This window comes from Pelophylax lessonae (assembly GCF_965119305.1).
Source record: "Pelophylax lessonae genome assembly, chromosome: 1".
NCBI classification, from domain to species: domain Eukaryota; kingdom Metazoa; phylum Chordata; class Amphibia; order Anura; family Ranidae; genus Pelophylax; species Pelophylax lessonae.
Genome location: NC_138768.1, coordinates 526,478,313 through 526,582,606, shown reverse-complemented (window position 1 = coordinate 526,582,606; position 104,294 = coordinate 526,478,313). Strand labels below are relative to the sequence as shown.

General features: G+C 45.7%; 2 protein-coding genes across 3 annotated transcripts; one reads left to right on the top strand and one right to left on the bottom strand.

Moving 5' to 3' along the window:
- Positions 1-51,092: 51,092 nt before the first annotated feature.
- On the bottom strand, positions 51,093-84,222 carry SARAF (store-operated calcium entry associated regulatory factor). The gene is made up of 6 exons (XM_082243354.1): positions 84,034-84,222; positions 78,981-79,159; positions 72,319-72,739; positions 69,834-69,963; positions 68,149-68,261; positions 51,093-51,195 (listed from the first exon to the last, which is right to left on the bottom strand). The coding sequence occupies exons 1-6, from the start codon at positions 84,119-84,121 to the stop codon at positions 51,170-51,172; spliced, it is 957 nt and encodes a 318-aa protein (XP_082099480.1). The 5' UTR covers positions 84,122-84,222; the 3' UTR covers positions 51,093-51,169.
- A 126-nt stretch (positions 84,223-84,348) lies between these two features.
- LEPROTL1 (leptin receptor overlapping transcript like 1) lies at positions 84,349-102,071 on the top strand. 2 transcript variants are annotated; one of them, XM_082258968.1, is made up of 4 exons: positions 84,349-84,542; positions 96,360-96,435; positions 99,074-99,260; positions 101,464-102,070. In XM_082258968.1, exons 1-4 carry the CDS (start codon positions 84,527-84,529, stop codon positions 101,578-101,580), a joined length of 396 nt encoding a protein of 131 aa, XP_082115094.1. In that variant the 5' UTR covers positions 84,349-84,526; the 3' UTR covers positions 101,581-102,070. The 2 variants fall into 2 exon arrangements, with proteins under 2 accessions (XP_082115094.1, XP_082115093.1); XM_082258967.1 differs by lacking the exon at positions 84,349-84,542 and adding an exon at positions 93,284-93,419 and having other exon boundaries at positions 101,464-102,071.
- Positions 102,072-104,294: the final 2,223 nt, after the last annotated feature.

Sequence of the window (104,294 nt, the reverse complement as noted above, 5' to 3'; positions counted from 1 at the left end):
CCAGTAGCTCCCCCATCTCCCTGTGTACACAGACATGTCAGGGATGTGATATTGGGGGGGGGGGGGGAGTCCATGTCCAGTAGCTCCCCCATCTCCCTGTGTACACAGACATGTCAGGGATGTGATATTGGGGGGGGAGTCCATGTCCAGCAGCTCCCCCATCTCCCTGTGTACACAGACATGTCAGGGATGTGATATTGGGGGGGGGGGGGAGTCCATGTCCAGTAGCTCCCCCATCCCCCTGTGTACACAGACATGTCAGGGATGTGATATTGGGGGGGGAGTCCATGTCCAGCAGCTCCCCCATCTCCCTGTGTACACAGACATGTCAGGGATGTGATATTGGGGGGGGGGGGGAGTCCATGTCCAGCAGCTCCCCCATCCCCCTGTGTACACAGACATGTCAGGGATGTGATATTGGGGGGGGGGGGGGGAGTCCATGTCCAGTAGCTCCCCCATCTCCCTGTGTACACAGACATGTCAGGGATGTGATATTGGGGGGGGAGTCCATGTCCAGCAGCTCCCCCATCTCCCTGTGTACACAGACATGTCAGGGATGTGATATTGGGGGGGGGGGGGGAGTCCATGTCCAGCAGCTCCCCCATCCCCCTGTGTACACAGACATGTCAGGGATGTAATATCAGGGGGGGGTCCTTGTCCAGCAGCTCCCCCATCTCCCTGTGTACACAGACATGTCAGGGATGTAATATTGGGGGGGGGGGGTCCATGTCCAGCAGCTCCCCCATCCCCCTGTGTACACAGACATGTCAGGGATGTGATATTGGGGGGGGGGGGGGAGTCCATGTCCAGCAGCTCCCCCATCTCCCTGTGTACACAGACATGTCAGGGATGTAATATCAGGGGGGGTCCATGTCCAGCAGCTCCCCCATCTCCCTGTGTACACAGACATGTCAGGGATGTGATATTGGGGGGGAGTCCATGTCCAGCAGCTCCCCCATCTCCCTGTGTACACAGACATGTCAGGGATGTGATATTGGGGGGGGGGGGTCCATGTCCAGCAGCTCCCCCATCCCCCTGTGTACACAGACATGTCAGGGATGTGATATTGGGGGGGGGGGGGGTCCATGTCCAGCAGCTCCCCCATCCCCCTGTGTACACAGACATGTCAGGGATGTGATATTGGGGGGGGGGGGGAGTCCATGTCCAGCAGCTCCCCCATCTCCCTATGTACACAGACATGTCAGGGATGTAATATCAGGGGGGGTCCATGTCCAGCAGCTCCCCCATCTCCCTGTGTACACAGACATGTCAGGGATGTGATATTGGGGGGGAGTCCATGTCCAGCAGCTCCCCCATCCCCCTGTGTACACAGACATGTCAGGGATGTGATATTGGGGGGGGGGGGGGTCCATGTCCAGCAGCTCCCCCATCCCCCTGTGTACACAGACATGTCAGGGATGTGATATTGGGGGGGGGGGGGGGGGGGGAGTCCATGTCCAGCAGCTCCCCCATCTCCCTGTGTACACAGACATGTCAGGGATGTAATATCAGGGGGGGGTCCATGTCCAGCAGCTCCCCCATCCCCCTGTGTACACAGACATGTCAGGGATGTGATATTGGGGGGGGGGGGGGGAGTCCATGTCCAGCAGCTCCCCCATCTCCCTGTGTACACAGACATGTCAGGGATGTAATATCAGGGGGGGGGGTCCATGTCCAGCAGCTCCCCCATCTCCCTGTGTACACAGACATGTCAGGGATGTGATATTGGGGGGGAGTCCATGTCCAGCAGCTCCCCCATCCCCCTGTGTACACAGACATGTCAGGGATGTGATATTGGGGGGGGGGGGTCCATGTCCAGCAGCTCCCCCATCCCCCTGTGTACACAGACATGTCAGGGATGTGATATTGGGGGGGGGGAGTCCATGTCCAGCAGCTCCCCCATCTCCCTGTGTACACAGACATGTCAGGGATGTGATATTGGGGGGGGGGGAGTCCATGTCCAGTAGCTCCCCCATCCCCCTGTGTACACAGACATGTCAGGGATGTGATATTGGGGGGGGGGGGGGGAGTCCATGTCCAGCAGCTCCCCCATCCCCCTGTATACACAGACATGTCAGGGATGTGATATTGGGGGGGAGTCCATGTCCAGCAGCTTCCCCATCTCCCTGTGTACACAGACATGTCAGGGATGTGATATTGGGGGGGGGGGTCCATGTCCAGCAGCTCCCCCATCTCCCTGTGTACACAGACATGTCAGGGATGTGATATTGGGGGGGAGTCCATGTCCAGCAGCTCCCCCATCCCCCTGTGTACACAGACATGTCAGGGATGTGATATTGGGGGGGGGGAGTCCATGTCCAGCAGCTCTCCCATCCCCCTGTGTACACAGACATGTCAGGGATGTGATATTGGGGGGGGGGGGGGGGGAGTCCATGTCCAGTAGCTCCCCCATCTCCCTGTGTACACAGACATGTCAGGGATGTGATATTGGGGGGGGGGGGGGAGTCCATGTCCAGCAGCTCCCCCATCCCCCTGGGTACACAGACATGTCAGAGATGTAATATCAGGGGGGGGGGTCCATGTCCAGTAGTCCCCCCATCCCCCTATGTACACAGGCATGTCAGGGATGTAATATCAGGGGGGGGGGGGGTCATTTTCCAGTAGTTTCCCAATCTCTCTGTGTACACAGACATGTCAGGGATGTGATATTGGGGGGGGGGGGGGTGTCCATGTCCATTAGTTCCTCCATCTCCTATGTGGGGGGGGGGTGCATATCCAATAGTTCCCCTAACTCCCTGTGTATACAGACATATCAGGGATGTAATATTGGGGGGGGGGGGGGCAGCATGTCCAGTAGTTTCCCCAATCTCCCTGTGTACACAGCCATGTCAGGGATGTGATATTGGGGGGGTCCTTGTCCAGCAGCTCCCCCATCCCCCTGTGTACACAGACATGTCAGGGATGTGATATTGGGGGGGGGGGAGTCCATGTCCAGCAGCTCCCCCATCCCCCTGTGTACACAGACATGTCAGGGATGTGATATTGGGGGGGGGGGGGAGTCCATGTCCAGTAGCTCCCCCATCTCCCTGTGTACACAGACATGTCAGGGATGTGATATTGGGGGGGAGTCCATGTCCAGCAGCTCCCCCATCTCCCTGTGTACACAGACATGTCAGGGATGTGATATTGGGGGGGGGGGGTCCATGTCCAGCAGCTCCCCCATCCCCCTGTGTACACAGACATGTCAGGGATGTGATATTGGGGGGGGGGGGAGTCCATGTCCAGCAGCTCCCCCATCTCCCTGTGTACACAGACATGTCAGGGATGTGATATTGGGGGGAAGTCCATGTCCAGCAGCTCCCCCATCTCCCTGTGTACACAGACATGTCAGGGATGTGATATTGGGGGGGGGGTCCATGTCCAGCAGCTCCCCCATCCCCCTGTGTACACAGACATGTCAGGGATGTGATATTGGGGGGGGGGGGGAGTCCATGTCCAGTAGCTCCCCCATCTCCCTGTGTACACAGACATGTCAGGGATGTGATATTGGGGGGGGGGAGTCCATGTCCAGCAGCTCCCCCATCTCCCTGTGTACACAGACATGTCAGGGATGTGATATTGGGGGGGGGGGGGAGTCCATGTCCAGCAGCTCCCCCATCCCCCTGTGTACACAGACATGTCAGGGATGTAATATCAGGGGGGGGTCCTTGTCCAGCAGCTCCCCCATCTCCCTGTGTACACAGACATGTCAGGGATGTAATATTGGGGGGGGGTCCATGTCCAGCAGCTCCCCCATCCCCCTGTGTACACAGACATGTCAGGGATGTGATATTGGGGGGGGGGGGGTCCATGTCCAGCAGCTCCCCCATCCCCCTGTGTACACAGACATGTCAGGGATGTGATATTGGGGGGGGGGGGAGTCCATGTCCAGCAGCTCCCCCATCTCCCTGTGTACACAGACATGTCAGGGATGTAATATCAGGGGGGGTCCATGTCCAGCAGCTCCCCCATCTCCCTGTGTACACAGACATGTCAGGGATGTGATATTGGGGGGGAGTCCATGTCCAGCAGCTCCCCCATCTCCCTGTGTACACAGACATGTCAGGGATGTGATATTGGGGGGGGGGGTCCATGTCCAGCAGCTCCCCCATCCCCCTGTGTACACAGACATGTCAGGGATGTGATATTGGGGGGGGGGGGGTCCATGTCCAGCAGCTCCCCCATCCCCCTGTGTACACAGACATGTCAGGGATGTGATATTGGGGGGGGGGGGGGGAGTCCATGTCCAGCAGCTCCCCCATCTCCCTATGTACACAGACATGTCAGGGATGTAATATCAGGGGGGGTCCATGTCCAGCAGCTCCCCCATCTCCCTGTGTACACAGACATGTCAGGGATGTGATATTGGGGGGGAGTCCATGTCCAGCAGCTCCCCCATCCCCCTGTGTACACAGACATGTCAGGGATGTGATATTGGGGGGGGGGGGTCCATGTCCAGCAGCTCCCCCATCCCCCTGTGTACACAGACATGTCAGGGATGTGATATTGGGGGGGGGGGGGAGTCCATGTCCAGCAGCTCCCCCATCTCCCTGTGTACACAGACATGTCAGGGATGTAATATCAGGGGGGGGTCCATGTCCAGCAGCTCCCCCATCCCCCTGTGTACACAGACATGTCAGGAATGTGATATTGGGGGGGGGGGGGAGTCCATGTCCAGCAGCTCCCCCATCTCCCTGTGTACACAGACATGTCAGGGATGTAATATCAGGGGGGGGGGGGTCCATGTCCAGCAGCTCCCCCATCTCCCTGTGTACACAGACATGTCAGGGATGTGATATTGGGGGGGAGTCCATGTCCAGCAGCTCCCCCATCCCCCTGTGTACACAGACATGTCAGGGATGTGATATTGGGGGGGGGGGGGGTCCATGTCCAGCAGCTCCCCCATCCCCCTGTGTACACAGACATGTCAGGGATGTGATATTGGGGGGGGGGAGTCCATGTCCAGCAGCTCCCCCATCTCCCTGTGTACACAGACATGTCAGGGATGTGATATTGGGGGGGGGGGAGTCCATGTCCAGTAGCTCCCCCATCCCCCTGTGTACACAGACATGTCAGGGATGTGATATTGGGGGGGGGGGGAGTCCATGTCCAGCAGCTCCCCCATCCCCCTGTATACACAGACATGTCAGGGATGTGATATTGGGGGGGAGTCCATGTCCAGCAGCTTCCCCATCTCCCTGTGTACACAGACATGTCAGGGATGTGATATTGGGGGGGGGGGTCCATGTCCAGCAGCTCCCCCATCTCCCTGTGTACACAGACATGTCAGGGATGTGATATTGGGGGGGAGTCCATGTCCAGCAGCTCCCCCATCCCCCTGTGTACACAGACATGTCAGGGATGTGATATTGGGGGGGGGGAGTCCATGTCCAGCAGCTCCCCCATCCCCCTGTGTACACAGACATGTCAGGGATGTGATATTGGGGGGGGGGGAGTCCATGTCCAGCAGCTCTCCCATCCCCCTGTGTACACAGACATGTCAGGGATGTGATATTGGGGGGGGGGGGGGGGAGTCCATGTCCAGTAGCTCCCCCATCTCCCTGTGTACACAGACATGTCAGGGATGTGATATTGGGGGGGGGGGGGAGTCCATGTCCAGCAGCTCCCCCATCCCCCTGGGTACACAGACATGTCAGAGATGTAATATCAGGGGGGGGGGTCCATGTCCAGTAGTCCCCCCATCCCCCTATGTACACAGGCATGTCAGGGATGTAATATCAGGGGGGGGGGGTCATTTTCCAGTAGTTTCCCAATCTCTCTGTGTACACAGACATGTCAGGGATGTGATATTGGGGGGGGGGGGGGGTGTCCATGTCCATTAGTTCCTCCATCTCCTATGTGGGGGGGGGGTGCATATCCAATAGTTCCCCTAACTCCCTGTGTATACAGACATATCAGGGATGTAATATTGGGGGGGGGGGCAGCATGTCCAGTAGTTTCCCCAATCTCCCTGTGTACACAGCCATGTCAGGGATGTGATATTGGGGGGGTCCTTGTCCAGCAGCTCCCCCATCCCCCTGTGTACACAGACATGTCAGGGATGTGATATTGGGGGGGGGGGGAGTCCATGTCCAGCAGCTCCCCCATCCCCCTGTGTACACAGACATGTCAGGGATGTGATATTGGGGGGGGGGGGGAGTCCATGTCCAGTAGCTCCCCCATCTCCCTGTGTACACAGACATGTCAGGGATGTGATATTGGGGGGGAGTCCATGTCCAGCAGCTCCCCCATCTCCCTGTGTACACAGACATGTCAGGGATGTGATATTGGGGGGGGGGGGGGGGGGTCCATGTCCAGCAGCTCCCCCATCCCCCTGTGTACACAGACATGTCAGGGATGTGATATTGGGGGGGGGGGGGAGTCCATGTCCAGCAGCTCCCCCATCTCCCTGTGTACACAGACATGTCAGGGATGTGATATTGGGGGGAAGTCCATGTCCAGCAGCTCCCCCATCTCCCTGTGTACACAGACATGTCAGGGATGTGATATTGGGGGGGGGGGTCCATGTCCAGCAGCTCCCCCATCCCCCTGTGTACACAGACATGTCAGGGATGTGATATTGGGGGGGGGGGGGGAGTCCATGTCCAGCAGCTCCCCCATCTCCCTATGTACACAGACATGTCAGGGATGTAATATCAGGGGGGGGTCCATGTCCAGCAGCTCCCCCATCTCCCTGTGTACACAGACATGTCAGGGATGTGATATTGGGGGGGAGTCCATGTCCAGCAGCTCCCCCATCCCCCTGTGTACACAGACATGTCAGGGATGTGATATTGGGGGGGGGGGGGTCCATGTCCAGCAGCTCCCCCATCCCCCTGTGTACACAGACATGTCAGGGATGTGATATTGGGGGGGGGGAGTCCATGTCCAGCAGCTCCCCCATCTCCCTGTGTACACAGACATGTCAGGGATGTAATATCAGGGGGGGGTCCATGTCCAGCAGCTCCCCCATCCCCCTGTGTACACAGACATGTCAGGGATGTGATATTGGGGGGGGGGGGGTCTATGTCCAGCAGCTCCCCCATCCCCCTGTGTACACAGACATGTCAGGGATGTGATATTGGGGGGGGGGAGTCCATGTCCAGCAGCTCCCCCATCTCCCTGTGTACACAGACATGTCAGGGATGTAATATCAGGGGGGGGTCCATGTCCAGCAGCTCCCCCATCTCCCTGTGTACACAGACATGTCAGGGATGTGATATTGGGGGGGAGTCCATGTCCAGCAGCTCCCCCATCCCCCTGTGTACACAGACATGTCAGGGATGTGATATTGGGGGGGGGGGTCCATGTCCAGCAGCTCCCCCATCCCCCTGTGTACACAGACATGTCAGGGATGTGATATTGGGGGGGGGGGAGTCCATGTCCAGCAGCTCCCCCATCTCCCTGTGTACACAGACATGTCAGGGATGTGATATTGGGGGGGGGGGGGGGAGTCCATGTCCAGTAGCTCCCCCATCTCCCTGTGTACACAGACATGTCAGGGATGTGATATTGGGGGGGAGTGCATGTCCAGCAGCTCCCCCATCTCCCTGTGTACACAGACATGTCAGGGATGTGATATTGGGGGGGGGGGGGTCCATGTCCAGCAGCTCCCCCATCCCCCTGTGTACACAGACATGTCAGGGATGTGATATTGGGGGGGGGTCCATGTCCAGCAGCTCCCCCATCCCCCTGTATACACAGACATGTCAGGGATGTGATATTGGGGGGGAGTCCATGTCCAGCAGCTCCCCCATCTCCCTGTGTACACAGACATGTCAGGGATGTAATATCAGGGGGGGGTCCATGTCCAGCAGCTCCCCCATCTCCCTGTGTACACAGACATGTCAGGGATGTGATATTGGGGGGGAGTCCATGTCCAGCAGCTCCCCCATCCCCCTGTGTACACAGACATGTCAGGGATGTGATATTGGGGGGGGGGGGGGAGTCCATGTCCAGCAGCTCCCCCATCCCCCTGTGTACACAGACATGTCAGGGATGTGATATTGGGGGGGGGGGGGGGGAGTCCATGTCCAGCAGCTCTCCCATCCCCCTGTGTACACAGACATGTCAGGGATGTGATATTGGGGGGGGGGGGGGGGGGAGTCCATGTCCAGTAGCTCCCCCATCTCCCTGTGTACACAGACATGTCAGGGATGTGATATTGGGGGGGGGGGGGAGTCCATGTCCAGCAGCTCCCCCATCCCCCTGGGTACACAGACATGTCAGAGATGTAATATCAGGGGGGGGGGGGTCCATGTCCAGTAGTCCCCCCATCCCCCTATGTACACAGGCATGTCAGGGATGTAATATCAGGGGGGGGGGTCATTTTCCAGTAGTTTCCCAATCTCTCTGTGTACACAGACATGTCAGGGATGTGATATTGGGGGGGGGGGGGGGTGTCCATGTCCATTAGTTCCTCCATCTCCTATGTGGGGGGGGGGGGGGTGCATATCCAATAGTTCCCCTAACTCCCTGTGTATACAGACATATCAGGGATGTAATATTGGGGGGGGGGGGGGGGCAGCATGTCCAGTAGTTTCCCCAATCTCCCTGTGTTCACAGCCATGTCAGGGATGTGATATTGGGGGGGTCCTTGTCCAGCAGCTCCCCCATCCCCCTGTGTACACAGACATGTCAGGGATGTGATATTGGGGGGGGGGGAGTCCATGTCCAGCAGCTCCCCCATCCCCCTGTGTACACAGACATGTCAGGGATGTGATATTGGGGGGGGGGGAGTCCATGTCCAGTAGCTCCCCCATCTCCCTGTGTACACAGACATGTCAGGGATGTGATATTGGGGGGGAGTCCATGTCCAGCAGCTCCCCCATCTCCCTGTGTACACAGACATGTCAGGGATGTGATATTGGGGGGGGGGGGGGGTCCATGTCCAGCAGCTCCCCCATCCCCCTGTGTACACAGACATGTCAGGGATGTGATATTGGGGGGGGGGGGGGGGTCCATGTCCAGCAGCTCCCCCATCCCCCTGTGTACACAGACATGTCAGGGATGTGATATTGGGGGGGGGGGGAGTCCATGTCCAGCAGCTCCCCCATCTCCCTGTGTACACAGACATGTCAGGGATGTAATATCAGGGGGGGGTCCATGTCCAGCAGCTCCCCCATCTCCCTGTGTACACAGACATGTCAGGGATGTGATATTGGGGGGGAGTCCATGTCCAGCAGCTCCCCCATCTCCCTGTGTACACAGACATGTCAGGGATGTGATATTGGGGGGGGGGGGTCCATGTCCAGCAGCTCCCCCATTCCCCTGTGTACACAGACATGTCAGGGATGTGATATTGGGGGGGGGGGGGTCCATGTCCAGCAGCTCCCCCATCCCCCTGTGTACACAGACATGTCAGGGATGTGATATTGGGGGGGGGGGGGGAGTCCATGTCCAGTAGCTCCCCCATCCCCCTGTGTACACAGACATGTCAGGGATGTGATATTGGGGGGGGGGAGTCCATGTCCAGTAGCTCCCCCATCTCCCTGTGTACACAGACATGTCAGGGATGTGATATTGGGGGGGAGTGCATGTCCAGCAGCTCCCCCATCTCCCTGTGTACACAGACATGTCAGGGATGTGATATTGGGGGGGGGGGGGGGGTCCATGTCCAGCAGCTCCCCCATCCCCCTGTGTACACAGACATGTCAGGGATGTGATATTGGGGGGGGGGGGGTCCATGTCCAGCAGCTCCCCCATCCCCCTGTATACACAGACATGTCAGGGATGTGATATTGGGGGGGAGTCCATGTCCAGCAGCTCCCCCATCTCCCTGTGTACACAGACATGTCAGGGATGTAATATCAGGGGGGGTCCATGTCCAGCAGCTCCCCCATCTCCCTGTGTACACAGACATGTCAGGGATGTGATATTGGGGGGGGAGTCCATGTCCAGCAGCTCCCCCATCCCCCTGTGTACACAGACATGTCAGGGATGTGATATTGGGGGGGGGGGAGTCCATGTCCAGCAGCTCCCCCATCCCCCTGTGTACACAGACATGTCAGGGATGTGATATTGGGGGGGGGGGGGGGAGTCCATGTCCAGCAGCTCTCCCATCCCCCTGTGTACACAGACATGTCAGGGATGTGATATTGGGGGGGGGAGTCCATGTCCAGTAGCTCCCCCATCTCCCTGTGTACACAGACATGTCAGGGATGTGATATTGGGGGGGGGGGGGGGGAGTCCATGTCCAGCAGCTCCCCCATCCCCCTGGGTACACAGACATGTCAGAGATGTAATATCAGGGGGGGTCCATGTCCAGCAGCTCCCCCATCCCCCTGGGTACACAGACATGTCAGAGATGTAATATCAGGGGGGGGTCCATGTCCAGTAGTCCCCCCATCCCCCTATGTACACAGGCATGTCAGGGATGTAATATCAGGGGGGGGGGGGGTCATTTTCCAGTAGTTTCCCAATCTCTCTGTGTACACAGACATGTCAGGGATGTGATATTGGGGGGGTGTCCATGTCCATTAGTTCCTCCATCTCCTATGTGGGGGGGGGGGGGGTGCATATCCAATAGTTCCCCTAACTCCCTGTGTATACAGACATATCAGGGATGTAATATTGGGGGGGGGGGGGCAGCATGTCCAGTAGTTTCCCCAATCTCCCTGTGTACACAGCCATGTCAGGGATGTGATATTGGGGGAGTCCATGTCCAGTAGCTCCCCCATCTCCCTGTGTACACAGACATGTCAGGGATGTGATATTGGGGGGGGAGTCCATGTCCAGCAGCTCCCCCATCTCCCTGTGTACACAGACATGTCAGGGATGTGATATTGGGGGGGGGGGAGTCCATGTCCAGCAGCTCCCCCATCCCCCTGTGTACACAGACATGTCAGGGATGTAATATCAGGGGGGGGGGTCCTTGTCCAGCAGCTCCCCCATCTCCCTGTGTACACAGACATGTCAGGGATGTAATATTGGGGGGGGGGGGGTCCATGTCCAGCAGCTCCCCCATCCCCCTGTGTACACAGACATGTCAGGGATGTGATATTGGGGGGGGGGGTCCATGTCCAGCAGCTCCCCCATCCCCCTGTGTACACAGACATGTCAGGGATGTGATATTGGGGGGGGGGGGGAGTCCATGTCCAGCAGCTCCCCCATCTCCCTGTGTACACAGACATGTCAGGGATGTAATATCAGGGGGGGTCCATGTCCAGCAGCTCCCCCATCTCCCTGTGTACACAGACATGTCAGGGATGTGATATTGGGGGGGAGTCCATGTCCAGCAGCTCCCCCATCTCCCTGTGTACACAGACATGTCAGGGATGTGATATTGGGGGGGGGGGGGTCCATGTCCAGCAGCTCCCCCATCCCCCTGTGTACACAGACATGTCAGGGATGTGATATTGGGGGGGGGGGGTCCATGTCCAGCAGCTCCCCCATCCCCCTGTGTACACAGACATGTCAGGGATGTGATATTGGGGGGGGGGGGGGAGTCCATGTCCAGCAGCTCCCCCATCTCCCTGTGTACACAGACATGTCAGGGATGTAATATCAGGGGGGGGTCCATGTCCAGCAGCTCCCCCATCCCCCTGTGTACACAGACATGTCAGGGATGTGATATTGGGGGGGGGGGGTCCATGTCCAGCAGCTCCCCCATCCCCCTGTGTACACAGACATGTCAGGGATGTGATATTGGGGGGGGGGGAGTCCATGTCCAGCAGCTCCCCCATCTCCCTGTGTACACAGACATGTCAGGGATGTAATATCAGGGGGGGGGGGGTCCATGTCCAGCAGCTCCCCCATCTCCCTGTGTACACAGACATGTCAGGGATGTGATATTGGGGGGGAGTCCATGTCCAGCAGCTCCCCCATCCCCCTGTGTACACAGACATGTCAGGGATGTGATATTGGGGGGGGGGGGGGTCCATGTCCAGCAGCTCCCCCATCCCCCTGTGTACACAGACATGTCAGGGATGTGATATTGGGGGGGGGGGGGGGAGTCCATGTCCAGCAGCTCCCCCATCTCCCTGTGTACACAGACATGTCAGGGATGTGATATTGGGGGGGGGGGAGTCCATGTCCAGTAGCTCCCCCATCCCCCTGTGTACACAGACATGTCAGGGATGTGATATTGGGGGGGGGGGGGGAGTCCATGTCCAGCAGCTCCCCCATCCCCCTGTATACACAGACATGTCAGGGATGTGATATTGGGGGGGAGTCCATGTCCAGCAGCTTCCCCATCTCCCTGTGTACACAGACATGTCAGGGATGTGATATTGGGGGGGGGGGGGGTCCATGTCCAGCAGCTCCCCCATCTCCCTGTGTACACAGACATGTCAGGGATGTGATATTGGGGGGGAGTCCATGTCCAGCAGCTCCCCCATCCCCCTGTGTACACAGACATGTCAGGGATGTGATATTGGGGGGGGGGAGTCCATGTCCAGCAGCTCCCCCATCCCCCTGTGTACACAGACATGTCAGGGATGTGATATTGGGGGGGGGGGGAGTCCATGTCCAGCAGCTCTCCCATCCCCCTGTGTACACAGACATGTCAGGGATGTGATATTGGGGGGGGGGGGGAGTCCATGTCCAGTAGCTCCCCCATCTCCCTGTGTACACAGACATGTCAGGGATGTGATATTGGGGGGGGGGGGGGGGAGTCCATGTCCAGCAGCTCCCCCATCCCCCTGGGTACACAGACATGTCAGAGATGTAATATCAGGGGGGGGGGTCCATGTCCAGTAGTCCCCCCATCCCCCTATGTACACAGGCATGTCAGGGATGTAATATCAGGGGGGGGGGGTCATTTTCCAGTAGTTTCCCAATCTCTCTGTGTACACAGACATGTCAGGGATGTGATATTGGGGGGGGGGGGGGTGTCCATGTCCATTAGTTCCTCCATCTCCTATGTGGGGGGGGGGTGCATATCCAATAGTTCCCCTAACTCCCTGTGTATACAGACATATCAGGGATGTAATATTGGGGGGGGGGGGCAGCATGTCCAGTAGTTTCCCCAATCTCCCTGTGTACACAGCCATGTCAGGGATGTGATATTGGGGGGGTCCTTGTCCAGCAGCTCCCCCATCCCCCTGTGTACACAGACATGTCAGGGATGTGATATTGGGGGGGGGGGGGGAGTCCATGTCCAGCAGCTCCCCCATCCCCCTGTGTACACAGACATGTCAGGGATGTGATATTGGGGGGGGGGGGGAGTCCATGTCCAGTAGCTCCCCCATCTCCCTGTGTACACAGACATGTCAGGGATGTGATATTGGGGGGGAGTCCATGTCCAGCAGCTCCCCCATCTCCCTGTGTACACAGACATGTCAGGGATGTGATATTGGGGGGGGGGGGGGGTCCATGTCCAGCAGCTCCCCCATCCCCCTGTGTACACAGACATGTCAGGGATGTGATATTGGGGGGGGGGGGAGTCCATGTCCAGCAGCTCCCCCATCTCCCTGTGTACACAGACATGTCAGGGATGTGATATTGGGGGGAAGTCCATGTCCAGCAGCTCCCCCATCTCCCTGTGTACACAGACATGTCAGGGATGTGATATTGGGGGGGGGGGGGGGTCCATGTCCAGCAGCTCCCCCATCCCCCTGTGTACACAGACATGTCAGGGATGTGATATTGGGGGGGGGGGGGGGGGAGTCCATGTCCAGCAGCTCCCCCATCTCCCTATGTACACAGACATGTCAGGGATGTAATATCAGGGGGGGGTCCATGTCCAGCAGCTCCCCCATCTCCCTGTGTACACAGACATGTCAGGGATGTGATATTGGGGGGGAGTCCATGTCCAGCAGCTCCCCCATCCCCCTGTGTACACAGACATGTCAGGGATGTGATATTGGGGGGGGGGGGGTCCATGTCCAGCAGCTCCCCCATCCCCCTGTGTACACAGACATGTCAGGGATGTGATATTGGGGGGGGGGGGGAGTCCATGTCCAGCAGCTCCCCCATCTCCCTGTGTACACAGACATGTCAGGGATGTAATATCAGGGGGGGGTCCATGTCCAGCAGCTCCCCCATCCCCCTGTGTACACAGACATGTCAGGGATGTGATATTGGGGGGGGGGGGTCCATGTCCAGCAGCTCCCCCATCCCCCTGTGTACACAGACATGTCAGGGATGTGATATTGGGGGGGGGGGAGTCCATGTCCAGCAGCTCCCCCATCTCCCTGTGTACACAGACATGTCAGGGATGTAATATCAGGGGGGGGTCCATGTCCAGCAGCTCCCCCATCTCCCTGTGTACACAGACATGTCAGGGATGTGATATTGGGGGGGAGTCCATGTCCAGCAGCTCCCCCATCCCCCTGTGTACACAGACATGTCAGGGATGTGATATTGGGGGGGGGGGGTCCATGTCCAGCAGCTCCCCCATCCCCCTGTGTACACAGACATGTCAGGGATGTGATATTGGGGGGGGGGGGGGAGTCCATGTCCAGCAGCTCCCCCATCTCCCTGTGTACACAGACATGTCAGGGATGTGATATTGGGGGGGGGGGGGAGTCCATGTCCAGTAGCTCCCCCATCTCCCTGTGTACACAGACATGTCAGGGATGTGATATTGGGGGGGAGTGCATGTCCAGCAGCTCCCCCATCTCCCTGTGTACACAGACATGTCAGGGATGTGATATTGGGGGGGGGGGGGTCCATGTCCAGCAGCTCCCCCATCCCCCTGTGTACACAGACATGTCAGGGATGTGATATTGGGGGGGGGTCCATGTCCAGCAGCTCCCCCATCCCCCTGTATACACAGACATGTCAGGGATGTGATATTGGGGGGGAGTCCATGTCCAGCAGCTCCCCCATCTCCCTGTGTACACAGACATGTCAGGGATGTAATATCAGGGGGGGGTCCATGTCCAGCAGCTCCCCCATCTCCCTGTGTACACAGACATGTCAGGGATGTGATATTGGGGGGGAGTCCATGTCCAGCAGCTCCCCCATCCCCCTGTGTACACAGACATGTCAGGGATGTGATATTGGGGGGGGGGGGGGGGAGTCCATGTCCAGCAGCTCCCCCATCCCCCTGTGTACACAGACATGTCAGGGATGTGATATTGGGGGGGGGGGGGGGAGTCCATGTCCAGCAGCTCTCCCATCCCCCTGTGTACACAGACATGTCAGGGATGTGATATTGGGGGGGGGGGGGAGTCCATGTCCAGTAGCTCCCCCATCTCCCTGTGTACACAGACATGTCAGGGATGTGATATTGGGGGGGGGGGGGAGTCCATGTCCAGCAGCTCCCCCATCCCCCTGGGTACACAGACATGTCAGAGATGTAATATCAGGGGGGGGGGTCCATGTCCAGTAGTCCCCCCATCCCCCTATGTACACAGGCATGTCAGGGATGTAATATCAGGGGGGGGGGGGTCATTTTCCAGTAGTTTCCCAATCTCTCTGTGTACACAGACATGTCAGGGATGTGATATTGGGGGGGGGGGGTGTCCATGTCCATTAGTTCCTCCATCTCCTATGTGGGGGGGGGGGGTGCATATCCAATAGTTCCCCTAACTCCCTGTGTATACAGACATATCAGGGATGTAATATTGGGGGGGGGGGGGCAGCATGTCCAGTAGTTTCCCCAATCTCCCTGTGTTCACAGCCATGTCAGGGATGTGATATTGGGGGGGTCCTTGTCCAGCAGCTCCCCCATCCCCCTGTGTACACAGACATGTCAGGGATGTGATATTGGGGGGGGGGGGAGTCCATGTCCAGCAGCTCCCCCATCCCCCTGTGTACACAGACATGTCAGGGATGTGATATTGGGGGGGGGGGGAGTCCATGTCCAGTAGCTCCCCCATCTCCCTGTGTACACAGACATGTCAGGGATGTGATATTGGGGGGGAGTCCATGTCCAGCAGCCCCCCCATCTCCCTGTGTACACAGACATGTCAGGGATGTGATATTGGGGGGGGGGGGGAGTCCATGTCCAGCAGCTCCCCCATCTCCCTGTGTACACAGACATGTCAGGGATGTAATATCAGGGGGGGGTCCATGTCCAGCAGCTCCCCCATCTCCCTGTGTACACAGACATGTCAGGGATGTGATATTGGGGGGGAGTCCATGTCCAGCAGCTCCCCCATCTCCCTGTGTACACAGACATGTCAGGGATGTGATATTGGGGGGGGGGGGTCCATGTCCAGCAGCTCCCCCATTCCCCTGTGTACACAGACATGTCAGGGATGTGATATTGGGGGGGGGGGTCCATGTCCAGCAGCTCCCCCATCCCCCTGTGTACACAGACATGTCAGGGATGTGATATTGGGGGGGGGGGGGAGTCCATGTCCAGTAGCTCCCCCATCCCCCTGTGTACACAGACATGTCAGGGATGTGATATTGGGGGGGGGGAGTCCATGTCCAGTAGCTCCCCCATCTCCCTGTGTACACAGACATGTCAGGGATGTGATATTGGGGGGGAGTGCATGTCCAGCAGCTCCCCCATCTCCCTGTGTACACAGACATGTCAGGGATGTGATATTGGGGGGGGGGGGTCCATGTCCAGCAGCTCCCCCATCCCCCTGTGTACACAGACATGTCAGGGATGTGATATTGGGGGGGGGGGGTCCATGTCCAGCAGCTCCCCCATCCCCCTGTATACACAGACATGTCAGGGATGTGATATTGGGGGGGGAGTCCATGTCCAGCAGCTCCCCCATCTCCCTGTGTACACAGACATGTCAGGGATGTAATATCAGGGGGGGTCCATGTCCAGCAGCTCCCCCATCTCCCTGTGTACACAGACATGTCAGGGATGTGATATTGGGGGGGAGTCCATGTCCAGCAGCTCCCCCATCCCCCTGTGTACACAGACATGTCAGGGATGTGATATTGGGGGGGGGGGGGAGTCCATGTCCAGCAGCTCCCCCATCCCCCTGTGTACACAGACATGTCAGGGATGTGATATTGGGGGGGGGGGGGGGAGTCCATGTCCAGCAGCTCTCCCATCCCCCTGTGTACACAGACATGTCAGGGATGTGATATTGGGGGGGGGAGTCCATGTCCAGTAGCTCCCCCATCTCCCTGTGTACACAGACATGTCAGGGATGTGATATTGGGGGGGGGGGGGAGTCCATGTCCAGCAGCTCCCCCATCCCCCTGGGTACACAGACATGTCAGAGATGTAATATCAGGGGGGGTCCATGTCCAGCAGCTCCCCCATCCCCCTGGGTACACAGACATGTCAGAGATGTAATATCAGGGGGGGGTCCATGTCCAGTAGTCCCCCCATCCCCCTATGTACACAGGCATGTCAGGGATGTAATATCAGGGGGGGGGGGTCATTTTCCAGTAGTTTCCTAATCTCTCTGTGTACACAGACATGTCAGGGATGTGATATTGGGGGGGGGGGGGTGTCCATGTCCATTAGTTCCTCCATCTCCTATGTGGGGGGGGGGGGGGTGCATATCCAATAGTTCCCCTAACTCCCTGTGTATACAGACATATCAGGGATGTAATATCGGGGGGGGGGGCAGCATGTCCAGTAGTTTCCCCAATCTCCCTGTGTACACAGCCATGTCAGGGATGTGATATTGGGGGGGTCCATGTCCAGCAGCTCCCCCATCCCCCTGTGTACACAGACATGTCAGGGATGTGATATTGGGGGGGGGGGGGGGGGGAGTCCATGTCCAGTAGCTCCCCCATCTCCCTGTGTACACAGACATGTCAGGGATGTGATATTGGGGGGGAGTCCATGTCCAGCAGCTCCCCCATCTCCCTGTGTACACAGACATGTCAGGGATGTGATATTGGGGGGGGGGGTCCATGTCCAGCAGCTCCCCCATCCCCCTGTGTACACAGACATGTCAGGGATGTGATATTGGGGGGGGGGGGGGAGTCCATGTCCAGCAGCTCCCCCATCTCCCTGTGTACACAGACATGTCAGGGATGTAATATCAGGGGGGGGGGGTCCATGTCCAGCAGCTCCCCCATCTCCCTGTGTACACAGACATGTCAGGGATGTGATATTGGGGGGGAGTCCATGTCCAGCAGCTCCCCCATCCCCCTGTGTACACAGACATGTCAGGGATGTGATATTGGGGGGGGGGGTCCATGTCCAGCAGCTCCCCATCCCCCTGTGTACACAGACATGTCAGGGATGTGATATTGGGGGGGGGGGGGAGTCCATGTCCAGCAGCTCCCCCATCTCCCTGTGTACACAGACATGTCAGGGATGTATTATCAGGGGGGGGTCCATGTCCAGCAGCTCCCCCATCCCCCTGTGTACACAGACATGTCAAGGGATGTGATATTGGGGGGGGGGGGGGGAGTCCATGTCCAGCAGCTCCCCCATCTCCCTGTGTACACAGACATGTCAGGGATGTAATATCAGGGGGGGTCCATGTCCAGCAGCTCCCCCATCTCCCTGTGTACACAGACATGTCAGGGATGTGATATTGGGTGGGAGTCCTTGTCCAGCAGCTCCCCCATCCCCCTGTGTACACAGACATGTCAGGGATGTGATATTGGGGGGGGGGGGTCCATGTCCAGCAGCTCCCCCATCCCCCTGTGTACACAGACATGTCAGGGATGTGATATTGGGGGGGGGGGGGGGTCCATGTCCAGCAGCTCCCCCATCCCCCTGTATACACAGACATGTCAGGGATGTGATATTGGGGGGGGGGGGAGTCCATGTCCAGCAGCTCCCCCATCTCCCTGTGTACACAGACATGTCAGGGATGTAATATCAGGGGGGGGTCCATGTCCAGCAGCTCCCCCATCTCCCTGTGTACACAGACATGTCAGGGATGTGATATTGGGTGGGAGTCCTTGTCCAGCAGCTCCCCCATCCCCCTGTGTACACAGACATGTCAGGGATGTGATATTGGGGGGGGGGGGTCCATGTCCAGCAGCTCCCCCATCCCCCTGTGTACACAGACATGTCAGGGATGTGATATTGGGGGGGGGGGGGGTCCATGTCCAGCAGCTCCCCCATCCCCCTGTGTACACAGACATGTCAGGGATGTGATATTGGGGGGGGGGGGGGGAGTCCATGTCCAGCAGCTCCCCCATCTCCCTGTGTACACAGACATGTCAGGGATGTAATATCAGGGGGGGGTCCATGTCCAGCAGCTCCCCCATCTCCCTGTGTACACAGACATGTCAGGGATGTGATATTGGGGGGGAGTCCATGTCCAGCAGCTCCCCCATCCCCCTGTGTACACAGACATGTCAGGGATGTGATATTGGGGGGGGGGTCCATGTCCAGCAGCTCCCCCATCCCCCTGTGTACACAGACATGTCAGGGATGTGATATTGGGGGGGGGGGGGGAGTCCATGTCCAGCAGCTCCCCCATCCCCCTGTGTACACAGACATGTCAGGGATGTGATATTGGGGGGGGGGGGGGGAGTCCATGTCCAGTAGCTCCCCCATCTCCCTGTGTACACAGACATTTCAGGGATGTGATATTGGGGGGGGGGGGTCCAAATTCCAGTAGCCCCCCCATCCCCCTATGTACACAGACAGTAGCTAGCTTTTAAAAGGATACTGCACTATGGAATCTCCTCTTTCCTTTTGCATAACTATGGAGTAGGGCCACTGAGATAAGAGGAGGTTTTCAGTGAAAGCTGATGAGTCCTTAGGTGGAGAAATTTGACTTGTTGTGCAGCAGGTGAGCGTGCACTGCACACACAGAGGTGTCCCTGCAGGTGGAAGGACTTGACACAAAGCACTGTATATTTGTTTGGATTGAAGAAGTACTTGTGGAAACTATCATATATTTGTTTGCTTTTAGCAAAAAGGCATTGCATGTATTGATGAGATCACAGACTTTAATATAGGACATCATTATTAGATTTTTCTAAATATTTATGTCATTTACTTTGCAATTAATGATTCAAGGAGGCACTTTTATATGTTATTTGAAGTATTTTTTTTATATATTAGTCCTCCTATATGAATAGCGCACCACCAATATATATATACTTTACTGTCTGTTTCAAGCGCATGAGTACTTGAACACGGTGGGAGCAGCAATTCACATCACTCATTATTCATTTCCATTCATTGTAACCATAGCAGCGCACCTTTTTCATTTTTTTTGCACAGGCTTTCCGATCCAGTCTGCCTGTCAGTTTTTCAGGCAGACCTGATCATATGCTCCATGCAGCCCTATGGAGCTGCAGATGTCAGCGGTGACATCTCCGCTCAGGGGTGGACTGACCATTCTGGCATATCGGTCGCTACCCGAGGGCCCAGGGCCAATAGGGGGCCCGCCCCTGACTGTTGGCAAGCATCTGGAACAGACACATGGTCTGTCAGCATATACCGCCCGATCTGCAGGTTTCCCGGGCAGCACTCTGCTGCACTTGTGATTTCTGTGGGCAAGACAAAGGGGAAGCAATCGCAAATGCAGCTGGCTACTTGCTGGCCTGTGCTACCAGTGCTTATAATTGCCTCCTATTCAGTGCCCATCAGTGCAGCCTCTTCAGTGCCCATCAGTGCAGCCTATCACTGTAGCCCCATCCGCGCACATAAGTGAAGGAGAAAAATTACCAGTTTACTACATTTTTTAACAATCCTTTATTCAATTATTTAGCAAGAAATAAAAACCCCAGTGGTAATTAAATACCACCAAAACAAAGCTCTGTTTGTGTGAAAAAAATGATAAAAGTTTGTTTGGGTAGAGTGTTGGATGACCAGGCAATTGTCATTCAATGTTCAACAGCACTGAAAGCTAAGAATAGGGCTCGGCAAGACGGGGGTACGTGCACAGTAGGCAAGTGGTTAAATACAGGCACCCGGGAGGAGCAGAACATAAGGGCCACTCTGCAGGTGGATGTAAGGGGGCACTCTGAAGGTACTAACTTCTCCAGAGTCCCCCTTAGTGCTTCTAGAGTGCCCCCTTATTTACTCCAGAGTACCCCCTTAGTACAGTGTTGACACTTTGGAGGATGTAAGGAGGCACTCTGGAGGATGTAAGGGGGATTCTATAACCTCCAGAATGCCCCCTCCTTTCCTCTCCTGTCGGCAGCAGCTGCAGATAATTATGTTTCCTATGCTTCAGTTCATGAATGGGCAGGAGCCTCTGTCTGTTTATTTTTCTGCAGTGCAGCTATGGCTACAGAGAAAGGGACTGGGGATGTGTCATTAGTCCCTTTCTCTGTCTCAAATATGAGACTTCAGGGGTCTATGTAGACCCCTGATACTTCATCAGAAATGTTACATTAAAACAAATTGAACATTAAAATAAAAAAAATACATAAAAATGTAAAAAAAAAAACGTAAAAAATGAAACTAAAATTTCTTATTAGTTTAGAAAACCACACCCAATATGCAGCATAATTTAGCCACACCCACTGTGTGCCGCAGCGCACTATGCACACCACAGATCACCGTCTCCTTGGTAGGGACCCCAGTGCATTACTTTTCCCAGGGGCCCATGATGCTGTAAAGGTGGCACTTCCCAAAAGAGGCTTCTGGTGCCTTTATTGGGTCTCCAGCTTTAAGTCTCTTGCCCCTCTGCATGTCACGGAGCTTGGTGCCCCTCCACATGGCCCTGCCACATTTATTGTTGCATCATTAAGATGGCTGCCGCGTGGTGGCCATCTTTAAACCTGGGGACCCCATGATCTCCAATTGCCCGGGGGCCCCATGAGTTGTCAGTCTGCCCCTGTCTCCGCTGACACCCGCCGCTTTCTGATATGATCCTGTCCGGGAAATCCAGACGGATGGAAACCCTATTTTCCATCCGTCTGGAGGATCGGATCGGATGGAAAGGGACAGGCGGTCAGTTCTCATTTGATCTCCCATAAAGAAGAGCAGGGATCTGACAGGTCTGTCTCTGCAAAGTAAGTGGAGACGGAGCTGTCATCCGCCTGCTCAGCGGGGATCGGTGGATCAATCCCCGCTGAGCAAAACTGAGTCTGCCGAGCAGAAAGCCCGTATGAAAGGACCCTAACATGCACAGAAACCTGCTTTTCATTTACACAGCTGTTTGTGCGTCACCGTAAGTGGTAGTATTGGCTGATCCTATAGATTGCTTGGTTTGACAGAGCACCTGCTACAGTGCTACACAGGTTACTAAGCACAATCCTATACTCATATGATCAAATAACAGACCCCAGATGTCATAAAGAGTACCTGTCACCTCCTCAACTATCAAATAGGGGCTTGTTAAGTGAAAAAAAAAATAAAAACCATCCCCTCCGACCCAATATCTGTATGTGAATAAACTTGCGTAGGACATGCACGTGTACATAAACGATGATTGCATCATACGTTCGGTGACGCCACAAACATCAGAGTGAAAGCAATAATTCTAGAATCATAATTCATGGTTAATTCTAAAAACTGATGTCCTGTACAGGCTTTCAAATCACCACCCATGGAGTATTCAACCCTTTCCTTCCTTTTTGATCAGCTTTGATCAGTATCGGTTTCTTTACTGTTTCAATTAAAAAAAAAAAACTCCCTTTTAACCACTTAAGCCCCGGAGGATTTGGCTGCTAAAAGACCAGGGGTGTATTTTGCGATTCGGCACTGCGTGACTTTAACGGACAATTGCGCGGTCGTGCGACGCTGTACCTAAACAAATTTGACGTCCTTTTTTTCCCACAAACAGAGCTTTCTTTTGGTGGTATTTGATCACCTGTGCGATTTTTTTTTTTTTTTTTTTTTTTTTTTTTGATCATGCGCTATAAACAAAAATAGAGCGTCAATTTTGCAAAAATAACAATATTTTTCACATTTTTTTTATATGAAATTCCCCCCAAAAAAAAGTAAAAATCAAAATTTTTTAACATTTTCGGCCAATTTGTTTTATGCTACATATGTTTGGTATAAAAAATCGCAAAAAGCGTATTTTGATTGGTTTGCGCAAAAGTTATCGCGTTTACTAACAAAGGGAAAGATTTTTGTCATTTTTGTTGTTTTTTTTTTTAACGCGTAATGGTGGCGATCTGCGATTTTTTTTTTTTTTTTTTTTTTTTTTTGCGGTACTGCGACATTGGGGCGGACACATCGGACCCTTGACTGACATTTTTGACACTTTTGGGGTCACCACTGACATTTCTACAGTAATCAGTGCTATATATATGCACTGTTACTGTAAAATTACACTGGCAGTGAAGGGGTTAACTTTATTTGAGAGGGAGGGGCTGTGTGTGTCCCTAGGGGCGTGATTCTAACTGTGATTGGCTGTGGCTTGAGCTGTAGGAACAATGATCTGTTTCTACACAGGGGAGAATGACAGGCGGCTTGTTTACACTAGCCGCCTGCCTTTCTCCCTCTCCCCCGACGATCGCAGAGTGACCGGCGGACATCGGGTCCGCCGGTCACACGCGCGGGGGGGTCCGTGACCAAGCGGGAGCGCGGCGGCGGCGCGCGTTTGCTCTCCAGAGCCTCACAGGCTAGTGACGTACCGATACGTCACTCTGCCTGTGAGGGGCTGACCGCCACAGTATATGTACTTGCAGCGGTCGGCAAGCGGTTAAAACAAAGTTTGTTGGAAAAAAAACACAATATTTTAATTTCTCACATTTATTTTATTCATTTGGTTTAAGTATATACATTTTATCTTAAAGGAAAGCCCTAAATGTACTCTAAGAGTCCATTCACACTGCCGCGACTTGTCAGCCTGACAAGTCGCGGTCCTCACGCTCCCACTGTGTAGTACAGGAGCCGTTCTAATAGGAGCGACACAAGTCGCTCCGACTTAGAAAAAGGGTCCTGTACTACTTCGGGGCGACCTGGAGGCGACTTGCATTGACTTCCATTATGTGAAATCCGTGCAAGACGCGCCGAAGTCCCGCTGCACGCGACTTCACAGGTCGCTCTTGAAGTTGGAGCGACCTAATGTGAACGGGGGCTAAAAGTGGGTGCACCTAATGTGAGAAAGGTAGATTGTGGTTGAACAAACATACAGCTCAAGTTCTAGGGTTTTTTTTATCGTCAAAACTTGGACAATTGGCTGATGTCTGAAGGGGTTGAACTTTATTGTCATATCTTTTTACCTACAGTAAACCTACAGTAGATAATAGCAAGTGGTCTTTATCAGTCAGGATGTCTTCAAGAAAGAGAAGAAATATATGGATCCATTTTGAGGAAGCTGGTCCACAGAAGGCCAAATGCAAGATTTGCAAGAAGATTTTCTCAGGGCAAGGAGGATCAACTTCAAATTTTAGACGACATCTTCGAAGCAAACATCCAACTGCATTGCTTATGCAAGTGAGACAAGAGGGTTCAGCAGAATTAGCATCAGTCTCAGGTGAATGCACATCAGCGCCATCAACCTCGGGTGACACTGTCCTCAACCCTGCAAGTGAATCTTCCACCATATCTGAAATTGGTACCTTTGTACAACGGTCCAGGCAAAATAAGATTACGAGGTATGTGAGAGCACCAATTGGCCCCATCAGACAGAGCAAAGTGGATGAGCAGTTGGTTAAAATGATTATAACCTTTTTCTATAGTGGATAACAAGGGATTTAGAAGTTTTGTGAAAGCTCTTGATCCATCATATGTTTGGCCAAACAGAAAGCCACTATCAGGAAGTTTGTTAACTCAGCTGTATGACAACAATAAGCGGAACTGATGGTTAAAGTAAGCAATGCTTCTGCTGTGTGTCTGACAACTGACTGCTGGACATCACGCACAACAACTAGTTTTATGGTAGTCACTTGTCATTATATTTATGATAATTTTAAGCTTTCATCATTTTTGCTGGACTTCTCATTTACAGAAAGGCACACAGCTGACAATTGGCCAGTTGAACTTATACATTTGTGAAGAGTTGGGCATCACAAACAGAGTGGTTGCTTGTATTTCTGACAATGCCAGCAACATAAAAGCAGCGATCTGGGAAGTTGGATGGAAGTACTTGGCATGCTTTGCTCATACGCTTAACCGAAATGTGAAGGAAACTTTAAAAAGCATTCAAGGGATAGTGATAAAAGTAAAAAATATTGTTGAATATGTCAACAGAAGCACTGTTGCTACTGAAAGACTAAGAGTCGGTTCACACTAAGGCGACACGACTCCTTACTACTTCGGGGGCGACTTGTGCATTACCATGCACCACGACTTCGGAGCGACTTGCAGGGACTTCACATAATGGAAGTCTATGCAAGTCACTCCGAGGTCGCCCCGAAGTAGTACAGGACCCTTTTTCTAAGTCGGAGCGACTTGTGTCGCTCCTATTAGAACGGGGCAATGGACCGCGAGGGAGTGCGACTTGTCAGGCTGACAAGTCGCCTGAAAAGTCGCGCTAGTGTGGACCGGCTCTAAAAGAAACCCAAAAGCAAATGAGCCTTGAAGAAGCAAGATGTAACAACAAGGTGGAATTCTACATATTACATGCTTAGAACATTTTTGGATCTGAAAGAAGCTATTATTGCCACATTTGCTTTGGTCAATTCCAGCCTTCCAACCCTGACACTTGATGAGTGGGGATGTAATAAAAAATGCATGTGACCTACTGAAGCCCTTTGAAGAGGTTACTATGGAAATCAGCGCAGACAGGTGTGTAATAATTTAATATATTATCTAACCATTTAAACTGATGCATCATTGTAAACTATAATTTTGCCATAGTTCAAACCACATGGGTAACTACTGTATACATTTGGCCTACACTAGGTATGATTGCATGCGTTTAGTAAATTGTGTCCTTTCTTTTTCATTATAACAGATATGTGACAACATCAAAGGTCATTTTAAAGGCAAGGGGACTGCAACAAATCATCCAGAAATTATGTGGTGCTGTATCAACTTATGGCCCTGTTATGGAAATGATTAATGCACTTTCAGAAGAAATGCAAAATCCATTCCAAAGGCAACCCTTCTGGACCCTAGATTTAAGCAAAGGGCATTTCATTATGCAGTAGCAGCAGCAGACGAGGCCTCCAAAAGTTTAATTGAAGCTGCTGCAAGAATTGGGTCCATTACCCATGGGGATCAACCTCAAGCTGGCCTTGCGGACCCCCCAGCTCCTCCTCGGTCTGAATAGAAAACTTCTTTCTGGGCGGACTTTGTTGAGCGAGTGGCTGATGCGGTTACCATCTGCAACCCTACATCTACTGCAAAAGCAGAAATAAGAGGATATCTTGCAGAGTCCCTCATTTCAAGGACTGATGATCCATTGGACTGGTGGAAAGCAAGGCAGGCAGGCAATCTATTAAAACTTAACTGCAGTTATGAAGACAAGACTTTGCATAGTAGCTACCTCTGTGCCTGCAGAGAGAATGTTTTGGAAAACTGGCCAGATCATTTCAGAAAGAAGGAGCAGGCTAAATCCAAATAAATTCAGACAGCTAATTATTGTAAATGCTACCACCACCTCTCCTGCAAACACAACTCCATAGAGAGGGATAAATTATCAGACTTTTTTTTCATTAGTTTGCACTACATTTGCACTTTCTTCTATTTGTTTGTTAAATATTTTTGTTTAAGGCTGAGTTCACACTGGTGCAAACACAGACATTGCATGTGATTTGCACTGCATTTCTGTGCAGATCACATGCAATATCTGTGTGATGCAAATTCAGCTATGCAGATTGTATGGCTGAACTCGCATCGCATTCGAAACAAAATGGTACGGGAGCATTCTTTAGGTCCGCACTGGAATTAGATCGCATGGGTGTTCACACCCATGAGATCTGATTCCTGTACCATTTTACAGTTCGCACTGCGATCTGCGAACCGATCTGTGGGTGTCATTAACTTTGCGTTGACACGCACAGCAGTTCACAGATGTCAGTGTGAACCATCTGCGATTCAGGTGCGATGCGAGAACCTGCACAGGGTTCGGAGGGTTTCCTTCTTCACACCAGTGTGAACCCAGCCTAAAGAAAGTATGAACTAAAGGTAGTTAAATATAATTTTATATAATGGTAACAGTTTAATAAGTACAGTTTGTTATTGTAATTATTCCAGTCCTTAAAAATATTTGATAAAGTTCTGTTAAAAAAATGTGTTTATTTTTTAAAATCCTGATTGTAAATACTTGTCATTATCTTCACCTACACCACAGTAAGGTCATGGTTGTAGAAACCAGAAAAAAACAAAAAAAATCAAAGGATCCAAGGGGAATAGAAATCTCAGGACCAAAGGCAGATACATATTATTAGGAAGCAGGATAAAATGTATTTTTTTGTTTTAAAAATGAGACCGCTTTCTCATTCAGGTATACAGATACTAAATAAGACAGAAGATGTCTAAGAAGGGATGCCTGTCCCTTTAACATGCATATCTCCTTTAGGAGAAGCCAACTAAATACTAAAAGGTTAAATAAATAATCCGCATAAGGATCTCCTCTCATCCAGACTCTGTGTCCCTGCTGTCTGTGTTTTATCACTGCTGCTACCTGATCATTGATTTGGTGTATTGTTCACCTGGTGGTGAATTATTCTTTCAGTGTACTGGGTTCTAACCGAGACTGACTCCTATGTCCTGATTCTTTGACTCAGTAACTGGTGTACTCTTGACTCTGAACTGTTGTAAGGGTCCTTTCACGTGGGCTTTCTGCCCGGCGGACTACGTTTTGCTTAACGGGGATCAATCCGCTGATCCCCGCTGAGCAGGCGGATGACTAGTCCGTCTCCGCTTACTTTGCAGAGACAGACCTGTCAGATTCTCGCTCTCCTCTATGGGAGATCGGATGAAAACTGACCCCCCTGTCCGTTTTCATCCATTCCGATCCTATAGACAGATGGAAAATAGGGCTTCCATCCGTTTAGATTTCACGAACAGGATGGAATAGCAGCGGGTGTCAGCAGAGATGTCACCGCTGATATCCGCTGCTTCATAGGGGTGCATGGAGCATCCGATCAGGTCCGCCTGAAAAACCAACAGGCGGACCTGATCGGAAAGCCCATGTGAAAGGGGCCTAAGTTTGTTTCTATTGATGTAACTATGTGATAGCGCTGCTACAAACAAATAGTAGAGTATATTTTAAAAAAAACAGTGAATAAGCATATGATGACATATATAATAAATACATTAAAAAATGTTGTGCAATTCGAAAAATGAGCACCTAATTAAGTGCAACAGTATTGCAGAGATGCCATCTCTGATTAATTAATGTGCAAGTGAAGCAATAAGTCCGAAGGTGCTAAGAAGGAAAAAAGGAAAACGCATTCCAAAGTGCAAATGAATAGTGCAATAGTGCAAATGAAAAAAATAAATAGTCCAAAAAAGGCTCTATGAAAAGTGCAACCTTTGAATCATTCCGTGCGTGTCCACTCCTTAAATTTTGTACTTCAATTACCAGGTGAAGTGTCTGCTCACCTCCATGATTAACCCACTAGGGGTCTAAGGCAATACAAGACAGATATACAATGCCGTCCGCTCTCTAGATCAATGTTTCTTAACTCCGGTCCTCAGGGCACACTAACAGGCCAGATTTGCAAGAAAACAGAAATACATCACAGGTGGTATCATTTGCTGCTCAGTGATTGCAGTATTCTAGTCTGCATCTGCCCAAGTTAATACTTAAAATCTGGCCTGTTAGTGTGCCCTGAGGACCGGAGTTGACACACTGCACTAGATCACTCCACAGTACTTGGTGTTGCTCCAAATAAACACATTTAGGGATAAAGGCAGAGAATCTCCAATGGTGCAGTACCCAAATGTAATGAAGCAATAAGACAAATCCCAGCTTCAAATAGTAAACTCACATTTATTATAATAAAAAAAAAACAGCTTAAAAAAATCACAATTCCAGGGTGATCACAAATGTATCATCGGACTGGCCCATGACGCGTTACGTCATATCCTTTATGACTTCTACAGAGAATCTCTGGCCTGGTGTGGCTCCTGTCCCCTAGACAGACCAACTGAAGCACTGTATGGCATTTTCTAGCCTGACTGCTTGCGTAGCCCCTTGAACGCTTAGGAAGCACTGCTTGTTCAGAGGACAATTCAGCAGAAGAAGACATAGAGGAAGAAGAAGAGGAGGGGGTGGAGTAGACAGATGTGGCAGAATCACCACCAGCTTTTTGGAGGCGAGGTGGCAGAACAAGCTCCAGCATTAAACCCTGTCCTGCATCCTTCCTAGCTGCCAGCAGAGTTACCCAGTGCGCCGTGAAAGAAATATACCGTCCCTGTCCATGCCTGCTGTACCAAGAGTCAGCAGTAATGTGAACCTTCCTGCTGACTGCTCTGACCAACGAGGCCAAAACACTACCTTCCACATGATTGTAGAGAGCTGGAATGGCCTTACGTGAAAAGAAATGTCTTTTTGGAACCTGCCACTGTGGTACAGCACATTCCTCAAATTCACAAAAGGGGGCAGAGTCTACCAGATGAAAAGGTAGCAGTTGTAGAGCTAGCAATTTGGCCAAGCATCATTGGATGGCTGGGACAGTATTTTTCTTTTTTTACGGTTCAGCAACTGGGGGTAGAGAAATTTGCCTGCTGGTCAAATCAACAGGTGGTGTACTGCTAGCAGATTGGGTGCAAGTATCTGTAGCACTCATTGCTATACAATCTTCCCTCTCAGTGCAGGTTTTTGAGAAGACATGAGGTATAGTAGGGGTAGAGATCTCAGATGAGCAAGGTGAAGTATGCTTTTTTTTATGCTGTTGGTCTTTCAGGTGCTGTTGCCAATGGACTGCATGGCAGGTCGTCATATGTCTTGTCAAGCATGTGGTGCCTAAGCGGCTGGTGTTCTGGCCATGCTTGATTCACTTCAGACAGAGATTGCAAACAGCAACGCTGCGGACTTTTGCACCTGTTCAAAAAAGCCCACACCAATGAACTTTTGGAATTCAGCAGGGAGTTAGCAGCACCCTGCACCTGTGGAGCTCTGTGGTGTGATGCAATACGGTGGCTGCCCTTACGGCCCCTGGAGCACATCCTGCCTCATTGGAGTTGTGCCACCTCCTCCTCCTCACTTTCCTCCTCTATTCTCTCAAGTACCCAAGTATAGTCAGTGACCTCATCATCCCCTCCCTCCTCATCACTAGGGCAAACTTGGCAGTATGCTGCAGTTGTGGCAACATGACTGCTAGTTTTGTGTCTGTCATTGTTACCCCCTCTCTCTAGGCTCATGTTATTCCCTTCCTCAACCTGGGAACCAACATTGCAGCATTCAAATTGGTGCGCATCCTCCAGCATCATGTAACTGATACTATGATCAAATAATTCAGGTGACTCCTCCGTGCATGATGGTGAGGCTATTGAAGGAGAAGCTGTAGACAAGGAGCCTGTGGAATGGGCTGCTTTGGCAAACACGGTGGAAGGCAAACTAGTATGAGCCTGTGTGACAGGGGACAAGGATTTTGAGGACGGCTTAGTTATCCACTCCACCAACTCTTCTGCATGTTGTGGCTCAATAACATGGCCAGCACCAAAAAAATAGGACAAGCGTGCCCCGTCTGCAGAGGATACACCATGTCCATGGCCACCACTTTTCACTATGGACACAGAGGCTGCTTGCTCTCTTTTAGTGGCCTGTGAGCATTTGCCTCTCCTTGTTGGCCTTTCGGACATGATGTGGATTTTTTTTTTTTTTTTTGGGGGGAGGGGGGGGGGGGGTTATAACTGTTTATTATAGAATGTGGGATGGAAATACGATGCTTCGGTGCTTTTGTGCTTGGTGCACTATAAACCGTTTTATTATATTGATTTTATTAATAAAAAAAAAAAAGAATAACCAAAAAAAAGAAAACCCTGCTAAGGCAGAAGGAATAGTGTCTGAGATTCACAAGGCGGTAAAGCAATTATACCCCTAATATTATTAGTGCAGGTGCGCCACCAACAAAAACACCCACTTCTGGAGCAGAAGGAATAGCGTCTGAGATGCACAAGGGGGGTACAGCAATTATGCCCCTAATAGTATTAGTGCCAGTGGCGGCCCGTGCATAGGGGGCGCCAGGGCGCCGCCCCCCTAAAAAAAAAAAAAAAAAAGACAAAAAAAAAACCAATAAAGTTAGGAAAAAAAAAAATTGGGTTCGCCGGCCTGACCGGCTTATGTGGTGGCTAAGGGGGGGTGGGGTTTACGACCCAGAAGAGGCGCCGATTGGCTGCCTTCTGGGGCGTAACCTGGGCGCAGAAAAGAGCGCTTGGCCACCCCCACCTGGCTGTGATTGGTCCAGACTCCAGCCTGGACCAATCACAGAAGGACATCATCTGGTCACGTGACGCGTGGGGCGGTGCACTGCCCCGGCGTCACGATCACCGACACCGCTTCCGCCTTCCAGGTTCCATTCCTTCCCGGGCCGCGGCTGAGAGAAGATAGAAGACTCCCGAGTCCCATCCGCTCAGAGCACTCGCCGACGCTGAGTCGGCGCCTGACCAGGAGGACCAGTGCAGGACCAGGAGGAGACCAGGAGTCGGATCGGGCGGCGGCGGCGGGCCTTCTTCGTGGACGGACGGCAGACAGCATTCGGATCCAGGCCTCAGGTCGGAAGAGAGAGAAGAGTCCAGCCCTGTGCAGCAGCAGCCCGGTAAGTCCTCAGTCGTCCTCCTCCTCCTCAGGCCTCTGTCCACTCACAAAAAAATGCATGCCTTGCATTGCCATCCATGCCATTGCCATCCATCCATGCCATTGCCATCCATCCATGCCATTGCCATCCATCAATGCCATTGCCATCCATGCCATTGCCAGCCATCCATCCATGCCATCCATCCATGCCATCCATTCATGCCATTGCCATCCATCCATGCCATTGCCATCCATGCCATTGCCATCCATCCATCCATGCCATTGCCATCCATCCATCCATGCCTTTGCCATCCATCCATGCCATTGCCATCCATGCCATTGCCATCCATCCATGCCATTGCCATCCATGCCATTGCCATCCATGCCATTGCCAGCCATCCATCCATGCCATCCATCCATCCATGCCATTGCCATCCATGCCATTGCCATCCATCCATGCCATTGCCATCCATGCCATTGCCATCCATGCCATTGCCATCCATGCCATTGCCAGCCATCCATCCATGCCATCCATCCATGCCATCCATCCATGCCATTGCCATCCATCCATGCCATTGCCATCCATGCCATTGCCATCCATCCATGCCATTGCCATCCATGCCATTGCCATCCATCCATCCATGCCTTTGCCATCCATGCCATTGCCATCCATGCCATTGCCATCCATGCCATTGCCAGCCATCCATCCATGCCATCCATCCATGCCATTGCCATCCATGCCATTGCCATCCATGCCATTGCCATCCATCCATGCCATTGCCATCCATGCCATTGCCATCCATCCATCCATGCCTTTGCCATCCATGCCATTGCCATCCATGCCATTGCCATCCATTGCCTGCCATCCATGCCATGCCATTGCCATCCATTGCCTGCCATCCATGCCATGCCATTGCCTGCCATCCATGCCATGCCATTGCCTGCCATCCATGCCATGCCATTGCCATCCATTGCCTGCCATCCATGTCATTGCCATCCATTGCCTGCCATCCATGCCATGCCATTGCCATCCATTGCCTGCCATCCATGCCATGCCATTGCCATCCATTGCCTGCCATCCATGCCATGCCATTGCCATCCATGCCATGCCATCCATTGCCTGTCATCCATGCAATGCCATTGCCATCCATTGCCTGCCATCCATGCCATTGCCATCCATTGCCTGCCATCCATGCCATTGCCATCCATTGCCTGCCATGCCATCCATGATGATAATGATATCTGCTGCAGATATCATCATCATGGATGGATGGATGGACGGACCCAGGCCAGAACAGGTAGGTACAGGCAGGTCACGGTGCAAGATTTATCAAGTTACCCAGGCCGGGCCCAGACCAGAGTGTGCAGATATCATTATATATATCATCATGGATGGATGGATGATCCATCCATCCATGATGATATATATAATTATATCTGCACACTCTGGTCTGGGCCTGGCTTGGGATATTATTCTTGCACCGTGACCTGCCTGTACCTACCTGTTCTGGCCTGGCCTGGGTCCATCCATCCATCCATCCATCCATCATGATAATGATATCTGCACACTCTGGTCTGGGCCCGGCCTGGGTAACTTGATAAATCTTGCACGGTGACCTGCCTGTACCTACCTGTTCTGGCCTGGCTTGGGTCCATTCATCCATGATGGATGGATAGACCCAGGCCAGAACAGGTAGGTACAGGCAGGACATGTATGCTGGTCACTACATTGAAAGGGACATGTACGCTGGTCACTGCATTGAAGGGGGCATGTACGCTGGTCACTACATTGAAGGGGGCATGTACGCTGGTCACTACATTGAAAGGGACATGTACGCTGGTCACTACATTGAAAGGGACATGTACGCTGGTCACTACATTAAAAGGGGGCATGTACGCTGGTCACTACATTGAAAGGGGGCATGTACGCTGGTCACTGCATTGAAAGGGACATGTATGCTGGTCACTACATTGAAAGAGGGCATGTACACTGGTCACTACATTGAAAGGGGCATGTATGCTGGTCACTACAATGAAAGGGACATGTATGCTGGTCACTACATTGAAAGGGGGCATGTACACTGGTCACTACATTGAAAGGGACATGTATGCTGGTCACTACATTGAAAGGGGCATGTATGCTGGTCACTACATTGAAAGGGGGCATGTACACTGGTCACTACATTGAAAGGGACATGTATGCTGGTCACTATATTGAAAGGGACATGTATGCTGGTCACTACATTGAATGGGACATGTATGCTGGTCACTACATTGAAAGGGACATGTACACTGGTCACTTCATTGAAAGGGGGCCTGTTCGCTGGTCACTACATTGAAAGGGGCCTGTACACTGGTCACTACATTGAAAGGGGGCATGTACACTGGTCACTACATTGAAAGGGGGCATGTACACTGGTCACTACATTGAAAGGGACATGTACGCTGGTCACTACATTGAAAGGGGGCATGTACGCTGGTCACTGCATTGAAAGAGACATGTATGCTGGTCACTACATTGAAAGGGGCATGTACGCTGGTCACTACATTGAAAGGGGGCATGTACACTGGTCACTACATTGAAAGGGGGCATGTACTGTGGGGTTAGTGCTAGGGGGCCTGTACTGTGGGATTAGTGCTAGGGGGCCTGTACTGTGGGATTAGTGCTAGGGGGCCTGTACTGTGGGGTTTGTGCTAGGGGGCCTGTACTGTGGGGTTTGTGCTAGGGGGCCTGTACTGTGGGATTAGTGCTAGGGGGTCTGTACTGTGGGGTTTGTGCTAGGGGGTCTGTACTGTGGGGTTTGTGCTAGGGGGCCTGTACTGTGGGGTTTGTGCTAGGAGGCCTGTACTGTGGGATTAGTGCTGGCGGGGTCTGTACTGTGGGGTTTGTGCCACTCTCAGTCAGTGTATCCCATAATAGGGTGTCTCTCACAGTATATGCCATAATAGGGCCCCTGCTCCCTATTATGGGATATACTAGTACTGAGAGACCCCTTAATATGTGATATATTGGGAGAATTTGTTCACGCAAGCAAAATATAGGGGACAAATGGGTGGAGTCTATAAGGGGTGGGGCTTCTGATAAATGGCAGGGGTCAAAATAGAAGGGCGGGGTCTTGCGCCCCCCCATCTTAAAACTTCACCAGCCGCCACTGATTAGTGCTGGTGCGCCACCAAAAAAACACCCACTTCTGGAGCAGAAGGAATAGCGCCTGAGATGCACAAAGGGGGGCAGAAATGATGCCCTTAATATTATTAGTGCTGCTGCGCAAAAAAAAAAAAAATTGCTGCTGACACAGAAGGACGCACTAGCACTTGCAACAAAGAAGGGGGGGGTACTAATATTGCAGCGACAGAACCTGATGCTGCTAATATGTATATATATATACTGCACTATCTGATATTTCCTGCAATAGCTGATATCTGTATATATATATATACTGCACTGATATATCTTCCAATAGCTGATATATAATGTATATACACTGCACTATCTGATATACCCTCCAATAGCTTATATATATATATATATATATATATATATATATATATATATATATATACATACAGTGCCTTGCGAAAGTATTCGGCCCCCCTTGAACTTTGCGACCTTTTGCCACATTTCAGGCTTCAAACATAAAGATATAAAACTTTAATTTTTTGTGAAGAATCAACAACAAGTGGGACACAATCATGAAGTGGAACGAAATTTATTGGATATTTCAAACTTTTTTAACAAATAAAAAACTGAAAAATTGGGTGTGCAAAATTATTCAACCCCCTTAAGTTAATACTTTGTAGTGCCACCTTTTGCTGTAAGTCGCTTGGGGTATGTCTCTATCAGTTTTGCACATCGAGAGACTGAAAATTTTGCCCATTCCTCCTTGCAAAACAGCTCGAGCTCAGTGAGGTTGGATGGAGAGCGTTTGTGAACAGCAGTTTTCAGTTCTTTCCACAGATTCTCGATTGGATTCAGGTCTGGACTTTGACTTGGCCATTCTAACACCTGGAAATGTTTATTTGTGAACCATTCCATTGTAGATTTTGCTTTAGGTTTTTGGATCATTGTCTTGTTGGAAGACAAATCTCTGTCCCAGTCTCAGGTCTTTTGCAGACTCCATCAGGTTTTCTTCCAGAATGGTCCTGTATTTGGCTCCATCCATCTTCCCATCAATTTTAACCATCTTCCCTGTCCCTGCTGAAGAAAAGCAGGCCCAAACCATGATGCTGCCACCACCATGTTTGACAGTGGGGACGGTGTGTTCAGGGTGATGAGCTGTGTTGCTTTTACGCCAAACATAACATTTTGCATTGTTGCCAAAAAGTTTGATTTTGGTTTCATCTGACCAGAGATCCTTCTTTCACATGTTTGGTGTGTCTCCCAGGTGGCTTGTGGCAAACTTTAAATGACACTTTTTATGGATATCTTTAAGAAATGGCTTTCTTCTTGCCACTCTTCGATAAAGGCCAGATTTGTGGAGTATACGACTGATTGTTGTCCTATGGACAGAGTCTCCCACCTCAGCTGTAGATCTTTGCAGTTAATCCAGAGTGATCATGGGCCTCTTGGCTGCATCTCTGATCAGTCTTCTCCTTGTATGAGCTGAAAATTTAGAGGGACAGCCAGGTCTTCGTAGATTTGCAGTGGTCTGATACTCCTTCCATTTCAATATTATCGCTTGCACAGTGCTCCTTGGGATGTTTAAAGCTTGGGAAATCTTTTTGTATCCAAACCCGGCTTTAAACTTCTCCACAACAGTATCTCGGACCTGCCCGGTGTGTTCCTTGTTCTTCATGATGCTCTCTGCGCTTTAAACGGATCTCTGAGACTATCACAGTGCAGGTGCATTTATACGGAGACTTGATTACACACAGGTGAATTCTATTTATCATCATTAGTCATATAGGTCAACATTGGATCATTCAGAGATCCTCACTGAACTTCTGGAGAGAGTTTGCTGCACTGAAAGTAAAGGGGTTGAATAATTTTGCACGCCCAATTTTTCAGTTTTTTATTTGTTAACAAAGTTTGAAATATCCAATAAATTTCTTAAATAAATTACAGTTTTATATCTTTATGTTTGAAGCCTGAAATGTGGCAAAAGGTCGCAAAGTTCAAGGGGGCCAAATACTTTCGCAAGGCACTGTATGTATATATGTATATATATATATATATATATATATATATATATATATATATATCTATATATATATATATATATATATATATACTGCACAAGCTGATATATCCTGCAATAGCTGACAAATATATATATATATATATATATACTGCACTATCTGATATATCCTGCAATAGCTGATAAATATATATACTGCACTTTATGATATATCCTGCAATAGCTGATATATTCTGCACAAGCTGATATATCCTGCAATAGCTGATATATACTGTATATACACAGTATCTCAGAAAAATGAGTACACCCCTCACATTTTTGTAAATATTTTATTATATCTTTTCATATGACAACACTGAAGAAATGACACTTTTCTACAATGTAAAGTAGTGAGTGTACAGCTTGTATAACAGTGTACATTTGCTGTCCCCTTAAAATAACTTCACACACAGCCATTAATGTCTAAACCCCTGGCAACAAAAGTGAGTACACCCCTAAGTGAAAATTTCCAAATTGGGCCAAAAGTATAAATATTTTGTGTGGCCACCATTATTTTCCAGCACTTCCTTAACCATCTTGAGCATGGAGTTCACCAGAGATTCACAGGTTGCCACTGGAGTCCTCTTCCACTTCTCCATGACGACATCACGGAGCTGGTGGATGTTAAGAGACTTTGCGCTCCTCCACCTTCTGTTTTAGGATGCCACACAGATGCTCAATAGGGTTTAGGTCTGGAGACCTGCTTGGCCAGTTCATCACCGTTACCATCAGCTTTTTTAGCAAGGCAGTGATAGTCTTTGAGGTATGTTTGGGGTCGTTATCTTGTTGGAATACTACCCTGTGTGGCCCAGTCTCCAAAGGGAGGGGCTCTGCTTCAGTATGTCACAGTACATGTTGGCATTCATGGTTCCCTCATTGAACTGTAGCTCCCCAGTGCCGGCAGCACTCATGCAGCCCCAAACCATGACACTCCCACCACCAAGCTTAACTGTAGGCAAGACACACTTGTCTTTGTACTCCTCACCTGGTTGCCGCCATACACGCTTGACCTCATCTGAACCAAATAGGTTTATCTTGGTCTCATCAGACCATAGGACAAGGCTCCAGTAATCCATGTCCTTAATCTGCTTGTCTTCAGCAAACTGTTTGCAAGCTTTCTTGTGCATCGTCTTTAGAAGAGGCTTCCTTCTGGGACGACAGCCATGCAGACCAATTTGATGCAGTGTGCGGCGTATGGTCTGAGCAACTGACAGGCTGACCCCCCACCCCTTCAACCTCAGCTGCAATGCTGGCAGCACTCATACGTCTTTTTCCCAAAGACAACCTCTGGATATGATGCTGAGCATGTGCACTCAACTTCTTTGGTCGACCATGCCTGTTCTGAGTGGAACCTAGTCTGTTAAACTGCTGTATGGTCTTGGCCACCGTGCTGCTGCTCAGTTTCAGGGTCTTGGCAATCTTTTTATAGCCTAGGCCATCTTTATGTAGAGCAACAATTCTTTTTTTCAGATCCTCAGAAAATTCTTTACCTTGAGGTGCCATGTTGAACTTCCAGTGACCAGTATGAGAGAGTGAGAGTGATAACACTAAATTTAACACACCTGCTCCCCATTCACATCTGAGACCTTTTAACACTAACGAGTCACATGACACTGGGGAGTGAAAATGGCTAATGGGGCCCAATTTGGACATTTTCACTTAGGGGTGTACGCACTTTTGTTGCCAGCGGTTTAGAGATTAATGGCTGTGTGTTGAGTTATTTTGAGGGGACAGCAAATGTACACTGTTATACAAGCGGTACACTCCCTACTTTACATTGTAGCAGTGTAATTTTTCCAGTGTTGTCACATGAAAAGATAGAATACATTTTCTATTTACAAAAATGTGAGGGGTGTATTCACTTTTGTGAGATACTGTATACATACTGCACTATCTGAAATATCCTGCATGAGCTGATAAATATATATATATATATATATATATATATATATACACTGGCTGATCTATTAATGTATAAAATGCACAATTCACTAACTACCTGCCTAATCTCACTCTTATCTCGTTCTCTAACAGACTACACATGGCTGCTGTGTAAGTAGCCTTATATAGTGTGGGGTGTGGACTTAGCCCCTGAGCCATGATTGTCTAAAGTCACCCTGCCTTTGACCAATCGTGGCTCTGACGGGACATTGTGCTATGATTGGCCAAAGAATACAGGTCAAGGTGCATGCTTTGGCCAATCACAAGTACTTAATGCACTGCAGTTGCGCACTGCTTAGCACCTTCGGACTTATTGCTTCACTTGCACATTATTTAATCAGAGATGGCGTCTCTGCAATACTGTTGCACTTTATTAGGTGCTCATTTTTCGAATTGCACAATATTTTTTTAATTTATTATATATGTCATCATTTGTTTAATCACTGTTTTTTTCTACTATTTATTTGTAGCAGCGCTATCACATAGTTATATCAATTGTTTATCTTGTAGATGTGGGAACACATTCAGGTCGTAGCAGCAGTTTTTATAGATTCATCACTGTTGGTTCTTTAAGGGTAGAGCACAATTACATTTGTCTTTTAAGGCCCCTTTCACAGGGGCGGTGCGCAGACGGACTCCGTTTTGCTCAGCGGGGATCGATCCACTGAGCAGGCGGATGACAGCTCTGTCTCTGCTTACTTTCCCTCTATAGGAGATCGGATGAAAACGGACCGCCTGTCCGCTTTCATCTGATCTTATCCGATCCGATCATCCAGATGGATGGAAAATAGGGTTTCCATCTGTTCAAATTTCACAGACAGGATGGGATTGGATAGCAGCAGGTGTCAGCGTAGATGTCTCCACTGACATCCACTGCTCCATAGGGCTGCATTGAGCATCTGATCAGGTCCGCCTAAAAAACTGACAGGTGGACCGGATCGGAAAGCCCCTTTCAGCACTGTATAGGCTCTACTCGGCTCGGTTTGCTTTTCCACTAAGTCGTAAGTGGCTGGGATTACAACGATTCTATGACCAATCAGTGGTTAGTAGTGACATACAATCAATGCTGCATGCAAAGGATTGTGGGATATGGTATCGGTACGACCTGCTTGGAACCCCAACCAAGGTGGTACTGTTTAAGCGAGCTGTACCATGCAGTGGAAAAGCGCCGGTGTACCAAACCGTTCTAACGTACCATGCTGTACCATGCAGTGGAAAAGCGCCAAACCGATCTGTACCATGCAGTGGAAAAGCGCCATAAGTTTGTTTCTAGTTCTTGATTGTCAGTGTGCTGTGAGCTGGCTGATTGGTTACTGGGAGGAGCTGAGCTCTCTCACTCTAGGATCATATTATCAGACCAGCTCTCCTATTAAGTCAATAGTGAACTGTTTCATATGAATCAGTTCAGTCAGATGAATCGAATCATCCAGTTCACTGAAAAGAATCGATTCAAAAGAATGATTCGTTCATGAACTGTGGACATCATTATGAGGAACAATAACTAGGAAAATAGAGGAGGTAGGACCTCCCTGACCTGGCTGAGAGAAGATCTCAGAGTCATGGTGATGGCTCAATTCCATCCTATTCATTAACCACTTCACCACCTCCACCCATCTTCCCCAAATCTTCTTTTATGGCTATAACGCCAGACACTGAAACTTTCATTGAAATATATTACCCCAAAGCAGGGCTATTACTGGGGGGAGGGCAAGTGGGACAGGTGCCCTGGATGAAGTGTGTTTAGAGTACCCTCATCCGTTCCATCCACCCCATTCACACTTTGGACATCAAAGTCACAACCTATGTTTTCCAAAGATAACCATTCGTATATGTGCGACTTAACCACTTAAGCCCCAGCCCTATTTCGGACACTTTTTGTTTACAAGTTAAAATCAGTATTTTTTCCTAGAAGACTACTTAGAACCCCCAAACATTATATATATTTTTTTAGCAAAGACTCTGGAGAATAAAATGTCGGTCATTGCAATATTTTTTGTCACGCGGTATTTGCGATTTGCGCAGCGGTCTTTAAAACGAAATTTTTTTGGAAAAATTACGAAAAATCACATTTCACTGCATTTAAAAAATACTAAATAGTAAAGTTATCCCATTTTATTTGTATATTGTGAAAGATGATGTCACGCCAAGTAAATAGATACCCAACATGTTACGGTTTAAAATTTCGCACACCGTGGAATGGCGACAAACTACGGTCAATAGAAATCTCAATAGGCGACGCTTTAAATTTTTTTTAATGGTTACCAGTTTAGAATTAGAGTGTAGCTCTTTTTTTAAAATTATTGCTCACGCTCTGGTGATCGCGGCGATACCTCACATGTGTGGTTTGAACAGTGATTTCATTCGCGGCTCGACTTCCGTATACCTTTTCTTTCGTGCGCGAGTTAACTGTGACGGGGGCTGCTAAAAATTTTTTTTTCCTATTTATTTTATTGTTTTTTTTTTAACTTTATTACAGGTTTTTAAAAAAAAAAAAAAAAAATCTGATCACTTTTATTGCTGTCATAAGCAATGTAAACTATCCCTTGTGACAACAATATGCAGTGACAGGTACTTTTTATGGAGGGATCGAGGGTCTAAAAGACCCTAGACCCCTCCACTACACTTTCATGTATGCAAAACGCCGAAAACGGCACTTTTGCATACAGCCGTTTTTTAAATCTGCCGCCTTTTGCAGCAGAGTAACCTGGAAGTGACGTCATGGACGCCGCCTCCGGGTTACGTCATTGGAGACCCGATCAAAGCCGCTTCCGGCTTAAATCGGGGACTCCATCCAGCCGGCGGACGCGCTGGCTGGGTGCTCGGGTCTCCCGGTGGGACAGGAGGCCCGGGCAAAGTCATGGGAGGGGGGGGGGGACGTCACCTCCCGCTCACCCGGGTAACGATCGAGCGACTCTCGAGCCGCATCGGTCGTTACCGACGGAAAGCCGACCATCGGCTCTAAACCACAGTAGCGGGATGGTGCCTCTAGCTAGAGGCAACACCCCAGTATAACACCGCAAAGTTTGCCGACGTAGCCCTACGTCACTTTGCAGTAAGTGGTTAAAGCTGCAGCGACTTCAAAGTAGTTCATGCACTACATTGGTCTGACTTTCAAGCAACTTGAGGGCTATAGACTTATGCCAGTTTGCACAATAATAGCCCCCAGCGTTGGTGCCAGTTTATGTAAAAATAACTCCATCATTGGTGCCAGCTTACACAATAATAGCCCCCAGTATTGATGCCACATTCTGTGATAATGACCCCCAGCATTGGTGCCAGTTTACACAAAAACAACCCCCAGCATTAGTGCCAGTTTCTGTGAAAATGACCCCAGGATTGGTGCCAGTTTACACAATAATAACCCTCAGCATTGGTGCCAGTTTATGTAAAAATAACCCCAGCATTGGTGCCAGTTTACACTTTAATAACCCCCAGCATTGGTGCAAGTTTACACTTTAATAACCCCCAGCAATGGTGCCAGTTTACACTTTAATAACCCCCAGCAATGGTGCCAGTTTACACAATAGTAACCCCCAGCATTGGTGCCAGTTTCTGTGATAATCACCCCAGCATTGGTGTCAGTTTACACAATAATAACACTCAGCATTGGTGTCAGTTTATGTAAAAATAATCTGAGCATTGGTGACAGTTTATGTAAAAATAACCCCAGCATTGGTGCAAGTTTACACTCCAATAACCCCCAGCATTGGTACCAGTTTACACAATGTTAACCCCCAGCATTGGTGGCAGTTTCTGTCATAATGGCCCCCAGCATTAGGGCCAGGTTAGGTAAAAATTACCCCAGCAATTTGCACATGAATTACACATTAATAACCGCCAGCATTCATACCACGTTATGTGATAATGACCCCCAGCATTGTTGCCAGTTTATGTAAAAATATGTTTGCAAATGTGTGCTAACTAAACCCCTGTTTTTAATACTGTTAGGTTAATTCGGTTGATAAGCAAACTGGTTGGTGAATTGAGCTGGGAATTTTCTGATTTTGTCTTGTATGCGTTGCCCCTCCATGTGCTCTTTGCTATGAAGGATAGTTGGGTGCAGGGGCCAGTTTGTTGGTTGTTGATGCATACTGGTGAGTGGACAAACTGGATGCCTTTGCTGCCATTGTGCTATGAGCTGGGCGTCCACTGTGCTTCCAAGTGCCTTTAAGGAGAGTTGGGCTACCTCCAGGCTCACCTGCCATCTATCTATCAATCAGAGTCCATGTGCTTCCACTGTGGAGAATCTCATAAATTTACAGTTAGGACTGCAGGTAATACAGGGTGCCGTGAAGTGGCCCTGCAGCTTACACATGCGTTTGCAAATGTGTGCTAATTAAACCCCTGTTTTTAACGCATACTGTTAGGTTAATTCGGTTGGTAAGCAAATTGGTTGGTGAATTGAACTGGGAACTTTTTCTGATTTTGTCTCATATGTAAAAATAATCCCAGCATGTTAACCCTCAAAAGTTGAATGAAAGTTGTACCTGAATGTTATACAATGCAACAGTGAGTCTGACTTTGCAGAAGCACAACAATTCCCAGCCAAAGCTGTGTCAAAGTTGCACTCCAAAGTCGCCCAACTTTTGGAGTCATGCAAGTGTGAATGGAGCCTTACTGAGCTGCCCTGATGCCCCACCTAAAAAGAAGAGAAGTGATGTCTACTTAGGAAGATATGTCGGCAGAAGTAGCTGTATAAGACAATCAGGCAACCACAGCAGGGGAAGGGCAGTTAGGCATCTTCACCCCGGCAGCAGATGATCCTGTCCTGGAGCTAGTGTAAGGACAAGGTCATCTGATGCCCAGGGCAAAAATGGCAAACTGCACCCGCCCCGCCCCCCCCTCCCCAGATTTTGTGGCCATTTTAGCAACAATAACCCCAAACATTGGTTGTGTGGTTATGAGTAAGCGACTGGTAATGTCGTGAAACGCGTCAACCTTGTCTGCTTGTACACTGTCTGTCACTTGATTTTATTGGAACAATAAAGGAAACATCTTTGATTTCAAGAAATATCTCTACCAGAGTGCGGTCAATCCTCTCACATTCCCCAACATTGGTGCCAGTGACTGCAATGATTACCCTCAGCATTCGTGCCAGTGACTACAATGATTACCCTCAGCATTTGTGCCAATTTATGCAACAATAACCCTCAGCATTAGTGCCAGTTTGCACATAAATAACCCCCAGCATTGATGCCAGTTTCGATTATAATGACCCCCGGCATTGGTGTCAGTGTATGTAAAAATAACCCCAACATTGGTGCCAGTTTCACAATAATAACCCTCTGCATTGGTGCTAGTTTATGTAAAAAAAAAATAAATAACCCCAGCATTAGTGCCAGTTCATGTAAAAATAACCCCCAGCATTGGTGCCAGTTTACACAATAATAACACCCAGCATTGGTGCCAGTTTTTGTGATAATGACCCCAGCATTGGTGCTAGTTTACACAATAATAACCCTTAGCATTGGTGCCAGCTTATGTAAAAATTTACCCAGCAACAGTGCCAGTTTATGTAAAAATAACCCCAGCATTGGTGCCAGTTTACACATTCGTAACCCTCAGCACTGATGCAACAATCTGTGATAATGATCCCGAGCATTGGTGCCAGATTATGTAAAAATAACCCCAGCATTTGTGCCAGTTTACACAATAATAACCCCCAACATCGGTGACAGTTTTTGTGATAATGACCCTAGCATTGGTGCCAGTTTAAACATTATCCCCCTTAGCATTGGTGCCAGTTTATGTAAAAAATAAACCGATCATTGGTGCTAGCTTACACAATAATAGCCCCAGCAATGATGCCAGTTACTGTGATAATGACCCCTGGCATTGGTGCCATTTTATGTAAAAATAACCCCAGCATTGGTGCCAGTATGCACAATAACAACCCCCAGCATTGGTGCATATTTATGTAAAAATAACCACACCATTGGTGCCAGTTTACACATTAGTAACCCCCAGCACTGATACCACTTTCTGTGATAATGACCCCCAGCATTAGTGCCAGTTTATGTAAAAATAACCCCTCAATTGGTGTAAAAGCAACATCACCCTGAACACACCATCCCCACTGTTAAACATGGTGGTGGCAGCATCATGGTTTGGGCCTGCTTTTCTTCAGCAGGGATAGGGAAGATGGTTAAAATTGATGGGAAGATGGATGGAGCCCAGTGTTAATTTTGGCTGCAAATTTCAATTTAGTTTTAGTCTTAGTCTTAGGACTAAAATGGCATTTTAGTTTTAGTCCCATTTTAGTTTCCTGCAAGTGTTTTAGTTTTAGTCGTATTTAGTCGACTAAAACGTCCTACATTTTAGTCGACTAAAACGTCCTACATTTTAGTCGACTAAAACGTCCTACATTTTAGTCGACTAAAACGTCCTACATTTTAGTCGACTAAAACGTCCTACATTTTAGTCATCTATAATCGAATGGGTGTAGTTCAATTGTAATTTGTAATGCATTATTTAAGCATTTCTCTACAATTTCCAAACTCATTATATACTACTGGTGGTCCTGGAGTGAAAAATCAAATATGTTATTATTTATGGTATTAAGCTTTGAGCATGCACCAGTGTTAATTTTAGCAGCAAATTTCGATTTAGTTTTAGTTATAATCTTTTGACTAAAATGCCATTTTAGTTTTAGTCGTATTTTAGTCATCTGAAATGTTTTAGTCGTATTTTAGTCAACTAAAATTGTGTTAATTTAGTCGACGAAAACGTTTTAGTCGACGAAATTAACACTGATGGAGCCAAATACAGGACCATTCTGGAAGAAAACCTGATGGAGTCTGCAAAAGACCTGAGACTGGGACGGAGATTTGTCTTCCAACAAGACAACGATCCAAAACATAAAGCAAAATCTACAATGGAATGGTTCACAAATAAACATATCCAGGTGTTAGAATGGCCAAGTCAAAGTCCAGGCCTGAATCCAATCGAGAATCTGTGGAAAGAACTGAAAACTGCTGTTCACAAACGTTCTCCATCCAACCTCACGGAGCTCGAGCTGTTTTGCAAGGAGGAATGGGCAAAAATTTCAGGCTCTCGATGTGCAAAACTGATAGAGACATACCCCAAGCGACTTACAGCTGTAATCGCAGCAAAAGGTGGCACTACAAAGTATTAACTTAAGGGGGCTGAATAATTTTGCACACTCAATTTTTCAGTTTTTTATTTGTTAAAAAAGTTTGAAATATCCAATAAATTTCGTTCCACTTGATGATTGTGTCCCACTTGTTGATTCTTCACACAAAATTACAGTTTTATATCTTTATGTTTGAAGCCTGAAATGTGGCAAAAGGTCGCAAAGTTCAAGGGGGCCGAATACTTTCGCAAAGGCACTGTACTTTTTCCAAGGAATTGCTCTTGTATGACAGCGTGTATGGACATATGCGTGTGCAGCAGCTGCTTCCAGGTTGTAGACAACATTGTCTTTTTTATTTTTTTGTAGGTGTGGTTACGGTAACTATACTATAAAACTATACTGTAGAATTCTATCCAATTTGATGTGTGTCAATAAAATCAGTTGTTTTTTCATCAACAGTCGTGTCCCTGTGTGACCTTCTTTGTTGAGATTTATCTTCCTTTACATAGGTTTGGCATTTGGTCACAGACTACACCACATTATTTATTTACGAAGTAATGGGAAAAGGTGACTGGTTGATACAGCTGTGATATTTGTACCTGCAGTAGATCCTAGATTACTCCTTGCTTTAATTACAGTTTCTGCTATAATGACCCCCAGCACTGGTGCCAGTTTATGTAAAAATTTACCCAGCATCGGTGCCAGCTTACACAATAATACCCCCCAGCATTGGTGCGTTTATGTAAAAATAAACCCAGCACTGGTGCCAGCTTACACAATAATACCCCCCAGCATTGGTGCGTTTATATAAAAATAAACCCAGCACTGGTGCCAGCTTACACAATAATACGCCCCAGCATTGGTGCCAGTTTATGCAACAATAACTCCAGCACTGGTGCCAGTTTATACAATAACTCCAAGCATCGGTGCCAGTTTACACATTAATAACTCCCCAGCAAAGATGCCAATTTCTGTGATTACGACTTCCAGCACTGCTGCCAGTGTATGTAAAAATAGCCCCACCATTGGTGCCAGTTTGCACAATAACCAGCAGCATTGGTGCATATTTATGTAAAAATAAACCCCAGCATTTGTGCCAGTTTACACATTAGTAATCCCCAGTACTGATGCCACTTTCTGTGATAATGACCCCCAGCATTGGTGCCAGATTATGTAAAAAAATAACCCCAGCATTGGTGCCAAATTACACAATAATAACCCCCAGCATTGGTGCCAGTTTCTGTGATAATGACTCCAGCATTGGTGCCAGTTTAAGCAATAATAACTCTTCGCATTGGTGCAAGTTTTTGTAAAAATAACCACAGCATTGGTGCCCAAGTTACACTTTAATAATCCCCAGCATTGTTGCCAGTTTCTGTGATAATGACCTCCAGCATTGATGCCAGTTTTATGTAACAATAAACCATGCATTGGTGCTAGCTTACACAATAATAGCCCCTAGTATTGATGCCAGTTGCTGTGATAATGACCCCCGGCATTGGTGCATATTTATGTAAAAATAACTCCAGCATTGGTGCCAGTTTAAACTGTAGTAACCCCCAGCACTGATACCACTTTCTGTGATAATGACCCCCAGCATTGGTGCCAGTTTCTGTGATAAATGACCCCAGCATTGGTGCCAGTTTAAACAATAATAACCCTCAGCATTGGTGCCAGTTTATGTAAAAATAACCCCGCAATCGGTGCCAGTTTACATATTAAATAACCCCCAGCATTCATGCCAGTTTATGTAAAAATAACCCCAGCATTGGTGACAGTGTTCACAATAATAACCCCCAGCATTGGTGCCAGTTTATGTGATAAGTGACCCCAGCATTGGTGCCAGTTTAAACAATAATAACCCTCAGCATTGGTGCCAGTTTATGTAAAAGTTTATTTTATTTACACATTTATAACTGCCAGCATTCATGCCACTTTCTGTGATAATGATCCCTGGCATTGGTGCCAGTTTAAACAATAACCATCAGCATTGGTGCCAGTTTATGAAAGAATAACCCCAGCATCGGTGCCAGTTTATACAACTCTGAGCATTGGTGCCAGTTTACACAATAATAACCCCCAGCAAAGATGCCAATTTCTGTGATAATGACCCCCACCATGAGTGCCAGTTTACACATTTTAGAAAAGGCTCAGGGACCATTTCCCTGCACTTTCCACGTGTACAGTAGCCCATTCAAACTGAATAGGCTGCTGTGCCCGTGGGATACACGACTGCAGGGAAAACACATACATGTAACATTAGCCTTAGGGGCTTACCTACAGTCATCTGGCCCAACCTTTTTCAACCAATCAATGCCCAAAAATTATATTCAAGTCAGTGGGTAGATCAAGACTGCCTTTTAGTTACACATTGTGAAACATTACAACCTTCTAACCACTGGGGTCGTAACAACCAATGACATTACTTGCACAGCATTCTTGTTTGCCCCTCCCATGCCCCTGTCAGTCATTACTAGGGTCACATTAGCTGAGTGAGAAACTGAGGGAGAATAGAAACATTGGAACACTAATCAGTACCAGTGTGCAAAGGTGAATTTGCTTTGGAACAAATCAGGCTGCCTTGACGGAAGAAAGGTTGAGAAACACTAATTTGGCCTAATTTTCATTTTACCAGAAGGTGGCGCTATAAAACCCATGGCAATATACTGTTCCTGTGTCTCTCAATGGATGATAAAGAAACAGCTTTGTGAAATTAGGCCCAATGATCGGAAAATTCTTTGTCCCAGGTGCAATTATTTGTCCAGTCATCACAAAGCACTACAGAGATCACACAGACTAGAGGCATATCAGTAGTCATCAGTAACCTTTATTTCTTTAATGCCATTTTTTCTTTTGTGATGGTGCCAACATGGAAGAAGCAATGCTCACTAAGGCTAGAGATACACAGGCGATTTTTACAGTCACACAATCAATTGCATAAAATGGCTCAAGTGACCAACAGTCTCGTATTTAAATGACAAATGATCAAGCAAAGCTACAATTCCATTGTGTTGCGCATACTGTAAGCAGTTAAACAGTTCCAGAAATGAATGGGCTGGGTAATTAACTTCATTTTATATGTGATCCCCAACCAATGGTCTTTTGCTTTTCTAATTGGAATTGCTTGTCTCACCTCTGCAGAATCCCCTAAAATTCATGCGATTTGTTTCAGTCTCCAAGTTCAAAAATTGCCTGTGTAGCCCTAGCCAAAGTCCTCTTGGGTTTTACAACATAGAACAAATAGTAAAAATGCTAAAGACATTTTTCATTTCTATTTTCCTTCTAGATTAACAAATGGAAACAGTTCCTAACTGCTTACAAACCTCAATATTCATGCAATGTTACAAAAGCTGGTGGAATAAAAGACTTAAGCCCAACTCCAGCAAAACTATTCTTTTTTTAGATTTCAGTAACAGTCTGTGAGCCCACTGGGGTATTTAGACTCACTTTGTGCCCCTAGGTCAGCAAAAAAGAAAGAAAGAAGGGCAACTGCCACAGGAGATGTACAGATGGCAATTAAATATCCAACATTTTCAACCCTTCCAAACTCTTTTTGCAGTCTCTATCCCGATAAAGCTTCTTTCCATCAAGTTCTGTCCTACTGAAACCTTGTTGGCAGAACATGAAGAAAAATTTCCATGTGGGAATTCATGCAAAAAAAAAAAAAATGTAACCTATCCCCAAATTTTTCAAAACGATTGTAAACATTTTGGCTGGACATGGGCTTTAAAGCTACAGAAGAGTGACATAAATGGCCTACTGATCAAAAGGTTTTCTACCTTCCAGTGGTTTAAAATGAATCCAAAAACAATATTTTAGGTCTGGATAGTCACTAGGGACTTGTTGCACCCATACATCCAATAACAGGTCAGTACATTAGCATGGCCTCCTCCTTGCTACAACTATGCATTTCTGTATCAGTCAAGGCTAGCTTAGCCAGCTACCTCTTATGCCTTGTTTCCACTGAGCGGTACGGTTCAGTTCGGTACTGTACACCTTGATCAGGCTTGCGTTTCCACTGCCAACAGTATAGCTCCACCCTGTTGGTACGGTACTAATGTGCTTGGTACCCCAACGAAAGGGTACCAAAAAAGTGGTATGGTAAGGTTCGGAATTAGGGTACCATTCACAACATTTGACAATGGAAACAGCAAGAATTGAGTACCGAACCATACTGTACCGCTCAGTGGAAACATTGGAGGCATTATGCTGATCATACATGGCACCACTCCGCAAGCTGAAAATTGAAGGAGACCAATAGAAAAGTCTTGGAAGAATAGTGACTGCAGCCAATCATGTTTAGGTATTCTGACAGCAACGGAAGCCAGAAGGGGAAGATTTTTCCTTCAAGGTTTAGGATGGATGGGAAAAGCTCTGGATTTCTCTTGTTCAGTTTATGGGGCTGAGCGAAAGAAATCTTAACGTGTATGGTTGGCCTTAGGGTTCAAATCTGACCATACAATCTATGTAGTATCTTCTTTAAAGTGGAAGTTCCGCCAAAAACCTAACTAACTCTAAACCTACTCTCAGCCAAATTCTAAGCCTAATCTATCTAGCCCTGTAAAGAAAAGATCGCTATGCTTACCTGTTCTGCAGTCGCTCAGGTCTGGTCTAATGCCAGGTTGTTCGTGGCTGCTTCAGTGTGTTGGAGTGTCAGCCGACAACAGAAGCCCTATTGTAAGTCAATGAGTGACGTCACTGCCAGCCAGCTGTCTCGTTCTACACAGCAGTTGGCACTGGAGAACAGACCGGATTGACTTAGAGAAGCATAGCAAATTTTTTCTTTACAGGGTTAGATAGATTAGATTTAGAATGTGACTTAGAGTAGATTTAGCATTATATAGGTTTTGGCTGAACTTACACTTTAATTTACCACAACTATGTAAAATAAGGGCAGTCCTAAACTTTTCAAACAATTTCAATCAATCCAATTGGGTAGGCCATAGCTGTTGGCAGATATGGAGATTGCACCTTTAAAGCCTATTAAAGGCTTTAAAGACAAAAAAATGCAAAGAAAAAAAATCATAAATAAAAAAATACCCCCTTACAGCAATTGAGGGTCATTTGGAGCAAAGAGCCTTTTCCTTCTTGTACTAGTTATTTATGAATTATGATACACACCAGGCAAAAAATACAAACCTTTGTGTTTACAGTATAATATAAGAAATGCCTGGTACACTGATGTACAATAAAGTGCGAACAATTATATTATTATCCCTGAAAAATAAAGTAAAAAACGAAATAAACCACAACCAACATAACATGAAACAAAATAAAATATTATAAGGGTCTTAGTTACTCTTATTCTATCCACAACTAAAAACTTTGCCTTTACAAACACACACACGCACGCACGCACGCACGCACACACACTATGCAACGGATTAGAAAAATTCAGTACCCTATAGCGATGACCATTACAGTTTGTGCATATAGAAGGATTTCACAGTACAGAATCACATTTGGAAAAGTTAAAGTAGAAATGAGAAACCAAAATCTTCCATCCAGATCTATACATGAACATTCTATGTAAGTATATTAACTGTCCACACATTTATTTTATATATCTCCACTAGGGGGTGGACCATATAGAGTTTTCTTCCTCTGATGTTCCCCATACATAGGATCTTTCATCTTCTTTTTGTTCCCCCGAAGCCTGAAAAGGGAGAAAAAAAAAATTAGAACAGTTCAGAGAAGAGAATTTATCATAGACTTGTATATATATATTTTTTAGGACTAAAAATAATATATATTTTTTAAATAAACAATATAGACTTTAGTTAGTTAAATGTTCCCTGTTCAGAAACCGAAGATCATGGGCTTTCTGAAAAAGAAAAAAAAAAAAAAAAAAAAAAAAGAAAAAAATGATACCAACTATATTTTTTAAGAGACTTGCAAACCCGGTTCTACAATAACATTAAACTGAAAAAGTCACTGTGCCCATTCAGGGCAAAGCCACACGGATAAGCTCATCCTCCTCAGCATATTATACTTACAGTTCCATGATTCCTTAGCACTATCCCACGCCTAAAATTCTCCATTGGTGAGCTTTGGTGCCGTATCCTACCCAAGTGTGTGATGTCACTGTCTCTCACATGACCGTCTTTGGGCCTAGCGATTAGTTGCTTCTTCTAGAGAGCTGTTACAGATATGCTCTCCCATACTTGGAAGCCCAGCTTAAAGAGAAGTATGGGGTTTCCTTTCCCCCCCCCCATGTATACTTACCTAGGTGGCTGCAGCATCGGTCCAACGCTGCATCTTCCCCCCGGCGCCTTTACACTGAGAACCGCTTGGTTCTCACCAGTTGCGGCTGGTGTATCCCCCCCCCCATCCATGCGTCCAGCCCCCTAATCTACATGCGGGGCGCCGGACGCATGGAGTTCAGTGGGGCTTTTTTTTTTTTTTTCTTTAACTTTTTTTTTCTTTAACCAGGTGACTAGAGCCAGAGGCTCTCACAGGCTAAAAAAAGGGTGGGATCGGAGTGCAGAGCCCACCCACTTGTGTGACAATAGAGAATGAATATTCGCTATTGTCACACGGATCTGCCTCCTGGCCAATCAGGAAGCGGGTTCTGAGACCTGTTTCCTGATTGGCCGAAAGTAGAAGCCATGCCATTGGGCATGGGGGAGTAGACGCTTCTACTGAGAGGGAAGAACCCGAAGCTGAAGCTGCCGCCGCTGAGGGTGAGCGAGCCGTGCGGGGGTCCGGGGTCCTGGTGTGGGCCTGGTCTGCGGCCTGGGGGGGGGGTTGTATGGGGCAGTCCGTCTGCTGCCCCCCCTGGCCCATGGAGCACCAGCCGCCACTGGTTCTCACAGCTCCCCAAGCAGAGAGCTGCTGACTGCCTCCTCCTCATGCGCTGAGCTGTGGAGGGGCGGAGCAGCCGACTCAGGCTCTCAGCCGCTCACTGAGAGTCTGAGCTGGGTGTCAGTCCAGGCAGCTGGCAGATCCAGACTCCATTGTCGTGATGATGCGGTGCCTGGACCAATTTCTGTGACGTCAGCAGGAAGCAGACTTCAGCCCGCTCTCTGCTGAAAATGGGTCACAGGAGTGCAGAATGAACTGCCCTCTTGTAATCCATAGGAGATGTACAGCCAAATGAGCTTTGGCTGTACATCTCCTTTAGTTAGCGAAGCACAGCAATAACTCCCAGCAGAGCAGGTAGGACCGGCAGTCACAGTGAATTGGTGAATATATCTTACTGGGAGTGGACTATCAGGAGGCACTGTCACTTAACTGGATGTGTAAAGCAGAAGTGTCTCCTTAATCCTGAATGCCAAGCACAAAAACTAAATTTAACCACTTGCCGACCGCCCGCCCCGGTTTACTGCGGCAGGCTGGCTCGACTGCGCGAAACGACGTAGGGGTACGGCGGTCGTGCTAGGGGACGAGTGTGCACCACCGCGCTCCCATCCCCACTAGGCAGTGGGGATGCTGATCCATGGGACCGGCAGCCGTGATTGCCACCAGGCAATCCCCACTGAGAGAGAAAGGGCGATCAGCTATTGTAAACACTGCTGACCGTTCTTCTCTCTGAAATGATTACAGAGTGCCTGTTATCCTTCTATATAGGATCACAGGTCTCTGTTAGAAAACACTCCCATAGGCTCACACTTAACCCTTTGATCACCACTGTGTTAACCCCTTTCCTGCCAATGTCAATATTATAGTGCATATTTTTAGCACTGTTTACTGTAGTAATGTCACTGGTCCCCCCAAAAGTGTCAAAAATATCAGTTATGGGTCCGATCTGTCTGCTGCAATGTCGCAGTCCTGCTAAAAATTGCAGATCGCTGCCATTACTAGTAAAAAAAATAAAATAAAAATGACAAATCTTTTCCCTAGTTTGTAGACGCGATAACTTTTTTTGCGCAAACCAAACAAAATAAGCTTATTGCGATTTTTTTTAACCAAAAATATGTACATATGTAAATATGTAGAATATAAATTGGCTTAAAAGGATGAAAATTTTTGATTTTTACTTTTTTTTTTTTTGGGAATGTTATATAGCAGAATGTGAAAAATATATATATATTTTTTTTTTGTCGCTCTTTTTTGTTTATAGTGCAAAAAATAAAAAAAAGCTTTATTTGTGGGAAAAAAAAAAAAAAAAAAAAAAAAAAAAAAAAAAAAAAAAAAGGACATCAATTTTATTTCGGTACAGCATTACATGATCGCGCAATTTTCCATTAAATTAAAGCAGTGTCCAATCGAAAAAAAAATGGCCTGGTCATTAAGGGGGCAAATCCTTCCGGTCCAGAACTGGTTAAAGTGGTTGTAAAGGCTCAAGGTTTTAAACCTTCATGCAATCTATGCATAAAGATAAAAAACCTCCTCTGTGCAGCAGCCCCCCAGTCCCCCCCGAATACTTACCTGAGCCCAATGTCGATCCAGTAATGTGCACAAGAGCCTTGGGTCTCCGGGTTTTCTCCCTCCTCACTGAGGTAAAGTAAATGCCTTTAATATCACTTTACATACTGTATATTCCTCAATAGCCACAAAGGATTACTGCACAGATCTAGAAGAAATATACAAAGTATGGATAGGCCGATTATTGGCAAGGCCGCTATATTGGGGGCCGATATGCACTTTCCCCGATATATCGGTATCGGCCCCGGAACTGGCTGATATTTTTGTGACGTCCCTCCCTCGCCTTGGACAGCATCGTCTGGAGTCAGGACTAGTCTTGCGGGAGTGTATCACAGCCATACACCCACCCACAGCAGCCCAGTGCCAGCCAGCCACCCACATCCACAGGCCCTGTACCAGCTAGCCACAGGCACTGTACCAGCGAGCCACCCACAGGCCCTGTACCAGCCACTCACAGGCCCTGTACCAGCCACCCACCCACACAGGATGCCAGATAGCCAGCCACCCACAGGCCCTGTATCAGCCAGCCATCTACCACAGGGTGCCAGCAAGCCAGCCATGAAGCATTAAACAAAAATGAACATGTTCAGTACCATATTTGTGTCAAGAATTGTCTTTATTTTTCAAAACTTTAAATGTACAAAATATCGGCCCATATCAGCCGATATCGATACGCTGTAAATTAGTGACATGGGTAACTGCGCTAACCAAAATATAAAAGAAAAACGGCTCCTTTATTTTGGATGTTCGTGTGAAGAGTTTTAATAAAGGAGTTTTAACCTTCTGCATGATGAGGAGCCGTTTTTTCTTTTATATTTTGAGCATCAGCTGCCTCCAGAGGATCCACACATATCCACCAGCAGGAACCCAGAGCAGAGTACAAGCGCATATCGATTCTTGCTGGCGTACGCCAACAGGAATCCACGAAATTTGGTAAGTGAGCTACCTTACCATTTGGCACTCGAGGTGAAGTGGAGGGTCACATCACTACCACATCGGTATTATCTGCACTTAAAAGGACTCTATTGCACAATTGCACTTTTCCGTCTTTATAGCACATATGGACTTTATTAAAGTATTGGTGCGCATGATATTCACAGATTTATAATTGTATATACATGATATATTAATTGATATTTATTCGGCAATATCAATGCACTTTATGGATGTAATTTACATACCCAGCTAACATCTATAATTTTATATATAATTGTATATATATTTTTGTTGGTAATTTTCATTCACGGTCACACTATAATTATCACATGTAATTAAGAGAGGGGTACTTCAACCCTCTTTAAAGGTTAGCGCAGTTACCCTGGTCACTAATTTGCTTATACTATATTCATATAGCTAGTTTGAACTTGCGGCTTACCATACAAAGAACATCATTCCATTGGCGCGAGTGAATTACTTATAAACATATGATCGATACGCTGTGACTAAAATATCGGTATCGGCCCTGAAAAAACCATATCGGTCTATCCCTAATACAAAGCACACCAAGATTCAACTAAGAATACAGATGATGAATGTGTAAATTTGTTTATGCTGGAGTTCAACTTTATATTGATTCCTTTGCTTTTAAAAAAACAAAAACAAACCTAGCTACTCCTGCGGAGCGGAAGTCAATACCCAATAGTGATGACTTAGAGGTGGCGGCGACTGTCGGAGGACGTAAGAGAAAACAAAACAAACGGGAACAAGAGAATGCCTATAAACACCACCCCCCCCCAAAAAAAAAAAAAAAAAGAAGAAGAGCAGCTGGAGCTCTTCTTGCTTGGTGGCTTCAGCGATTTCATACTTCTGAGGGAGTAGAATACCTGCTCCCCGGCTGCAAGCTTTGGTACCTCTCACTGGACTAGTACATCACTACAAGATGTATGAACTGGAGGGAAGAAACAGTGTGTGGCAGGGGGGGAGCAGGAATTCAACCCATCCAAAGACTTGATACTTGCACCAATCGAGGAGCAGTGCTGTGTTGGCACTTCAACACAAGGGCCGCTGGAAATTAAGTATAGAGCCTTTTCCTTTACAGGTAGTTTTTTTTTTTTGTGTTCACCATTTAGATGCAGAGTAGCTTGGTTTGCTAAAGCACAGAATACAGTGTTAATTTATATATATATATATATATATATATAACCTGGCATACCAACCTCTGATAAATAGATAAAAAGAGGCACTAATTGTGTGTTTAAATTGTACATTTTAGTTGTACTTGCCCTTTAAACAGCACTAGGCTTATACACAGGGACCTCGTGCCGCTTTGGTCTTAATAAACACATTCACCCTAGAATGCTGACTCTGTGTGGTTTTTTAAAAGGGTCATAGATATGTAACAGGAACATCGCAGCAACAACTTGACACATGAGAATGCACCCCCCACCTAAGTGCTTCTGAAATGCATGGATCTGTAAATGAAACATTGTTTTCCAAGCACACTGGCTGTTAAAACAGCAAAGCCAGTTGTGGGTTCTGGTTGGTGGCCGGCTGAAAGGTGCAGTGACCTGTAATGACATACAATGTGTAGCAGCTTCTCTGGAAATGCTCATGCAGCTGAAACACTCACTGACTGACTGACCATTATCTTCCCTATAGAGAAACATCACTGTGGAAACCACTATAGAATGTACACAAAACCTCTACTCTGACACAATACAGAAGATGGTTGCAAATCAATCTATAGGCTGGGAAAATAAAAAAAAAAAACACACTGATCATGGAACGAGTTTGAGACTACGGACAGGTATAAGAATGTCCAGAATGCACACCCTGGTGGAACAGCCATTGCATCAGAGGCATGCCCTAACTACTTTTACCTTTAGATTGCTGGAAGAACTTGCTTCACCACTCCAAAAATGTCAGCCAAACCAATATGGGAAGCAAGCATTTATTTTACAATAGTTGTGCGATAAACAAATTTGTATAGTTAGAAATGATAAAAAAGCAGTTTGTAGAAGACCGTGTTCAATACTCAAATTATTTTAAAATGTATTGGACAAGAGCTACCATGAAGCCTATACCAGAGCTTGAGAACCATAAGGAGAATGCCCCCAATACCAGCAACTACTCCCCCCAATATGCTCCGCAATTGATTGCACCACTATGATGTTCTTACTTAAAGTGGTTGTAAACCCTTACATGTATCCAGTGAAGTGACTGGCCTCAGGTGATACACAGAAACAAAACAAATCCTCCAAAATGTGTTGTACCTGTTCATCTCTGACGGCTTCTCTTCTCTACATCTGTTCAAAGACCAGAATTTATAAAGCTTGTCTGAGCTTTCAGAAAGCAGGGGCAGAGAGCTGAAGTTACATTCTGCAGAGCTCAGTGAGGAGGGTTCCGAGAGCTGATTGGAGGGAAGCCGAAGCCCCCCCCCCCTTTTGTCACAAAGCACAGGAACAGAGCGGAGACTGCCAATCACATGGTGTGTTCTGGCGATTCTTAACTTGTCACCTTTTTTTCTCTTTGTGAAGTCTTGAAAACTTGTCAGAAGTGATTAAAGCTGATAATAGAGGAATTAGGCATCAGACAGAAATTACACTTAGTGCTCCTAATTGAGACAAGTACACACTATAGAGGGATATTTTTTGTTCATATTACAGGTCTGAGGTTTACAAACACTTTAAAGGGGAACTTCACTCAAAAGTAAGTCGACTCCTTCACCCCCTCTCTAATCCCCTGTAATCCTCACCTAGGCAAGGATGACATCCCTTGCCCAGCCCTGTCACCTCCAGCAGCTGCCTGGGACATGTCACATGTCCCGGGAGGCTGCAGGACCATTCACAGTGTGCGGTGCACACAGAGCAGGTAGCCAGCTGTAGTTCCTCAGAAAGCAATATCCAGCTTTCATATCCAATATGGTGGTGCTGAGGACCCACAACAGAAAAAAGAACTGGCTGTAGGAAGACAACCCTGGACTGGTAAGTACCTGATTTTTAAGAGCCCATTCAGACAGGGGCGACACGACTTGCTGGGGCGACTGTGCACCGCGACCTCGGCGCGACTTGCACGGACTTCATATAATTGAAGTCAATGCAAGTCGCCTCCAGGTCGCCCCAAAGTAGTACAGGACCCTTTTTCTAAGTCGGAGCGACTTGTGTCGCTCCTATTAGAACGGGTCCTGTGCTAATCAATGGCAGGCGACCGACCGCGACTTGTCAGGCGACCAAGTCGCCTGACAAGTCGCGCTAGTGTGAATGGACCCTAATAGTCAGCAGCTACAGTATTTGGATCTTAAATAGTTGTATTCTGTCAGCATCCTAAGGGCTCTGAACAAGCTCCAGCACTGCGATGCAGATATCAATCAGTCCCACTACATGGTTTATATTGCTTCCAAATCCTGGCTTGCTATGGTCTGCATTTTATAACCATTCCTGGTAGTGAAGATCCCTCCAACAAGTTCCTACAGAGCTAATATCATAACAAGTAGGCTTACTAGTCATTGGGATCATGCATCAGGAAAGAAGTGGGGCAGGAGATTGACTACTTAGAAGTGTAAAAGCATTTACAGCCTGTGGTTTGCAGCTCACAAAGTGCAGAAGAGAATAGGTAAAGTTATGCACAAGCAACACTTGGTACCATTGTAGCACTCAAGTCTATTCAGTTCCCTTGCCTGTTCACACCACAAAAACAGCCTTCAGATCGGTTCTGGATAAGTTTCTGCATGCACGTTTTATACAATTTTTGATGCGTTTTACTGCATTCCAGTACAGTTCTGTGCAGGAAAAGTAGCATGTTGTACTTATTGTGTTTGTACTTTTTTTAAATAGAACTGAAAAGCACTGGTGTGAACGATGCCACCGGAACCCATATAACCCACATTCCATGCTTTTTCAATGCAGGAAAAAAAAAAAAAAAAAAAAAAAAGCACTGCTCGTGGTTTGAACGGGTCCTTAGAGTACTGACAGGTACACATTCTGGATAACTGATTTAAAATAGGTATACAGAACTACATTGAGATTGATTTACTAAAGACACGTATACTGTGCACTGCAAGTGCAGTTGCTCTAGATCTGAGGGGAAGCTCTAAAATGAAGGGAAGCTCTGCTGATTTCTACCATGTGCTGATTTCTACCATCCAAAGCATTGAACTTATTCGCTCTGGAGAAGAGACGCTTGAGAGGGGATATGATATCAATGTAGAAATACCGTACTGGTGACCCTAGCATAGGGAACAAACTTTTCAGTGAAAGGGATTATAAAAAGGACTCGCGACCATTTGCTAAAATTAGAAGAGAAGCAGTTTAACCTTAAACCGCGCAAAGGGTTCTATACCATCAGATGTGGAACTCTCTTCCACAAGCAGTGGTATCAGCGAGGAGCATCGATAGTTTCAAAAAACTATTAGATGGGCACCTTAAGACCACAACATAGAGGGGTATTCGAGGTACTATTGACATAAACACACACACTCATCATAGGTTGAACTGGATGGACTGGTGTCTTTTTTCAACCTCACTAACTATGCAACTAAGTATAAGTATATAAGTACAAGCAAAAGTGCTGTTTTTTTTTTTTTTTACATTTTTCTTGCATGTGACTGCGTATTCTTTGTAAAGTGAAACTTTATTTTATTGACTAAGCTCTGCAGTAAGTGCACAGTATATTTGCCTTTAGTAAATCAACCCTAGTATGTGCAGGAGAGTTACTGCTAAAAATGCTGTCGATTAAGTCACTGTTAAAGTGGAGTTCCACCCTGGGAATACTTTTTTTAATAAAAATACCCCCGGGACAGTCAGGGCTAGTACATTCCACAATGGACAGCCTCTGATCTGTCCCGGGTTGCACTTACCTTTTAGGAGAAATACTTACCTTGAAAAAGTATTGTCCAGCGCTGCCATCTCAGGTGTGGGCAGCTTGAAGCCAGCGCGATCCTCTTCTGCGTCCTCTTCCTTCTTCTTCGGTCCCACGATGCACTGCACCGCCGTCACTTCCGGTGCGCGCGCGTCATCCCTCCACAGCTTCTGGGCATGCCCAGATGCTGTTTAGAAGGGAATGACGCGCACGCACCGGAACTGACGTCGGGGCCGATGCAGGCGCATTGATTCCTGGGAGCGATGACGTTCAGCTCCCAGGAATCAATGCAAAAGCCAGGAAGTGACGAATCGCAATGGCCGCCGAGGGGAGGAAGAAGGAAGTAAGGTAAGTATATTTTCTCTACAAGGTAAGTAAAAAAAAAAAAAAATAGCGATTATCCATTTGTTTTTCAGGTGACCCGGAGCGAGAAGATGGAGGCAAGTATAAATTTAGGGTGGAACTCCACTTTAAGTCATTAATGCATTTATGGCTTCCTTTGGTTGGTGTTGGGACTACTTTCACTTGGTGAATCTTATGTTGACCTGTGTACACAGAGAAGTAGAATAAATGTATTTTTTTGTATTGTTCTTTGTATTCTGATTTGTTTGTTTTATGCTTTTAGTCCTACTCACCTTCTGATGAAGCGGCTGAAGCGGAAAAAAATCTCATGCTGGATATCTATACTGATATGGACTGGGTAATGCGTTAGGAACGAAAGGACGCCACATCGTTTGATGGAAATTAAAATTATCAACCTACAGAGAGCTGAATTCAAAAACACCCTGAAAATCAAAGTGAAAACATGATGCAGCAGGCTAATCCATTTTGCTGAAATTTCATTGCAGCAACTCAAAATGGTACTCAGTAGTTTGTATGGCCCCCATGTGCTTGTATGCATGCCTGACAATGTCAGAGCATGCTCCAAAAGAGACGACGGATGGTGTCCTGGGGTATTTCCTCCCAGATCTGGACCAGGGCATCACTGAGCTCCTAAACAGACTGAAGGGCAACCTGGTGGTGTCAGATGGACCGAAACAATGTCCCAGACGTTCTATTGGATTTAGGTCAGGCAAGCGTGGGGGCCATTCAGTGGTATCAATTCCCTCATCCTCCAGAACTGGCTGCATACTCTCATCACATAAGACTGGGCATGCTCGTGCACCAGGAGGAACCCAGGACCCACTGCACCAACGTAGGGTTTGACAATGGGTCCAAGGATTTTATCCCGATTTCTCCCATTGTCTAACCTGTAGAGGTCTGTGCATCCCTCAATGGATATGCCCCCCCAAACTATCACTGACCCCCACCAAACTGGTCATGCTGAACGATGTTACAGGCAGTACAACATTCTCCACGGCTTCGCCAGACCCTTTCACGTCTCACATTTGCTCAGGGTGAACCTGCTCTCATCTGTGAAAAGCACAGGGCTCCAGTGGTGGACCTGCCAATTCTGGTGTTCAATGGCAAATGCCAATCGAGCTCCACGGTGCCGGGCAGTGAGCACAGGGCTGAATAGAGGACATTGGGCCCTCAGGCCACTCTCATGAAGTCTGTTTCTGATTGTTTGGTCAGAGACATTTACAATAGTGGCCTGCTGGAGGTAATTTTGTAGGGCTCCGGCAGTGCTCATCCTGTTCCTCCTTGCACAAAAGAACAGATAGCAGTCCTGCTGATGGTTTAAGGACCTTCTACGGCCCTGTCCAGCTCTTAGCTCTCCTAGAGTAATTGCCTGTCTTCCGGAATCTTCTCCATGCTCTTGAGACTATGCTGAGAGACTTAGCAAACCTTCTGGCAATGGCACATATTGATGTGATATTCTGGAGGAGGTGGACTGCTGTCCAACCTCTATAGGGTTCAGGTATCGTCTCATGCTATCAGTAGTGACACTGACCCTAGCCAAATGTAAACCTAGTGAAAAACAGTCAGAAAAAAAAAAATGAGTAGGGAAAAAAAAATTCAGTAGCCTTCACCTGCAAAATCATTCATGTTTTGGAGGTTGTCTCATTGTTGCTCATCTAGTGCACCTGTTAATTTTATTACCACCAAAGCAGCTGAAACTGATTAACAACCCCCTCTACTACTTAACTGACCAGATCAATATCCCAGGAGTTCAAAACCCCATTGAAAATCTATGGCACGACTTAAAGACTGGAGTCCACAAACGATCATCAAAATGAACTGAACTTCAGCAGTTCTGCAAAGAAGAGCGGGCAAATATTGCAAAGTCTAGATGTCTAAAGTTAGTACAGACATATCCCAACAGACTAAAGGCTGGAATTAAAGCAAAAGGTGGTCCAAGAGAATATTGACATTAGGGGAATGATCCTTTTTCCAACTCAGTGATTCTGTATTTTCATTTCCTTTTATTTCCGACATGTTAGTATTATATCTTTCACTTGGATGTTATAAGTTGCACTAGTGAATACAGCTGAATAACACAAAAAAACTGTCTGTCTTAATTTCAGGTTGCAAAGAAACAAAATGTGATTTTAACCACCCCACGTACATATACTGCGGCAGGGCGGCCCTTAAGTGCAAAAAACATGTACTTGTACATGATTTTATTTTATCCAAGTCTGGGGCGCAATTGTGATTGGACACAGCGGGAGCCAATCAGTGGGTCCGCTGGCACCCCACGATCATTCCCAAGGCTGACAGAACGGCGGTCTGGCTATGTAAACAGGGCAGATCACCATTCTGTCAAAGGGAAAGATGGAGATCTTGTAAGCAGGAACACGGATCTCTGTCTTTCCCCAGTCAAAGCAACCCCCCCCCCACACAGTTAGCAAGCACTCCCAGGGAACAGATTTAACCCTTTGATCACTCCTGATGTTAACCTATTCCCTGTCAGTGTCATTAGTACAGTGACGGTACATTTTATTTTAGCACTAATCACTGTATTGATATCACTGGTCGCCAAAAAGTGTCACTTAGTGTCAGATTTGTCTGCCGCAATGTTGCAGTACCGCTAAAAATTGCTGATCACCGCCATTACCAGTAAAAAAATAAAAATTCCATAAATCTATCCCCTAGTTTGTAGACGTGATGACCTTTGCGCAAACCAATCAATATACGCTTAGTGCGATTTTTTTTTTTCTTTTACCAAAAACATGTAGCAGAAAACAAATTGGCCTAAACTGATGAAGAAATTAGATTTTTTTTTCTTGGATGCGTTTTAAAGCAGAAAGTAATATTGTTTTTTTTTTTTTTCTTCAAACTTTTCGGTCTTTCTTTGTTTATAGCGCAAAAAAAAAAATGCAGAGGTCATCAAATACCACCAAAAGAAAGCTCTATTTGTCAGAAAAAAATTACAACTTTTTTGAGTACAGCGTTGGATGACCCCACAATTGCCAGTTAAAGTAAGGCAATCCCATATAGCAAAAAATGGCCTTGTCATGAAGGGGGGGGGGGGGTGGACCTTCCGGAGCTAAAGTGGTTAAAGGGGGGTGATCATATATACATACCGTATATGCTGGTGTATAAAACTACTTTTTAACCTTAAAAAAAATCCCCCAAAAAATCGGGGGGGGGGGGGGGGGTTTGTTTTATACGCAGAGTATAAAAATGTAAGGGCTACTTTACATAGTTAGTTTGGGGCAAGATGGCCCAAAACGAACGTCACTAATCTCCAAGCCCGCTGGATGTGCGGTAATACTGTATGTTCCGTAGCTTCGGCTTCATACAGTATACCACGCTGAGCCAATCACGGTAAGCGATGTATTCCATTAATGAATACAAAGCCTGCTCGGATTCGCGGAGTCAGAGAGGCGGGCTGATTATGTTACAACCTCTGACTCAGCCAATCCAAGCAAGGCTTTGTATTCATTAACCTGCTGCCATCCGCGCTACAGCCTATATACGGCTGCAGCGCGGACTTGAATTTTCGGGAGGCCGTTTTTAAACGGCCTCCCAGAAAGACTCTCCCCATGTGCTCCCGCGAGTGCGCATCGGGGAGAATCTGTGTCGGCCGTGTCCCTTGGACACGGCCGATCACAGATCGTGGTGAATGGCCAATCACAGCGGCCATTCACCACGTGATCAAGCCGTCCAATGAGAGATGATCTCATATGTAAACATATGAGATCATCTCTCATCGCCGGCGCTCCTTCCTCACACAGAGCCTGCACTGTGAGGAAGGAGGGGGAGCCTCACAGCGCCGGGGACACACAGCAATGTAATCAGGGCACTGATCACCAGTGCCCTGATTACTAGAGGTAAAACACATACACAAATTGCCCCCCCATCAGTGCCCGCCATCAGTGCCCCCCATCAATGCCCACAATCAGTGCCCATAGTGCTGCCAGTCAGTGCCCATCAGTGCCTGCTCATCTAGGCACTGATGAGCACTGACTGGCAGCACTATGGGCACTGAGTGTGGGCACTGATGGTGCTGCCCATCAGTGCTCATCAGTGCCGCCCATCAGTGCTCATCAGTGCCGCCCATCAGTGTCCATCAGTGCCGCCTGTCAGTGCCGCCTGTCAGTGCCACCTCTCAGTGCCCAGCAGTGCCGCCTATCAGTGCTCATCAGTGCCGCCCATCAGTGCTCATCAGTGCCGCCCATCAGTGTCCATCAGTGCCGCCTGTCAGTGCCGCCTGTCAGTGCCACCTCTCAGTGCCCAGCAGTGCCGCCTATCAGTGCTCATCAGTGCCGCCTATCAGTGCCGCCTATCAGTGCTCATCAGTGCCGCCTATCAGTACCTCCTCATCAGTGCCCATAAGTGCCACCTCATCAGTGCCCATAAGTGCCACCTCATCAGTGCCGCCTCATCAGCGCACATCAGTGAAGGAGAAAAAATTATTTTCAAAATTTACTCGCAGAAAATAAAAACTTTTTTTTTTTTTTTCAAAATTTGTCTTTTTTCTTTTTTTTTGAAAAAATAAAAAACCCAGAGATGATTAAATACCACCAAAAGAAAGCTCTATTTGTGTGAAAAAAATGATAAAAATTTCATATGGGTACAGTGTAGCATGACCGCGCAATTGTCAGTCAAATTGTGACAGCGCTGAAAGCTGAAAATTGGCCTGGATGGGAAGGGTGTTTAAGTGCACAGTAGGCAAGTGGTTAATGGAATATATATCGCTCACAGTGATTGGCTCAGCGCAGTATACAGTATGTAGCCGAAGCTACGGTACATTCAGTATTACCGCACATCCAGTGGGCTGAGAGATTAGGGACATTCGTTTTGGGCTGGTAGACTAATGGGTGTAAACAGCCCAAGGGGGTAGTCTTATATGGTTAGCATAGCCCAAAACCTATATTTTAACTGGAAGGGGATAGTCTTATTTGCCAACATCTATGGTAAATACACACACACTATGCATGAGTATGAATTTGTGTTATGGGAGGCATCTAAGGGAAGTGGACTATGTACAAGGTGTGTCAAAAAAAAAAATCTTTTTAACAACAAACATGTCTTTTTTTTAAATTGTTACAATAAAATCTATTTTTACGTATATTGTATTGTTTGTTGGCACCTCAAAAGTTCATCTTTCTATTTTGATTATTTTAGCCGGATCTAATGCTGGGTGCAGTCAAACATTTAGATATGAACTGACTGCTTGGTTTAGTAGCATTGGAAATTAAACTAATTTGCTACACCCTGTGCTGATAAAGTGTTTGGATACAGTAGTCCGAACAAGCCTTACAAATTCATATTTTACAGGATTTATATAGTGCCAACAGTTTGTGGAGTGCTTTACAAAATAAAGGGAGACAGTGCAGTTACAATATAACCTAAAAGAAGAGAGTAAGGGGGTCCTGCTTCTAAGAGCTTACAATCTAAAGATAGGGTTTTCTTTTAAAATGACATCATGATATGAATTATCAAATAATTTATGGTTGGGGACCAACTCATGCATTACCCCGATTTATGTTGTCTGTGTCTGACTCTCCAGCTTATAGTATGTATGTTGTCTGTGTCTGACTCTCCAGCTTATAGTATGTATGTTGTCTGTGTCTGACTCTCCAGCTTATAGTATGTATGTTGTCTGTGTCTGACTCTCCAGCTTATAGTATGTATGTTGTCTGTGTCTGACTCTCCAGCTTATAGTATGTATGTTGTCTGTGTCTGACTCTCCAGCTTATAGTATGTATGTTGTCTGTGTCTGACTCTCCAGCTTATAGTATGTATGTTGTCTGTGTCTGACTCTCCAGCTTATAGTATGTATGTTGTCTGTGTCTGACTCTCCAGCTTATAGTACAGCAGCACCTTTGGTAAAGTTGTTCAATTAGAATGGTACAATTCCTCCCTGAGTGCAGCACACCAGCCCAAACTTACCATCCTCTATTGGGCATCGCTATCTGGCACCGCCATAGTGGGAATGTCTCTGCTGGTCTTCCTCTTTCCTATAAGTAGGCCTTACTCACTCTGGCCTCCAGTAGTCTAGTAGAGTATGGCTTACCCATAGGCTTAAGATCCTAGTGCACATGTACACTAAGAATCAGCCTTTGCTACACAGTGAAGTTGGCTAGACTGAGGAGGAAGTTAAATATACAGGATGGTGGGCGGCACTCAAAAGGGTCAGAAGAACAGATTAAGGGCTCGTTCACATGAGTGGCCAGGGAGCGATAAAGTCAAGTGATTGAGCTGCAGTTTTACCAACCCCTGACTGCCTGCCTGAACACTGACACGCAGACATTCAGGGTTGTGCACATCCCAGAGCCACAATGCTGTGCACTGAGGCTGCATCAAAAATTAAACAGATATGTCGCATTTGGCAGGCATTACCACTGACAAATGCAAACCATACAAGTCTTTGGGGCCACTCCACAACCAAATGCATGCATGGTAGTGCTGCACTTACAAGGTTAAATAACGCCTCCTAAGCACCTGTAAAACATGGATTGTTCTTCAGAGGGCATTGCACATGTGAATGAGCCCTTACCTTGGTAATAAACTCATACCCAACTAAAAATCTAACTACTGGTGTTAATTCATTTATTATAGGGAAAAAAACATACCCACGCGTCCATGTTTTTCTCACAAATGTGCATGTGTCAGATATTGGAGGTTCCATCTGTGAATAACTGTCTAGCTCTGAAAGAAAGGGCTAGGCAGAGACATGACATTACTTGCTGTGCCAGATGTGAACGCCCACTGTTCACAACAGACATGAACAGGAGCATGCGGTTCACAACAGCACGGCATGCACATCGACTTTTTCTCATCGGCTTTCCAGTTGACGTTTAGGAAATACACACCTCAGCTCTCCAGCTCCAATCTCGGGTCACTACAACAGCAACTCACTGCAGCTTACTAACTCCTACAGGCAGGGATCTTCCAACCAATGACACACTTCATTCTGATGCCAATACCTTTCTCAAACTAGAGAGTCAAGACAATTAAGTCAAGTAAGCAGCAACATTTAAGATATTCGGAAGAAATCCTGGATGATAATAATGAAGATTGTACATTCAAATTCATGCATAAGAGCAACACATTATATTTCTGTTTTGTAGTGTAAAACCCTGATTCAGAATCAGAACAATGTTGCCACATCACAATACCAGATATCACCAGTAGATGGTGCTGAAAGGAGATCCAGAGTTGTAGCTCTCATTTACAGCAAAATTGACATTAGTTGCATTCAAACTAATTGAGTATATTAAAGGGTTAGTTCACCTTTACAGGAAAAATGTAAAAAAGGTGAACACTGGACTTCTTCTCCCCCCGCCGTCCCTGCTGTACTTACTTCCAGGGCTGCTGATTGGGGGAATGGGGAGAGTGTGTATGGTGTTAGTTTGCCTTTACATTTTTTCTGTGAAGATTACCTAATAATTTAAGTTAGAAGATAAAATGATCTGCAGCACCAAGAGAAAATGTCACTTAGCTTTTTAAACTGTTCACAGTAAAAAGTTGTATAAATCCTTCAGCAGTGTAGATAAAGTACTATGCAGAGACCCATACAGGTAAAGGGATCCTCCAGCAGTCCATCACTCGTAGAGCTTAGAAATCCCAACAATGAAATTCCCTTATTCACCCCCTTTTGGTCTTTCAAATTCACCACTGAAAGTGTTTAAGAGTACCTGTTACTCCTTTCAGAAATCCATTGCCGTCTTCTGCACTCTTCTGTATCCTCCCAAACAGAATCATCAAACCTGTACAGGTTACCTGTGAACTACAGAGCACCTAGCCTTTATGTAATGGAAAGGAGAGGAAAAGATGTTTTGTAGTCATGACACTTCCTGTCCTAGAGTGACAACTCTGCTCCTCCATAGATAAAGGACTGTGAGCAGTGTCAACCTAGGACAGGATCACTAAGGTGAAAATAAAGGGAAAAAAAAAACAGAAAACAAATTCTGCCACCAGATCTAAGGACTGGTAAGCTGCAATAGATGACATTTTTTGATTTTTCAGTTAGATACGGTAAACCCGGAAGGTCGCTTTAAGTGGCTTATAAATGTACACACCATATGTTTACATATTTGAAAATAAATCCTACCTGATGCTGTTCTCACACCAGAGCTCTGTGAAGGACTGTAGGAGGATCCTGAGTAAGAGGGTGCACTCCATGTGTTGTGATAAGGTGAATGAGCTGTATAGTGAGGCTGTGACCTGAAAAAAAAAAAAAAAAAAAAAAAAGATTATTAGACCTTGCCAGTATGCCAAACAAAATAGATAAAAAGTAACACAGGTAAAACCTGTTGTCTAGATATAAATTCAAAACAGCTAGTAAGGTTCTAGAGCCCTGGTGCCCAACCTGTGGTCCTTTGGTATATGATTTGCGGCCCTCAGCAGTCTGTAGTGGGAATATTGATTAGTGTAAGTAATGATCTCTACTAGCCTCATGCAACGTTCCCAGTTTCATATGGTCTTCTGTAGCATATCCCCAGCCAAAAATATAGCATGTCTACACTCTCTGACCCTCATTTCCTCGATTAGGTCTTCAGTTTCCGACAGTCCTCTCAAGCATTATATATATTGAACGTTATATGCAGCCATTTGGCGACATTGGGGAATGAATTTGAGGCCCCCTTTAAGTTGACAACCATTGCTCTAGGGTCATGATTACCAAGTGCATAATTTAGATGACACTGTAGTTCAGCCTCACTAAATCTCCCCCTCCCCCAACCCCTAAATAATTTTTAGGTCTCTGGGAATCCTTACTAAAACCAATTCATTGGGGGACAACAGGAAAATTTTCCCCTACATTAGGTCAGTAGGAAGAATACAACCTGTACAGTGGTGGTCAAAAATGCCATTCTTATGAAATTGATTCATAGTTCCGCAACAGATATTAATACAGCTGAAATTAACTATAAATGTATCTCTAGGTGGTATAACACCCCAGATAAAATAGGTAAATATCAGAGAGGGAATTCAAAAAAGTGCTAGAGGGGGTGTGAGGTAGATGGCACATCTATGGTGGGACTGTCTGAAAATTAAGTTATACTGGAAGGAGGTAGCCATATTGATAAAAAAGATTACAAATTTAGATATCCCAGATGATCCGTGGTTTTGTCTGTTTCATGGGATAAAAGGTTTGGTTAAAAAATATAAAAAGCTCCCTGATTCCACATCTCATGAACGCGGCCAAAAGTTTGATACCCCTAAATTGGCAGAAAGAACATCCCCCAAAAATAGGGATATGGTTTAAAAAAATAGAGATTACTAAAAATTTGGAATTTCTGTGTATCGAGGGGGAGAAGGACAGGAAGAAATGGCAATCCTTATGGGAATGCTGGAATGAGTTAAAAAAAAAAAAAAAACTAGAGAATATACTAAAAGGAATGAAGGAGAAAAAGAAAATTAAGAAATCAAGAGATAAGGAGAGGGGGTAGGGGAGAGGGGGGTAATGAATATTTGGTAATATAGTTGTACCTTCTTCTTTTCTGTATTTTATAGAATATTGGACTGTGTATCATTAGATTGAGGTGTTTATGGAAATTTGTAATATATTAAAATATTGATAAACAAAGAATTAAAAAAGAAAAAAAAAAAAGCCATTCTTACATGGTGTCATGCTGCTGGCTTTGCCTAGTGGTATTGGCCCTTGAATTAACAGGCACCATCAGAGAGGAGGTCAATCAGTCACAGACCCAAGCAACCTCTCAGGAACTCTGGTTGAGAATGACTTCTCTAGTTAATTATACTGTATATGTAACTATCTGCTAATAAACCACTTACGTCCGACTGCCAAACAGGTATCCTAGTACACCACCGGTTCCCAAACCAGTCCAAAAACCAGGTCTTTGAGTTCCATGGCGTCCAAAGGAAGCCGTATTACCAAAATCACCAAATCCTGAAGTACTCCCTCCTGTGAAGAGATAAAAAAGAAAGATTTATTAGAACTTTTATTATACATTCATAAATATTTTCAAAACAATGATTTTGCTTATTTCTTGAAAAAAAAAAAAAAAGCATTACGGTACAGCTATTGTGGCAACCATCAAGGGCACTAGTCACCAATGGACAATGGAATCAGTTTAGTAATACAAGGGATGGCTTGATTTTGATTAATCATTTGCAGTTTTTCAAAGTCAGGCTGCAGCATCTTCCCATTTCCTGCCTGAACTCAGTTTTGACCCCCCCACCATGCCCACCGATGCCTCTCTGGACTCTCCCATGTGATCAAATAGCCCAGGATCCAATTCGGCGGAGAGTTACCACAGGGCTGGCCATGGACCAGAAGGCCCCCAGCCATCTCTATGATCCTGGGAGGCCGGAAGCAATGCCATGAAGTCACTTTCGGTCAGTGCAGATGTAAACACTGCCATTTTTTTTTCCTGGAAAGCAAAGATTAATGCTTTTTTTTTAATTAATATCATGCTTTCTAGGTAGAGGAGAGGTCTGGGGTCTTATATAGACCTCCAGATGTCTTCATAAAGAAGACCTGTCATGCCTTCTTTCTATCACAAGGGAGGTTTACACTTGTGAAATGGAAAAAAAAAAAAAAAAAAAGGGACAGTGTAAAAGTAAAAATAAATAAAAATTCAAACATTTTAAAGCCCCCTCCGTCCCCTCATGCAGAAGCAAAAGCATACATAGGTCGTGCCCACATGTGTAAACTGTCTTCATGTCAACATGTGAGGTATCTCTGTGCTCCTTATAGCAAGAGCAATAATTCTAGTGCTAGGCCTCCTCTGTAAACATTAAACTGGTAACCTGTAAACATTTTTAATGCATTGCCTATGGAGATTTTGTTATGTACTGCCGTTTGTCACCATTCCATGAGTGTGCACAATTTTAAAGTGTGACAGGTTATCCATTTACTCGGCATAACATCATCTTCTAAATTTTACCAAAAAATTGGGCAATATATTGTGTTTGTTTACATTAATTTAATTAAAGTGTACTTTGTCTAATAAAATGGGGTTTGAAAAATCGCTGCACAAATACCACATAAAAAATTGCAACAACCGCCTTTTTATTCTCTAGGGCAGGCATCTCCAAACTATGGCCCTCCAACTGTTGCAGAACTACATGTCCCATGAGGTGTTGTAAAACTGACATTCACAGACAGGACTAGGCATGATGGAAAGTTTGGAGACCCCCCCCTGCTCCAGGGTCACCGCTATAAAAAAAAACAAAAAAAACATACATATATAAAATGTTTGGGGTTTCGGAGTAAATTTTAAGGCAAAAAAAAAAAAACACACAACGGATTTTTACATTTAGGAGAGAAATGGCAGAATTGGCCTTGGTGGGAACTTGTGAAAAAGGACTGCAAACAGGCAGGTAAGAGTATTTTATTGCAGAAAAGACATTGCATGCCTATTCTGCAATAAAGAAGTTGCCTGCTTGCAATTTTTCAAAAATGTTGTTTTTAGTTCGACTTTAAGTATGCCTAGGTAGCACCCAGAAAAACAGCACATTTTATTCGAAAGACCTCCTGAAAAATAACGGTGCACTTCCTAGTATGTAGACACTCCTGTACCTAAATTCTCCTAGCTATATAACAGCAGTGTGAGACCAAAGACACTGCTGTCTCTGAATGAGAGTCTCAAGAGAGCTGGAATAAAATTTAGTGATGTGTACATGCTGAAATTCTTTTCTGATGACTATTTGGATAGCCAGACTATTGTCCTTTCCTAATTTTGATTGTCACATTTTAGGATACAAAGGGACCTGTGTTTAGGATACTATGTCATCTGTGTGTATTTTTAATTTATTTACATGTATGGTCTTTTGCTAAACAGATAGATTTAAGTGGTTGTAATGTAAACCTCTGAATTGAAAAATGAGCAAAGCTCATCCTTCTATAGTGTGTAATTGCCTCAATCAGTTCTGTCTGCAGTCAAGTTCCTCTGCTGTTTGCAGGAGTCATTTATGACAGGTTGTGCTGATACCAAAGGATAGAGGGGGGGGGGATCATCACAGCCCAGCCATTCAAGTGGCTGAAACGTCAGAATTCAGAAGAAAGACCAGGCAAAGATGGAAGTGCCCGGGACCAGCAAAAGCAGTGGCAGCACAACACAGGAGGGCTCCATCTGGCAGGCAAGTCTGTTATAATGTGCTAGTATGCAGTACATACTAGCACATTAAGGCATAAACCTGCATGGGGCCAATTTTTAAAATTACCGCTTTAAATCCAGATTACACAATACTGAATAAATCAAGTACTGTGTACCTATCTTAAAAGGGTTATATAAATGAACGATTTTGCACTTACCTGTATAATCTGGCTTAAAACCAGGTCCTGGAGGAGGTGCACTAGCATGGCTGTAATGCTGGTTATCATGTCCATCATAATTAGGTGGATGTTGCTGTTCCTGCATAGAAGGTCCACTCAAGAATAGCTTATACACTCCATAGGCCAGACACAGCAGTACCAGAAATACAATTACTGCGCTCCCATCATAGGGTGACTGTCCATTCCAGCTTTTTGATTGCCCTGAGCCAAAGCTGCCAAAGCCACCAAAACTGCTGCCATGCTGAGATTTCTTCCGTCCTTCTTCTGTAAGTTCCAGTGTGTATTCCAAGCCACACGAGCCGCGCAGGACATATGGATCATCGGGATAGTCAAAGCCCTCACAGCTCACTTCAACTTTTCCAAATCGGTAAGCATTGTCCATGTCAACCTTACACTCCCACTGGAAATTTAAGAAGTCTCAGTTAGCAAATGCAAACATGCTTTTTGGTCCAATTATATTTTGATGATTTATATCCAGTAACTATAATCAGTGCAAACAAGACTACATTGTAGAATTGCATAATAAAAGGTGTGTATAAGAAACCAGAATGGTGTAGTTCTGTGCAACAGATAACATCCAAGTGTCAGTTTTTGTAGGAAGAATCTTCTGGAGACTGCACTGAAGTTTGTTGGTGCATGGGATTTTTTTCACTTACTGCTGCTGCACTTTATATTTATTTCACTGTGCATGGGACTTTATATGTGATTTTTTTCACTTAACATTGTTGCACTTTATATTTACCATTGTCAATGCACTTTATATTTATATCTATTAAGTGACATCAGGGATTTATTCTAATAATTATATGCACTATTACCTTTTAATGGTTCATTATATTGAAACACTACACTTAGTACACTTTAGATGAGAACGGCTCTGTACACCTCTATAGGTGTATTTAAACCAGTTTTGTTTATTACCTCCACCAGAGACACTCTGACCCCTAAGAAAACAGGACGGTCCGATCAGGCATTCCCCTGCAGGAGTATATGAACTATCATGCAGCCGATATAGCCAATGCAGGTTTGGAGCTGCTCCATGGTAATATACAAAAGCATCGGTTTTGGGAGTGTAGGGGAATTGCTACCCTAGGGGATGTATATGAAAGAAATGTTATTGTCCCTTTTCAGTCACTTCGGAATAAGTGTGGTCTCCCCCATAATGCCTTTTATAGATATCTCCAGCTCCGCCATGCACTCCACTCCCAGATTGGATCTAATGAGGTTGTCCTCTCTGATTACCCGTTGATTGGAATCCTGCGATCCCAGGGGGCTCATCTCCACAATCTATCTACACCTGATACCGGCCATGATTACTAAAAACCCACTGGCATCACACACCAGGTGGCAACAACTTATTCCCGATTCGTCGGATGAGGACTGGGAGGAGGCGTGTTCTTCGCATCCCTCGGTCTCTCCGGCAGTTAACAACAAACTGATCCATCTCTACAGGTTACATCAATCCTATCGGACCCTGGTTCGGTTGCATGCCATGCACAGACTGCCAGCCCCTACATGCACTAGATGTACCTGCCCGCGAGCTGACTTTGCCCACGTCAAAAAGGAAATTCTAAGCAGAGAGCACGAATATATATCTATCTATCCATCTCTTTGCTTTTGTATATTACCATGGAGGAATCACCACTCCAAACTGGCATTGGCTGTATGATGGTTCATATACCCCTATAGGAGAATGCCCGATCTGACCATGCGGTTTTCAGGGGTCATATACATAAGGTGAGCGGCTTTGAGTGTCTGGTGGAGGTAATACACAGAATCTGACACTTGGATGTTATCTTTTGCACAGAACTACACCATTCTGGTTTCTTATCCACAGCTTTTATTTATGAACTTTGCTCCTTTCTTACTGAGGATTTCTTGTTGAGGATTCTGGCACCAAATTATTTTATTGCACTGCACTTTTTTACGATGCGTTAACTTGTAATATGTTGTGCGGTATAGTGGGTTGCAATAGGGCAGATCCAGAAATGATTAGGCTGCCAGCTAGAGCTGCACGATTCTGGCCAAAATGAGAATCACGATTTTTTAGCTTGGAATAAAGATCACGATTCTCTGTGTAACAAAAAAAAAATTGGGATAACTTTACTGTTATGTTTTTTTTTTTATTCATTAAAGTCTATTCATTGCGTTTGAAAGACTGCTGCGCAAATAAAGTGTGACATAAAATATTACAACAATCGCCATTTTATTCTGTAGGGTCTCTGCTAAAAAAAATATATAAAATGTTTGGAGGTTCTAAGTACTTTTCTAGCAAAAAAAAATGATTTTAACTTGCAAGCAACAAGTGTCAGAAAAGGTCCAGTCTTTAAGAGGTTAAACTTCCTTTCTCCCTGGCAGAGGGAAGGAAAAGATACAATGTAATCATTTTTGTTTATAGTTACTGGGAGACTTTGCTGATAGGCATTTGCCAGGAGGCTTTTTTTTTTTCCACAGCTGTTCTCTCTGCTATGCAAAGAATCGAGCATATTTCAGGGTTAGATCGTCAGGGGGAGTGAATCGAGATCGTGATTTTCATACGATTAATCGTGCAGCTCTACTGCCAGCACAAGCTAAAGCACAGGTTGTTATGAGCTAAAGGGGGCCTCAAATGCAGCTCTCGACATCACCAAAATGCCATACATTTTATATATTATATATATATATATATATTGTAAGCTCTAACGAGCAGGGCCCTCTGATTCCTCCTGTATTGATTTGTACTGTAACTGTATTGTCTTCCCCCACATTGTAAAGCGCTGTGCAAACTGTTGGCGCTATATAAATCCTGTATAATAATAATATTATATATATGTATATATATATATAAAAATAATGCTTGAGAGTACTGTCAGAAACTGCACACACAATAGAAGAAATAAGGGTCTCCACAGTCTACTTGGCTTGTAGTGTGATGTAAAAATGAAGAGTTGAAATTGAAGTACCACCCCACTGCCAAAAGGTCCAGGTACAACTTTATTCCAATAAAAATCAGGTGTACAGTTCAAAAAGTCGCCAACCCGTTTCGGGTGTCTGACTTCCCCCTTCATCAGGGCTAGAAAGAACATAAAGAGATTTCTTGGTGACTTTTTGAATTGTACCAGGAATAAAGTTGTATTTGAAACTCTTGGCAGTGTTGTAGCACTTCAATTTCAACTCGGACATTCACCATCTTTGGCAATGCAACACCGTGCATTGTGGTGCACTTCAGCACAAGTCTGTGAGGTTGCTATTATTATTATATAGGATTTATATAGCGCCGACACTACGCAGCGCTTTACAACTTGAGGATAGACAGTACAAATACAATACACTTCAATACAGTAGGAATCAGAGGGCCCTGCTCTTTAGAGCTAAAAGGAGTGTAATGCGTGTTGGTGTGCATTGTAGTATTACCACAACGTGAATGTGTAAGTGGGCGTTTAAAGTTCTCCTCAGATTACAGAAAGAATTTGGACATGAGCCAGCAAAATACAGAAAGTAGCAAGGGTATACCAGGAATAGAGATGAGCTTAGGCATCCATTAAACTCGTTTCTAGCCAAACTCATGTTTTTTTTTTTTTTTTTTTTTTTACTTCAATAAGCTGCGGTTGGGTCATTCCTACTCCACAGCCCACCTCTTTGTTTATGTGAGCTGCGGGGCGGCAATGATCCAGGACACATTTTATTAGGGTAAAAAAAATTAAAAATAAGGAGCACAAGTTGGGGGTTGAGCTGGAGAGGAGGTTTGCCTGAGCTCATGTTGAGATTGAGATTTACTCTCACTTTCTGTCTGACATTTCCTTGTCACTGGGACATTAAATAAGGGAAAGCCTTTCTTGGATGTTTTTGATGCATTTTTTTTTTTTTTTTTGAGTCCCATGACCTATAAAAAACACACAATAAGCACGGTAAAATAAGGGTAAAAATCGCAGACGTTTTCAGCAATCATTATCGGCGCCTTTTTTGCTTTTGGCACAACACTGAACACCATATTTTCTGTCGCCAAAATGTCAGTGCATCACTACTAACAGGGGCTCGAATCATTTCTCACTCTATCCGAGGAAAAAAAAAAAAAAAATTATGTTTAACTACTTGCCGACCGCCTGCACGTAATGCACTGCGGGCAAGTGGCCACTGTAGGCAAAGTGGCGCACCTGTACGCTGCTGCCTACTCCCGGGATTAGGCCACGTGCCCCCTGCCCAGCACCCACTGTGATTATACACAGTGGGAGCTTGTCAGCAAATCCCGGTCCGTGATTAAGGGCTGGGACCTGCTGATTGGCTGTGTGCAATCACAGCCCAGAGATCTGTGTTGGTAAACAACACGGAGCTCTGTACAGAGGGAGCGATCTTTCAGTTCTCATCCCTGCAAATCAGGGATGAGAAACTGATAGACCAGTTAGTAAAAGCAGCACACCATACACATATTACATATAGTTAGGCACATATTTAACAACTTCATCGCCCTAAATGTTAAGCCAGTGTCATTAGTAAACGTCATCACTGATCAATGTATTAATGTTGCTGGTGATGTCAGTGGTAATCCATTCCCACCAGCATCAGTTAGTGTCAGATTGACTGCTGAAGTATCGCAGTCCTGTTATAAAGTTGCTAATCGTCGCTATTAGTAGTATAAAAAAAAAAAAAAACAATTCCAGTATATCCACGTAGTGCATCTAAAGAGTGAACCTTTAATCATAAGTAAAAGTAGCAGCCATCAGCTTGTGTGTGTTTTGTTCAGCCGTCTCCCGGCGTCAAAGTGAAAGTGATGCGGCAGTTCCACAACCGCTGGCTGGGAGAGAGCAATTGCAGTGAGACCGAGGCAAATCCATGCCTCGCTCTCACATGTAAACAATGAAACTGGAAAAGAGGTCACTTCCAGTTTCACATGCACCCTTTCCTGGTCAGTTCAGCCAGGGTAAACATCTAACCAGGCTGATCTGTGCATGGTTAGATGGTTTGAATAGCAGGGGAGACATTGGGATCTATTAGACCAGTGGTTCTCAATTCCGGTCCTCGGGACCCACTAACAGGCCAGATTTTAAGTATTACCTTGGGGAGATGCAGACTAGAATACTGCAATCACAGAGCAGCAAATGGGATCACCTGTGATGTAATTTAGTTATCTTGCAAACCTGGCCTGTTGGTGGGTCCCGAGGACCGGAGTTGAGAACCACTGTATTAGACCCCTGATATCTCCATAAAAAGTACCTGTCACCTGCCCAATGCTATCACATAGGGGTATATTAACCCCTTGTGATAGCAATAAAAATAAATAAAAAAAGTATTATAAAATAAAATATTTTAAATTATTAAAAAAAAAAAAAAAAAAAAAATTGCCAAAACCCCCATAGCCGTGCATACTTGCGCAAACACAAGCCCAGGGTGTGTACGAGCATGTAAACCGCAGTCATGTCACACGTGTGACATATCGCCACGAACATCAGAGTGAGAACAATAATTCTAGCACAAGAGCTCCTAGTTAACTCTAAAGTGTTGAGCTGTAAAGGCTTTTAAAGCATCACCTATGGTGGTTTTTGGGCACCATCGTTTTTGGCAAAGTCGTGGGCGCACGCAATTTGAGGACCTGGAATGTTCAGTATTTATTTACTCAGTGTAACCTCATCTTTTATATTGTAACCAAAAATGGTTATTATATGGTGTGGTTTTGCACTATAATTAATATATTTTTTTCCTGAAAATTTGCTTTTAATAAACAGTTGCGCAAATATCATATGAAACAACTATAACCTTTTTATTCTACAGGGCCTCTGCTTTTAGAAAATATACAATGTTCTGCGGGTTTAAGTAATTAAGATTTTTACATGTATGCGAAAAATAAAAATAATTGCTCTGAGCCAAACTGGTTATATACACACCATAGTTTTTAAGTTCTTTCAAGGTAATTTTCATGCAAACCAATAATCAACACTTATTGGGAATTTTTTTTTAATCAAAAAAAGTAGCAGAATAAATTTTTGCCAAAATTTATGAAGAAATTCAATGTTTTATAACAGAAAGTAAAAAAAAAATATATTATATATATATATATATATATATATATATATATATATATATATATATATATATATATATAGGTTTTTTTCTAAATTTTCAGTCTTTTTTCGCTTATATCGCGAAAATAAAAAACCCAGTGGCGATCAAATACCACCAAAAGAAAGCTCTACCGGTGTGAAAAAAAATATATAAATTTCATTAGGGTACAGTGTTTCATGACCACGAAATCGCCAGTGTCAAAAAGCAAAAAATGGTCATGAAGGGGGTAAAATCTTCCTGAGGTCAAGTGATTAATGCAGCAGCTGTCACCTTTAGCGTAGCATTTAGTGCAGTGTCCTGTTCCCCCTTTAAATCGTTATGGGTTGTCCCTGTCAGATAATGGCAGTCTCTATTAGAAAGATATTACTGTTTTGTAACAGATTTCCATTCTGGGACTGCAATTATTTGCTGAAATAAGGAAAGGATTAGAATAATAATTCAGGCAGTGAAAGATCTGTTGGTGGTGCTGAGGGATACTGCGGCCATAGTATTAGCTCAGTAGGACATCATACAGCAGCAAGTGTCATTGTTCCAATATACTATATAGCTGTACAGTGCACCAAAGTTAGGAAGCACAAAGCTTTGGTTTCATAGAACACACCTACCTGGACATCGATACCATCCCATCCTCTGTTATAGCACTGAACCACCTGTGGGATCATAGCGCTACATCCAGCACTGCCCCCAACACATTTCAACTGTGGAATAGGGGATGAGCGTCGTGCGTTAGTGTATCTGTCTGCATTCAGTGTGATGGCCTGAATCTCCCTTAGCAGGACTCGATCTGAAAGGAAATGAAAAGTTTTATTCGATTTGGTTGCCTTACATAAAACATCAAATAATTGACAATGGTGAAATGAGCTAATCTACCTTTGGCTGCTACCTAGTAACTATTCTAAACAATCCATTCAATCTGTATCAGATCAGCCATAATATTGCACTATATTACATAGAAAGCAATGGCAGGAAAAAAGACCAAGCAATCCATCGAGTCTGTGCCATTTTTTTGTTTTTCTTTTTTAATTTATACAGGTTTTTTTGTTTGATTTTATTTCTTTTTTTTTTTTGTTAGCTTTTTTTGTCAGAGTATAGATAAATGTTTGTCCCAAACCTGGGCAGGAAAGTGTTTGATATTGAAGTGGTTAAAGTGGAACTTTACCCATAACAACTTGATAAAAAAAAAAAGCAAGAAACATACATTCCACATTATTAATGATGCTACCAAAATGAGTGTGTGATGTAAATTGCCTCCAGCATTGCTCCTGTTTCTTCTTACTGGAGGATGACATTTTGCTGAAGCCCAGAGCCCCCGAACAGCAGTAAATCATAAAGCTGATCTAAACCCATCAATTTAACAGTTTCAAAAAAACAGTTATATTCCTGGAATTGCTAACTGTCCCATTTGCTTGTGTCCTCAACCAAACTGTCTAGCCAACAAATGGCTGGTTTCATAACTGATCACATGTGCAGCACCATGGCAACTGCAGATCAAACAGAAGCAGCTTCCTTGTCTGTAAAGGATAGGATGATTTAATTCCATTTGAAGGCTGTTAGCAAATCAACCTCTCCAAACTCGGCAGTGCCCAAGAATAGAGAGCAACTGAGCATGTGCAGATCAGGGTGAGTGTATTACTGGATTTTAAACCATATAGACACTTATTTGTCATCCTTTACATCGCTATACCTGCAAAATGGGCCAGCCTGAAGGGATCTAGCAGGACTTCATTTTCTGACTAAAGTTCCACTTTAAGTATTTCCAGCATACAGGAGATTGTACAATCAGACTATATAGTGTATGGTCATCTTAAAGTACAACTAAGGCCCCTTTCACACTTGTGCAGCTTGTCCTGCAACTTGGGACTGCAAAGTCACGTGACAAGTCGTACTCCATGATTTCCAATGAGTACCGTTCATATCTATACGACTTTGAGTGGCAACGACTTCAAAGTAGTCCCTGCACTACTTTGGCCCAATTTTAATGCATTTTGAGGTCCATAGGCATTGGTTCAAATCCAGTCAAAATCGCAGTAAAACTTTTAGGTCATATAAGTGTGAACAGGGCATTCTGTCGGTCGGTTTTTCATCTGTCTGTTGACTTTTTTTTTAAAATTTTGAAAACTTTTTTTGCATTTTGAGTGTAAAGGGATTGGAACCTCTGTCAGGTTTTTATTGCTGTATGTGCCCTCTCTATTTGTATGGTTTTCAGTGAAAGCAAAAGAAAATCCCAAATTTTAGGTTGTCACCAGAACAGTAATAGAGGGGAAATCTTCCAGTGGGGACACTCGTTCTGGTGACACCCCGGGATTCCCTAACTTTGACGGTATTGGCTATGGGACCGGAAGTGAAAGGAAATCTCCCCTATGGGACATAGATGGCAAAAATAAATCTTACAGGGTTCATAACCCTCCCTCTATGCTGGCCATACACTATACGAATAATCGCCTAGTGCAACAATTCAGACAAGAAAATTCTCTCTTGAGAAGAGGAGATTAAGGGGAGATATGATCAACATGTATAAATACATAAAGGGGTCCATATAGTGAACTTGGTGTTGAGTTATTCACTTTAAGGTCATCAAAGAGGACAAGGGGGCACTCTTTATGTCTATAGGAAAAGACATTTCATCTCCAAATACAGAAAGGTTTCTTCACAGTAAGAGCTGTGAAAATGTGGAATAGACTCCCTCCAGAGATGGTTCTGGCTAGCTCACTAGATTGCTTTAAAAATGGTCTGGATTCTTTACTGGGTGTACATAATAAAAATGGGTACCAACATATTTTTTTTTAGGTAAAGCTTATCCAGGGAATATCCGATTGACTCTTGGGGGATCAGGAAGGAATTTTTTTCCCCTGCTGTAACAAATTGGATCATGCTTTGCTGGGGTTTTTTCGCCTTCCTCTGGATCAACATCGGGTATATGGGATTGTATGGTTGGGTTTTCTTTACTGTTTTTTTTTTGGTTGAACCAGATGGTCTTTTTTCAACCTGACTAACTATGTAACTTTCAATTTATCGTTCGTTTGGCAGAAATTTTCCAAACTTGTCTTGTTTTTTAAGCTGAAAAACGTCACAACCGATTACCGATTTGTGCCCATTAACTGGTCAACAAACAAACAAACTGTCCAAATGACAGATTTGTGAACTATTTGTTGTCTAGTGTATGGCCAGCATTACTCTATCCAAAAGTGAAAAAATACTTTTACTTCTACTAAGAGCCCTGCTCCTCTGCCCAGTCATCTAGGTTAGATCTTGTGTCCGGCAGGTGTAACAAGTTTTCTTTCAGGGTAATCATACAGATTCCATGTAAAGTGTAAGGGCCAGTTCACACCACATGCAGTCCAGTTCGTTTATTATTCGGCACCAAAAAACACATGGAAAGTAGGTTATATGGTTTTTAACCACTTAAGCCCAGGGGGTATTTTGCCATTCGGCACTGCGTGACTTTAACGGACAATTGCGCGGTGTGCGACGCTGTACCTAAACTAATTTGACGTCCTTTTTTTCCCACAAACAGAGCTCTCTTTTGGTGGTATTTGATCACCCGTGCGATTTTTACTTTTTGCGCTATAAACAAAAAAAGAGCGTACATTTTGCAAAAATAACAATATTTTTCACATTTTCAAATTCCCCAAAAAAAAAAAATGTAAAAATCAAAATTTTTTTAAATTTTCAGCCAATTTGTTTTATGCTACCTATGTTTGGTAAAAAAAAAAAAAAAAAAATCGCAAAAAGCGTATTTTGATTGGTTTGCGCAAAAGTTATCGCGTTTACTAACAAAGGGAAAGATTTTTGTCATTTTTGTTGTTTTTTTTTAACGTGTAATGGCGGCGATCTGCGATTTTTTTTGCGGTACTGCGACATTGGGGCGGACAGATCGGACCCTTGACTGACATTTTTGACACTTTTGGGGTTACCAGTGACATTTCTACAGTAATCAGTGCTATATATATATATATGCACTGTTACTGTAAAAATACACTGGTAGTGAAGGGGTTAACTTTATTTGGGAGGGAGGGGCTGTGTGTGTCCCTAGGGGTGTGCTTTCTACTGTGATTGGCTGTGGCTTGAGCTGTAAGGACACTGATCAACGGATCTACATAGTAGATCCGTGTGATCAGTGTCTTTACACCGAGGAGAATGACAGGTGGCTTGTTTACACAAGCTGCCCGACATTCTCCCTCTCCCCCGCCGATCGCCAAGTGACCGGCGGACATCGGGTCCGCTGGTCACACGCGCGGGGGGGGGGGGGTCCGTGACCGCGCGGGAGCGCGCCTCCACGGGCGCGCGCTCGCTCCCCAGAGCCTCACAGGCGAGCGACGTAGACCTACGTCACTCTGCCTGTGAGGGGCCGACTGCCGCAGTAAATATACTGTGAGCAGTCGGCAAGCGGTTAATGGCACAGTTCACACCAGTGCTTGCAGTTCCAGGAAAAAAAAAAAAAAAAAGTAGAGCATGCTGCATTTTTCCTGCACTGGACTGTACTAGAACATTATAAAAGGCCTCAAAAACGCACTGAAATACACCTAAAAGCACTGGAACACACATCCTTATTTAGCCTGGGTTTACGCTATTGCGTTCACAGACACTGCATGTGATTCGCACCGCATTGCTGTGCAGATAACATGCGATGTCTGTGCGATGCCAATTCAGCCATACAGTTTGTATGGCTGAACTTGCATTGGATTCCCATGAAAATATGCAGGAACCTATGGTTTCCCCACACTGGAATTGGATCGCATGGATGTTCACATCCATGCAATCCTATTCCTGTCTGAATTCACAGTTTGTACTGCAAACTGATCTGGGGGGTGTCAATAAAGTGGGGTACTCACTTAGAAAAATCAGGAAGACTATCATGTGATTTTCCTCGTTTCACAGCAAAAATTTGTACAAAAATTCTTGTACGAAAAAGGTTTTTTTTTTTTTTCGTGGGTTAAGATTTCTGTTCATGCCCGGTCTTTCTTTTCTGATATTTCTTGTACGAAAACTGTACTTATTAAATGAAAATCATTTGTTCTGTCCCCATACGAGAAAAATGTTGGAGTTTGTCCCTTTGGGAATTTTCGTATGAAAAGTCGAATGTTGGGTACACACAATACCAAAGTTCTTCGGAAGACAATTCTCACCTGATTTTCTTATAGTGTGGGCGAGCCTAAAGCGGTAATGCTGGCCGTACACTATACGGAAAATCGGCCGAAATTTGGACAGTTTGTTTGTTTTCCGGCCAGTTAATGGGCACATTCGGTTGTGATGTTTTTGAGCCCAAAAAAAAAAAAAAACACGAATGACAAGTTTGGAAATGTTTTTGCTGAAAGAACGATAAATTGAAAGGTTAATGAGTTTCTTGTCCAAACTGTTTGCACTATGTATATGTGACAAAACTACCAAAAAAAAAATTATTCATTTATGTCCATTGAACGATTTATCGGTCATTACATCATGGCACCATCGTTTGCTCTCACGGCCGACTGTTCGTTGTTTGAAAAGAGAGTTTGAACGATTTTTCATATAGTGTATGGCCAGCATAATTATTATCATACACTATACGAAAAATAGCTCAAAACTCCTTTTCAAACAACGAACAGATACATGGCTAGACTAATACAATAGCGATGGTCTGTCCACAGATCCCATAGAAGTAAGCCCCAATCTTCTTACCATGCTGAGTCCAGCCCTGGACCCCAGATATCTGCAGCACAGCCAGCACACCCAGGAAGGCTCCTACAAGCACAGGTGACATCTTCATCCTCAAATGATCACACACACTGACAGGCCGACGTTATTATTGATGTCGTATTGCACAAAGTTTCATCACTCGCCTTCCACTCTTCCGCTTCCTTGTACCTGTCCTGCAGCGATTGGCTGAGCACGGAGCGGGGGCGGAGACACTCCTGAAATCTTGTTTTACTAGACGCGTTGTTAATAAAGTTAGGTGCAGACCGGAAGTTGGAGTTCAGGGGGCGGATCTGCAGGTTTTCCGGCGGAAGTGGTGTGGTTCTTGTCAACAGAGGCTTCGGTAGTAGGGGTAGTGTTGAAGTGAGCGGAGATAGGTGTGTGTAGGGGGAGACTTATGTGTGATAGCTAAGGGAGCACACACGGCGCACTGCAACACTCCTCTCTACCTGACTCTGCGACACTTATACTCTGCTCAATGGCTGGAATCAAAGGTAACACGCTGCTTATACACATACCTACCTATATATGTCCATTCCTCTACAGGTCAGGGCTGTTTTTGTGGCAGATGAGGAACCTATTTGATATTAGGTGGGTGGTGATAAAGTTATGGCTGATCAGTGTGCTAGTATACAGGGTCCCCTGGACTTACCATTGCTGCCATGGCATGTGCTTGTGTGACACTGCTTTTGGCCTCATTAGATGCCTATCAGAACAGTTGGAGCAGACCTGTGCTTTCCCCATTCAGGACAAAGCCACATGTTCCTATTATTATGGAGGGTTTATACACTGATCAGCCATAACTTTATATGTTTACTGACAGGTAACATGAATAACATTGATTATCCCGGTACAATGGTATCTGAAAGTCAGTGGGATATATTAGGCAGCAAGTTGTGAAGAAGTTAATGTATTGAAAGCTGAAAAAGAAAATGGCACCGTGGTTTATTTTGAATGGGGCTGCATAGATGCAGACTGGAGAGGATGCCCAATGCTGACCCATGCACTATCACAAAGGGATTGATGCCGCTCCAGGTGAGAGATAAGTATCCATTCTGGGCCATGGAAGTAGCGATTTGTATAGGAAATGGTTTGACAGCACTCAGTGTCAGCGGATAAAAAGTCTTTATTTCTCCAAAAACATGACAGCAGAATGAACAGATGCCTCAAACAGCACGTGTTCATTGTGCTGTCATGTTTTTGGAGAAATAAAGACTTTTTATCTGCTGTCAAACCATTTCCTATACAGTCGCCAATGCTGACCCATGGCCACAGCTAAAAGTGCCTATAATGGGCATGTTATCATCAGAACTGGACCACGGAGCAATGGTAGAAGGTGGCCTGGTCTGAAGGATTACATTTTCTTTTACATCATGCGGATGGCCTAGTGCAGTGATGGCAAACCTTGGCACCCCAGATGTTTAGGAACTACATTTCCCATGATGCTCATGCAATCTGCACTAGGGCTGCACGATATTGGGGAACAAAGAACATTGCAATATTTCTCTGGGTGGAATGCAGAAGACGGATTAGGTAGAGTCGGGAATCACAGTTGTGGTAGGAGGTAGAAAAACACAGCCCGACATGACATCTGTCCCACACGTTCCCTCTGCCTCCCTGGAGCTAGTTCTCTTGACTGAGCAGTGACCGCGGCACAGCGAACCAATCACGTGAGTAGCGGCACAGGGAACCAATCAGATGTGCAGGCACGCGTGATTGGTTAGCTGTGCAGCTGCTCACGGCGCGCTGCTTACCGCTGAACGTGTGGGACGGCTGCCAGCACTGCGAGTCCTCCTCCTCCCCCCAAGTCCCGACTTCTCCCTGCCTAATGGTAAATATTGTGTCTTCAGCGATATGAATATCGCCCACGCCCACAGAACGATAGTCGATATCATATCGACTATCGTTCAGCTCTAATCTGCACTGTAGATGAGCATTGTGGGAAATGTAGCTCCAAAACATCTGGGGTGCCTAGGTTCGCCATCACTGGCCTAATGTTTGTGTGTTGCACTTAACTGGGGAGATGGCACCAGAATGCACTATGGGAAGAAGACAGGATGGTTTTAGGAACACAACAACAGGTTCACAGAGTTTACTTGGCCTCCAAATTCTCCAGATCTCAATCCAATGGAGTGTCTGGGGGATGTGCTGGAAAAAAAAGTCCCATCCATGCAGGCCCCACCATGAAACTTACAGGACTTGTAGCATAAATAAGCCTATCAATTTGAGTTTCAAAAAACAGTTCACATTCCTGGCATGCCGGAAATGTTAGCTGTCGCATTGGTTGTGCCCTCAATTAAACTGTCAAACCATCCAGTGGCTGGTGTCATAAGGGATCACATGTACAGCACCATGGCAGTTGCAGATTAAACAGAGGCCAAGATGGCATCTTCCTTGGCTGAAAACGATGAGAGGGTTTACTTCCACTTTATAGGATGTACTACTGATGGCTTATTGCAAGTTACCACAGCATACCTTCAGGGGCATAGGGGCATCCATGTTTTAATGGGTCAGGGCTGTTTTGGAGGTAAAAAGGGCTTTTTTCACAATAAAAAGGGGCATCTACTCAGTATTAGCTGGGTTGTCAAAAAGTTATGGTTGATCAGTGTATGTCATTGCTGTACTAGTATACAGGCTACACCAGAGCTTACTATTGTTGGTATGGCATGTGCACGCATGACATTTGACTGCTTTGGCCTCATTAGATGCTTATCAGAACACTGTGTTAGAGCAAACCTGTGCTGTCCCCATTCAGGACAAAGCAACATGCTCTTGTTATTTAGAGGCTTTATGTATCGCCAACAATGAGAAGAGGAGATTAAGGGGGATATGATCAATATGTGTAAATACGTAAGTGGTCCATATAGTGAACTTGGAGCAGAGTTATTTACTTTAGGGTCATCACAGAGGACAAGGGGCACTATTTACATCTGGAGAAAAAGAGATTTAATCTGCACGTACAGAAAGATTTCTTCACAGTAAGGGCTGTGGAAATGTGAAATAGATTCCCTGAAGAGCTGGTTATGTGCAGCTTAGTAGATTGTTTCAAAGAAAGGGTTTTGCACAGAGCAGCCCTGATTCCCCTTTTCTGGGATGCCCAAGCGGTGCTCCTGGCTCTTCCCCCTTCATCGGTTGCCCCCACAGAGAGCCCCTTTTCATGGGGGCACCCGTGCGGGCACACTCACGAGTCCCTCTGCTGCGTCCATTCACAAAGATAGCAGGACTTGACCCTGCCCCCGTGTCACTGGATTTGATTGACCGCAGTGGGAGCCAATGGCTATCAATCTATCCAATGAGGTCCTGAGACAGCGGCTCATGCCTGGCCTCATTTGGCAAAAGTATGCAGCCAGTTTCTGATGGATGAAAGAATTGATACCATTGTTTGGCCCCCACACTCGCCTGACCTAAACCCAAGAAGCTCAGTGATGCCCTGTTCCAGATCTGGGAGGAAATACCCCAGGACACCAACCGTCATCTCATTAGGAGCATGCCCCAATGTTGTCAGGCATACATACAAGCGTTTGAGTTGCTGCAATGAAATTTCAGCAAAATAGACTAGCCTGCTGTATCATTTTTTCACTTTTATTTTCAGGGTGTCTTTGAATTCAGCCCTCTGTAGGTTTAGTGTTTTCATTTCCATCAAACAATGTGGCATCCTTTCCTTCCTAACACATTACCCAGTCCATATCCGTATAGATATCTAGCATGAGATTTTTCCCCATTGAGATCTGATGTGTTTTCAAAGTGTTCCTTTCAATTTTTTGAGCAGTGTGTGTGTGTATGTATGTGTGTGTGTGTGTGTGTGTGTGTGTGTGTGTGTGTGTATATATATATATATATACATACATACACAGTATCTCACAAAAGTGAGTACACCCCTCACATTTTTGTAAATATTTTATTATATCTTTTCATGTGACAACACTGAAGAAATGACACTTTGCTACAATGTAAAGTAGTGAGTGTACAGCTTGTATAACAGTGTAAGTTTGCTGTCCCCTCAAAATAACTCAACACAGCCATTAATGTCTTAAGCGTAAATGTCCAAATTGGGTCAAGTGTCAATATTTTGTGTGGCCACCATTATTTTCCAGCACTGCCTTAACCCTCTTGGGCATGGAGTTTACCAGAGCTTCACAGGTTGCCACTGGAGTCCTCTTCCTCTCCTCCATGACTACATTATGGAGCTGGTGGATGTTAGAGACCTTGCATTCCTCCACCTTCGGTTTGAGGATGACCCACAGATGCTCAATAGGGTTTGGGTCCGGAGACATGGTTGGCCAGTCCATCAACTTTACCCTCAGCTTCTTTAGCAAGGCAGTGATCGATTTGGAGGTGTGTTTGGGCTCGTTATAATGTTGGAATACTGCCCTGCAGCCCAGTCTCCGAAGGGAGGAGATCATGCTCTGCTTCAGTATGGCATAGTACATGTTGGCATTCATGGTTCCCTTAAGGAACTGTAGCTCCCCAGTGCTGGCAGCACTCATGCAGCCCCAGACCATGACACTCCCACCACCATGCTTGACTGTAGGCAAGACACACTTGTCTTTGTACTCCTTACCTGGTTGCCGCCACACACGCTTGACACCATCTGAACTAAATAAGTAAATAAGATATGATGCTGAACGTGTGCACTCAACTACTTTGGTCGACCTTGGCGAGGCCTGTTCTGAGGGGAACCTGTCCTGTTAAACCACTGTATGGTCTTGGCCACCGTGCTGCAGCTCAGTTTCAGGGTCTTGGCAATCTTCTGATAGCCTAGGCCATCTTTATGTAGAGCAACAATTATTTTTTTCAGATCCTCAGAGAGTTCTTTGCCATGAGGTGCCATGTTGAACTTCCAGCGACCAGTATGAGAGAGTGAGAGCGATAACACCAAATTTAACACACCTGTTCCCCATTCACACCTGAGACCTTGTAATGCTGAGTCACATTAGCATCGGGAGGGAAAATGGCTAATTGGGCTCAATTTGGACATTTGCACTTAGGGGTGTACTCACTTTTGTTGCCAGAGGTTTAAACACTAATGGCTGTGTGAGTTATTTTGAGGGGACAGGAAAGCTACACTATTATAAAAGTTGTACACTGCTACAATGTAAAGTAGTGAAAGTGTCATTTCCTCAGTGTTGTCACATAAAAAGATATAATAAAATATTTACAAAAATATGTGAGTGGTGTACTCACTTTTGTTAGATACTGTGTGTATACATGTGTGGTTTTTTTTTGCCTTCCTCTGGATCAACTGTGAATATAGGATTGTGTATATGGAAGTTTTCTATTTGAGTGTGTTGGGTTCCCTTTTTTTTTTTGTGGATTGAACTAGATGAACTGGTGTGATTATCAACCAGATTATTTTAACTATGTAATTTTTGCACGAGAAACAGTACAGCTAAAATACAGTTTAGGCTATGAGGGGGTTAGGAGAGCCCTACCTGTTGGCAATCTAAAAGGAATGTCTCTGTGTGCAAATTAGTCGATTGAGAAAGTGTAAGTAGGTGGAACCATCACTTCTGATTTATTCGGCTGTCAACATCGCCGAATTTTAAAAAATGACAGTATTCAAAAATGCTTATTTTAGCATTTTTAATACTTTTAAGTGCAAAGGAGGGAATTGGTTTCTTTTAGACCCCCAGATCCCTCCATAAATAGTACTTGTCACTGCCTATTACTGTCACAAGGGATGTTTACACTCCTTGTGACAGCAATAAAAGTTATCAGATTTGGTTTTTGTTTTTTTTGTTTTTTTAAAGGAACAGTAAAAAAATAAAAAGAATAGGAAAATAATGATTTTTTTAAACCGCTCGCACACAAAAAAAATGCATGCAGAAGTCGCGCCCCCAAATTTAAATGGTGTTCAAAACACCCATGTGAGGTATCGCCGCGATCGTCAGAGTGAGAGCAAAAATGTTGTAGTCGCATTTTCTCCAACAGTTTTTGCCTGGCTCCTTTTTCAACTCAATAGGGCAGAAGCTATCTCAAAGAGCCACCCACTGAGCATGACTAGCTTTACTTTTCCTTCATTACCTTGTTGCTCCGTTCAGTGCTAGGAGCCGGAAGAAATATACTAATTTAGGGATGGAGAAGCCTATGACCCACTTCATGTGACAGCACCAGGCTAGCCAGCCCTGTCACATTGGGGGGGGGGGGGGGGGGGTTGTAGCCCTGTATAAGCTACAGTTCTCATAAATCACACACATTTCACTCTTAAAAGCTGATTGGAGGGGTGGGGGAGGTGAACGCAAGACAATTCTATGCTGCTGTGAATGACTGAATGCTTCTAATGCCTCGTACACACGCATCAATTATTGGCCGGGAATTTTCGGCCAACGTCCGATCGGCCGATTTTCGGCTTGTTAGTATGATGCTTCCGACAACCGACTGCAGGCTATAAAATTTTTGTTGGCCGTCAACACAACGGCCGATTTTCCGTCAGTCAGTACAGATTTCGGCAGACAAAAATCTGATGAGCAAGACTGGGCATGCTCAGAGAAGAAAAAAAACACGGAAAGTAAACCATCACATAACATCACTTCTGAAGTAGATTTTTGTTGGCCGAGAAAATTTGTGTGCAGTCTAGGCACATTCCAACCAACAAAACACAACTCTGGACAAAAGTCGGACGATCGGTCGGCCGACAATCGCTGCGTGTGTACGAGGCATAAGTGAACCGGTTGCTTTTTATGCATGGGCATAACCTAAGTTCACTTAAGTGTGTAAATGTATAGTGTAATGTGCCAAATAACAAAACATGTTCGTGTATGTATAGCCAAAACTTCTTTCTTTTTAGTTTTGGATAGACTAATGCTTCATTCACATGGGTATTCAGGGCCGTACACCATCCAGATCAATGTCATGGGTATAGCAGATATGGTCAGGGTGAGAAGCCAGAGCAAATGCCTGTGGTTAGAGATAGCTGAGCAGCTCTAGGCTGATCTGTCTGCATCTTGCTATGTTTCTTCTGCAATAAAATATTTGTAAGTTTCTGTTTTTGGTCTTCTGGATGATAAACCCCCCCCCCCCCCCCAAAAAAAAAACAGCGCTACTAAATATGAAAAACTTAACACCGCTCTTATCGTAAAATAAACCACGTTACATAATGCAGCACAGTGCAACACAAAAAATGGCTGCGAGCCATGGTGCCCTAGCTAGACAGCACCTGATTCTTCAGTGACCACAAGACCTAAGTTTGAAAAGAAGTCTCCTCCCTGCTCCACCCATCACTCTCCTTCCCTTCTCTGGACTTCCTCCTCACTGAGATCCCGCTGTATATCATCTGGTGAGGGAGTGTAGGCAAGGAGGGGTGTGTTTTTGGAGTTCTGTACCCTAGGGCATTGGTCCTCAACTCTGGCCTACAGGGCCCACTAACAGGCCAGATTTTCAAGATAACTGAAATACATCCCAGGTGATATAATTTGCTGCTCAGTGATTGCAGTACTCTAGTCTGCATCTCCCCAAGGTAATACCTAAAATCTGGCCTGTTAGTGGGCCCTGTAGGCCAGGGATGAGGACCAATGCCCTAGGGGGCTGGAGATTGTTTGTACTGGGGGGGAGGGGGTATTTGTACTGAGGGGTCTGTACTGGAGGGAGCAATATCTATGCTGATGGGTCTGCACTGGTTGAGGGGATTCACGAATGTTGGAGGGGTCAGTCTGTATTGGGGGGGGGGTTATTTCTGTACTGAGATGTTTGTACTGGAGGAGTCTATCTGAGCTGAGTTTGTGTTAGCGGGATCAATCTGCTGGGAGGTTAGTTTGTGCTGATGGGATCATCTCTAGAAGGGTTGGTCTATGTTGGAGGAGGTTCAATTTGTGATGAGAAGTCTGTGCTGGGAGGAGGTTGGTCTGTGTTGAAGAGTCTGTTCTGGGGGGGTAGCCAGTGCCAAGGGGTCTGTACTAGGGGTAGAAAGGCGTCAGTATTTGATGAGGGGATTGTGTAGGGGGAGGAGGGGCCGTCAGTCTGTGCTGGGGGGGCTGGGTCAGTGTGTTGAGACATCTGTGCGGGGGTTCTTTTTTCCAGTGATTTGTGCTGGGGGAGAAATCTGTACCGAGGGGGTGAGCGGGGATTTAGGAATGCTAGGGGAGATCTGTACTGTGGGAGGTATGTTCTTGGAGGTGGGTGATTTGGACTGGTAGGAGGCAGTAATTTTAGTTTTACCCTGTATTTGGCCTGTGCATTACACAGTCCTGACCCCTGCGCTATAAACACTAATGCCCTGTACACACGTGCAGATTATCTGCAGACTTTTGTCTGTAGACTTACCAAAACCATATAATATGAGGTCAAACCTAAACACTTTCAATTTGTATGCAATCCGGCAGGCCCTTGCACTACATAGAAAAGGTAAATCTGAAGACAAAAGTCTTCAGATAATCTGCACGTGTGTACGGGGCATTAGGGAAATTGAATCAAAACTGGAGAAACTGTGCATGGCAACCAATCAGCTGCTATCTTTCCATTATATAGCTTAACTGAACAAGCAGATGATAAAAGCCATGCACAGCTGCTCCAGATTCTGTCTGCTCCAGTTTTTATTACCTTCACCATTTTATATTCCGGACTACTGTACTCTAAGAACTTAAGAAGTTCTTTAAGGTAATGTATGTGAAAAGGGTATGTAATGGAACAGTTACATTTTATTAAAATGAATGTGCTGAGGTTTGTATGTGTCTGTTAGGGCTTGTTCACGCTAGTTGTTGGGAGGAGTGGTAAAACATTGTAAAATCACAAATCCCCCCCCTCATTCACCTCCTATATTTACTTAGTATGATTAAAAAATGTCCACCAAGGATTTTCCAATCTTCAAACCCCATGCCGGAGGAGTTAAACTTCGGCAGCAGCAGGCATTAAGCCCTTCTTCTCTGGTCAGAGTAACTGGAATTGTATGTGTGCAGTGTTTGTATAAGTCCTAGAGAATCATACAAGATTCCCATTCTATCATTCTGTAATTTTGTGTAAAAAGTATACAATGTATAATTATAGCCAATTAGGGGATGCATGTTACAACCAGATAAATGAATAAGTCATTGAGTCATATCGTTCCAGTAGGTACATATAGTTTGCTGTGGAAACAAAACAAATGAAATGCTGGAATTTAGTCTTTGATGAAGGGTGTATTGAAAGAGTTAGGAACACCCTTGGGGCTTAATGCAGTCAGATGACTGTCTGCTGACTACTCTCCAGAGTTATAGTCTTCCTTTCTCCAGTCAGCGGCTGCCTGCTTTTGAGATGATCGCCAGTTCTGGAAGTGTCCTGATTAAATTCATATATCCGCATGACAAATTCTTTTGCTGTGGTCACTACATGCAGCATCTGCCCCAATCATTTACATTTCATGCAACATTAAGAGATGGAAACTAGACAGAATAATTGCAGTGAGTATTCATTTTGGTAGCTTTCTGCTTTTCTCTTTTGTATTTTTGATTGTTTATAACTGGGCTCCCAACATTTTCTATTTAGTTATTTATGTTGAATGCATATTAGTTATAGTGGGATTGACTTACTAAAACTGGAGAGTGCAAAATCTTGTGCAGATGTGCATGGTAACCAACAGCTTCTAACCTCAGCTTGTTAAATTAGGCTATTGCCAAAGAAAACAATAAAGAAAAAACTGGAAGGTAATTGGTTTCTATGCAAAGCTGCACCAGGTTTTGCACTCTCCAGTTTTAGTAAATCAACCCCAGTGTTCTTTCCAACTTCTTTGTGTTGCATATGTTTTTGTTTGAGTTTAGCATATGACAATATGTTTGATGGGAAATCATCTTGTATACTATCAAAAATTAGGGTACCGTTATATCTGGTTGCCATCTTGTCTTTATGCCCTGGAGACCCATCCCGCATGTGTGCTCAAAGGAACATCTCATCATTGCACCCTGCAGAAAATCTGCAGAGGGTAAAGATGCCCTTGAATATCCCCTCTTGTGTGCGCCCTTGATACCGTCATGTCTTTGTGCCCTTGGTACCATCTAATGTGTGCTAAAAAATGTTGTCTCGTCATTGCAATCTGCAAAAAAACTTAACTGAACTGAATCTTAAACGCCTTTGATACAGTCTCTTGTATGCACCCTGGATACCTGCTTGTCTTTACACCCTGGATACAGTCTCGTCTTTGCGCCCCACAGAAGATCTCAAATTGGTGCCAACAGACTGTATCGTGTATACGCCCTGGATACAATCTTGGATATCTTCTCATCTTTATGCCGTGAGTACCTTTTCAGATACTGTCACGTCTTTGCACCCTGGAGACCATCTGTTATGTGTGCTCAGTGGAACATCATATCGTTGCACCCAATGATTTTGATACTGTCTCATGTGTGCATCTGGATACTGTCTTGGATACCTTCTCGTCTTTACACCTTGGGTACCATCTCAATGCCATCTTGTCTTGCGCCCTTTATGCCATCTCCACTGGGTGCCAGGGCATAGAGATTCCTCAGTCTTTTGTATGTGCCCTGCATACCATCTTGGATGCCTTCCCTGTCTTTTATACTGTGGGAACCTTCTCAGATGCCGCCTCCTCTTTGCTCCCAGGAATGTCGCCTCGTTTTTGTACCCTTTTGCTTTTCAGATACCTTATCATTTTTATACCGTGGCTACTTTCTTGGATGCCACTTCGTCTTTGCGCCCTGGATGCTTTCTAATCTTTGCGCCCTTAATGCCATGTCGGGGCATAAAAACACCCTTGACACTGTTCATTTTATGGGCCCTTGATACTGTTTTGGATATCTTCTCATCTTGAGTACCTTCTTTAATGTGGCCTCATCCTTTTTCCCCTGTATGCCGCCTAGTCTTTGCGCCTTGGATACCATTTTTAGATACTTGTCATCGTTGCGTTATGATACCTTTTTTAAATGTTGCCTCATCTTTGCGCCCTGGATGCTGCCTTGTCTTTGCACACTTGGGACGATCTTGTATTTGTGTTCAGAGGAACAGCTTATTGTGCCCTGTAGAAAATATTGATTCCCTCAATACTAGCTCTCTTTTTTGAGCCCTGGTTGCCATCCCTACATGCCACCTAGTCTTTGTGTCCCAGATGCCACCTGGGTTTTGCTGCAGTGACTTTACGCTCTGGAGGCTATTTCAGATATTTTGTTGTCTTTACGCCGTGGGTAACTTTTATTGGATGCCACCTCGTCTTTGCTCCCGGCATGCTGTTTCAGATACCTTCATGTTTTTACACTGTGGGTACCTTCTTGGAGCATTTTCAGATACCTTCTCGTCTTTACTCCTTGGGCACCTTTCGTGGATGCCACCTTGTCTTTGCGACTTTGATGCTGCCTTGTCCCCCCCCCCCCCCCCCCCCCAATTGACGTGCCAGGGCGTAAAGATGTTTTGATACTGTCACATGTAACACCCTGGACACCTTCTCATCTTTGTCGTCCATAAAGACATGAATGAGCGAGTTTGGGGTGGAAGAACTTGACTGGCCTGCACAGAGTCCTGACCTCAACCCGATAGGGCACTTTTTGGGATGAATTAGAGTGCAGACTGCAAACATGGCATTCTCTCCAACATCAGTTCCTGACCTCACAAATGTGCTTTTGGAAGAATGGTCAAACATTCCCATAGACACACTCCTAAACCTTGTGGACAGCCTTCCCAGAAGAGTTGAAGCTGTTATAGCTGCAAAGGGTGGGCCAACTCAATATTGAACCCTACAGACTAAGACTGGGATGCCATTAAAGTTCATGTAAAGGCAGAGGTCCCAATACTTTTGGAAATTTAGTGTATCTTCTGGTCTTTGCTCGCTGGGGACCATCCAGATTTTGAGCTCGGCAGAAACGCTTACCGCGCCCTGAAGAAAATATTTACTCCCTGAATACTGTCTCTTCTTTGAGCCCTGGTTACAGTTTCATCTTTATGCCATACATACCATCTCATCCTTTCTTTCTCACTCCTGTGTGCTCATCCTTGTTACTGTCACATTTTTGTGTCCTAAATACCATCTCCTCTACGGGTATGCGCATGTATAAGATTCACTGTTTGAATAATTTGTGTGCAGCCTTCACAGCCAGGAAGAGGATGCCAGCCAAAGATAATGTATAGTTTTGGGTGGTCCTAGTATTGGTGGAGTGAGAAGAAAAGTTTGCATTTATTTAAGAGAAGCATTCTTCACTAAAAAAAAATTGGATTTATTGTTAAATAAATCCTTATTAAGTTTTGATGGCATCGTTTGTGTGTGTACCTTTTTTAATTTTCAAGTGCCTTCTACAAGGCTGCAATTTATTAATATTTCATAAATACAGCACTCATTTTTATGGACTTGGTTTAATGTTTTTAACTTAATTTACTTGTCCTGTTCTGCTTTGTTCTAGCTTTGATCAGCCTCTCATTTGGAGGAGCAATCGGTCTGATGTTTCTTATGCTCGGCTGTGCATTGCCACAATACAAGTAGGTTTATCATTTTAATTCATTCTCTGTTGCAATAATCCGTGTACACTAATCTGGTTTTGTCTCTCAATTGATAAAGGATAAGCGCACATTAAGCAAAGTGCACTTTATCATTTTTGTCCTGACCTAACCTAAAGAAACAATGTGTTGCGCTGTTATAAATTCAATAAACAAGTGAGTGCATAAATGCAACAAATTCTCATGTTAAAAAACAAAAAACTAAAAGGCCCCTTTCGCACAGGGAGTCCCGTCAGACGGACTCCGTTTTTCTTAGCGGATGATCGATCGGCCGATCCTCCGCTGAGCAGGCGGATGGCAGCTCTGTCTCCGCGCTGTGTGCGGAGACAGAGCTGTCAGGTCCCCATTCTTTATGGGGGAATCGGATGAGAATGGACTGTCTGTCCGTTCACATCCGATCCGCCAGACGGATGGAAAATAGGGTTTCTATCCGTCCGGCTTTGACGGATCAGATGTCAGCGGACATATCTCCGCTGACATCCGATGCCCCATAGAGATGCATGGGGCATCCTTTCAGATCTGCCTGAAAAACGGACAGACGGATGTGAACGGACTCCGTGTGAAAGGGGCCTAAAGAAAAATGTCCACTGTCAAGTATATGCTTTTTACCATCATCACCAGTCCAGTGCTCCCGGGCCACCACCACACCAGTCAGCTTATAAGAACATTAGACCCCAAAATATAAGAGGTCTAATATAGCTTTATGCTGCCCATGGATGGATGGCACTCCGCTCGCACCACTTATGACTGACCACACACTAGGAGCAACTCTCATAAACATCAGAAGCGATAAGTATATGGCTTAGACTGCTCACACATGGATGGCTCTCTCCCCTGTGTTATCCAGAAATGTTCCCAGAAGGATATAAGGCTGTTTAATTACTCACAGGTGAGTATACAAACTCGGGATGGTCTCATATGCAGGAAAGAAGAGGGAGAATCCACATAGTGTGGCAGTTTTAAACTTTAAATTATTATAAAACTGGGCTATCATACACACAAACAAGGAACCTAGAAACTCTAGGTTAACTCCCTCTCCCCCCTCCACAGATGTATACTTGCTTGATCCAGCCAAAGGACTTTTCAGGCTATTTTTTTTGTTGGATATGCATAGTTTTCTTTCTCTTCCCAGTATAAGGAGCTTTGATACATAGTTATCTATCAGATGCCTTTTTTTTAGAAAATGTTGAAATATATTTATTATGGGAGAATGTGGTTACATTTTTTTTATTATAAAAGAAAAAAGAATCAGTTGATGTACAGTACAGACCAAAAGTTTGGACACACCTTCTCATTCAGAGTTTTCTTTATTTTCATGACTATGAAAATTGTAGAGTCACACTTCAAGAGGTAGTCACCTGAAATGGTTTTCACTTCACAGGTGTGCCCTGTCAGGTTTAATAAGTGTGATTTCTTGCCTTATATATGGGGTTGGGACCATCAGTTGTGTTGTGCAGAAGTCAGGTGGATACACAGCTGATAGTCCTACTGAATAGACTGTTAGAATTTTGTATTATGGCAAGAAAAAAGCAGCTAAGTACAGGAAAACGAGTGGCCATCATTACTTTAAGAAATTAAGGTCAGTCAGTCCGAAAAATTGGGAAAACTTTGAAAGTGTCCCCAAGTGCAGTCACAAAAACCATCAAGCGCTACAAAGAAACTGGCTCACATGCGGACCGCCCCAGGAAAGGAAGACCAAGAGTCACCTCTGCTGCGGAGGATAAGTTCATCCGAGTCACCAGCCTCAGAAAATCGCAGGTTAACAGCAGCTCAGATTAGAGACCAGGTCAATGGCACACGGAGTTCTAGCAGCAGACACATCTCTAGAACAACTGTTAGGAGGAGACTGTGAATCAGGCCTTCATGGTAGAATATCTGCTAGAAAACCACTGCTAAAGAAAGGCAACAAGCAGAAGAGACTTGTTTGGGCTAAAGAACACAAGGAATGGACATTTGACCAGGAAATCTGTGCTTTGGTCTGATGAGTCCAAATTTGAGATCTTTGGTCCCAACCACCGTGTCTTTGTGCGACGCAGAAAAGGTGAACGGATGGACTCTACATGCCTGGTTCCCACCGTGAAGCATGGAGAAGGAGGTGTGATGGTGTGGGGGTGCTTTGCTGGTGACACTGTTGGGGATTTATTCAAAATTGAAGGCATACTGAACCAGCATGGCTACCACAGCATCTTGCAGCGGCATGCTATTCCATCCGGTTTGCGTTTAGTTGGACCATCATTTATTTTTCAACAGGACAATGACCCCAAACACACCTCCAGGCTGTGTGAGGGCTATTTGACCAAGAAGGAGAGTGATGGGGTGCTGCGTCAGATGACCTGGCCTCCACAGTCACCGGACCTGAACCCAATCGAGATGGTTTGGGGTGAGCTGGACCGCAGAGTGAAGGCAAAATGGCCAACAAGTGCTAAGCATCTCTGGGAACTTCTTCAAGACTGTTGGAAGACCATTTCAGGTGACTACCTCTTGAAGTGTGACTCAACAATTTTCATAGTCATGAAAATAAAGAAAACTCTTTGAATGAGAAGGTGTGTCCAAACTTTTGGTCTGTACTGTATATCGAAATGAATTTCCAGACTAATATTTGTTTCTCTCTCCAATCTAGTGCATATTGGCCATTGTTTGTGTTGTTTTTCTACATATTGGCCCCTATTCCATACTGCATTGCGAGGAGAGCAGTAGATGAAACGGATGCTGCCAGTAACGCCTGCAAGGAACTGGCCATATTTCTCACAACAGGAATAGTTGTCTCTGCATTTGGGCTGCCAATTGTATTTGCTCGAGCAAAAGTGGTGAGTCAGTATCTTGGCACATCTTAGCAGAATATGGATGTATTAGAAACCTTATCACATTAGTGTCCTCATTTTTTTACACTTCTGGCCCAGGTGTCAGAGAGAACAGGAGATGAATGTTTTCACAAAGGGGACACAGCATTGGAAACTTGGCAGAACTCTTCAAAGGTTGCCTATTTCCTGACAGCCCCTCCACCTTGGCTACACTAAAATGGAATTTAAATTTGTATACTTGGTATACACCAGCCTTTATCAGAGGTGCCTAAGCAAATGTCCTCATTCTTATGGTAAGATCCTGGGGAATGCTGAGAAGCCCAGATCTTGACAGAAAATGCTGCTAAACAGTGCTACAGCATCCATTCAGTAGAATTGTGCTACTTCGCATTCTGAGTGGACCTTGCAGGGAAGGGGACAAAAAAGTTGGTTGGAGCTGGACTTTTAGCAGCAAATCCATTTAGTCCTATTTAGAATTTAGCCTTGGCACAGTAGTGTTCCAATGGAGAGAATGTTGAAATGTTTCCAAATATAACATATTCACTCAACTCAAAATTTTCTCGTAATATAGCAAAGATCACATCAGAGTACTCCATACTGCCCTCTTACACATCAGCACAGATATAGGTAGCCTGTTCACAGTAACATATATACCCCACTGTCTCACAACCCATTCTATAAAATAAAGATGGATCACGGCTGCTCCTCAAATCATACACTGCTAAAGCAGGTCATTAAATTAGTCCCAATTCCTTCATTGTCGAATCAGCACTCCCAGTTTAGTGGAGGGAGGGATAAATATGAAACACTGTACACGTGGCTGCTTCTAGTGTAGGCTGTGTTTCAGACCTAGCCCCTTTTTTATTCTTTTAGAGTGTATATTTTACACTTTAGTAATATGGCTTAAAGCGGAGTTCCACCCAAAAGTGGAACTTCCGCTTTAAATAGTCCTAGCCCCCTGACATGCCACATTTGGCATGTCATTTTTTGAGGGGGGGGAGCGGGTACCTAATTTTGACATGTTCAGTCGCCCGTCTTCCGGGATCGCGGCATCCGGCCATCTGATTGCCTGGACCCGCGATTACGTCACTCACGGCACGGGGCTCTGAAGGAATGGCACCAGCGGCCGTTCCTTCAGAGCGCATGCGCCAGTGAGGTCACTGGCTGCATTTAAGGTAAATATCTCCTAAACGGTACATGTTTAGGAGATATTTACAGTACCTATAGGTAAGCCTTATCATAGGTTGCAGAGGAGGGTTTACTTCCTCTTTAAAGACTCTTTCAGTTAAACATAAGAAAAAAAAGTACTGCATGTGCCCATGAAAAGTGCCTGCATGTATCTGCAGCGATTTCCAAAGCTTTGACACTACCTTGCCACTATCTCCTGCCTTCGGGTCATTGCTGACCCATCATAATGGTGGGTTTCCTCACTGGCCAGTAGGAAGGAGCAGGAGGAGCTTTGCCTGTCTGGATGAGCTGGCATTCAGCCTTAAAGCCTAAGCTCACCTTTTGAATAAAAATAATTTTAATATTTTTTTGCAGATAGAAAAATGTGCATTTATTATTATTATTGTTTTTCTAAGGAGCCTGCAGAGCATTGCACCCACAATCAGTAAGACATGGGTGCAGTGTCCGGCTCCTGCAGACTCAGGATAACTCTCTGCCCTTACCTCCAATACTGGCAGGCAGTTACTTGAGAGCAGGAGGATCAATGAACTACGATGAAGCTCACCAGTGCCCTTGTAGTTCATTGAGAACAACAAGCCACCAGTCACAATGGCTGGCGGTACTTGTAGTCTATTAGTTCACCGGAAACTGTGAGTGAATTACATTGGCGTGTTTGACAGCGGGTGCAGGGAGAAAATCCCCCACCTGCTGTCACAGAGAGGGGGAGATCGGAGGGTACAGCGTGCAGATGCTTGAATATGTTACATGTTCCACCCTAAGAAGCGGTGTAAAATGTCCCAAAGGTGAACATACCCTTTAACTGAAGCTTTTTGTAGGCTGCTGCAAGTATGTGTATGCACTTTTGTAGGTGTAAACTAAGAGATTCACTTTTAATATCCTGTTCAAAGATTATTTTCAAGACCCAAACAAAAGCAGAATCTTTGAAACTGCCATATATGTTGTTAATGTTTTGTATCCATCCCAATTTTTCTAGGTGTGCGAGTTTTGATGCTAATGCAGAATCCCTTTCTTTCCTTCACAGATTCTTTGGGGAGCATGTGCACTGGTTCTCACAGGAAACGCAGTCATCTTTTCCACAATATTAGGCTTTTTCTTAGTGTTTGGGAACAATGATGACTTCAGCTGGCAGCAGTGGTGAGGCGTAGTAAAATGTCTCTCTGCAATGAGCCTGACTCCCATGAACGCCCATTCAGCCAGTAGGACAGTGTGCAGTAACTGTAGCTCCACCCTGGCACTAGCATGCGGAGTCCTGTTACATTGTTTAATCATGCTTTTTGCCATGGACATGCTGTATGGCTTACCAGGAAAGCGCTTTAATGAAGAAAAATTTTTCTTCTGTGATGTTTTTGTCTGATTCAATCTTCAGACCTTTTTATGTATCATTGAGGTAGTCTATTTCATGATAAGATAAATATACATGTAGTTTTCTTGCTGTTTTTCTTTTTTGACCCCAGAAACCTTTGTCCATTCCCTACATGAGGTCAAGGCCTCACTTTACCAAATGAGTATAAGTGAAAATCTGCCATGTATAATGCACTTTTTTTTTCAGGTGTTAAAACATACATTTTTATTTGACGTTTAACTGACAATGTTTTATACGTGTTGGCAACCATCTATATAACTGAAATGGCTGATGTAACTGTTTTTTTTATTTATTTTTTGTTAATTAGCAATGGGGTTTTGTAAAAATGTTTTTCATCTGTATTTTTGTGATTATGAAAACTTTGTTGCAGCTTTACACCAGACAGTGAGATGTCAGATACCAGTGCTGCAGTTCCCATGTCTTCCTAAGACAAAAAATACACTACCAAAATCAAACCAGTACTAGTTGTACTAGATTGGGAAAATAATCCTTTATATTGTATCAAAAATTGACAAAATGTAAGTTGGCAATGAGGAAATGTATTAGCTTGGTCCAATAACTTGAATCTAACATCTAAACTCAAAAACAAAAATATTCGTCAAATGCCATGTTACATTTGTTGAAACGTGTTGGATCGGATCCAGACCTAAAGGCCCGTACCGATTGTCGGCCGTAAATATTCGGCCAACGTCCGATCGGCCGATTGTCGGCTTGTTAGTATGATGCTTCCGACAACCGACTGCGACTTTTCGGCCGAACAAAATCTGGTCTGCATGCTATAAAATTTTTGTTGGCCAACACCAGAATGGCCGATTGTTCGTCAGTCAGTACAGATTTCGGCCGACAAAAGCCAGATGAGCAAGACTGGGCATGCTCAGAGAAGAAAAAACACACGGAAAGTTAACCATCACATGACATCCCTTCTGAAGTTGGTTGTTGTTGGCCGACAAAATTCGTGTGCAGTCGTGTGCACTTTTCAACCAACACGACAGCACTGGACAAAAGACGGCCGATCGTTCGGCCGACAATCGGTACGTGTGTACAGGGCTTTACTATGCATTTCACATACTGCTAATAGGTTCCTGGGCTATTTGATTGAATAGCACTATTCTCATCTAACAAATGTTAGTGATTTGTAATTGTTTTAATTAAGTGGACTTAATTGAATTCATGTTGATTGTTAAAATTGAGTGGACTTTAAACATGTCTGCCCTAATTTATATCCATTACATGGGAGTGATCAGCACAGTACAGTAGTGGTTTTATTATTTGCTTTAAGGATGTATAAAGTGGCTGACTGAAGAAGAGTCTCTGATTCTGTACAACTAAACTGTTTCTTTTTCCTGTTGCTGGAGCAGCTTAGAACATACTACTAAGATATTTATTGATATGAGAGAGACAAAGTTCTTCAGTCAGAAAGATCAATATGAAACCTTTCCTGGTGCTCAAGTTGCTGCACACACTGGGTGTTTAGTCCCAGTGCATACACAGGGACTAGGAGCACAGTCCAGCCACCTTGCTAACAGACCATCAAACTCGGAGAGACTGACAGCTGTTGTGGCTGGATGGTGCACCTAGAAGTACTTTTGTTTAGTGCGTTATATGCCAAGGGACAAATGTTTGGACTCCAATGCCGGAGCATCATAAATACTCAGTGTGCATGAGGCATAAAGCATCTCTGTCACTATCCGTTTGTAGAATCTGTACTCTCTTCTAGAGCTAGAGTTGCTAAAGAATCTTCAGTATTCAACATATTTCTGGGTGTGTCAGAACCCTGGTTCCCCTTCTGTGCTCTGTGGTTCTGTCTGTCAGTCCCTACATCACTACTCAATCATGTAGCAATGCAGGGACAAGCAGGCTGGACCATAGCATGTGGTGGGGGACACAGTCATCCCATACTATCGGAAGTGCCAGGTGTGGGTGGCGGGACAGGCCAAGGTGCTTTTTTTTTATCGATGATTTTTTGTTTTCCTGGATAGCAACAGTGTCACTTGGCATTTGCATGTTTTTTATTTGAAGCAATATCCATTTAAATCTATTTACTCTCCATGCACATTGAAACAGTTAGTAAATGTATATGTTACAGTAGCCCCAAGGCCTAATTAAGTTCCTGTTCAGTGGACAATTGTCCTGGCGTAAAATGCAAATATTTAAGTTGAAATCCCAAATGGTCTTATGTGGCTCATTTTCATCTATGGTTGCAGCTTATAGTGTTTTTGAATGGAGCATATCAAATTTTGTGCATCTGTACATGCTTTAAGCAGGCTTATTACAGTGAATGGGAAATGCACAAAAATGCGTGTATAATGCAGATTTTTAAAATATTTTTAAATACCTTCAAAAATACATGTCCCCCCCCCCCCCTCCCCTCACGTGCATGATGAATCAAGAAAGAACAAGCATGGTAAAGTTACAGAAAGGCATCTAGTAATTTGTTGAAACTTATTTTGCAAATTCATGTGATGGGACCTTACTGCAGTGTGGAATGT

Coding starts and splice junctions, on each gene's coding strand:
- LEPROTL1 (XM_082258967.1), top strand. CDS start 93,395: ATGGAAACTAGACAGAATAATTGCA. Junction 93,420..96,359: donor AACTAGACAGAATAATTGCA/GTGAGTATTCAT, acceptor GCTTTGTTCTAG/CTTTGATCAGCCTCTCATTT. Junction 99,261..101,463: donor TATTTGCTCGAGCAAAAGTG/GTGAGTCAGTAT, acceptor TTTCCTTCACAG/ATTCTTTGGGGAGCATGTGC.
- SARAF (XM_082243354.1), bottom strand. CDS start 84,121: ATGAAGATGTCACCTGTGCTTGTAGGAGCCTTCCTGGGTGTGCTGGCT. Junction 79,160..84,033: donor CCAGGGCTGGACTCAGCATG/GTAAGAAGATTG, acceptor ATTTCCTTTCAG/ATCGAGTCCTGCTAAGGGAG. Junction 51,196..68,148: donor TGGTGTGAGAACAGCATCAG/GTAGGATTTATT, acceptor CTCCCTTTTCAG/GCTTCGGGGGAACAAAAAGA.